Source organism: Astatotilapia calliptera, chromosome 18 (genome assembly GCF_964374335.1).
Source record: "Astatotilapia calliptera chromosome 18, fAstCal68.1, whole genome shotgun sequence".
Lineage (NCBI taxonomy): Eukaryota > Metazoa > Chordata > Actinopteri > Cichliformes > Cichlidae > Astatotilapia > Astatotilapia calliptera.
In genome coordinates, this window is record NC_137439.1 from 11,441,357 (window position 1) to 11,584,210 (window position 142,854).

The 142,854-nt window shown below is 40.2% G+C and overlaps 8 protein-coding genes across 11 annotated transcripts in view; 6 read left to right on the forward strand and 2 right to left on the reverse strand.

Moving 5' to 3' along the window:
* Nucleotides 1–2,742: 2,742 nt before the first annotated feature.
* Nucleotides 2,743–16,613, reverse strand: acss2l (acyl-CoA synthetase short chain family member 2 like). 2 transcript variants are annotated; one of them, XM_026150144.2, is made up of 18 exons: nt 16,359–16,613; nt 16,011–16,206; nt 14,377–14,468; nt 14,114–14,217; nt 12,000–12,072; nt 11,295–11,370; nt 10,308–10,392; nt 9,875–10,012; nt 9,142–9,312; nt 8,914–9,047; nt 7,322–7,454; nt 6,389–6,445; nt 6,031–6,111; nt 5,543–5,651; nt 5,322–5,390; nt 4,991–5,167; nt 3,099–3,173; nt 2,743–3,016 (listed from the first exon to the last, which is right to left on the reverse strand). In XM_026150144.2, exons 1-18 carry the CDS (start codon nt 16,480–16,482, stop codon nt 2,889–2,891), a joined length of 2,022 nt encoding a protein of 673 aa, XP_026005929.1. In that variant the 5' UTR covers nt 16,483–16,613; the 3' UTR covers nt 2,743–2,888. The 2 variants fall into 2 exon arrangements, with proteins under 2 accessions (XP_026005929.1, XP_080148424.1); XM_080292298.1 differs by lacking the exons at nt 2,743–3,016; nt 3,099–3,173 and adding an exon at nt 4,406–4,621.
* A 1,439-nt stretch (nt 16,614–18,052) lies between these two features.
* On the forward strand, nt 18,053–26,737 carry ndufv2 (NADH:ubiquinone oxidoreductase core subunit V2). Its single transcript, XM_026150145.2, has 8 exons — nt 18,053–18,226; nt 21,086–21,139; nt 23,088–23,150; nt 23,809–23,925; nt 24,000–24,168; nt 24,592–24,701; nt 26,374–26,450; nt 26,540–26,737. Exons 1-8 carry the CDS (start codon nt 18,185–18,187, stop codon nt 26,631–26,633), a joined length of 726 nt encoding a protein of 241 aa, XP_026005930.1. The 5' UTR covers nt 18,053–18,184; the 3' UTR covers nt 26,634–26,737.
* A 1,780-nt stretch (nt 26,738–28,517) lies between these two features.
* Nucleotides 28,518–68,549, forward strand: ankrd12 (ankyrin repeat domain 12). Of its 2 annotated transcripts, XM_026150142.2 has the most exons (13): nt 28,518–28,677; nt 51,695–51,809; nt 54,211–54,361; nt 55,644–55,715; nt 56,131–56,271; nt 57,932–58,135; nt 58,364–58,506; nt 59,862–60,009; nt 60,125–64,533; nt 65,351–65,449; nt 65,634–65,777; nt 65,878–65,973; nt 67,229–68,549. In XM_026150142.2, exons 2-13 carry the CDS (start codon nt 51,750–51,752, stop codon nt 67,412–67,414), a joined length of 5,853 nt encoding a protein of 1,950 aa, XP_026005927.2. In that variant the 5' UTR covers nt 28,518–28,677; nt 51,695–51,749; the 3' UTR covers nt 67,415–68,549. The 2 variants fall into 2 exon arrangements, with proteins under 2 accessions (XP_026005927.2, XP_026005928.2); XM_026150143.2 differs by lacking the exon at nt 55,644–55,715.
* Nucleotides 68,550–70,512: 1,963 nt separating this feature from the next.
* On the forward strand, nt 70,513–90,947 carry twsg1a (twisted gastrulation BMP signaling modulator 1a). Its single transcript, XM_026150586.2, has 5 exons — nt 70,513–71,062; nt 71,837–71,997; nt 83,012–83,111; nt 88,177–88,437; nt 90,458–90,947. The coding sequence occupies exons 2-5, from the start codon at nt 71,872–71,874 to the stop codon at nt 90,637–90,639; spliced, it is 669 nt and encodes a 222-aa protein (XP_026006371.1). The 5' UTR covers nt 70,513–71,062; nt 71,837–71,871; the 3' UTR covers nt 90,640–90,947.
* Nucleotides 90,948–93,172: 2,225 nt separating this feature from the next.
* On the forward strand, nt 93,173–103,578 carry ralbp1 (ralA binding protein 1). 2 transcript variants are annotated; one of them, XM_026150198.2, is made up of 10 exons: nt 93,173–93,267; nt 95,206–95,508; nt 97,613–98,044; nt 98,134–98,483; nt 98,991–99,152; nt 99,912–100,043; nt 100,372–100,482; nt 100,563–100,684; nt 101,543–101,663; nt 101,836–103,578. In XM_026150198.2, the coding sequence occupies exons 2-10, from the start codon at nt 95,259–95,261 to the stop codon at nt 102,136–102,138; spliced, it is 1,983 nt and encodes a 660-aa protein (XP_026005983.1). In that variant the 5' UTR covers nt 93,173–93,267; nt 95,206–95,258; the 3' UTR covers nt 102,139–103,578. The 2 variants fall into 2 exon arrangements, with proteins under 2 accessions (XP_026005983.1, XP_080148425.1); XM_080292299.1 differs by lacking the exon at nt 93,173–93,267 and adding an exon at nt 94,467–94,603.
* Nucleotides 103,579–106,105: 2,527 nt separating this feature from the next.
* Nucleotides 106,106–116,406, forward strand: rab31 (RAB31, member RAS oncogene family). The gene is made up of 7 exons (XM_026150997.2): nt 106,106–106,316; nt 108,566–108,645; nt 109,780–109,861; nt 111,913–111,984; nt 112,299–112,405; nt 113,976–114,085; nt 114,953–116,406. Exons 1-7 carry the CDS (start codon nt 106,281–106,283, stop codon nt 115,048–115,050), a joined length of 585 nt encoding a protein of 194 aa, XP_026006782.1. The 5' UTR covers nt 106,106–106,280; the 3' UTR covers nt 115,051–116,406.
* Nucleotides 116,407–120,099: 3,693 nt separating this feature from the next.
* Nucleotides 120,100–137,669, forward strand: vapal (VAMP (vesicle-associated membrane protein)-associated protein A, like). The gene is made up of 6 exons (XM_026150996.2): nt 120,100–120,336; nt 126,996–127,148; nt 128,869–128,972; nt 129,955–130,035; nt 135,156–135,335; nt 136,663–137,669. The coding sequence occupies exons 1-6, from the start codon at nt 120,279–120,281 to the stop codon at nt 136,822–136,824; spliced, it is 738 nt and encodes a 245-aa protein (XP_026006781.1). The 5' UTR covers nt 120,100–120,278; the 3' UTR covers nt 136,825–137,669.
* Nucleotides 137,670–140,487: 2,818 nt separating this feature from the next.
* The window catches only part of LOC113011419 (protein APCDD1), a 21,553-nt gene continuing 19,186 nt past the window's right edge, over nt 140,488–142,854 (reverse strand). The window contains exons 5-6 of the mRNA XM_026150994.2: nt 142,735–142,854; nt 140,488–141,729 (exon numbers count right to left, since the gene is read on the reverse strand). The exon at nt 142,735–142,854 is cut by the window's right edge and continues 202 nt beyond it. Of these exons, the coding sequence (XP_026006779.1) occupies nt 141,266–141,729; nt 142,735–142,854 (584 nt within the window). The 3' untranslated portion in view covers nt 140,488–141,265. The remainder of the gene's footprint in view (nt 141,730–142,734) is intronic.

The following is a 142,854-nucleotide window of genomic DNA, read 5'->3' on the forward strand; positions in this document are numbered from 1 at the left end:
ATTAAATAAAATGAGCACATTTGTTCATAATATTAGAACATTTGCCTGAAGTAGAAAGAACAGTGGTCACTGAGAGATGCAACCATGTGTCTTTAAGCTAATAATAGTAAAATATAAGAAGGGGTAGCATAAAGAATAATACAATAGTGTAATAATACAATGCACAGCTTCTGAAGGTTAGAAATCATAATTAGTATGGAGAGACAGATGGTGTTTGGAGCAATGCAGATATCCTACATCACAACATTTGGATGACGAGCGGCTCATTAATAATTCATTGCCTGTTGTTTGGAGGCTGGATGGCTTCTGCCTGTTGCTGCCACGCTGACTACAGCTTTGTCAGAGTGCTCTGTCAGCACTGACAGCTCGCCTTTTAAAGATACAGTTTGTGCAATTTAATCATTTTAAATGACAGCGTTTGAGAGTGTTTTTTGTGTGCGCAGATTGCGTATGTCACTCAGTGCTGCTGGTTTGGAGGCTGTGGAGAGCTGGACGGGATATTACCTTCTGCCTGATTGTTATATTTGAATTTTATATGTGAAGGTCAAATCAAATTGTTTCCACATGAAGAATACACATAAAGACTTTCTAAGCTTGTTATGAACAGAACAGCGTGCTGCAATAATACAAGACCTCAGTAAGCCATGGAGAATTAAATAAAATGTAATCTTTCTTATTGCAGTCACAATCTTTTTTTTTTTTTGTTATTAAAATGTTTTTTTAATCTAATGATGCATATATTTTTGATTTATTTTATATATTTCATATATTTCATATATTATATATTTATTATATATATTTAGTCATGTCACATTAGAGTCAGAGTTTTTCCTGATGTTGACCATGACTCAAAAATCTCAGTATGAACCAGATCAGGGATTTAGAGACATGTTACACCCCTGTTAGTGTATGATTCTGAGCTCGAGTTACAAATCACCATCATCACTCCAACAGCTAAATCCTGCATCACCGGCATTGCAGTTAATACTGTTTTAACAACTTTATTTACTCAAAAGAAGGACACTTTATTCCCCTAAAATGCACAGCTATCTGTCTAAGGGGCTGGGATAGATCAGTAGGTAAAGTGGTTGCCCCATGATCGGAAGGTTGGGGGGTTCAAATCCATTGAACGGCTACCGTGAGGTACCCCTGAGCAAGATACTGTCTCTACACACTGCTCCCTGGGTGCTGCACTATTGATTAGTAATAATACACATTATTATTAATAAAGCAACACGTGTTCGTTACCTTTATAATGTGCGGCCCAATCATGGTTAGTACTATCACCGTCCATAGTTTTATCCCAGGTAAAATCCTCAGGCTGTTCGTTCCTTAACCCTTTAAACCCTGAACCATGAAATAATTTACAGAATATTATTATTATTATTTATTTAAATGGACTCTTTAGTGAATCTTCTGATGGAATAGAAATTTGCATATACGAGTTTTAATTTCATTTAATCTTGTAATATATTTATTTAAAATGTATCATGCAATTTATTTATATTTATTTATCATTCTTTTTTTGAGGGGGAGGGGGAGAGGGGTCACTGACGATGTAGACAACTCAAAAAGTCACAAAAACTCATTTATCAAATATGACACACTTGACTGGTTATTTTGAGAAGTTGGACTCAGCTAATTTGGACTCAATAACTACTGGTGTAATGTACAGTAAACCTGTAAACCTGTATTTGAATTATTGATATATTTTGTTTCTTTTCTTTTTTGTGAAATCATAAAAAAATACATCTGAAATTGCTTGATTGCGTTACTAATCCTCTAAAATGTCAGGTTACAAAACATCTGCAGACTGCTGATGGGACCAAACGAGGGGGAAGAAAAGGAGGGTGAGCCGGAGAGAGTTGAAGATGTGGGGCGGTGGTGGTGATGGTGGCGAAGAGGTTGTCATGGTAACCACTTCTCCTGCTGCTGGGGGTGATGATGTAACACTGCCCATAGCTGGGTCTCTTTTCTTGTCCTTGTCCTCCCCACCTACGCTCTCACACATGCCTGCATGTGTGCGACGTGGAGGAGACACGCAGGGACAAAGCCAGTGTCCACTGACTCTACACGACCCATTAACATTAAACGGCCCCTTTGAGCTAAAACCTGCTGCAGCCTAATCTCTCTCTCTTTTTTTAATGAACAGATTATAGTTGCCTTTTCTGTCTTTTTCAGAACAACAGATGCTTGTAGTTTCAAAAGAATCCACTGCTCTTAAGATAAAACAGCCCTCTCCTCCCTTTGGTCTCCCATAATCGCTGCTCCCCGCCGTACAGATCACATCATCAAAGCTGCGTGTGTGTGCACTCCTTGCATCGTTAGACGACAAAAGGTAGAAAACCTCCGCATGGCAGTTAAAAGGATGTTGTAGTAACCCACAGTGCGGCCGATGCAGAGGATGATTCCTGCCACTTGAGGGCGTCGATCAGCTGCTGTGCTCAAAGGCAAAGAACAAAAACAACAGCTGGATTAAACACTTTATTCATAGAAATGTACCACAGGTTGGAAATATACATCAGTCGAAAAGAAGGCGTAAATAAGGATTAAGGTCATCCTTCAACATCTTCACAGGAACTAGTACGTGTGACATTTTGGCCCAAACACAAACCATCAACACAACCGCATTCATACATCTGTTTAAAAAGCACATCTGGGATTCAATTTGACATTTTCAATTATGTTTTGTTTTCTCTCATACATAAAAAAATCAGAACATTTTAATGTCTGCTGTATTTTTGTGCTGTGCTTTGTGATCCCATTCCCATCATTCACACCCAAAAAGCAGCAGTTTGTGATTGTCTTCATCTGTACAATAGCATAGTTTGAAGCCAGAGAGTTTGTTGTCTTCTTCTTCTTCTTCTTCTTCTTCTTCTTCTTCTTCTTCAGGCTGCAGCTTCATATCTCTGGCTAAACAGAACCTCCACCACCTTGGGGTCAGCCAGGGTGGAGAGGTCCCCGAGGTCCTTGTCGTTGCGAGCAATCTGTCTGAGGATTCGCCTCATGATCTTTCCTGAAGTGGATGAGGACACGATGTTACACAGGAGGCAAGTAGAGGAAGATGATGTCGATTTATAAAGGTGTTGGACTGTTACCTGAGCGAGTTTTTGGGAGCGCTGGGGCATTCTGGATGAAGTCTGGTGTAGCGATTGGGCCAATTTTTTCTCTCACTGAGAAGAGAATGTAGAAAATAGGAAAAAAAAATCAATCAAAAAAAGAAACAAAAGGCTGTTTTTATTTTGGAGCATTTCCTTAGCTTTTTTCTCAATTGCATGCAAGTGGGGCGATCGTGGCTCAAGAGTTGGCAGTTCGTCTTGTAATCGGAAGGTAGCCGATTCGAGCCCCGGCTCCGACAGTCTCGGTCGTTGTGTCCTTGGGCAAGACACCTCACCCATGGCCTACTGGTGGTGGTCAGAGGGCCCGGTGGCGCCAGTGTCCGGCAGCCTCGCCTCTGTCAGTGCGCCCCAGGGCAGCTGTGGCTACAATGTAGCTGCCATCAGTGGGTGGATGACTGAATGTAGTGTAAAGTGCTTTGGGGTCCATAGGACTAAGTAAAGCACTATAAAAATACAGGCCATTTACCATATAATAAAATAACTTACCCTGTAACATAAACAGTTGGCTGTAAATGAACTTTCATATTTGGCTATTCCAAAGCCAAATAATAAAAGTATTAAAGTACGATGTTCTGTTGGTGCAGAAACAGGAAGCATAAAAAAGTTGGGGAAACTTATTTGAAAACCCATGTATTATACCCTCAAAGGGTATTTTTTTAGTTTTTCAGTTTGTTTTAACTGTTATTAATTTTTCAAGAACATATGGAACATGCTTGAAAAATATGAAATTTTACAGCATGTAGTTGACTTCGATGTCCTGAGTGATTTAGATACTATAATAAAGACACTTTAACCTTTTGACAAAAGTGTATCCCTTACTGTTGGTCTTTCTTGATAAAGAAGTAAAAATAAGAAGAAGAATTAGACCAGACAATGTCTTTTTTCCCACAACTGGGCAAGTTTTCTTAAGCTGTATTAATTTTCAGTCCTGCAAAAAACTGAGTACATCCTTACTGCTTCCATAGCAATTAAGTGGGTAAGTAGCATTTAATTACCATCTGATTGACCACCTCAATAAAACAAATTCACCCCAAGGCTAGCAAAAAAAACCAAAGAGCTGCATGTCAGAGAGTCCAGGCCTCGATTAATATGTCAAATGTTGAATGTTCTGACTGTACAGTTAGAAAAAGACTGAATAGGTATACCTTTGGTTAAGAGGAATAGCGGGAGAAAGCCTCTTCTATCAAAAAGAACATGAAAGAACAGCTTATGTTAGGAAAGTTGCATCTTAACAAATGTTCTTTGGACAAATGAAACCAAAGTGGAGATGTTTGTCCAAAGTGTACAAACCCCACATTGGGAAACAAAAAAAACACAGCACGAACACTTCGCACGAACTGTCAAGTGGAGATGATCTGGGCTGGTTTTGCAGTCACAGGACCTGGGCACCTTGCAGTTTCTTTATCCACCAAGAACTCTTTTTGTATATCAGGCCATCTGTCCAAAAGCTGAACACTTGGCTAAAATTGTCCAAGCACACCAGCAAATCCACAACAGAGTGGCTGAAAAAGAGAAGAATCAAGGTGCAAATATCGGGTCAAAGTCCAGACTTAAACCTGATTGAAAGGCTGTGGCGGGACCATAAGAGGGCAACAAACCTATCCAAACCTCAATGAACTGACACAACGCTGTAAAGAAGAGTGGGCCAGGGTTCTTCCCAAAGGTACGAGAGATTGATAAAGTCTTACAAAAAACAATTATGCCAAGTTACTGCACAGTTACTGCTTAGTTTTTCACAGGACTGAATCCAGCAGAAGTTGTATTTGTATTTAATTTAACATTTTATTTTAGATCAAATGCAAAACAAGAGACCACTGATACACAAAGACGCATGAATTTTAGTGGACTTTAACCCTAATCAAAGGTCTCACCCAGTCTCTTGAGCTCATCCACCAGCGTGTGACTGAACTCCCTGCTGTCTTTGAGGGTGACAAAGCAGTAGAGGGACTCTCCCTTCACCTTGTGAGGTCGACTCACCACCGCAGCCTCCGCCACAGCCGCGTGCTCCGTCAAGGCCGCCTCAACCTCCGCTGTGCTCATCAGGTGGCCTGAGGCGGGGAAAAGATATGCAAGGCCATAGCAGAGATGAATAGCACAATTTCCTGGAGAGGCTAATAAATAAAAATGTGCTGAGAATATTTAAAGTTATTTATGTCAATTAGATAACAGCCTTAAAATAAGTTCTGAGGGACAGCACCGTACCTGACACATTCAGCATGTCGTCTATTCTCCCTGTGATCCAGTAATAGCCGTCCTTATCTCGCCTGCAGCCTGAGAGAGGACAAAACAAAACTTTATATGGGGTCTCGTGGTTCACTTTGGTGCTTTAGTGAGAAATTGTTCATGTTGAGAACTAAAACTCTATCCTGAGTAATCTTCAGCCTGGGAGTGATAGCCAGCTAGGGCTGATTCTTGGATCTCACCATCTCCAGTCACATAAAAGCCTGGGAATTTCTTGAAGTAGGTATTTTCGAAGCGCTCATGGTTCTTGAACACAGTGCGCATTATTCCAGGCCACGGCCTCCTAAATACCTGAAAGAGAGGTGTTACTGCCATTGCTATTTTGAAATTTTATTTGCATCCATACACTGAAGAGTTCAACGACAAAAAAATACACTTCTTCTAATTTTTTTATATAATTATTTAAACTATTTTTAAATAAAATAAACGTCACATCCAGGAAAAATACTTCCAGAAAGCATAAGAAGGTGAAGAATGTAAATGAAAATGTAAAAAATCTAAAAGTATTTGATTACATTCAGATAATAAACATGCTGCTGGTTCATTGGCCAACATTAACAGTGAAACATCGTTTTCGTCTTCCTCTCCTCTTTACCACACATGTATTCGTTGTTGCTCGATACGATCACTGTGACAGAGAGAAATGAGGCTGTGTTGAATTGAAACTTACCAGATAACCCTCAGCTTCACCTTCCAGCTCCTCTCCGTGCTCGTTGAGGATGGTCGGCTCCACCCCAAAGAAAGGGAAAGTCTGAAATATGAGTTTTGGATTTAATGTGAGATAACTGTTTTGTTTCATTTAATAACTCCCCTGCAGCTGCAGCGTTTCTTCCAGATCATTATCTGGATCATAATAAGGAGAACCAGGCTGCATTTCCTGCCCTGCTTTTGTTAAATCATGCTCGCCATTTTCATGCGCACAGGGAAAAACCCTTGCATACCAGCACGACTTGAACTAATGACAGTCCTCACATGCAGGTATGTTTTAGATTTAGAAATGTCAGCGTGGAAGAACTGTTATCACTTACAGCAGAGCCTGGTTTCAGCGGTGTAGCAGCAGGTAGAGGAGTCAAGACATGACCTCCCTAAGGAGAAAACAAACATAAAATATCACAGCAACAAAGAGGTAATAAAGCAAAACATTTGATATGCCTTGTATATTGTTCACATGTTGAAATAAATTACCAATCAATCAATCAATCAATCAATCAATCAATCAATCAATCAATCAATCAAGAATATAATCAATCAGTGGTGTATCTATGGGTGGGCTGGGATGCCTGTTGCCCACCTATGAAAAAGAAAGCAAGCAAAAAAAAAACAATCCCAGTCATGGCTTTTTTTAAAATGTCATTGATTATCAAAAGGACTACTTTCCTATTGGGCATTTTAAAGGTTTTAGCATATGCTCACTACAATTCAATTAAAATTATTAATACCTTTAATTCTTCTACTACTACAAGACTTTATATAGTGTAGTTTAACTGTTGTATTTCAATATTGTGGGAGCAGTGTTTTTCTCTTATGTTACTTCCATGTTCGTTTCCAAATATTTTATTCAATTTTATTTATATAGCAGCAAACCACAACAGCAGTCACCTCAAGGTGCTTTATATTGTAACGTAAAGACCTTACTGTGATATAAAGGAAAACCCCAACATTCAAATGATCTGCTACAAGTAAGCACTTGGCGACAGTGGAAAGGAAAAAATCCCATTTAACAGGAAGAATATGTGACTGGTTTGGGAAAATCCCGCATTGAGGTACTATATATTTTTATCGTTTTATCCCTATTGACGCATACCTAGCATCATCTTAGAATCTAAACACCTACACATCCTGAGAAGAGCTATCCCAGCTCATCATACAAAAGTTGTTTCAGACCCTGCAGTTCTTCTGAAGCGATACGCCTGAGTACGACTTCCTAATAACACCTCTGTAGTCAGTTTCTTGTTTCTTACCGTTTCTGTTTGCCAGAAGGTATCAACGATGGGACATCTGCTTTGACCAACCACTTCATAGTACCACTGCCACGCCTCTGGGTTGATGGGTTCACCCACAGTACCCAGAATTCTAAGGCTGGAGAGGTCATACCTGACAAATCAAAAGATTTCCCTTAGATCACGTCATTGAGTGGTATTTATCATGCTCTTTGTAGTTCAAAGTCTAAACTTCCTTACTGACAACAAAGAAGGAAACAATCTCACCTTCAAACTACAACTTCAGTGCTCTATGTTGTTTTAGCCTTACCATAATGTTGATACTGTGCTCTGTTTAAATAGTGAATTAAAATCTGACTTCGGTGAGACTTTGCATTTTTAAGCTTTCATAGCTGATAATTTTAATTTTTCATAATTGTCTATAATGACTCATTTTTTGCATGTATTGTTGAGAATGTTTGTCTAAGTAAGATTATTTTAAATTCTCTTGACAAATAGACTATTATTTGATTATGCTAAATATTTTCTATCTACAGTTCTACCAAACTTGTAATTAGTGATTTGGAATATTTCTTTTTGTCGCTACTGTGCCAACACTGTGTTCCGATTAATTATTAATTTTGAAAAATATTCTTATTAGTGCTGAGAGCTAGATGAGAGGATTGACCCTCCCTTCTATACTCAAATATGCAGCTCCAGTAACTAGAAGGTTAGCTTAGCTTCACACAAAGACTGAAAGCAACTCCTAAGCTATGCTAACTGGCTGCAAAGCTAGCATAGACATTAATCCTTATTAATGTAAACATAGTATATTAACAAACACGATTTCAAATATTAGTACATATGTTAACTCTCACTAAACAAAATAAATTAAGCCTTTATTTTATCACTACTTAGTAAATATTAAAAATGTGCTCATACTAATGCTTGGCTAATAGAGTAGTAGTTAAGGCATTAGCTTAGCAAGCAAAAGGTCGCTAGTGGGATTCCACTTGTGGGCATCAGGAATAAAATTGCCAAATTAAATGTGGTGGTACCTATTGTGGGAACTCTTTGTGACAAGGCAGCAGCTGAAAGTATCACATAGTTAATATTAATAATATGATAAATTAATAATCTGAAAGAGGTCTTTTGTTGCCAATGCTTACAATAAGTACTTGGCTAAGATGTTAAACTTAGCTTTAACTTAGTACAAATATGACAGTCTATCAATAGTCAGATTAAAGCCCTTAAAGTTTTTGTCAGACTACTCAAGTTAGATTTGCTTAGTTAAAATATTTCGTTAAAATAAACCATTTGTTTGTTGTTTGTCTCTTTGTTCAGAGAAAGAAAAATCTATTTAAACACTCAGTGTCTTCTGTTTTTATCCTGTAGTTTATAAGAAGAGGTTTCAATTGTTCCCATATTGGGTCATAGCTCTAAATCTGAAAACACACTAACCAAATTGTTATATAAGAAGTGAACAAGTTGACGGAGGTCTTTCCAAATCAAGAGAGGCACCACATCAACTGCACCACTTCCCCAGTAAAACTGCGACCTTAAAGCCAAAATATCTTGGAGCTAATGCTGTTTGTAATTATTTATTTATTGCAGCAGATGATGTGTCCACATACTTCTGTAGTGGCTCTCGTCCATACTTCATCAGCAGGCGGATGGCTGTAGGAGCTGTATAAAACTTGGTCACTTTGTACTTCTCAATTACTTCCCAGAACCGGCCAACATGGGGGTGAACAGGGATACCTTCAAACTGCAAAAACATGCAGACACATGCACACGGAGGTTTGGTTTTCCATTTTTTGTTTAATGTTCTATACATGTGACACCTTGCTGATTTGACTCACTAGGACGCTCGTAGCACCGTTTGCAAGTGGACCATAGGTGATGTAGGAGTGTCCGGTGATCCAGCCAATGTCGGCTGTACACCAGTACACATCATCGTGGTGATGATCAAAAACGTACTTGAAGGTCATCGACGTGTAGAGCAGATATCCAGCAACAGTGTGGAGAACACCCTGTTTCAAGTGAGCAAAAAATAGGTCAACAAGGAGACAGAAGACAGCAAAAATAAGGGATCTGTTAATGCTGGCAGAGGAGATGTGTATGGAGGTGTGTTTCTGTGTGCATATTAGTCAAGTTCTGTTTACACGCTCTCATAGTGGGAAAGCGAATTCCTGTTTGGAATAAAAAACAAGTGCCCATAAGGTAAACCATAACATTTTAAAGTTAAAGTTTATGTCTTGAGTGAAAGAAACATGTCTGTGTAAAAGAAAAATCCATAAATTCTGTGTTTTCTATAACAACGCACACACGCACACACACAAATAGAATACACAAATACAACAGTGGAGCTTGCAGATAACTTTCAAGGATTACATTTGTGCCTCTCAGCAACAGAAAACCATTAATTCTCACTATTTCATGGCAGATTATGTAAACGCTGGCCCGGTTAAAGTCATTATAGGCTTATCATTGTAATAAATAGATGCTGCGATTTGTGTAAATGATAAGATTTCCCTCATGCCTCTTGCTGTGTTTGTGGAAAAAAACTCGCCTGCATGTGAACGTCTGCCTCACCTTGGGTTTGCCGGTGGAGCCGCTGGTGTAGAGGATAAAGAGCGGGTCCTCTGCATCCAGCCACTCGGGCTCACACTCCTCAGAGGAGTCCCTCATGGCCTCATCCCACCAAACATCACACTGTGAGTCCCAGGGGGTCTGAATGCACCACAACAGGAGGGAACAAATCAAACTCATAAACCGGATCATTACAGCTGCTTGCCAAGCACACCAGCAGGAGTGCAACATGCCAATTTCAACTCTAATTTAGAATGCCCAGAAGAGCTAAAGGCTAAATATTTGGAAAAATATGACAGAACCATTTTTTTGGTTCTGAAATATATTTTTCCCCTTGTAGTTATTCAAATAAAGACATAAATATGTATATAGAATCGTTTTACAATGTGACAAATATGTGTTTGTCACTGTGTGTTCATTTTTCGAGCTGACGAACCTGTAGTTTGTTGCATGCACCTCCACTTTTTGTCTTCAGTGCATGGTGCTTGATGACGAGGCATTTGGTGACACTAGCTGACCCTCTAAAAGAGAAAAAAAAGAAAAGCAGTGAAAGGTAGTAAAAGCATAAAGTCTTTGCCTAATGGATACTGAGTGCATGCATGCTGCTCTGCTTTCCAAGGATTTGCAAATACTGGATTGGGGTCACATCTTGGTTCTTGTAGGTCGAGCGCCTGAAGTCCCATGAGATGAAATATTTTGTCATGTGTCCACAAGTTATTTATCCAAAAAAAAGTTTCTTTTTGGAAGTGATTACTGCTGTTTGCTCCTTGTAGACTTAACACAGTTCTTTCCTATATTAGGTCACTGTGAACAGCACAAATCTTGTATGTATACTTTGTGCACAAGATTAAAAAGCATACATTATATAATTTCAGGGGATCCATAGATGGGGGACCCACATACACGTAAACGTTCCTGAGCTTTATGTTTTTTTCTCATGTTTCTCAACTCTGTATTAGTATCACCATAACAGTAATTTAAGTAAATAAAGTAAATACTGTGATTTGATGGTAATTATAACAGGGGTTAGGGTTGGTATGAAAATTTGACATAAAATGATTTTTTTCACATATGGCCTCAAAGTTACCTCTAACCACATCTGTACCCCAGATACTCCCATAATCCTTCCCAGCATGCTTTGCTTCTCAGCTAACATTCCTCGTAGTCATGTTGCTATAGCAGATGAGCAGCTTGGGCTTCCCTGATAAAGGTGCTCCATGTTGCCCGGCAACCTCGTTAATGTAAAAGTCTTGCTGTATTATTCTTTAACATCTCTGATATCAGCTGACTGCTCTGTGTGTGTGCGTCTGTGTGTGCAATGACTCATATTCCAGGGGCTGACTTCCATTACCAGCTGCAGCCAGTGTAAATAAGGGTGGTTACTGAAATCTGGGAAAGTGTAGGCTTTGTAAGCAGGAGCTACCTTTCCCGGCACTTCTCCAGAGCCTCGGTTGCAATCTGCTTCAGGTTGATCAGTTTCTCTCCTCTGTAAACACCATCTGACAGGAGACAGAGGGAGGAACAGGTAGAGGCAGAGAGCTATGATGAAGAAGTAAAAGTAAACAGCAGGGAATCATCTTTGCAGCTTCTGGCAAAACAAAACATCTCATTGTGGTGCTGCCATTTGGCACACATGTTTTAAACAGACACATTAGGAGCTACTGAATGAGTGAGGACCACAAAAGAACAATGTACACATCAAGCACAGTTAATCAGTGTTTAGAATAGAGATTGGTGGTTTTTGTTTTTGATCATTTTTAATTTTGTGCTGAGTCCTATTTTTAAAACGAAAAACAAAGCTATGTTTGTTCCTTTGTATATCTTCATATAACCAGATAGTGAAACTCTTAACATCAAGAGCTTCTTTTGCAGGAATATCTTGGATTAACTTGGGCAGCATTAACCTAACATGTTCTGTTTGACACATCAGAGCTCACAGAGAAAACTCAAACAGAAAGGCCCTGCAAAGACGTAAACTTAAGATTGTCTTGCAGAGTGGTAACAGTGCTTACTAGTCAGCTACATCGTAATCTGATGTGTGCAAATGGATAAAATGTACAGTTTATCCTTCTGCCACACCTTGGGAAACGCAGGGACAGGACAAACACTTGGCTGCCTGAAGACCTACCTGCTGTCACCAGTACACTACTCTGGGCATCCACAATCCTTTCACACAGAGACTCACAGGAGAAACCTGCAAACTGAACAAGCAAAGAGAAAAACAGAGGACGTTAGATAACAGAAACAATCATTTCAGGAGCATTTGCACGATTTTTTTAAAGAAAGCACTTTTGAATTCTTGTTTTTTTTCTCTAGTGAGAATAGGGACCAGGTGAAAGAGCAACTGGAGAGGAGGAGGTGAAGAAGCCAGGAGTAGATGCAGTAAAGCTGGATGAGTTTATATACCTGGGCTGCTTTGAATCGGATCATCCGAAGCACGATGGAGGTGAAGAAAAGAGTGCAGGCAGGATGGAGACGGGATGAGTTGTTACAGAGTAAAAGAAGATGGCAGCATTGACAAAAACACATGAGGGATAGAGGATATATTGGATAAAAAGGATGCTGAAGATGAAGCTACCAGGCATTAAGAAAAGAGGAAGATCAAAGAAGAGGGCCATGGGTGTAGTGAGAGAAAACATGGAGGCAGATGATCCACTTTGGCAACCCCTAAATGGAGACCAAACGAAGAAGAATTCCTGGTTTTACCTCCAAATAAAGTTGTTTTGATAATCTTAATGAAGAACTGGCTAAATAACTACATTTTAAGGCACTTGCGGCAGGTGTAAATAAGGTTTTTACACAAAATCATCCAACCAACATAGAGCAACATTTAATGTATATTTGGAGCTGTGTTTGTAGCAATTCATTCACACTGACTGTAGCGTCGTGTTTCAGCTGTACCAGATCTTGAGGGAAATAACTGGCTCTTGATCTGCCAAATTCTCCACTTTAATGCCTATCAGCTACTCAATAACTGTGTATGTTGCCTGTTTGGGACTGACTAGGTAGCAAAGGATGGCTGCTGAGAGAGTTTTTTTTGCAACTTGTTTCAATATAGCAGCTTTAAATGCTTTTTATTTAGTGTGTGTAAGTTATTTTAACTAACATGAGAAATAGATCATAATTATTAGGAAACATCATTTACAAATTTAAAACTGAGTCAGAACCCTTGAGCCAGACTAGCAGATGTTGCTGAGTACTGAGCCAACATAGTCCTTTTTTTTTTAAAGGCTGGAAGTTGTAAGAAGTGTGGAGCCTTCTAAAATCCTAAACTAAGCTGTTATGTCTCTGATATTACACCGTGATGGAGCATGCTGCTCCTTCTCATCATCATTTACAGATTTAGAAACCTTGTTGAATTTTACATAACAAAGCAGACAGACATTAACTGCTCTTTTCTATGACTGTCATTCACATAGAATCCAGACAGGAGGTCTGGATATCTGGACAAGGTTAATGGTTCACAGAGCATAAAGTTTCAGTGTTGATGAAGCATTATGAATCAGGTCACTAAGGATTCTGGACTCAGCAAAATGTCACTGCATGATTGGCATTGGCTCTCCTGCAAGTTTCCATGGACCAATCCTTTTTGCTCATTCATGATTAATATTAGCAGTCACGGGATAATCTAAAAGGCTGGCGCTGTCCCAAAGATTGTTATGTTGCCATGCCAAGTGTTGTTCCTGTCGAAAGTAAATTAATCAGATCAAAACTGAGAGTTGGACGATATACAACAATGACTAAGCAAAGACAAGGTCACTTATATCTAACTCTGCCAGCCTTTGCGAGTTATAAAAAGCGCCCACTTTGGAGTCACATTCTAGAGTTATTTTAAGCAGAGCTACTAACCTTTGCATGGAAGAGCAAGGTTAAATATCTAAAAGAGTGTTGGCTTGCTTGCAGAATTGCAGTGACTCTAGTGCCTTCTCAAACTGGAAACAGCCAGCAACTGTCTGACCTATATACTAAGTGCAGGTGCTGCTGGTGCTGTGTTCATGTAGAAGACAGCTGATAAACTACTGGAGCAGGGCAGTCTGCACTAACAGAAGCAACAGCTCGGGTTCAGACAATGTTTTCTTGTGGAAATCAGAGCAGCAAGAACCAGCAGCCTACTTTCTGACAGTCTGCAAAAATGCACCATGCAGATGGCACATATGATATTAGAGAATGCTGGACAGGAAAAAAAGACTTTTCAGTTTTGTAAAATTGTTGCATATGGTGCATAGTCATAATAGTACTTACCACAATAGAGTGAACAGCACCTATCCTGGCACAGGCCAGCATTGTGTACACAAGCTCTGGGATCATCGGTAGGTAGATAGACACTCTGTCTCCCTTTTTCACACCTTAATAAAAATATATATACATATAAAACAAGTTCCTGCCACTCTATCTCTGAAACTAAGTTTGTCAGCAAAATCTGTAAAGCTATACTTATGTATTATAATCATGGACTAAATAATTATGGACTAATCGTGGACATGACCATAAGCTCAGGTTCTCACCCATTTGCTTCAGCACGTTAGCACAGCGGCAGACATGGCTCAGCAGCTGGCTGTAGGTGATGGCCATTTGATGATCAGGTGAGTTTCCCTCCCTGATAAGACAGCACACAAGAGAGAAACTTTCAAATGTATAAATGTATTACAAAACCTGTCTGTGATTCTACAGAGGTCTCTTCGTCTGTTTTGGTAAACAATTGCACACAAAAGTACTTTCCCACTTTCCCCAACAGTGTTGTCCGGTGAGTTCTTTGAGTTCACAGTAGAGATAACCTGTTCCTGTTTTTGCTAAGTCTATATTAGGCTTGGATGTTTGTCAGGATAGTTATTTGGAAAACAATTTGGCACACTTGAAGGGGCAGCAGAAAGCATGGTACCAAGCCAAATGGGAATGATGAAATAAATGACTGCACAGATGAAATTCTGCAACTGAGAAATGACTTCAAGATGTGATAGCAAATGTTGTAACTCAGCTCTATGTGAAATAGCCTGCATATATGTTGTCAAAGTCTTTATTTATTTTTGGGAAAATGTACAGCAGAGCAAACCAAATTCAGACATGGCGTTCCGCAGGGGTCGATCATGAGACCTCTTTAATTCCAACATTTATATGACTCCACTTGCCAAAATATGAGATAATCAAAATTTCCCATATTTAATCTATACCAATCTATACAAATACTATAGAAGCAGATTACTTTTCATATGTGTTTATTTTTGATTTGTCACTTAAACTTCTTTCACGGCCCCAGATTTTTGTTGAAATGGCACTCTTTGCAGCATTTTTGCTGTTCTATTTAAAAAAAAAATAAAATAAATTTTTGCATTCTTCTACCAGTTTAGACAGTTGTTCAAATTATACTTGGACAAAGCGTGAGCTAAAGTCACATGAGTGATCAACTGTTGCTCAAAACAAACCATGTGGAAATTGATAACTTGTCACCACAGCTGATAGTTATAGTTTCCTTACAGAGTGTACTAAAATAGTCACGGCAAACACGTGAGCAGGTATATCATACAAGTGCTTTGTTTGAGTGTAAATAGCATTAATGCTCTCCTACAGGTGATTTCCAGTATGCCAAGTTCCACTGAACCCTTACATTGCTGAGCGTGCAGAACAACCTTCCTGCTTGCTAAGCTTAAACAGCTGACAGAGCAAATAATAACTGTCATAATATAACAGTAAAACATCATAAAGTAGAGGCTTTATTGTAATATGACAAGGACGTGGGGTCATCAGCACGCAACTGCAGGTTCAAATCATTTAAATGACTTAAAATTTAAAGCTAGAATAAGTTTAAAAATGTAATGTGTGTACATTCGTCTATCAAGTGAAGTTAGTTGCTCTAGTTAGACTTTTTGTAGTTGATTAATCAAATAGAAATAGATTTTTGCATTATAAAACAATAAGAAATTGTTGGACAGATAGTGTATAAAATCTGTAAATTTTTATCTTCTGCTTCTGACAGGAAGAAGAAGCACTGCTGTAGTGATGTGCGCTGCCTGTGGTTTGTTTTGGTGTTCTGGGGTCAGCACAGGGGACACAGCAGTTGTTTTTGACTGGAATACTTAGCATAACTCCAGGCAGCATTTCCCATCATAGCTATTATTTCCTCTGGGGGCATGCTGGTGCTTACCAGTAATAGGCAACCTTTTCACCAAGGCTCCCCTCCCTCACATGTCTGTCCAAGACATTATAGCACATGTTGGTTTTGGCTCCCTCCATGTATTTCACATAAACGCTCCCTTTCGTCACATCGAAGTTGTATTGCAGCATCGGTGCTGTTGCAGGCTTCTTCCAGAAGAACTCATCAGCAACCTCTTTCCAGAAAGCTAAAACAGACGATACCTTTTATCAGTGTTATGGGATGCAGATAAGGCAGATTAGCACAAAGAGATACTGTATGCAGACAGGCTCAAAGAGATATGAATGGCAAGGAAGCGCTGCAAGCGCTGCACTAAAAATACAGACAAGTTTGACCTACCTTCTGGATTCTCCAGAGACTTTTGGTACAATGCCAGATATGAGTTAAAGTCAGGCACATGAGCATCCTTCTGCAGGTCATTAAGAGGGTAGTACATTTTGTCCTGAGACTCAGGAACAACCATTTTGGAAGTACAGATGCAGACAGGCCTATATCATTGGAGAGTGAGTCAGAAAATGGTATAATCTGAGTCCCTGCTGGTCTGTCTGAATCCTCCTGGGTGAGGTAAGAACACTACAAGGCCTGTACTGAACCAACACAATTCAGCATGCAGAAAGACCCACCCCTAATCCCTGATCTGCAGGCTCTGGCTCAGTCTGCTTAGAGTCAGGGCAGCCAATCAGCTCATGGAGTGCAGCACTCCCACTTTTTCATTGGATGAGCCATCCCTGGCCTGCTGATCACATTATGTTTCTAAGCAAGTGGGTGGTGGAGGAGGACAAGGAGGCGTCTACCCCCAGCAGGATAAATGCTGCGGATTCAGGCAAACATTTTTTGAAGGGAGGAGGCTGATGGGTGATGTTGGTGAAAAGAAGAAAATAATAATAATAGAGAGGTATGCAACAATTATTCACTTTCAGAGTAAACAAACCCTGCCCAATCCCCAATGCATGTCTGCTGTGAGAGACAGCTCCTGAATCCTTTTAACACTAACATTTAATAAAACTTAGTCTTTTAAAACATAAATTGCTTATGGGAAAGCTCACTGTAAAACCCCTGCTTCCACCCTGCTTTGCTTTAATCCTCTGACATTGCAAACATAGCACAGTTAAAAAAAATATCCTTAGAGAAAAGAAAACAATATTCCACTAACAAAACACATGTGAAAAACTTAAAAGAACCAAAAACAAATACAGAAATAATAAAAATATTTTATACTCGGTAGAAAATAAGTCATAACAATTTAACCTGAGACAAATTATTATTCGCAATTATATAATGTCCGCTTCTACTTTCAGCTGCTCCCTTTAGGGGTCGCCACAGCGTTTTATCTTCCTCTCACCCTATCCCGCCTATGTCACGTCAACATTCTCCCTGTCCTGCTTCACTGCATCCACGAATCGCTCTGCTGATGCAGTGATTTCCAGTCTTGTTAATCCTGGTCACTCCCAACGAGCATCCTCAACTCTGACACCTCCAGCTACCTCCTGTCTTTTTGTTACAAACACCGTCTTCAAATACTGCAGGTCTCACCACAGTCTTTTTCATTCGTGCACATGTGTTCTATTCTGACTATAATTCATTTTCCCTGGAGTGCATACCTCCACTTCTCCAGGCTTTTCCCACCTGCTACCAACTCTCACTACATCAGAATATACGAAGACTCCTGACCTCTGTCTGTCAACCTGTTCATCACCACAGCAAACAAAAAGAGGCTCAGAGAGATCCCAGACGTAATCCCACTAAATGTATATCAGTATTTTTTACTGCAGTATGTTGTCTTTTTAATGAGCACGTTTATTAAAGTAATATTAGATATTACTTAAAAGTTTGTTGTGAAGCATTTTGTATAATTTTGTTTGACCGTTTTTACTGCGTCTTTATTTCTTGTACTCTTTAATTTAAAATATGATAACAGAAAAACAATGTTCATTATATATTTGCATAATTTTGTTTTTTGAATGTAGAAGAAATTTTCGCAAACACTCAACGTTGACTGACTTTGAGCTCCAACTTGAATCTGGGATCGATTAAGCGCAGAGACGTACAGACGTCACGTCGTGCGTCAGACAGTATGCATCGAACCTGAGCGCGCTTGTGTTGATGGTGGCTACCGCTGTCCCGTTCATTTCCTAACGCACCGGGACCAAACTTCAAGCGACAAGATGTTTCTGTCTGCTGCTGTTCGCTCTGCAGTGTCGCAGGCGGTACGGTTGTGATTTTTTATGGATCTGGGGAAAGGTTTGGGTGCAATTTTCGATAACTTGGAGAAAAAAAAATGCTATGACTCTTCACAAGGGCATGCAGTGGAGGCCGCTCAGCAAAATGACGTTGGGTAACACTAGCATGCTAGCTAAATTAGCTTTCTGCTGTCAAACTTTTAAAAGGCGATCGCTGGAAAAATGTGCAGCGAAAGGAAAACATAGCCGCTAGAATGGGTTTTTAAGCAGGCTCGTGTACATGCAGTTGGCTTTAACTTCACCCTATATAACTGCTTGCATGGCTACTGTAAATTCACAGTATGGGAAAACACAGCAATATTAATCACTTAATATTAATCTAGCTGGAAACTTGGATCAGATAACACTGTTTACAATTTACATAAAGCAATGATTTACGTAAAAGTGGCTCAGCACAAGAAGTTTTGTGTATAATAACAGCTTGCAAAAGCTTTAGATCTGTTAAATATCAATTATACTGCAAAGTTTCTACTAGTAAAGTAGTAATTCTACACATTTGTTACTGTACATGTACTTAAGCTATCTAAGGTATTCACTATGCAGAATGTCACATTTCACAGTCATACACATCGTACTATCAGATCATAAATTTTGATTATATAAGTATAATCACTCCAACATTGCAACTGGGACTCATTTTAATTGTTTTATATACAGCTGTGCAGCTTAAACTTTAATAATAAGGCATAATGTGTTACAAGATGTTTTTTTAATATTATGGTGATGTAGAATTGTTCGCAGCTTCAGATTTCAAGAAAATTCAGTAGTATAAACGTAGTACAATTAATTTCTAAATATAGTGGACTAGAAATAGAAATCTATAGATTTGGGGTTATTAAGTTTTCATATCTTCTTTCGGACTAGTGGGAAACGTTAAAATATAAACGAAGAGGTTTATTTTACACAACTTTACTCACCTTTACACTATTGTGTCATACTTTATGTAAATAAGATTTTCCAGTAACAAACATTTTAGTTTAATTCCACTTCATCGCTTTAGAGGAAGATTTCTCAAAATAATTTTTTTCTCATACTAGAAAACAAAAATCTTGACTTTAGGCGCAAACTAGGGCTGGGCGATATATCGAGTTTTTAAAAAAAAAAAAATGATATATTTTTATACGAGATATAAGATGTGAAAATATCGTTTATATCGATATAGTATATGTTACGTTTTAATTATACTTGTGGAGCAAGTTTGCCTCTCTTTCGTCCACTTTTGTCTCTACGCAACGTTACTCTGGCTCGCCTCTCCTTCACTGAACACAACTCCTCCTCCCCCATAGCTTCACCTACAGGCAGCGACAAGATGGACACGGAAAATCTCCGTTAACGAGTTACTGCGCATCGCCCCGTGCGTGGAGCTGGACGGCGTCAACGTGTTAACGACCTAACCACGCTAACGCCATGCAGCCCAGAGGGGCTGCACAGCCTACAATCCTTGCATTTTCTCAAAAGTTAACAGCGCGCCTGATGTATGAATTCTGGTTGTGCTTGATGACCGCGAACCGATTTTATGTGGAACACAGCGCTCAGCAATCTGTCAAAAATGTTTGAGTACGACTTTGGTAAACTACGGAGCTGTGGAGTAATACGTACTGTGCTTCAACGTAATATTACCGTACTTTGTGTGTATAAGGACCATAAATGACACCTGTTCAGAGTCATGGTTACATTTCAAACTCCAGGCTGTCAGTCACGCAGTAGAACTTGGGAATAGAGCAGCTGTGAAATCTGTCGTTGTTATTATGCTCAGCGTCCTTTAGTTTACATTTTGACTGCACAATTGTGAGCTTTTTGTTATGCACAAAAACAACATTGTTTTAGTTTATTTATGGAGCATTATTAATTAACAAATGCTCATAATATATTTTTGAGTAATTTTTTCATGTACACCTATGCTGTATGTTAATAAAAGTGCCTGTGTGACATCTGGGAAACAGCTTTAACTAAGAACTCTCTTTCTGTTCTTACTTTATGGAATAAAAAAATATCGAGATATATATCTTATATCGCCATCCAGCTAAAAAATATTGAAATTTGAATTTTGGGTCGTATCGCCCAGCCCTAGCGCAAACCTTCCATTTTATTGCTGTATGTATTTTAAAGTTTTATTAATAGTATAGTTGTGTACAAATCAAGGCAGGCGCAGCAGTCACTATAAATTTGACCTTTTACATTGAGCCAGTCAGTCAACAATTACCTACAGTCTTTAGTCTTGCAATCTTTGGGTCATTGATGTGAGATTCATATTTTATTATGTCTAAGTGCATCAGTTCTGTTTAAAATATGACTTGAAGGAGTTTAATCTACAGACTAACATTTAAATAAAATAAATAAGAGGTTTAGAAAACTAACAGATGATCTTAAATCACAATGTTAATTTGACATCTGCAGTTTAACTCCTCCCAGTTCCTGGTTCATTTTAAACTTTAAACACTTCAAACCTTTTTACTCGAACACCTGTATTAACTTCCCAAGGGCACACATATAATTTTAAAATGAAATTTAAATTAAATAGAAATTAAGTTAACGTTTACTTCAACATTATCCTAGTTTTACATAAAAACCTCATGTTTTTGGTTGCACCAACTGATATTTTGGGGTTTTAGTTATCGCTGAACTAACACAACTTAAACTTGGGTCTTAGAGAATGAACTCCTGCAAGTCATGAATTGGATTCATTATTTTTAACATATGTTATGCACTCAAAAGTATTGCATGTAAGTAGCATGTTTACTGTAAGAAATGTTGGCATTTGAGATCAGTTTGAATTTAGCTCCATGACATCACTAGGTATTTTACCTGTTTTCTTCTGTTTTGTAGGCCAGGAGTCTGCATCAGTCTGCTGTACGTGCTGGAGCTGGTGGCATTTTTGTGGTGAGTAGCACTTTCCGTTCCTCAGTGCACAAAATGTGTAGAAGGTGACAGACAAAAACAGAGTACATGCGGATGCTGTACACGCTGATGCTGTACGGGCTTTTTTTTATACATTGTGTGAGCTCATCATGGTGGGTTACTATAGATCAGCAGCTCATGGAAAATTTTGTAAATTACAGCAACAATTTGTAGTCATTTCTAATATTATCTATATCTATATTACTACTAAGTTTAATTGTTACTGCTCATTGTTCAACGCAGTCAGTCTAGCTGTTACTATGTCACACTAACATTGTTTTTTTAGTTACACTGGGGCAGAAGTTCACTTACTTCTGCAATTTTTGTCTATTATTGGAAAATGAATTATTCATGTTAATACATTTTAGAAGGGTTAAGAAAAAGATTTGCTGATGGACTTCATAAAACAGGATTAAACAGCAACACCATATCAGCTTTCTTTACTTGGTGTATGCATAAACAAATTTTCACAAGCATAGACTTTAATCACAAAACTTTTAGAAACTGTATTTATCCTCACCTTGTCTTATTTCAAAAGTGTATTCTGTCTTAGTGAGTGCTGCTCCAAAACCAGGGTTACACAGGTCACGGGAGAAGTGGGAGTCCGATTTGCATGTAACAATTGAGGCAGAACGATGGTCGGAATAATGTCAGAAATGTTTAAATGTAACCATTAATATCAGATACAGACAGACATTACAACAATCTCCATCAAACTTACATCACGCCACAAAAATTAAATAAATATAAACCAGAGTTTATAGAGCATTGAGGAGCGTTTGTGTTTTTGCACAAAGGTAAAGGCATTCTGGCATGAATTTTCCAACATTATGTCAAAGGTTTTAGAGCTACTCTTTCCATTAGATCCTCAAATATGTTTATTAGGGGGTTTTAAAGGTTGGTACCCAATTACGAAAAAAGCCAACAGAAGTTCCTGGAACTGTCTCTATGCATTGTTAGAAAGTGCATAACCATTATGTGGAAGTCCGACTTCCAACTACCTATTTTTAGATGGATCTCAGAGATATGTAGATGTGTCCCACTTGAAAACATCACCTACACGCTCAGAAACGACTATAAAACCTTTGTTAACACTATACCAACTCCTTTATTGGACTGATAGGATCAAATGCAAAGGTTTTTAGAACTTATAAACCTACTGTCACCAGTGTCAAGTATTGTCCTTATGCTGTATTTTTGTTATCCTGATCTGTTTGGGTGGGTTTGGAGTGTGTTTTTGTCCATGCGCCACTAACTTGAAAATTTTGCACAAAAAAAAAGGCTCAGCCATTAATTGAAGACACAGCTCTGCAGTATGTTTGTGCAGGATTGATCCCAGTGGTATCTGTTTTCCAAAAGACCTTAATTTATCCAGGGAGGAGCCATTACAGCCACACGAAAACATCTTGTGATAATTTCATGCATTGGAAACTCTCCTTGGTTCCATAGTCCCCCGGTAGTAACATTGTTTTTAACCTGTGCTTGATTTAAAAAAAAAAATTCTTATGACACTCTTTTTTAATTAATGCATTGGTTGGCTGCTTTAAATTAAAAAACAAAAAACATTAAATTTCTTCCCTCCTCAATTTTTCTATTGCACAAAGGAGCTTTGCTGCTCACAAGGGGGCAGTGTGTGCAGAAGCAGAAATAATAGTTGTCTGTGTTGAGTCTGTTCTCTCGTTGGGTAGTAGCACCTGTTTCCCTCTGGGCTTACATGATGAACTGTTAATATTTTATCAGATACTGTTTGCAGCTCACAGATCTGTTACTCACGCATGAAAGTGGTAGCTGTTAAGGAAAAATTCAGCCTCAGTAGAAGCTTCACAAGATTTAATATATACACAGATAATTATATACCGAAGACGGTTATGTGTGTGTCTGTTATAAATAAAGTTTAATCTACTTTAATGTTATCCTTATTCTTTTTTAGCACAGAGATACTCCTGACAACAACCCTGACACACCTTTTGAGTTCACTGAGGAGAACAAGAAGGTGAGCCTCGCATCTGTGTTGAACAGTATTTTTTTAATGCACTGATGTGGTTTTCATTACCAGTAATAGCAGATAATTGCAGGTATTGATTTTGTGTTATTGTACAAAAGCTGGAATTTCTTTTCAGAAATACCCAAGTTGATTGGGTATTTCTGGGTGCCCAATCCCGGTCCTCGAGAGCTACTATCCTGCAGCTTTTAGATGCATCCCTACTCCAACACAGCTGAATCAAATGGTTTGATCTCTTCAGCATGCCATCATGTTTGGCAAAGGCCTGATAACAAGCCATTCATTTGATTCAGGTGTGTGGGAACAAGGATGCATCTAAAAGCTGCAGGACGGTAGCTCTCGAGGACCGGGATTGGGCACCCCTGGCTTAAGATGTCTCTAGCTTTATTTTGTAACTAATTTAGTAGTTATTTAATTGCCTTTCCACCTTAATACACCAGACACAATGTATTTTCCTGGTATTTTTGTAGAAAAAAAGCTCAACGATAGATGGCCTACCTACTACTGTACTGTACTCTACAATTATAGTATCATTTAATTCATGTACATGAATTATATTAGGACTATTTCACTGTATAAATTGGCCTTATTGTTAAAATAAAAATGGGAAATACAGTTATGGAAAAATATCTTTTTCTGTTCACTGTAGAGGATTGAGGCGATCACTTCAATGTACCCAGAAGGACACAAGCAAGCAGCCACCATCCCCGTGTTGGATTTGGCCCAAAGGCAACATGGATGGCTCCCTATTTCTGCCATGAACAAGGCACAGTCATATTTTTAGTGTTTTCCAGCAGAGTGATGCTCGTCAACACATTTTATATAAATTTTGTATTTCAGGTTGCAGAGGTGCTGGAAATCCCTCCAATGAGAGTATATGAAGTAGCAACGTTCTATACGATGTTCCTACGTAAGCCTGTGGGAAAATACTTCATTCAAATCTGCACGACAACACCCTGCATGCTCTGTAACTCAGACAGCATCGTGGAGGCCATCCAAAACAAACTTGGTAAGAGTGCTTTTCCATTTTATGCTGAGAAACCAATGAAGAGATGAAAACAGATGAAAACAAACTTTTTTTTATTGTGTATGTTTGAGATAAACAGAGACTGAGAACAAATGTATAAATATACAGTTGCCATTGGTATTCAAACAATATCAAGCTGTAGCATCAAACAAGATTGAAATCAAGCAAGGAAACTGTCAACACACTTGAGCCTACGTTACATTTAATAGAGGACAAGGTTTGTTCTTTAAGTCAACCATAGTGAAGTTTTACTCTTCCTTTTAACTCGTATATGTGGCTAACAGCTGTGGCACGTCAGGCTTTAGTGCTCGAGTTAAAAATATTTGTTGTTTTAGTAAGACAATCTGTAGAGTGTCAGTTGAGACTAGCTGAATATGAAGCGTCTCTCCATTTGGTTCTCCACAGGTATCAAAGTTGGGGAGACTACTCCAGACAAGATGTTCACTGTAATAGAAGTGGAATGCCTGGGTGCCTGTGTGAATGCTCCAATGGTTCAGATCAACGACAACTATTATGTGAGTGCTCGAGTCGTCTGTGCAGATGAACGTTTTAACTAAATTAACCAAATTAGATTAAAGCTCAAACGAGTTTCACAAAGAATGTGTACAGAGCACCGTTTCTGGAGTTCTCCTCTCATGTGGAAAACAGTGCAGGTGTGACACAGCCTGCAACATGGAAGACTCTTAAGGAAATTAAGAGCAGGGAGAAAAAAATAGAGAAATAATCAGCTATAACACGAGTGTTTTCTTATTCATTATATTAGTTTGGAAAAATATCAACCAAGTGTGATGTCAAAATTTTTCTTTTTTGATTCTTTTGTGGTTAACCATGTGAAAATAATTCTACCATGGGACATTTAGTTATTGCAAGCCGAGCTGAAGTGAATTACCCAATTAAAGATGACTGTGAAGGAGGAATTCTCCGCAACACCTCAGCTTGCTGAGGTATCATCATTAGCGAGAAAAGGCACGATGTAAGAGTACCTTGTGCTGAGGTTGGCATTTTCTTATGTGAATAATTAACACTCAAGCCATACACACAGCCTTTGGAGATTAGATTAATTCAGTCATCAATTACACATTTAGTTTTACTCAGGATGACACAGTTTGCAAATAAGAGCTTGAACTTGTGTCGGGTTGTTCAGGGGCTTCTAAATATGAAGGTAGAAGCAGCTTTGGAGCAGCACACAGGCAGTATTAATTAAGCAGACCACCCGATTCAGTCTTTGTACTTAAGAACATTGTGAGATTTGAAAAAAATGCCATAATGGTTTTGGGCAAGTCTATATCATTCATTTTTAACACTATGGTTCAGCTCTGCAATATCATAAAGTAGCTGTACTGTAAATAAAATAAAATAATTAATTAAAAAAAGCACTATTTGACACTTGTATCCTCTTTAGCACGACTTGGAAAAAAAGCTAAATCTGTCAGAGCTGGTTTGAACTTTACTGACAGTTAAAGTCAGAGTTATTATTGGCTATAGTTATTAGTGGCCATAAAAAATAATTGATTGGAAAACTGGGGATGCGCTGATCATGAAACTCTGGCCCGATACTGATGTTTAAAATAAGCTGAAGACGGTATATGTACTTTTTTTTTTCCCTTTTTATCGTTTTTCTGTTGTTGTTTACTTCCTCTTCTTGGTTTCCTCTTGCAGCCAAACCAAAAAAAATCTTCATTACAAAAATCCTTTCCTGTTTTAAAGTCGATTAGCTGTCTGTTATGCTGTATACTTTATAGTCAGGGAAAACTGATATGATACAAGAGATACATATCAGCCACTGATGCCTATAAATATCACTGCAGATGTCAGTATTCTTGTTTTAGTGAACAAGGCTGATATTGGCTCATATTGGTAGGCTCATAGATCTTACTATTGATAAATTGGTGCTGCCCTGCATGTCCTAAAGATCAACAATAAGATATTTTGAAAGTTGGGAAAAGTTGCTGTTGGGTGAAATACAGTCACTGACTGACATGGTCAATCTGACATTGATGTAGTATTTATCCATTTATTCAATTTAGAATAAATCATCATAATTTCCTTTGAATTACAAAGATAGTATTTAAAGTATTCCCCTGTCTTTAGAATATAATAGATCTTCTTACAGATTGGAGGATGTGAAAATCAAAACATGGACCATCAGATGACCAAAAGCTAAGCTGCTCTCATCCCTTATTCTAGGAGGACCTTACACCAAAGGATATCGAGGATATTATTGATGAGCTTAAGGCAGGCAGAGTCCCTCCACCAGGACCCAGGTACGTGCACAATTTGCATAATAGATTCTTATATAATTTTAAAGTCATTGAACTGATTGTAGATGAAGAAGTTTGTTCTTTTTCTATAGGAGTGGCCGATTCTCCTGTGAGCCTGCAGGCGGACTGACTTCCCTGACAGAGCCTCCTAAAGGACCAGGATTCGGTGTAAGATCGGACCTGTAGACATTTCTGGGCCACTCTCTGCTTGCTACAAAGGCAAGCTGTCAGTGAAACTGTTATGGTTAAGTCAGATATATTGTGTAAATAAATTGTTCCTGTACATGTTCTCAAGGTGTCAGTGTCTCACTTACATGGATTCCAACAAGGAAAACAAAACTGGAAACATGAAATGCAGGATTTGTAGCAGTTGTTATATTTCTAGATACTTCTAAGCAAAGCTGGCTAAAGGACTGGAATAGTAAAGCTTCTTAATACGTCAATGTAAGCCTAAAGCTAAATATTTTTGTGCATATTGTGATACTACATAAATAGTATGTATTTCTACCTCAGTAAGTTATGTGACAGTTTCCACTGTCATTGCCACTTCAGTGATGGCCACCTATGGAAACCTTATGAAGGGTTTTTACTTAAGTATGAATCACATCCTTTGTACACTCAAATTCATTCAAATATGACATCTCAAAATTACAGCATAGCACATGCACAATAAGATGCATTTTCCTACCATGTATGCCCCTATGGAAAAATCATGTAATTAAAAGCTCACAGTACAAGCTAAAGCTATTAGATGTTTATTGAAGTACTACACATGCTAAAACAAAAAGTATAAAGCCTTTTTAATTAACACTAGCTCTACCAAAGTCATTTTTGGTCCTTAATATTTTGTTCTGAATTTTACTGGATGTAAATATATTTTAGTGGACCAATTTTAGATGTCTTTCAATTACTGTGGATCAGTGACATTTAAATTGTTTATTCATAAAGAAAACCTTTGGTAAACGATAAATACCACCAGATATGCTGCTACGCATGGTGTAACAAATTATGATTAAATTGTAAAGTTATTTTACTACATGTTACCTCTATTTAGTTCATTTCAAATGTGGTTTATTGACATTGTTTCATTATATTTGGTTCTGGACATACATTTAAGACATTAGTAGAGACTACCTGATGGTTCTGACAGGAATAATATAAAAATTATTTCATCTAGTACATGTCCAATTAATATACTCCAAACTAGACTGTGGGTAGTATCATTGTGACTGACTTTATTAACAAAAGAACCACGTATTGACCTTAAGATTCCGCCTGCTTAAACACCTTTAAAGTTGATTCATTCAAGACATTACATGATAAACACAGCCCCCTTAGCCTTGAACAGCACCCCACTTCCTACAACTGGTCCTGTCGTTTCATTTTCATCCCATCCCGAGGCCGTTTTCATGTCTAGCCGGTACCCCTCCCCCACTTTCCTCGTACCAATACGCTTTCAACCCAGCTCTTCTCTGCAACATATAACATTATGCACGGTGACGCATGCGCAATGCATGCAACATGATGCAAATGTCACTGCGCAACCAATTCTAAGCTGGCTCATACACTGAATTGGCGGGCTAATAGGTCGACTTAACCAGATCGGCTAATTACTGAAACTGCGGCCTGAAGTCCGCAGCCATGCTCACGACAAAGAAGGAAAACGCCATTCCTCTGTTAACCTCAGCCGTGATCTTCGAGAAAGTTCCCACTGACCGCAGCACAGCAGCGGAAAAGATGACGTCAAGTGCCCATTCCTGTTCTCTCTCTCCCTCTCTCTCCCTCCTTTCGGTTCAAATACACACGCTCAAAAGCCACTTTGAGGTGCTACACACACCGCTAACGTACAACATGTCTCAGCAAAAAGCGTATTCTTAAAATTAAAGATGCGAATTTACTCACGGCTTCGGTTAAATGAAAGTTAAACCGTTTGACACATACCCATCTACAGTCTATCCAGCAGACGCAGACCTTATAAGCTCGGTGGTGCTCTGGTGGTCACATGATTTCTCCCTACCAATGAAAATGACGCTTGCATGTTTTGCTAGGTTTTTCTCCGAGAGGACGAGCGACGAACTGCTTGGATGTTTTCAAAACCAGCGATGAACGTCACACAGCCGTAGGGTACGGTTAACGTCCAGTATTTAGGAAATTAACTGTTAATATTGCGCAATAGTCACATATAGCGGAACCTGAATGAGTCGGTGGGAACGTGTAACCCCTTTTAAAGGTAAGCGCAAAACGAGGTTTCTTGTTTGACTGCCTCGGATCAGGATGGGTAAAAAAATCCTAGCAATCTGGCTATGTTGTACTGCAAGCTGGCTAACGTTAAGCTAACTTGACGTAAACTGCGTGCGAAAATGGGAATGTTATGTGTTTGCGTGGGCTTGGTATAGTTGTGCGCCACGTGCGTTACACACATTGAGGACTTATTCTACGCTAACTGAAATTTCCACCCCAGTAACTGCCTTTAGTTGCTCGGTGCTTTCAAAGCGAGGATACAGAGCGCTGATAGGAAAATGTCGGGGCGAAGCAGAGCGAGCTGGGTTAGCTTCAGACAGCCAGACAGCCAACGGGACTGTGTAGGTCTGGGAACAAGCTCGCTAGCTAGCTTAGATTAAGCGCTGGGGAGGGGGATCGTTGTGAGGGCAGTAAAGGAGCTGCAGTGGGCTTTTGTCTCGGGCTGTGCTGTGCTCCCTGTGTTGACTGTTGCTGTTTAATCGCGAAACGTGAACTTGAATTTGCCTTGTCCTGGCCAAGCACTAGCATTAGACAACATATTTACTCGCAAGACGAATTTCACCGCCAGATTAATCAACTAACACCACAGCTCGTGTTTATTATCTATGTCCAAGTTGCGAATTTTAGCGCTCAACAACATTACTTTTTGATTATTGGAAGCACGAGCGGCATTAACGTTGGTGGGTGGTGGTTTCTGCAATGATCGAGCCAACGCCACTTCGTTTATTTACAACCAGCGTAGTTTGGCGGGACAGTAGCAGTCAATATGCTGTAAAATGTAGTTATGATTTGTAAATTCTCTCAAGGAACTAGCATAGCTATTAGAAATCCGGAGCTTGCGCCTCCCAGGCAGTGACTGTGACATCTTGGGGGTGTGTTGCCTGATACAAAAGCTGCTTGTCTTTACATGGCTATCTGTGCAGCAACCCGTCTGAATCAACCGAAACGTCAACCTGAAATTGAACATACGTTAAGTTAAAGAGTTTTATTGGATTGCAGCACGTCTACACTGTTAAATTAAGCTTTAATTTTTTTTAGAATCAGTCCGAAATTGGTCCTAGTGGCAGTATTTTTAAGTGACCTCTGTCTCATACAAAATACTGTGTATTCGTCTTATACTATTATATTGAATGCAGTATGTAGACAGTGTAATGGTCATATTGTAATGGTGTTTAATTAATCTGTTTTTTCATACAGTTAAAAAAAACAACAGTATTAAATGTAAAATATATTTTTTATGTCTTTGTTAAGGAACAGCACATGTAAATACAGTTAACTGGCCATTTTAAAATAATTGTTTCATTTTCAATATTACAAGAAATGTTCATTTTGGGATCATGAAGAAGAATGCTATTTAGCACCACAATTCAAACATGAAAACGTGTCATATTCAGAGATTAACTAATCGAGCAGCTGCTTAAAGGTTACATCAAAAATAAAACCATAAGAAACCAACTGTCAGAAACGCATACTCTTATTGTCTCTTTTGGGGGGCTTATTTTAATTTTGGAGACATGAATATTGACTTGAATACTGCTAGTGTTCTAGAAACCTCCATTTACAATTTGAGAGTTACTAAAATAAAGCATTAGTTGTTACAATTCAACTGTTGTGCTGACAATTGATTGTAGCATCAGCTTGCGTCTGTGGCCTTTTAAATAACCAAATCTTACAGGAATGCATGAAAAATACTCTTAAAACAGGGTGATCTGTTTGTCATTTCAGTTAAAGTTATATTTAGTAATTTCACTCTTTAGCTGACCTTAAACCAGGAACTGATTAATTAAACTGAATTTGTTAAGATTATAGAAGGTTGTATAACAGCAAGCATACTTCCAGTTTGCCATGACACATCATAATTGACCTTACTACTAAGGAACAGCACTTAAATACCTTAAATGGTGAGTCCTCAATGATGAGTAAATTCTTGCGCAATTGTAATTACAATTCCTTTAGAATAAATCTTGTTAAATCATTTTTTAAAACTTAACCTTAACCTCAGCTGCAATTTAGATAAATCACCAGGACCATGCTGCAATTATTTGCTTATTAACAATGTACTAAGGAGCAAGTTAGGATGTAGTAATACATGATACTTTTTCATATTAATGTTTTGTTAAATGTAGTCCACTGTTAATCTGCTATTCCTTTACATACATTTTATATAGACAGAACAGTAAATAAAAATGTTATTCATAGACTTAAATTGGCAGTAGCTGATTTTTATCAATAGAACATATCACTCTCATATTAGGGAACATGATTCTTCAGGCATTAAAGTGCTGTCTTCTCCCTTGATTGATTGATTGGTCACTGCTGTTTTGGACTCAATTGTACGTGGTGGGATTAGTAGGCTTTTCATTAGTGTGCTTGTGTCACCTCGAACTTTTGTTTTTTAAAATACTCTTTTACTTTCTGTAATGAGTTTGTACTAACATCTCTCTCTCACTCTCTCATTAAATGATGGTGTCCAATAATAAATGTCAGTTTTAAGTAACAAAAAGGCACTGCCCTGGCTTTTGTTTATCGTTTTGTTCATTGCAAACAACATTTATTTAGTTGTATTACTTAATTGGTGATTTTAAAAATGCATAACCTCAGTGTAACGGTGTGATTCTCTACAAAAGATTAGGTTCTTTGGGGCGTATAGGTTTAAGGGTATATTAGGGCTCTCCAGTTAATCAAAATTGACATTCAATCTAATGATTTAAAATTAGATTAAACAATTAAGGCAGTTCCTTCTTTTATCACATCTGTGCACTCATTTGCCCTGTGTTATAAATCCATGGCACCTTTTCCTTTGCTGCGTGTGTATCAGATTCATGCTCCTCTGTTAAAGTTAAGACACAACCTAATGTGCACATCGCCATTGACACAGTCAGCACAAGCACCGGCATATGCTACATCCTAAGCTCTACATAAATTCCCAGCAGAAGCATAAAGTCAGTGTTCTGTCCTTCTATTAACCGCCAGACGTACTCCTTGACATGCTGTACCAGATTTAGATCATCTTTTGGTCAGCACTAATATTAAAACAATTTTAATTGTCTGAAAACACTTTGGTTTTAACAAGTAGAGAAAGGAGAATTAAATTTGAAAAAAGCTGCTTTCATCTGCTCCCTTATTCACGAGGAATCGCTACAGTGGGTAACTCCAGATGTTGAATTTGGATGAATTTCTTTTTGTACTGGTTGCCCTTCATGACACAACCCCACAGGGATTTGTGTTTCTTCACAGCACTGAACCGGGGATCTCAGGCTTCTTAGGTGAATGTGTAAAGCACTACTGTGGAGCCACTGGAAAGGAGCATCAAATGCCATTCCCGGCTTTTGTACTGGCAATCTGTGCTTGATGCTTTTGTCTGTGATCTCAATGTGAATTGCCATAATTGAGCAGACTTGGGGTATGGGCTCCATGGACTGGACTTGTTGTGCTGCATCAGATAGAGGATAGATTGCATGGGGATCCAGAGAGTTTGTAGGTCAAGTCAATACTTTGAACTCTTTGTTTTTTGTTGTTTTTTTGTTTGTTTGTTTGTCTTACTTTTCATGTTCTTCCAGAGAATACTGGGATACATTGTCCTGCTGTTAGCTGCTACCAACAGCCATGGTGGCTGCTATTGGAGGTGTTGTGTTACTAATCAGCAATTTCAAAAACAATAAGTTGCTTGCTTGTTTGACTTTTCACCTCAAGATTTTAAATGAATCAGTCCCAAGTGAAATTAAAGATAGCATTAGGGTTAGGGTTTGGTATGTTCTACTGTTAACCTCTGTGCATAGTGTAACAATGGTTGGGTGGGTGGTGGTGTCAGTATGATATTTTTTTTAATTTATTTTTTTAATAAATACATTTATATAAAGGCTTCCAGAAAACATTTCATTGTTGACCTGTTAGTGGTTTTGATGTTGGGGTTTTAAAATAATTAAATTTTTCGAAATAGCTGCCCAAACAAGTACTTAGGAGTAATAAAAGACTTGCACATGTGCCGGATGACACACAAACAACACAAAAGGACAAGAGAAAAGCTGTGTAAATACTACTATCCCCTTCAAAGTTTCAGCATGTCAAACTCATCAAGACATACTTCATTGTCGTGTTTGTTTTGTTGTTATGTCTGCATTGCTGATGCACCAGTTCACTTTCTTCTGTTTCTGCCTGGCTACCTTTGTTATTGGTGCGGTAAGACAGCTCAACATTTTTCAACTTAGTCTTTTTTTGTGAGTTTTATTGACCTTTAGATATAATTTAAAATGAAAAACAAACACCTAGAAAATGTGAGGGAGGTAGGGAAAGGTAGGCTTAGTACATTAAAACATGAATGGTTGCATGTCCTGACCAGTGGGTGTTTTTTGATAGTAAAGTTCCTCTTCAGTCTAATTGCATAAAGTCTGTGGTTGCATGTGGGGGTGAAAAGAGCCCCAGGCTCATGAGGACTCGCATGTCTTGAGAGGCCTGCAAGTTGGCTATGGGGTGAACAGCAGAATCTCAGAGCAAATGGTCAAATGTTACAGTTTGCCAAAAGTGGACCGGGCGATCTGGAGACAAAGGCAATCATTGATCCTTCCACAGGTTGATCTTCAGAAATCTAGCGGGTTTTACTTTCCTGAGATAGATCTTTCTACCAAAGGCTCCATTTTGGCCATTTTGGTTCATGGTCCACTAAACAGTAAGTTAGAGTTTTTAGGGAAGGACTAGAGCAATTCTTCCCCAAATTCCCAACAAGCTGAATTTACATTGTTGTCAAACTGCAAGGTAAATGGGCACCTTTCTGCCATTAGATAGCAGGCATTGCCCATTATTCCAGAAGCCGTTGAAATTATAATGACATTAACCTCCTAAGACCCGAACTCTTCCACGGCATGCATTTTTAATTTCTCTTTGATATTTGGGCATATTGGGGCCCAATGAATGTAAAAACAAAGAATTACCAGATTTTTTTTTTTTTTTTTTACCTGATTTGTCTTTTTATGAATCAGAGCCACATATGAGGATATTCATTTAAAATTTTGATAGAACAGTAGCAGTATAATGTCCTCGTAAATGGATATCAGGCCCCGGTTGAGCAAAATTGAGTATTTTTGTCTAAATAACCCAAAATGTGATGTCCACATATGTGGACGGCAGGTCATAGGAGGTTAATGCACTTTGTCTGCAGTTGCCAGTCTGCCCATCCTATCATTGCATTGACAGTTCTATTATAGTGTATTTACTCACAGGCATATGACTAACTTTACTTTTAAAAATCTACTTTTGATAATAAGCTGGCTGACACCTTCATCAAAAATGTCTAGCACATGTATGGGGTGAAGAGCCAGTGGGCAGATATCGGTTGACATGTAGCTTGATGACGATCAGTTTCACAAACCAGCTGGCAAATCTTTTTTTGTTTTTCTTTTTTTATTTAAAATTCAACCAGTTTCCGCAAGAGAATATGACCTGTTGTTCTCTGAGAGTATTTTTGTTAGAACTGGCATATGATATGTTAATTTCCTCTTTCAAATTGATTGGATCTTGTTTGTGTTGCTCTTCCAAAGCTTTTGCTTTCATTTTCACTCATCCTTCTTTCCTTCAGACACTAAATTAGCTTTTATTGCTCGTCTACAAATCCCTTACAGAGTTTGTCTCATGGCGTAGTCAATTGCAGGTGAGACTTTGCCATAAAGGAGGGGCATGTTAAACAGCAATTCAATTGTGACTCAACTGTCACAACTGCGTATCAATCCATATGTCAATGTGATATGACTTCCTGTAACGATGAAGTGTTTGATCTGCAGAAAAACTGTTATTTAAAAGTAATGTCATTAAGCAAGTTAAAACTACTTATGTTTAGACGGAGCATTTTGTTTTTGTATTTAACATTGTAGCTTTATGTCATATAGTAATAAAGTGATCATCTGAATAATTGCTTCTTGCGGTCGCGCTGTGGTTGAGACATTAATTACAGAGCAGTTTTGGTCAGTTTGAAATATTTTCTCTGGCTGTCTTGGCAATATTTAATGCCAGCATTTATCTTCTGATCACACTCGCATGCATAGTGACAGGTCTGGATTCTCAAAAATCTAATTTTCCTCTTATTTCTGCCAGATCATGGAAATCAGATGGTGGGAAAGAATCTGCAGTCACATCAGTTTTACACATGCCGTCGAGGCAGATCGTCATAAGAGGCATAGACAGAAACGTGCTGAGAGCCATGCAGACGCTTGTAAAGAAATGCAGCCCAAGTACACAGTTAATACTGAACTGAAAGTCCAGCTACGTCAAATTTTCAGATTTCTTAGATTGTTATTAGACTCCTTCCAATATTTTCTTGCTTAATAATGCAAGCACAAAGAGGGCTTGCTCTAAAAATAACTGGAAAACGTTAGCATGACATCTATAGTATAAAGCCTCTCCAGACAGACTATAAGCTTCTTAGAGAATAGGGTATTGACTAAGGTGCTGTAATGCCTGAGCAATTATGTAAGGGCATACGTTATTTCCTCTTTACAGTGCACTTCTTGAGAAAATTTGTTTGCATTACAGTTGTTCATTTGGATTATTTTTCATACAGTGGAAAGTACATAATACTTATTTCCAGTTTTTATTGTTTTTGTCTCCAGTATTATACAAGATTTTGTTTTTGTAATTTGTTTTAGTCCATAACACAATGCCTAACTTGCCATATCAAATGTTTTGTGCGTTATGCATTTTTTGGGTGAGAAGTAATTTAAGAAAGGGGAAAAATAAGAGGCGGCAGATTAAAGGAGTAACATTCACATGGAGGTGGAGGGTTCTAAATGCAGATCGGTGCAATGGAAAATGTCTTAAGCTATTTAGAAGACATTCTCTTAGAGAACAAGAGAGAAAGGTATTAACCCTTCACGGGTTTAGGGTTAAGCCTAGACACAAAGTGATGACTTGGACATCACTGAGTGAAGGAAAGTAATGATTTCATATGAGCTTAAGCTTACTAAATGTATTGGTTCATTTCATGTGAAACATAAGCAGTCTGTTTAAGACCTAAACTTGTGCCTTTTGTACTCGAGTCCTTCACATTGAGAGTTTTAGCTTGGCTATCTTTGGTATTTTGGGCCTATATGTTGTCTGCTTGGTCTGATCTTTGCCATATTGCAGCATTTCACAGCAACAAAGAGCAAGAATGACTTATGGTTGTAATAAAGCTGTTTTACTTTACTAACATTCTGATTGGGGTTCCTCTTTTTTGTTTTGAGTGCTCACAGCAGGGCCATATCTTCAGGGAAATCCCCCCCAAACAGTCATTTTTTTTTTTGTTTTTTACTCTTCACTCTTCAGCAAAGTGAACACCACTGCCCACTGAGTATTGATAAATTGGCATTATTGGTTATTGAGGCTACTGTGGCTGTGCCGTTTAAGCTTTGTGATGGTGAAGATTGGTCATCTTAGAAGATGGAGTGAAATTTAAAAAGGTTACAACAAATGTGATGGGAAAAACTCCAAGCACAATAAGCCAAAGAAATTATCTGTTTCCTCTATTTGAGGCAGCTTAAAATTCTGTTCTGTATCACTTTCACTTCATCTTGTCGACTACACTTATTGGGTTGCAGTTCAAAAGGGAGCATGAAAGCAAGCAGTGGTCATGATGTGATGTGCCTCAAGCTAGACCAGAACCTGCAGTTGGCTCCATCAGCCGAGTATCTGCGTCTTCAAGAGGCCTAGCAAGCGTGCGCTTGTGCATGTGTCTGTGAAGAGGGTGGAGCCTCCTGATTTCACAACATGTGCTGGCCTTTGCCAGCAGCTGAATGTGTGCAAAGTGTTGTTTTTGTTTGGTACGTTGAGTGCATTATCTTTGTGTGTAACGGCTTGATAATCTATTGTATGCTTTTAAAGGCCGACAGTTCGAGAGCCTGTGACCTTCCTGCGTGACTGTGAATGCACCTCATGCGCACAGGAAGGAAGGAACAGACTGGGTTGCAGTATTACAATGCTGTAGGTTTTTAAATTATTAAAGAGCTCTTAAAGTTTTATTTTATGAATGAGCAGTGAGAGATATATCTGTCTGTTGCTAGTTTATTGTGAAAAAAGACAATTTGACAGTGGGTGTGTTCTTTGCATTCTTCATGGACTGCTTTCACTTCACTGATGCCAAAGAAAGCAGTCATATCCTGTTTACTCTGGCTCGGTTTTGTGACCATGCTTTCGGAAGGCTGAGGACCCTCCTGCTGTAAAATAGGTTAATGAGATTTTCATTCACTGGACAATTTCAGTGGATTCCTTTTGGTTGTAGAATAAATCGCGTCACTGAGCTCTTTTTGAGTGGAGAAATGTGATCAGATTGTGCTAATCATTGGCAGTACTCTGCATGCTGCTTTATGCTATCCATGACTGTGCTAGTTTTCATTTTAAATGGGTTTAAAGCTAAGGTGAAAACAGGCTACAATTGAGATCGCTTAGGGTTATTATACAGGAAGTAACCTATACACCTATCATAAGAGTTAGGGTTGCCTTTGATGATGGGTTTTATGTCTTACTAACTGTTTAAAATATTTGAAGCAACGGCAACATAGCAATGTTGGCACTGTTTCTACTCTACCTGAGCACTCAAAGCACTTTATACAACTTGCCTCATTCGCCCATTCATAAAAGCGCTATTGTCTATGCTTTTTCTACATAAGTGCTTTCTGTCTAACATTCACACACATTTATACTCCAGTGGATGCACTGGAGAGCAACTTGGGTTTATTATATTGCGCAAGAATATTTGGCATGCAGACTGGAGCAGCCAAGGATCGAACCACAAACCTTCCAACAAGTAGATGACAGCTCTACCTCCTGAGCTACAGCCAGCCCATTAAATTTAAAGGGTTTTTTGTTATTAAAGTTAATTGCACATGTAGTAATAAGGAAAGACATTTTTATGTGGCAGAACCTATACATTAATCAGTTTCATTTTGTTTTTATAGACACAATTGAAAACAAACATTATTGATTAAATAACATGAAAGCAAAGCATGTGTTCAACATGCTTGTTTGAAGTATAATCAACTGTGGCCCTTTTCATGCACAAAACAGTTTAGAGCAGTTCAGATATGTTTAGAATTAACCTGCTGAAATTGGGCACAGTTGTTGAAATTCTTCATGTTTCTGCATATGATTACAGTAAAGATTAAACAAACTTGGAAGGGGCTGACTTATATACACTAATAAACCACAAAATGAAAAATGTAGGCTCCTTTTGTGCCACCCAAACAGACATGGGAACTTTGGCAGATTCTGAAGGACACTCCCAAAGATTTCTTTCTTTTGATCTGCATGCAGCCACCAACTGCTCCAACAAGATTGTGTAATACAGCCCAGACTAGGGCTGCACGATTTTGCGTAAAATGAGAATCACGATTTTTTTGGCTTAGAATTGAGATCACGATTCTCTCACGATTTTCTTTTCCAGTACAAATATTTATTGCACTTATTAACTGCACATCAACTTCGTAACAGTTGAGACTGAACATAAAAACAATAAATGTCTCACATTTTGTTGTTGCCGCAAAATGTTGTACTGCTTGAAATTCCGTCTCCACCGTTGGTTGACACTGCGTGTATAGAGCAAGTAGTGCAACAATAGAAAAATAGTTGCGGGATGGCACTGTGTAGCGTTTGTCTAGAGTGTTGATCATTTTCCTAAATCCCTCGTTTTGCACAGTGTTGATGGGAGCCATATCTTTGGTCAGGTGATAAGTGATAGCCTCCGTAATTTCTTTGTGCCTGCGGGAGTTCGACGGGTATAGGGAAGCGCTGTATAAGGTTCCCGTTATTGATGTTTGGGTGGTTGACTGGGACGGATTTTCTCCTGTCACTTTCTCGTCATCCCTGACGTGCTCTCAGTTGTTTTTTCTCTGCTAATTTTAGCATCACACGGCACAGCTTCTGTATCACGTGGTATAAGGCTCCGCCCTTGTCATTTGTTGAGCCGGAAGAGTGAGCGCTTGTTTTCGTGCAGACTACGTCCCGGATCAAAATGCGGTACAATCGTCGTCGTGTTTTTATTTATTTTTTAATTTTTTATAAAATCGTTGTCATTTGGAAATGAGATCGCACATAAGTATGAATCGAGATCGCGATTTTCTAACGATTAATCGTGCAGCCCTAGCCCAGACTGCAAACAGAAACCAGAAATCTTGCAGTGCAAAAAACCTTTTACCTTGTCTGCAGGTTCTGCATGTTGAAGATATCTGTTAAAATAAGTTCTTACACATTCTGGGGTGGTTCAGTTAGACTTGGATCGTACTCCCACCTTGAGTTTCGCTCAGCTGGTTTTGCAGTTTGGTGGGGCACGTTGTCCAGACAGGGAGGCCTTTTGGTACTGCTCCCAGCTGTCTAAAACAGCATTAAAATGGTGGAACATGTTAACATCAGACGCTCAGTATGGCACTGCATTGGTGATGGTTCATAAATATGTGGAACAACATGCAACGTGGGCTATGCAGTTTGTTTGTTTTTTGTTTTTGTTTTTTCTTTTCATGCTGTTCATGTACTACAGCTACAGATTAGCCTGTGCTGTACAGAAGGCGGAAGTAATAATAAACAGAACTTCTTCACATTGAAGTGAAACCGAGTGTTAAAAACAGTCGAAGTAGCATCTCTTCTATCTAACGCTAACTTTACAGCCCATAGCAAAGCATCATTGCCATCAAGCTATACACTGTCACCTTTTTGGAGGCCTGCACAAAGGTGCGTTAACATAGGCTTTGTGTTGGTTGATTTTATAGCAACAGAGATGTAAAAGGACGATACAGTACCTTAAATTCCCCATAACACACACGTGAATCCCCAGACCTAAGGTTTCAATGCAGAACATTACATTGAACCAATGTTATTTACCTCACCTCTTTATGGTTTTAATGGTGTGGCTGTGGTGTATTATGGTCCATGGATTTATGTAGTGCTCCAGTATTGACCACTTCATCAAAACACTAAAGCACAGTAATATGAAATCACGCAGGAGCACTGAGTGCATTGTAATGGACAAATCTAACCAAGTGTCCTAAACGCTGTAAAACCTCATGTAATTGTTAAGCTAATTGATGTATTTTAGTACCAAGGTCATCCACTTTCAGTGTAAAATGACCAAGGAAAGGTAAATGGTTAACTCCTTTCAATGAATATCTAATGTTTCTGAGTTTGTCCTTTAGCTCCACACAGCCTCACTCTTTAAATGAAACACTTTAGAATACAAATTGGTATATAAAAAAAAAAAAAACATTAATATGCTGCATGTCTTGTGGGGCTGACTGTAAAAAAATATACCAGCTCTGAAAATGGTTGCTGTCTCTGCGTTGTTGATTCAAGGCATCTTGTGTCTTCTTAAGCATTAAGACTATAGTGTTGAAATAAGGAGAGGTTTAAATATTTTACTCAACCAGGCCTTCAGACAATTAACTGATTAACTTCCAGCTATTCAAGAGCAATTTTGGTATTTCATTGTTGACTTAAGAGGTTTAAATCAAAGGTAAAAGGTTGGTGTGCTATGTAATCTGTAGACTCCTCGCAGCATGAAGCTGAAGTTGCTTTTTCAACCTCTCCGCACACACTGGTCTCATCTAAGCTTAGTCTGGCACTGCAGAGCTGTGGTTTTGGCACTGCGCAGGCAGCCATGTGTCGGGCTTGTGATCGGATCGGCAGCTCATCGAGTTTAATAGGATTTGACAGGTGTAGATGGAGTCGTATCTTGAATGTCATAATGAAAACTGACACAATATTTGCCTCACAGTTTATTCTTCAGACTGTGGCCAGCTAGTTGCTCATATGGAACCGAGTGGATAGGATTCCTTGTGGCTGTGACACCTTGTTAGCTGCAGATGTGTTTTGTTTCATAGTCATGTAGGTAATGTCTTTGCCACCAGGGGCTTTAAATCATTGCCTACAAATTCTCTGAAAGGAAAAGGAGGGCGTTTTGTTTTAGCAAACATGTTGCAACAGTGATGAGGCTTTTTTTAATTCATTTTTTTAACATGTATTAAACAGGATATTTTTCAGTTAATAGTTTTTGTTACCAACTAGGGCTGCCACAAACGATTATTTTGATAGTCGACTAGTCACCGATTATTTATGCGATTAGTCGACTAATCAGATCATCATCCACTGGACGTAAAACTACAGCTTATTGCACCAGCAGCATCTGCTCTTATATAACTATCATTAGCTTACAGCTTTAAGCTTTTAAGGTGCTAACTAAAAATAAAGACAAGATGATAGTTTATTCAATTTTAATGAAATTTGCAGATTGTTTCGGTAAAGTTTAATAAACTCCTTGCTATCTAAAATATAACAGGACACCGGAGTATATTCTCCAGCATCTCACACTTCTGATAATCAGCTGTCTGCTTGACGTTTATTCAGCTGTGTAAAAACTATAACTTTAATCTCAGCCAAACCGATTTACTCAGGAACAAATAAAATACAAAAAAAAAAAAAAAAAAAAAGCCAAACAACAACATTTTTAATTTATCTAAGTGACTCATATATATTTAACCTGAGTCGCGAAAGACGGCGGTGGGTTTGAAAACAATTTGCCGGGAGTCCGGTGTTCTCACGGCGCTAGTGACCTAGCCCCCGGCTAGCTATCGAGCTAGTGGGTAACAGACGTCTCCGAAAACGTCGGAGCGCTTTTGAAAATATGTGGTGTCCTGATAAACTGAGCCGATATTTGAGGTTTACACAGCTACATTCTCGCCTGAAAATATGTTAAACGTTTATTTTGTGACCCAGAAAGAATAATAAGAGTAATATTAAAACTAACTAGCTACCGCCATTGTTGGAAACTAAGCTGGGCCGCGCTATGAATTCTGGGACACAGCTGCTTCTTCTTCTTCGGGGTTTAACGGCAGCTGGCATCCTTGTACATGCTGTGCTGCCATCTTCTGTTTCAGTCCGTTATTACACTCTTAAATCCTGCTATTATTCCTGCGTCTTTTGCGATCTTACAAAGCTTCAAACGACACGTCGACTATTAAATCAGTCGTCGACGATTTTGATAGTCGACGTAATCGTGACTAGTCGACAAATCGTGGCAGCCCTATTACCAACATGAGATGCATTTCTGTTGCATATAGCTCACTGTTATTAATGCCAAGTCTGATAATTGCTAATTCAAAGTCAGATTTTTTTTTTTATTAAAAATTCCCCAATTCTCCATCCATACTGTGGATATCAATATTTCCTCGAGCAGCAACAGCTCTCCAGTGTTTGATTGAGTCAAGTGAGCTTGGCCATGTGGTGGAAATGAGAACAAGACCTATGCCTGGGTCCTAACCTTTGGTCTAATCCCTCCCACATTCCCTCCCCCTCCTTTTAACCCGTAATCAGCAGTAAAGGCTTCATTGTTCTTGTCCTCTGCTTGGGTATCTGATCATTAACCTACATTCGGAGCAGTGGCGGTAGGCTTCTTAAGGCTGTCAGACTCTCTCGAACCAGTTTAGTGGGCATTTTTCATCAGTCCGGGTTAGAGCCTTATTCTCGTGCCAGTGAAGTTAACCCTATTTACATCCTCTCATGTACAAACATGTTATTTGACGAGGCTTTTATTTGTGTGCAAGCCATGTCCCGAGCCTCGCCCTTGTAGATTTAGATGAGTTTTTTTTTTTTTTTTTTTTTTTAAGTGATTTAAGTGAAGGATAAGACTGAAATTGTTCAGCACTCTGTCTTGCATAATAAAGCTCAAAAAACAATTTCTGGTCTTTAAATGAATTTATTATGTCTTTCATAGTATTGATTTGGCAAAAGAATCTGGTGTTATAATAGTATTTGACATTAGCAAAGTAAATGCTGTATCTAATGGAGATGAAACATGAAGTGTACTTAGTTGTACGACAAAACTTTTTTTTGTTGTTGTTGTTGTAAGTGACTAAATATACCTATAAAAGTTGCTGTCGTACTACCAAAAAGCTATTAGCTTCATTGTAGATTTGGCAGCAGCTGACTGGTACAGGTTTGAACAGTTACTTAATATTAATATCCACCCATGTTTTTCCCATGCCAGAGAGTTTAACCAGTGCTCTCCGCCTCTTTCCAGCAGTGTGCCCGTCTTATTTATGAAAGCCAAAAACTACTGGAACGAAGGCCAGACGCTCTGGTGGGAGGCAGCGTGTTTCGCCTGTCTGGGGTTAGGGTAGTGAGAGGTGAACGGCCTCCTCGAGGCATCCAGTGTCTCTTTTGCTGTTTGTCGAAATGCGCCTTCAGTTAAGATGACCCAGTGATGGGAGGAAGAAAGCTGCACTTACATTGTGCTGGAAATGTTATGCTGCTTTGAATTTGGTGCATAGTTGAGTCAGGAGAATGACAAGAGAGTGACTTTAAGAGCCCAAAGATATGAAGGGCTTATACAACCTCTTTTTGTGACTCTGCATTTAAAAAATAGACAGGTTGTGATTGCATTTTAAAGTCTGTGGCTGCAGGTAATATTATTTCTTTTTATGAGTTAAAAAGTCCAAAATACCTCTCGTCAGGATAATGTGTCCAGAACCCAAATTTGTTGTTTTTGCAATACGGCACAATATTTTTTAAAAACTGTTTTCTAAAAGAAGCTGTTTAAGGTGTTGATTATACCTGTAATTAATTGCTAGTATAATAAATTAAGTAACTGATTGTTGCTGCTCCAGGCACAGCTGACAATTATAATTTACATCTGCTTATTCCCGGGTTCCCCCCCCCCCCCAGTATAAATTTTGAGCACCATTTTAAAAATATCAATTATACTGGGTAGAATAGTAAGCTAACAGCTCTTTATGCTTTTTAAATTGCTTGCTTACTTTGACCAGACACCACAAACCCTTAATTTGAATATATGGCCAGGCATTCATTACAGATACAAATGATAGACTCTTCCTGATATACTGCTGTTTCTTCTTTGTTTTTTGTTTGATTTTTTTTCTTTCTTTTGTCTTTTGAAGGGGCAGAAAATAGAAGAGCCTTTATACCTCATAGATTTTGTGTAAGGTATTTAAGAACATCTAATTCAGCTTCAGTCCAGATATTTATATGTGAGAGATGGCACTTTGCTGGATATTGTTACCTCCCCTACCCCTCCAGTATCGGGCCTTTGCGGTTGGCTTTGTCCTGCTACTCATTAGGGAGTCGTTGTTGGAGGAGGAGGATGGAGGGAGCGAGTGAATGTACAGCTGAGAGAGACCTCCCCCACCATTTAGCCCGATGGCGCGTAGGACCACAACCACGTGACGGGCTGTTTACCGTTGCAGCAGGCGTCGAGCGTCTCCTTGAGCATGTCACAGTCTTCCCTACATCCTATTGTAGGAAAAGCTGAATACATCTTCTCTGGATTTGTAATATTCGTGATAATAATTAAGCAGTTTTTATTTCTACTGCAGTGTAACCCAGTGGTTTAGTCAGAGCTCACTTTTCATCAGGGGTTTTTTGTTGTGCGTGTGCCTATGTGGGGGGGTGTGTGTGTGTGTGTGTGTGTGTGTGTGTGCCTGCAGTCGAAAGTACAGCCACATGGGAGAGCAGGGGAAAATCACATGTATGTTCCACATGGTGTGTGTGAGAGCTCACAGCAGGCAGTACTCTCGCAGCTGGAGTGGAGTAATGTTTCTGCTGCTGGTGGCGGCAGCGTACTCTGCTCTGCAAGCTGTGTGTCAGGCTCGGTGCTATTCTTAGCCCCCTTTCCCTCCCTGTCCCATCCTGCAGTCAGTGGATCAGGTTACCATACTCTGTGTGCTCGTCATCCTTCCTGGCTACATCTCCACCATACACTCTCCTCCATCCTCCCCCAGTGAACATACCCCAACACTCCCAGAGTCTTTTACCACAATTCCCCTGTCAGACTGCTGCACTCATGCAAGGACACGCACTAGCAGCCGCTCTGCTGTCAGGGCCGGCGCACCCGAACACTACAGGGAAATGGTTGTTATTGTTGTTAGTCAGGAACCAGTGGAGTTAAAAATGCAGGAACGCTAGGTTATAAATAAATGGAGACAGAGACCAGCAGTGCAGCAGCACACTTGGCTTGGGATTTCGCTGTCTTCATTCATTCAGATTTAGAATTTACTTCTTTTGAAATCACAAATTTTGCAATGTTATAGGTAAAGAAGGATGGTTAGTAAAGGGTGATATGTTGACCTCCAACCTTGATGTTTAGTTGCAGTTTATTTTTATGGGAATGACTACAATACATGAACCATGCCACACACCACAGCATTTATGGCCTAAGCTATTTTTCAATGCCCATCCTTAGGTTGAGCTTTTAAAACACAGACATAAAAAAACAACATACACAATCAGTGCACACATTAAGAAGCAAAATAAGATTTTTAGTGAATATGTATGTATGTATAAAGTGTTGGTCATTCTACTATATATATACTATAATCTACTATACTTTAAACCTTTATAAACTTAATATATCAATTAAGGCCACAGAAAACTGTCATTTTAATTTGATAAATCAGTCACAAATAATCCTAAAAATCATTTGCTTTCTAAAACATAAGAGGAAAAATCTTCCTCCCAGTATCGGAGTTTAACATATTAAATTGAGGCAAATGATTGGGAGTGTGAATATTTGAATTTCCCTCTAAGTTGTTTTACTTTGGCATTTTTGACTGCTGTTCATTTATGAGAAGATAGGGCTGCTCAATTAATCGAATTTTAATCACGATTACGATCTGGGCTTTCAACGATCATTAAAAATGACTGAGCCGATTATTAGCCCCTCCCTCATTTATCCGCGACACCTTAAAGGCCGGTCCGTGAAAATATTGTTGGGCATAAACCGGTCCGTGGCGCAAAAAAGGTTGGAGACCGCTGATTAAGAGGACCCCAGGGAAGCTCGGAAAGCTAAGCAGAAGTTATTTGGAGAGGAGAGTGACTGCTGTTGGTTGAAAAGAGGTAAAAAAAAAACTTCAGTGGTGTTGCACACTATTTTATATTATTTTTTTAAAGTCATTGTTAACCCTTTAAAGCCGGTCAGAGCAGCACGCTCCGTTTTGCGTAACTATTTTTAAATCCCTGTAGAACCGGAACCCTGTAAGCTAGCGCAATAATTTGTTTTGCATATGAAACCGGAGGAGTTGTACTTGCATCTGATGCCATCAGCTTGTCCTCGGTCACGGTTTCCTTCCACATAAAGCTTTGCAAATATTGCATAAAAAGCGCTTGCAGGAACAAAAACATAATATTCCAGACACACGCTTTGCCGATCCGATCAGCTGTTCGTAACACTTCCCACAGTGAAACAGACGTCAGCGCAAACTGTCGCATGTCCGCCATTTCCTGGCCGAAACCGGAAGTGACGTCATTTTCGCGGAAATGTAGTTTTTTACTTGTAGGCCTTAAAAGCCTATACTGGTCATGTTTGACTTTTCTGAATAGTTGCTGGGATGCTTAGAACTCGAATTGCACTGCTGGAAATAGTTTATTTTGATGCACATGCTGTTTTCTTTGCAAATTTGCATCATAGGATTGTTTTTTTTTTGTTTTTCCTGCAGTATATAAAAATTGGTGTATCTCCAAAATAAAACTATGAAGACACTCACAATAAGTTTCCTGTTGTTGTAAACTATTTTTTGCAACTTTTTTTGTATTTAAAGTTTTGAGGGGTAAACCTCTTAAATTTCTCCAAGTAGAAATATATGTAAAAAAAACAAAACAAAAACGATTTTCAATTTTTTTGTAGTTTATTGCACTTTTTTGCAATTAATGTAGTTACTATGGACTTAATGCATACATATTATTAAAATATGGGCTATAACAGTTGTATAGCAACTTGAAATGCTCCCACAAATGGCACTACAACATGTAAAAAAATAATATAAGCTCTGGCGGACTTGGTTCTATGGTAGGTCTTAAAGGGTTAAATAAATATCGTCAAATAATCGAGATCTCAATTTCAGTGAAAATAATCGTGATTATCATTTTTGCCATAATCGAGCAGCCCTATGAGAAGAAACTGCTAAGTAATTATAACCGAGATTTTTAGCTGGTATTTCAACAGATATATGATTATTGAAAATATTTCAAAGTGGCCCATGTGTTGTTAGTGCTCATCAGTGTCCTTTTCTGCTGAATTGTTAACCACAGTGATGGCGTTGAGACTGAGAAAATCAGCCGATGATTTTTGTAATCACATCTCTCAACCTTTTCCCACTCGTTGGTTGTGTTTTTTTTTTTTGTTTTTTTTTTGTTGAGGGGGGTAGTTTGATAAATCTGCTTTAGTGATATTAAGTGGTTTGGAAAATTTTTGCTCACACTGTTTGCCACAGTATGACATCTCATGCCAATCTAATCTCCGCTTTAGTCTCAGTGAACTGTAGCAGTCATCAAGGCGAGGTTTGATCTGGACTTGAAACAGCCTGAGGTTAATGGCAGAGCGTGCAGGGGCTTATGCAGCCCTGAGCTGCACATGAAACGCAGTAAATGCAAATGCCAAATTGGCGAGTGCTCAAATACCTCTGTAATTATAGTCCCACCCTTCTCGCCTCCTCTCTGTGCCAGATTGGAGTCCTGTCAGCGTTTGTTTTCTGGTTTGGTCCTGGCCTGTCCACACTGCTTTAATACCCCCAATACACCAGCCTCTTTACACCAACAAGTTGACTGTGGGCAGCTCAATTCTCCCTTTCAGCTGCGTGAATGACAATGCTGCTGCTTACTGGCTATCTGCTGACTAATGACCTCTCACTGGCCTCGGCTGTGCAGTTGGTCCATGTGTTTGGAAAAAACTACCTGTCAACACCACAGTATCACACAGGATCGGCAAAGATCATAAAAGGTATCAGAAGAAGCAAAATGTGGGATTACTGAAAGAAGTCTAGTTGCCTTATTAATGTTAAAACCAGCACGACTGGTTTCTCCCCGGAAAGGTGAATAGCATGTGTAACATGTATGCTGCTTTCCAATAGAGATTATTATGAGTGATGATGTTATGGAGAATCACGTAGTCAGATTATGATTAAACTGCACGACGAGAATCGAAGTTTAAAGCCTCACAACAGCAAATTATTTCCTTTATACATTAAGTCAGTAAGTAAACACAAAAAATCTGTATAAAAATTTATTTAAAAAAAAAAAAACATGTTGCAACTTCTTAAGAATGGTTAGACTGAGCAAAGTTTGGTTAGACTCTAAGAAGGCATCATATTCAGTACCTACACATTACAACAATGCCATATTCAAATAATTCATGTCAACCTGAGAGTTGTACGAATACACGAATACATAAAAAATGTCAACCACAGAGCAGATTACAGCAACAGCAGTTTCCTCCTTAACGTGCGTCAGCGTTGTCACTTTGTTTATGACAGGCATGCCTTTTGTCTTGGAGTAGCTGATTAAACTTTCAGTTGTGGTTTTTATATACATCCTAAAAATGGCCCCTCGTAAAGGTGATTACATGAAACATTGTGTCACTGTCAGAGCATGCTTGTTGCTCAGCTTGCATCTGGATGGTGTCTAATTGAAGGCTTTTTATATGTTCTGATCCCCACAGGCTGTGCTTCTTAATGCTAAAGGTTTAAATTAGAAGAAGCCACTTGCATTCACTTTTCTTCAATTTCAAAGGCGATATTTGCATCCTGTTCAGCATCCTTAAATGCTGAACATTTGGTAGTTGAAGACTCTTAAATATGACCACTTAATTTTAGAAAACTCACAAAAACCTCACCTGACCTTGAACTTGTGATTAGCGTTTTGTAGACATGGAATGTAGTGGATATTACCATCACTTGTATACCTACTAACAGTGGACTTTTCACTACTAATAGTGTAGAAGCAATGCCAGTCTTTCAAGGATACTGGTTGCCCTTGTCCTTCCAATTTTAACCCTGTACATGAGGACAGGCTCCCATTAGAGCACAAGTTAAAGAGAATGAGGCCAAACTATGCAAGCAACAGTTTCGTTCCCAAGTAATCTTGACAGTTAATCAGAATTTTTTCCCCCCTTTTATAATATGACAATATGATGATTAAAAACGCACAAGTTGACGTCAAGTTGACGTTAACATGTAAAATTGATATGTTAAATATGTATGCATTTTCCTGGAGAAAAAAACTTGACTCAATTGCTTGTAATTGATAGATAAAGTGGGTTTTTAAAGCATTTGAATGGTAGAACCTCTGTGTTAGAAAGAAAAATGCAAACAGCCATAAATTTTGAGGATGGTTATGATTTTCAATTACTCGAATAGTAAATAATTATAAAATCATTTTTAAAGGACTGTTTCTTGTCTTATATCTTTCCTTGTTAGTACTTAAGTTTTCAATATACTCTGTTGAAGACATAAGCAGCTAGAAAGATCATGTCTGAGCAGTCATTCCTGTTATACTTCTTTGAAATCTGCTTAAAGTCTCATGCACAGTCGGTGCATTGTAAAGTCTCCAGACGTCTGTGCAGTCATAAGAAATTGGCAAGCATGTGTACATTCTTATGGACCTTCGCACTCACCTAATAATGACATTTACATCACTTAGACCCTATCGGACTTGTAGACCAGGCAGGAATAATCAAGGTTTTAGTGTGTAACATGCCACTACTGTTTGAATATGGTGGCAATGCAAGTAAAAGCTATTTGTCAGCCACTGAAAGTAGAAGTTGGTACTACATACCAGGCTTTGGACCTGTGATACACATGTGTCAAGGTTAGATTAGATGATACTGTGTAAACAGGAGAAACTTGCAAAGGCAAGTGCAGCTGTCAGAAAGTTCTCTGCGGAACATCTTCAAAATGAAAAAGAAAATGCAGTCCAGTTCAAACCCAGGTAAAGAGAGCCTGTCGCAAGTAGTCCACATCATAGACAGTATAAAATATGGATGAAGATTCTGTGTTTGTAAAGTGAAGCCAAAGCAGAAGGGCCACAAACCTGCATTCATTCTAAACTCCTTTTGAAAACAGACTCACAGTTGTATAAAATCTTTCCTGTGTTTATGGGCTCATTTGCTAGTTTTAGGACATATTGAATAAAACACGAAGTTCTTTTTGTAAATTATGCAAATTTTGAGTGGTTAAAAACAAAGTTTATCTAGGATATCCTAGGACTGGGTGATATATCGAGTTTTTAAAAAAATATTGATATATTTTCATACGAGATATAAGATGTGACAATATCGATATAGTCTATGTCACGTTATAATTATACTTGTGGAGTCGCAAGTTTGCCTCTCTTTCGTCCACTTTTGTCTCTGCACAACATTACTCTGGCTCGCCTCTCCTTCACTGAACACAACTCCCCCTCCCCCATAGCTTCACCTACAGGCAACGACAAGATGGACACAGCAAATCTCCGTTAAAGAGTTACCGCAGATCGCCCAGTGCATGGGGCTGGACGGCGTCAACGTGTTAGCGAGCTAACGCGCTAATGAGCTAACCGCGCTCTGTTATGCACAAAAACGACATTGTTTTCTTTTATTTATGGAGCATTATTATTTAATAAATGCTGATAATTTATTTTTGAGTAATTTCTTCAAGTGCCTGTGTGACATCTGGGACACAGCTTTGACTAAGAACTCTCTTTTTGTTCTTACTTTATGGCTTTAAAAAAATATCGAGATATATATTGTATATCGCCATCCAGCTAAAAGATATCGAGATATGAGTTTTGGGTCATATCGCCCAGCCCTACGATATCCTATTATTTAATGACTTAACAATCACGGGTCTTTACAAGGATGTAAGAAATGCTCTGATCAGGGCATTATAATGAGACTACTATTCACTGGATTGGACCATGGTGGCTATGTCCATACTGTATATTGTCTATGGGTGGGAAGTGATCTTTAAAGAGTCATTAAATAGTTCCCAGTGAATATGGGCTAGGATTCTTCCTGTGAAATGTCCTTTCCTATTTAAAAACCCAGAAAACATGCTAGCCAGTGCCAAACACTTTGTCACATTTTGTTGTCAGAACTTTCCTGTGAGAGATTGCTGATCTGATTATTTAATCATAAATTATTCAGCCTGGAACTTGCCAGAATTGTTGGGAACACCAGAGCTGTGCTATTTACTGAGATGGCTTACCCCTTAACACAAAAGCCCTGGTTGTTTTATGAATAAGTGCAATACTAAAACTGCTATCATGCTTGTTCTCTTCTTGGAAAATTAAATGTCTACTATGAAATTTAGAGTTCCCTTGTATTTTTGATGCCTATGAGTAATGGGGGCTGCCCCAATCATTTTGGAGGCTGCTTAACAACTAATCAATGGCTCTCAGGTTTCTTAATATAGAGTAAGAGTGGGACTTTCATAAGCAGCGGGAGGCTATTTCTGCTCAGTCATCATGGTACTGGGTGTGTATATGTGAGCGAAAAAAGGAAGCAGGGAAAGTTCATTCAAAGTACTAGATAATAGAGGGTCTCATGACTGAAAGCTGCAATCTTCATGTGGCAAGATAACTGACAGATGCCATGTTGGCTTCAGGTGCAGGCTCAGCTTCAGTGTTGTACTTTCTCTAAAGTGCTGGCACCCACAGTGCACCCCAGTGACTCTGCAGCTTGTGTTACTACACCGTCACAAACCACATCAGAAACGAGCTCGGTTACACTGATGAGTAGGCCGCAGGGACAACATACAGAGGGGGACGTTTTCCTCTCAGAAACCCAAGAAGTCCCTAAAGCTGTGATTCATGCTGCCTCATGTAGTTTTTCCTGCCGGTGCTTTAAGGTCAATCTTGAGAGATGCAATGGAAATTTCAATAAAAATCCCTGATTACAGATCCACTCAACCTACATCCTGAAACACAGCTGAGTTGCGCTCTGTGGCAGCACTATTTCAATACCTGCCCCTCCATTGCTCTGTGGGGGTTAAGTGACTTTTCTTTACTTGGCTCGTTTCCTCTGTAACACAAACATTTGCTGAAAGCCTATAAACAGTCTCTGAAAAAAAAGTTATTTAATTGTACCTGCATTTTAAAACCATCTCCTGCTCTTGCCACTGTCTCGTGCAGGCGTGCTCTGTTTGCAGCAAGAATTACTAGGTCAGCCTTCCATACAGGCAGTGATGTGGCAGGGTTGAAATCCTCCTCACTGCTGTTGTGGTCTCTGTCTCCAGGTGCATGATGAACCTACTGTGCTGTAGCTGTCTAAGCTAGTCAGGTTGCCTCACCATGGCAAAACCTGGAAGCGACAGAGATGGAGCCATGGTGGATAAGCAGGCGGGGAAGAAGGTATGTGACTCTCTTACTTCAAATAGAAGCTTCTATTACCATCCTGTGGTAAACACAAGGAATAGTTCCTGCAAGTTTACAAAAGTGATACTTGTTTTCTTTACATTTTCTTGGGGAAATACTGTACAAAATTGGACCCCAAATAATACACAGGTGATTTTAAATACAACTAAATGAATTCAGAGTTTGGCAGAAACTGTCAATAGGATCACATGATCAATGAAAATGGCATTTGAATAAACAAAGATTGACTGCTTGGTTCACATGATATTGTAGAACAATCTGGTTCATTCACATTTTCTTTCATCGAGCAAACCAGGTAAAATGAAACTAAATTGAGAAGCTGTTATTGATGCTAAATCATGTGGCATGCAGAGAGTGTTGGACTCCAAGACAGCTGACTTCTTTTAATGCTTCTTTAGAGTGTGTGTGTCACTTTTTGCTTCCTGAGTGACAGGGGTTTTTTTGTTTTGTTTTTTTGTTTCAGTTCTCAAACATCTGCATGAATGTTTCTTGGGTTTTAGAGCTCTGATGTGTAAACACTCATCACCCACTTGCTGAACACTAACATCTGGGCACCAGCAGGGAGCACATCTAAGCTTGTAGCGGCATTATTCATTATATCGGCTTGTTCTGTAAATGTCAGTGCACTTCAGCTGCCATACATGTACATGTTGACATCAATGCGGTTATGTTCGGCCAACATTGTGATTTGATTGTATGTAGTTTACCAGTGATAGAACGAGATAAATCTTGTGGTTCATCAAAAGGATATTCTTAACACAGCATATATTTCTGTGGGGCTTTTTTCTATTGTGATACAGTATTCTGCTTTAACCCAGAGATGCACTCGAATGTTGTGCGTGAGAAATATCTGACGTACTATCTCCTATATTACCATGCAAACAGGGCTTAATTGCCCTTTTCTACATAAATGCAAGGAAGCATTTGTGTCTGCCTTTATTTTCAAGGCAAAGGTACTTCACATCTTAGCTCTCATCTACTTTCAGCCGTGCCAGACACTTCAGCTTTGCACAGCTGGCACATTGCTTCACTGAGATCAAAGAAGCACCATGCTGCAGACATTTTCCTCCTGCCAGAAATGTATTTTACTGCACCAAAGTGCAGCACACTAAAAGTAATGGTTCTGAAAAAGCTTTGTCTGCAGATCAGAGTGCAGAATAACCCAGTAACTGAAAGACACTGTGATAATGGCGAGATTAGTGGTATTGCTGTGGGTTGTGTTTGATGCTGGAGTGTTTTCGCTCCACCTCCACCGTGTGTATTTTCTGTAGAATCAAATAGTTTTATATGTGCATGGAGTGGCTAAATTCAATTCAGGCATTGAAAACCAAAATTACAACCATAGAAGCAATCAGCAGCTGCAAGTGGGAGGGATAAAATTTAACATCTTGTGTCTTTTGAAGTGGGTGTTGTCGTCTTTTCTGCTCAATTATGGCTCCGATTTTGGTCACCAAAGAAATGCAAATTACCCAAACGAGGTGGTACTTGTGTTCAACAGGAAGCCACCCTGTATATGTAGGTAATTTTCTTGCTTTATCGTCCCATTTCAGGCTTTTCGTGGTCAACCTTGCTTTACGTGTTTTCAGTATTATAGCTATTAAATTTGAAGGGTTTGAGTTAGGAATTAGTTGTCACTGCAACATCAGTTAATCTGAGTGTCTCACTCAGTTTGTCTATAAAATGTCTGAAAGTTGTGATGCAAGTATGAGATAATCTACCAAAGCTGTGGGGGACGACCCTAAACAATTTTTGTCTGACCAGCAGGCTATATACAGATTATAATGCAATGCATTTGAGGACTGGGACTGCAGATATATTTTTGAATCGGATATGATTTAAATTGATGATCAGTAAAGGTGCTGTTGTGCATTAAAAAGAAACTGTTAATCTATGAAGTCTGATGGTATTGAATGCTTGCCTGGCAGTGCAGGTTGCACAGGTGTGAATATTTTCACACTCCCACAGCACAGTGCCATAATAATGGACTTATTTTTCTTCCCTTTTTTCTCTTTTGTGTGTAAACTGATGGGGGGGGGAGCTCCAGATCTTGTATTCTTCCCTTGAGACTTCGCCTTGGGAACAACATTTAAGTGAGCCTCGCAAGCAGCACCCAAATACCGTATTGCAGTCGGTGTTATCTCTGCAGTAGAAGTCACGTAAAGCAGGAACTACCACCTGCGTACTAAGCTCGATCCTGTTAGCTGTCAAACTAGTTGACATGGCTTTTAAAATGAGACTGCCAGGGTTCATTTGAGGCCATTGCTCCTTTGTTTACATATCCAGGCACACTCGGCACTCAACTGAGGCCACACCTCTGCCTCGTTTGACCCGATTTTAATTCTTTGTGTGTGTTTTATTTCTTCCTCACCCTTGACAGAGCAAAGACAAGTTGTCGCCTTTCACCAAAACTCCAAAGTTGGACCGGAGTGAATTGCTGGGGAAGGAAGGGAAAGCAAAGTCTTCCATGAAGCGCAAGCTCTCCTTCACTACCAGTCCGCCCCAGGCAGAGGAGCGAGACTCCGACACGGGTAAGGAGTGTTGCTCTTCCTCCCTCCAAACAGCCATGCTGCTGGCTCACTGCCATGTCTGTACACTGCCCCCTGGTGGCCTGCTGTCAAACAGGTCTTCAAATAGTCAACAACGGGTCAATATTGTTTCGAAAACGGGACCCAAGTCAGGTCAAACTGATGAACTTGTGGCCTGTTGTGTGTATTCTGAGATGGATGAAGAATCATTCTATGAGAATGTATTCATTTTTTAGTGTTACAAATAGTAATCAGGGCCTCCTACCCCACCTCCTAATATAACACCATGTTTTGTTTAGTTTTTTTCTACATTCAACACATTATGTCCTTTATCTACAAAACCCATTTAAAAAGAAAGACCAAAACCAGCAGTGAACTATGTAGCCATAGATATCCAGTGTATAAGTGAACTGTAAAAAGCCCCCCAAGAATCTTCACTGTTTTACATCCTCAATAGTAGAATAATCCTCTACAAATGCACTGCAATGCTGTATTTAACATTTGTTTGTTAAGTACACTATTTGTATTTGTATTTTTATATGTTTTTATAAACTGCGCTGTAGAAAGACCTTTGCAGTTGTCTTGAACCTCACTGATGGTGTACAGATTTCCCAATAACTGTCACTATGTTGACGATAAAAATGCACTCATCTTAGCAGTGCAGACATGTCGTTCTTCCTCTCACTTGTGTAAACACTGTTCTAACCCCCTCTTTCAGTTAAAGTTTAACTATATGTTTATCAGATTCAAGGCCTAAAAATAGGTTACTGTATCGTACAGCTGTAATTATAATAAATAAACTGCATGTTTATGGACTGCTTGAAGTCCTGCAGGTTTGCCTTCATCTCCTCTGTAGAGCAAAGCTCAACATGATCGTTTTCATTGTGTGGTCCTGTGTCATTCTAACAGATGAGAACCCTCAATTTTGGAAGTATAATTTATGTCGCACACGTAATAAACTAGCGTGGAGAGTGGCTTTGCCTTCCAGCAGCTTCCCCCGGTCCTTTTGTTGAGCAGCTGTAGGACGAGGCGAAGAAGCGACCCCAGTGACCGCCTCGGACCGGATCTCCTCTCCTGTCTGCTGTGTTGCCATGACTCATAATCTGTGCGTGGAGTGCGAGTGTGCCTTTGTGGCTGTCTGTGTTTGAGTTCATGTGACGCGAGGAGGGTGAGAGAGAGCAAGCGAGCGTTAATGCAGTGCTTTCCCACCCTTCCACCCCCCCCACCTTGCTCTCCTTTTCCTCCCCTCTCCCCCCCCTCCCATCCTCTCTGCTTTGCACTGTAGATGACTCAGACCCAGGCCAGTCGAGTGAGACCTGGGGAGAGAGATTAGTGCCTCCCTGCAGGATATACGCAGGTAATCGCTGCAGCCCGATCCTCAGCCCCCGCGCCCATCCACTTTGCGCTGCTATTCTGCTGTAAACACACATGCACACATGCACGCGTGTGTGTTTTCGCCTTGCATCTCCCCCCTATTACAGCTCACGCATGTCTGTGTTTAAACAACCGACCGGAGACTGGGGGGGCCCGAGGAGTGCCATGGGCACTTGGCTGGCTTAAGAGAATGCCATCTTCTATTTGTTTTTGTTTTTTTAACTGTTTGTTTTTTTTTTTGTTTTAAACCTCATGCTTGTCATCTGTTTCTCTGCGCGCTCAACAGATACAAGGGGAAGAGGAAAAATGCGATGCAGTCACAATGAAGTTGCATCTTGTAAAAGACGACCTTTTTTGGTGTTTTTTGTAATTTGTCTCCAAACTCATTCTTGTTACAGATAAAGATGGACCAGACAAGAAGAAGGTGAAAAAGGAAGCTGGGGGCAAGAAATCCCAGGCACCCAACTTTTTGTTTGGGTATCCGCTGTCGGAGCGCAAACAGATGGCTCTCCTAATGCAGATGACAGCCAACAGTCCAGGTTTGTGTACTCGCCCTCTCACCTTGTCCTCAAGAAGGGTCAGTGTGTATTTGCTGCTAGATGAGTCATACTTCAGAACGTCTCTTGTTTTTGTTTTGTTTTTTAGGAATAGGATAAAAATCTTATCTGTGGTGTTTGTTAGTGATACTGTACCGCTGCTGTAGATTAGATCTGAAAATAGCTGACTTGGAGAGGGGTTAGGGTTACTGTGTTGTTTGGTTTTGTTTTGTTTACATGTTTTCTAGTAGTTATTGCAGTTTGGTTTTGTTTGTCTTTTGCTTTACTCATTAAAGGAGCTGTTTGACAGTGTTAAGCCTACAAAAAACTGACTCCAAATGAATTTGAGAGAATCGGGTCAGGATATTTGGGAATTAAGCTGTGGTGCTGGAAGGGGATGAAACTGCATTGTGGGGGGGCGGTACCATGCGACTTCCTGCTGCCGTAGTCTGTCTACTACAGGAGATTTTTGCTGTACCCTGTGCTATGTGAAAAAGTTACTTCCTCTTGATAAGTTGAATAATATTTATTTCCTTTCCATTACGTTGTTGGCAGTTTTGAGAATTTTTCTTTTCCCCCAAATATGGTCTCTAGTCACTAGACCTTTTTTTTTCTTTCTTCTTCATTTGTTCATGTATGTCATGCTTCGTCACCGGTGCTCATCAGCAGTCAATGAGAAATTGGTGACTGTTACAGTAGACAGTTTGAGGGGAATGATAACCCTCATTTGTTAGGAAAATGGTCTGAAATGTGCACACGTACCTTCTCCATTGCACAGTCTGACTGTGCTTTATATGATGCTATCTGTAATGCTGTAGTAACGGACTGCTCTGTTATTGCCAACAAACGGGATATTCAGTGGTGGAAAAAGTACTCAAATGATCTGATGTTTGTCAGTTAGTCCATTTCCATATCTTATTAAAGTAGCTCTGATAAACATAACAGTGCATCTTCCGGAAATCACGGAACTGCATTTGTCTGAATTTGCATAGGTATACATATGTGCATGTCCTCCAAAGTAACCGACATCATGTAGCCGATGAAGATGATGGTGTGCACAGATAAAACGGAGGGACTGCAGAGTTCACCGCTAAAGGAGAGAAGTAAAAAATGAATAATAACATCAGTATTCAAAAAATGTGACTGCACACAGATACATTTTGTTGATGACAGTCTGCACAGCTGTGTGTAGGTTCTGTTTAGCACCAACACACAACCATGCCAGTCCCATGAGTGCTATTCAGTTTCCATTACTATGGCAACCCCCATTTCATGTTTCATAGACCCATACATGTTCTTTCAACTATTGCTGTTTGTCTACAGCCTGAATTTGTAGCAAACGGCAGTAGATCTAGTTTGCTTTAGGTGAAGGTGCTGTCTTTCTGTCTGAGTGAACCAGGATGTTGTGAATTCAGTGAACTCTGTACTGACACCATGCATTCAAACGTGCATGTGTAATTCCTAGAAAGGTCCAGATGCATGTATGCTTACTCAGACATGGGTTTAAGCAGTCTCTCGTTCCCAGTAAAACTGGATTCACTGTAGTTGTTCAGTCTAGAGAGAAAAGCAGTTGTCTTAGTGTGTGATGTGCTTTTTTTTCTGTCTCTCTTCCCTTCGAGCATCATTTAAGTCTTTTTCGCTCTCTCTCTCTCCATGTGTCCAGACTCTACACCGAGTCACCCCTCACAAACGACCCCTGTGCAGAAGAAAGTCCCCAGCAGCGCCTCGTCTCGGCAGAAAGACAAGGTCAACAAGAGGAACGAGCGAGGGGAGACTCCCCTTCACATGGCAGCAATCCGGGGAGACGCTAAGCAAGTTAAAGAGCTCATTAGCCTGGGAGCTGATGTCAATGTCAAAGACTTTGCAGGTACGACGCCCCAGGAGATGATCATTTAACAGCTTTCATCATGTCCCAGCAGTTGTTAATAATGACATTAGACTGAGTAACAGATGCTGATGCAAAGGCAATGTCTCAACATGAGCTGTAATCAGTCTGCGCATTACTACTGCTTATGCAGCTGTTGGTATGTCGAGTAGTAGAATTGAGAAAACAGCTGGTAAAAATTTTTTAAGACTCTTCTCCTGTCCTCACCAGGTTGGACGCCTCTGCATGAAGCCTGTAATCTTGGTTACTATGATGTGGCCAAGGTCTTGATAGCAGCAGGTGCAGAGGTGAATACACAGGGTCTGGATGACGACACACCACTTCATGATGCTTCCAGCAGCGGGCACAAAGATGTAAGAGCTTTGAGTTAGTCTGTAACTGAAGGTCTTAAAAGTATATTGCACTTAAAAATTTTGATTAAGGACTCTGCACAGGTCTGATGTGTGAAATTGTTACAGAATGTAAGAAGGACATTGTCTCAGTGCACTTACAAAATTTGATTAAACATTTCTGAGAATCAAAACAAAAATACACAAATTGATTTAAATTTGGCTTATCACCAAACTCGGACAGCTTCCAAGCGACTGCTACTTTTAGGTCGCTCAGCAGAAGACCTGTTTTGTCTTCCTGCACTGCCTCTAAGATACATGGTGCATCTCCTTCAGCTTTTCAAGACGGTGACCTTTCAACTTTGTGGAATTTGTGGATTTGGCAGGGAGACATATTTGGCAAGTAGGGAGGTTGGTGAGCCAAGATTATGTCAACATAGCCAGAAAAACGTACGTGTTCATAATGCACTCTGTGCCGGCACAGGATGGCACGCATCACAGTTCAGGTCGTTTGTGCTGAATATTTTCCTTAGACGTCTCAAGATGTTAGATGAACTCGAGCGAGGTGTCAGTGTCACCTTGGGGGATAAATTTACAGTGAATAACAATCTTGTGAATGTTGACAAGCATGCTCCTGTTCGCACTCCTGTTCGCTCAGGAAACTGTGGACTCTGTAACTGAAACCTGCAAAAAACTTTTGTCATAGCTGGACACCCAGACACCCCCCCCCCCCCCCACCCCCCCACCACATGAAAGCAGAGTCAGTCTGACAGATAGAAGTTGGCTGCTTCAAGTTTTGAGGGCTGCGGTGAAATCGTAGACCACACATGCAAGCGATCAGAATCTAGCCTAAAAACGAGCAAGCTAAAAATAGCAGCAGCACTGAAAACTGACCCAAGAGGATGACTTTAAAAGGGAGATCAGCCAAATTTTTATCTGGTGTGCTTGTATGTATTCATGAGCCAATTCTTTTTTTGATCGCACCTCTAATATAAAGGTTGCACAAGTCCATCCTTAATGCAGGAATAGTCAGAGTGCTGTTACATTTATATGTGGACATTGCATACATGTTTGGGGGTTTTTTGTTTTTTGGCCGTCTTTAAATGTTAAGTCAAATATTTATTTCTGTTGCATCAACTTGCAGAATGTAGTATTTTATGATAATAATAAGAAGACGGCCACTCTTAGGTCATCAGCCAGTAAATTTGTTTTTAAGTTGTTCGAGTTTAAAAATGATCAAAATGCATCAGATTGCGTTAAAGTGCATTTTGTTACAATTTTAAATGCCTTGGTAAAATGTTATATTTTACCTTTAAAAAAAATCTAAGGCATGTCTGTCTGTCTAGGATTTCTCAGTGTAATTGTTGTGTTTTCTGTAGATTGTGAAACTTCTGCTTCGTCACGGTGGTAACGCTTTCCAAGCCAACAAGCGCGGCGAGCGCCCGGTGGATGTGGCCGACTCTCAGGAGCTGGAACAGCTATTAAAGGGAGAAGGAGCCGTGTCGGACCATGATGACAGCTCTTCAGGTGATTGTCCCTCCTGTGTAATATTTATGTTTTGTTTTGTTTTTTTACTCCCCTGTCATCGACATCCAGTAATGTGTCCACTGTAAATGAAGCTTAAGTCTACTGTACTCCACAGAATCTGAAGACCCGCCATCTGTCAATCCATCCAGTGTCGATGACAACATGGAAGACTCTGATACTGAAAAGGACTCTGCCACGAAAGCATCGTCTTCCATGCCAGGGATGGATGAGTACGAATTTAAGGACGAGGAAGAGGAGGACAATCTCGGTAAAGCCCTGAATGACAGACACATCCTCAGGAGGGAGCTACGACAGCCGGAGAAGGAGGACAAAGACAGGAATCACGTTGCAGTAAAGCAAAGCAACAAGGGGGATTCCTCATCAAAGTCCAAGAAGCAGAAGACGTCTCGTGTCCACTGCAGCTCGGATACGTCCAGCGACGAAACGGAGAGCCTCTCAGAGAAGAGAAGCTCCCCCACCTGCTCTCATAGCTCGGAGAACGTCAAGCCGGACACGAGGTCGAAAAAGGACAATACCGAGCAAAAGGACAAAGGTAAAGTTAAGAGGAAGAGCAAGAGCCAGAATAAAAACAAGGAAAACCAAGAAGATGGGAAAGAAAACAGTAAAACGCTAGTCCTCTCTCTGGCAACAGTGTCTGAAAGCACAGAGAAGGGCCGGGAGGAAGACTCTTTCAAGATGTCTTTCAGTCCCAAAGATGACTCATCCGTCCACCTCTTCCACTTGTCAGCCATCAAATCTCCTAAACTGAACCACAGCCTGACAGATAAACAGACACCACTCAAACAGGAAAATGCGAAGATGTGCGTTTCCATCACTGACAGCTCGTGTCCAGTGGACGGTGTCAAATACAACCACTACACAGACGCAGACTACTGCATTGAAGGCTCCAGCACGAAGGGGTGTAAGCACAAGGAAAAGAGCAAACATCAACAGAAAGACTCCAGTGTGGACGGCGACGACGGCCACTCGAGCCCCTACAAAGACGGCAGCATAGGAAACAGCATAGACAGCGAGGGTGCCTTACGGAAGACTGATTTAGACGGAAAAGTCGTGAAGAAGCATAAATTTAAACACAAGGAGAAAGACAAACACCGCAGGGAATATGAGGCAGAGCGGAGCCGCCAAAGGCAAAAGGAGGCCAGGAAAGACAGCCACAGGAATTTGGAATTTGACAGAGAGTTCTGGAAAGAAAATTTTTTCAAAAGTGATGAGACAGATGAACCTCTGCCAGTAAAAAAGGAAAGTGAAGACAGCAGCTCACTTCAGAAGACTGCTGATTCCTCTCCTGTGAAAGATGAGCGAAACCCAAAGGAGAAGCACTCCGGCAGCAAGGAAAAGAGGCCAAGAGAGGAGCGAGAAAAAGACAAGAGCGTGAAAAAAGAGCGGAAGGAGGCGGCAGGAAGAGAAGAGAAGGTGAAGGATTCAAAGCTCAGCGAGCATGACGAAAAGGTGGACTGCCACGGCTCAGGGCGGATTCCTGAGGAGTCGCTGCAGAGCAACAGCATGAAAGAAGAGACAGAGGAGAAACCCATAAGTGGGATCACAGCTGATCAAGAACAGCTGGAGCCTGCAGAAAAAGGCTCACGCGAGAAAACTGACAAGAGGCTCCCAGGAAAGGAAAAGGACTCAGACAAAATGGAGAAAAGGCATCTTGACAAGGAAAAAAAGGTCAAAACAGAGCACTCTGACAAAACCGAACCACAGAACTCAGTGGATCGTTGGAAGGAAAAGGAGCGAGCGGGATCCATCTCTTCCGTTTCGCCTGGAGAGAAAAGCTACAAAGAAAACGAGAAGCTGAAATCTTTAACCACAACAAAAAAGCATGAAGACAGCAGGAAAAGTAAAGATAAGTTCGACAAACGGTCTGATAAGGAGAGGCAGGACAGAGACTATAATGCCGGGGATCACAGAGAAAAGGATCGCACAAGCTCTGATAGGAAAGGAAAACCTCTGGAGAAGACCACGGATCACAGTAAATCTGATCGCGCCAAAGAAAAGGACTTTGACAGGAAAAGAAGAGATAAAATAAAAGATGGAACGCTGTCCTCGACCTCCAATCTGAAATTACTTTTAGAGGAGAAGAAAAGCCATCTCTCTGAGAGCGGCAAGTCCTTATCTACAAAATCAAAGGAGGAAGCAGTGAGAACGCCGGAGAAGGATCGCGATAGGCGAGACCGTGACAAAGACTCGGATAGACACAAGGATAAAGAGCGACACAAAGACCGCTCTCAGCAGGCCAAAATCAGCAAGGCCAAATGCAGTGAGACGGAGGCAGACAAGGCCAAATTGAAAGCCCCGCCAGCAATACGAGACGCCAAACCAAAAGAAAAGAGACTTGTGAACGATGACCTGATGCAGACCAGCTTTGAGCGCATGCTCAGCATGAAGGACCAAGAGATTGAGCTGTGGCATCGGAAGCACCTAGAAAAACTCAAACAGAAAGAGCGGGAAAGGCTTAAACAGCGGCCTGTGGCAGATCCGGGGAAGTCCAAGCCTAAAGACAGAACAAAAACAGAACCATGTTTGAGTAAGGAGCTAACACGCTCAAAAAGCTCTGATACATCTGATGTCCACAGCAGAGATAAATCCCTGAAGGACGGCACTAGCCCCAGAACGGTGTCACTTGATGGGAAGAGTCTGCCCTCTATCAGCGCAAAGGTCATATCAGCCGTGGAAAACTGTCTGACGAGATCACCCCGTCCTGAGAATGACCGTTGTGGCATCATTTCCAGGTCTGTTTCTTTAGTCTCTGTTGCCAGCTCGGAGGATTCATGCCAGGCAACGACATTAACTCCCAGAAATGCCGAATACGATTCTGATGTAAACATGGAAGCCTCAGACTCCCAGCCTGCATTTCTCCAGTCTTCCCTCGTCATTCAAGCTACAAGGTCGCCGTCTGTTCACGATAAAGACTGCAACAGTCTTCCAGATGTTTCACAAGGTAATCGAGTGATGTCCGGCAGGCATGAATCTCCTTACCTCAGGGCTATTCTGGATGAGGATGCCAACTCATCAACTGAAGGCAAAGCTGTTGAAAATCTGCCAAAATCCAACCTGACTGCGATCCCAGGAGAGGAGCCGAGAATGAAGGAGGCCTCAGAAACCGCAGAGAGCCTGAGTACACAACAAAATTCAAATTCAGTTACCGATTCAGTCACAGAGAGGGAAGGAAGCACTGCTGGATGCTCGACAACGCAACTGTTAAATAAAGATCTTCCCAGTAAAAGCGTGACTCTTCCACAGTCCAGCAGCTCACAGTGCAGTAGTTCTCAAAGTGGGTCGGAGGAGCCGAAACCTCTTCCTCTATCTGAGCCTCCTGCTGTCCAAGACATCCAGTGTCAGATGGAGACTTCACAGGCAGAATGTGTTACTAAAGAATCTGATCAGCCGTCAGTACCTACAGCTTCTCAAGCTGCTGAGCTGTCAGCACTCACAAACACAAAGCTCTTCCAGCATAGAGAACCACTCCCGTCTTCTGGTATTGAGAATCAGCAGCAGGCCGAGTTAGTTACCACGGAGGTTTCTGACCAAAAAGACACACTCGTGGAGACCGCTCACGGAACAGAACCAGAAAATATGGAAACGGATGCAGAAAACTTGACAACAGAAGCGGCGGGGAGTCCCATACCGTCCACCAGCTCGCACATTCCCACCTCTGCTGCCAGAGAATCCTCAACGGGTTTCAGCAGATCCGATGAGTGCAGGCCTTCTCAAGAGGATGCAGATGCAAGTGGCCAAGACTGCAAGAAATCACAGCCTTCCAGCGACATCTCAGGCCCATGTCTCGATGCTCTTACGGAAAAGGAAAGCGTGTCCTGTTCGAGCCCTGAACACAAGACTGAAGGGACAGCAGATGTACCACAAAGCTCGCACAACAGCGGTGGTGGTGCTGCTGTCTCTGCTGCAACTGAGAGTTCATCCGTTGAAGGCAGCCTGAGTACAGACTGCTCACCTGAATCCAAAGCAGAGGCCTCCTCGGAGCCCATGGAGGTCACGCCTGCCGAGGAGAAACCAGAGTCGTCCTCAGCTCTAGAAGAGCAGAGCCAAAGCGCCGTCCAGTCAGCGGATCCAACAGACATCAGCAGCAGCGCCTCAGGGAGTTCCTCTCCGCAATCCGGAGACCGGGAGTCCGACTCCTCAGGGGCGAAACTCAAGATTCGCGTAGCAGACGAGGAAATGGACATTCACGTGCCCCATCCACGCAAGAGGAAGATGCCGAAGGTGTCGCTCTCCCAGCCGTGCTCCACCACTCAACAAGAGAGGGAACAGCAGTCGCTAGCGGCTATCGTTGACTCTGTAAAGCTGGAGGAGATCGAACCTTACCAGTCGGACAGAGCTAACCCATACTACGAGTTCCTGCACATCCGCAAGAAGATCGAGGAGAAGCGTAAAGTGCTGTGCAGCGTCGCCCCGCAGCCGCCGCAGTATTATGACGAATATGTGACCTTTAATGGCTCATACCTCCTAGACGGGAACCCACTCAGCAAACTCTGTATACCAACTGTGAGTCATCATTGTTATTATTGATTTGATTTGATTTTTTAGACAAAACTGCAGCAGGGATGATGTGCATACTCTTTTATGATTCAAAACGAAGCTAGTGACCATTTGACCTTTAGTGCAAAGAACGGAGCACAATGATGGTTTGATCTCATTATGTTGGCTTCATAACATGATCCATAACTGCAGTTGAATATAAATTTACACTAATCAGGCGGCTCTAATTGATATATTTCTGGGAAGAAAAATCATTTGCTCTCCCTTTCACTGCATGTCAACGTTAACATTAAATTTGTGTCACATCCTCTATCCCCGTTTTTGGCGGTCGTGTTAATCCGGCACGTTGCACCGCTGCAGCTGTGTTGAAGACAGGGGGGTCAGTCATAGATTATACAGGGGGAGGTTATACATTTTGAAGAGATGAGACTTTGTTGGAAAGATATTGAAAAGAGAATTAAATCTCATCAGTGAAACAGAAGAGTGACAAAAAGAAGTCTAGTAGTCAGATGAGCTAATGCCAAGGCGAGCCATCCATCCGTCCACAACACAATCATTTATGTTTTCACCCAAACTGTGAGCACGCTATTGATGTCTTGCTGTTAACTGCTCATTTATTAAGGCTCAGAGCCTTAAGCATTTCATCCCCCATGTTTACCAGGACAGCTGATGCTCAGTTTTCTGCATAGACGCACTGCATCACTGCTACACACCAGTACTAAACTTTAAATGATAATATTTTCTCATCTCTCAGATGTCAAACTGCAGTCCTGACCAAGTTTGTAAAAATCTTTCTCCTTTTTTAAACGGTTCGTTTGGACAGATAACTCCTCCTCCGTCATTACCTGAGCAGCTCAAAGAGATGTTCAAACAGCAGGAGGTGGTCCGCATGAAACTACGACTGCAGCACAGCATTGAAAGGGTACGTAGTTCTGCTGTTGGAGCTTCGCATTGTTAAATGTCGTCTGTGTTATGCCTGCAGTTATATTAACCATGACTGTGTTTGGTGCTGTGCTACATGTGCTTTCTTAAAAAGATTTGAGTTTCACGCTAACACAAACGTTGGATTTATGACACTGACTGGATTTCTTTTTTCCTTCTTTAAGGAAAAGCTGATTGTTTCAAACGAGCAGGAGGTCTTACGAGTCCATTACCGGGCAGCAAGAACACTAGCCAATCAGACTCTGCCTTTCAGTGCCTGCACCGTTTTATTGGATGCGGAAGTGTACAACATGCCGCAGGATGTCCAGGTAATTAACACAAGGACATCCATGGGTTTATGTTTTACAGTCCAGTGTTTTTAGTGTATTTTGGGGAGAATTGAGAGTTTATCATTTGTTTGTCTCATAGAGTGATGATGGCAAAACATCAGTAAGGGACCGATTCAACGCCAGGCAGTTCATGTCGTGGTTACAAGATGTCGACGACAAGTTTGACAAACTAAAGGTGAGCAATGAATCTGAAATTATAAGGAAATGGTCAGAAATATCATTGCAGGAGATTTTTATGCTATTCCAAAAAATGTAGAAAGAGTTGTTTGCTTGTTTTAGATGGTCTTATTGTCTCATATGTGAATGCTTTTAATCTTTCAGTGATTGTATCCTGCTAGTTGTTGCTTTTTACATCTAAGATGCAGATCTCTGCCTTTCATGCATCTGAGATTTATCTTGTGACATCTTGGCGTCCGTGCTCAGGAAGCCAAGAGGCAGCCAGGAAACTAAGAGAAGGGTTAGGGGTAGCCAGAGAGCAGCGACTTCCAAGTTTAAAGCAAGGGGGATGTTTATAAGTTAATTAATTGCATATGGCTATTCTCTGGAAGGAATGAAAAATAAATGTGCTAAAAGGAACCACCAACTACACTTCCTGACCATTTTATTAGGTAAACCTAACTAGCACTGCATTGGAGCCCCAGAACTGCTTTAATTTTTCATGGCACAGATTTAATAAGGTGCCTGAAACATTGCTGAGATTTTAACCCATGTTGACATGATAACATGACACAGTTGCTGAACATCCATGATGCTCACGGTCCACCATATCCCAAAGGTGCTCTTCTGGATTGAGATCTGGTGACTGGGGAGGTCATCAGAGTACAGTGAACTCATTGTCAATTTATTTTATTTTATTTTATTTTATTTTTGAGGTTTGTAATATGGCACAAATACGTGGTCATTTGAGTTACTGTTGCCTTCCTATCGGCTCGACGTGGTCTGGCCATTCTCTTCTGACATCAGCAACCCTCAAGGTGTTTGTGTGGTTAAATGTCTGCAGATGGGCAGTTTCTGAAATACTTGTGAATCAACAACCATGCCACAATAACGTCAATCGTCTCACTTCTTCCCCATTCTGATGCTCAGTTTGAACTCCAGCATCTGACCATGTCCGCGTACATAAGTGCACTGAGTTTCTGCCATGTGATTGGTTAACAAGTAGTTGAACAGGTGTACCTGATGAAGCACCCAGGGAAAGTTTCTCTGGTGTCGATCGATGGTACAGTCCAGTTTTTTGTTTTGAATTCAGCGTGGCGGAGAGCGTTTTTGGGTTTAGCAGCAGGGTGGAGAAAAACGTTTCACTTCTTGGTTGCCTTTGTTTTTTCTTCCTACCCTCTCCTCCACCAGTTCCTTCTTGGAGACGGACACTCTTGGTCTAAATGAGAACAGCTGTTGGATGAAGTCACGACCTCTTTTTCTTCCCTCCACAGACGTGTCTTCTGATGAGGCAGCAGCACGAGGCAGCAGCTCTGAACGCAGTGCAGCGCTTGGAGTGGCAGCTCAAGCTGCAGGAGCTGGACCCGGCCACCTACAAGTCCACCAGCATCTTTGAGATCCCCGAGTTCTACATCCCGCTCGTGGAGGTCAACGACGACTTTGACCTGACCCCGATATGAGCTGTAGGACAGACGCGCTTTGCCACAGCGGAAGCTAAATTGCTGACACGAGCGGGCAGCCTGCACAATCGGGGAACAGGAAAGGAAAAGATGTGAAGCACTTATAATGAGGCAGTGATAAGAAAGAGCACTTAAAAAAAGAGACCATTTTAATTCCAGAGCTCTTAGAGTCCAAAACAGGCCTCCCGCCCACGAGGACGGGGAAGGAAGACCGTCCAGGCAACAGACGTAGCCGGGGAGCCGAGACGAGAAGCAGGGCCAGGCGGTGCAGCGAGAGGAGGCGCCGTGTGGACAACAACACCTCATCAAGCAGGGTCACACAAGTGAAAGATTTCAATTGTTTTCAAACTGAGTGTTCATACATTGTGTACAGACTGTGCTCTTAATTTTTTTTAACTTATTTTATACATAAATTGTGCATTTGTAAATAGCCATGTAATTATTGTTTTAAACTTGTAAAACAACAACAAAATGATAGATATTTTGATTGTAAACTTGTTCTGTCTGATGTTTTAATGGACCAAAGTTCTTTTCCCCCCCTTTTTCCCCCCTTTTTTTTGATATTGAGTGTCCTCTTTGTTTGTGATGTTGTCGTTGGCTTAAAATCTTAAGCATGTGTTGGCTTCAGTTGCTTCTTTTTTTTTTTTTCTGTTTTGTTTTTGCTGTTTCTTCCTTCCTCATCTGGACATCCACGCCACAGCTGGTGTTCTTTGACTTTGGCAATTAAATGCTGTGCATGCGTTGCATTGTTTGTACTTTTTCCCTAAAGAGCTGTACTGTGGACTTAATTGTGAGGTTTACTGAAGTGTTCAGACTTTTTTTTTTTTCTTGTTTTTCTTTTTCCCCTTTTTTGCGCCATTGTGTTATGTCCTTATTGTGGCCTCACTCCTCATGTTGTTCATTGTGTCTTGTGCACATTAAAGTCTGTTGTGGCTTCCAAGGAAACAAAAAACAACAAAAAAAAAAAATCATACTTTTACAGTTTCATTGTGAGATCACAACAAATCCTATTTTTTCAGCATAATGCCTTTTGAACGATAGTTCTAAAAAAGTCTATTTTAATATTTACTTGTTACATGACTTGTAGATATTTGTAATATATAATTGAATAAATTTTATTTGTTGTGAAATTAAATTTTTTGTTGGTCTGATTCTTGGTAAAAACCTATTTTCATAGTACAGCCACCTCAGCTGAACACTATTTAGTGGTAGTACTATGTTTAGCCAGTAGATGTCACTGTAAGCAGCGCTGCACCTCCAGCTGTGACTTTATTATTTTTCCTGTTGAAAAACAGATGCAGTAAAATAAAAAATAGCCCCTCGATAAAAGAGCAGTTTTCTTTATATTATTTATTATTTAAATTTTTTATTATTTTAATCATGCCCTTATTGTTAAGCACGTTGCTCAGCACTTGCTGTTTTTAAACCACTATATACATAAAGTTGGCTTGGCTTGTGTTATCCTGCTGAGGCAGCCATCAGAAGGTGGGTACATTGTGGTGATAAAGGGGTGACATGATCTGCAACGATACTCCGGCTCTGGCATTAAAACAATGTTTGCGTAAATGTTGCAGATGAATTCATCAGACCAGGCAACATTTTCCCACTCTTGGTGAGTCTGTGTAATGGCCTCAGTTTAGTTAACTGGAGTGGGACCCGGTGTGGTGTTCTGCTGAAGTAACCCATCTGCTTTGACATGTTATGCATTTAAAGACGCTCCTCTTGGTGTTGGTTTGTCATCTAAAACCCGAAAGTCATGTGACTGGCTTCAAAACAGTTTGAAATGTTAGAGCAGTCCTGCTCATACACGCATGTTTTTAAGCTCAGCTTAAAGCTGAGTTTAAGTTTCCTCCTTTAGCAGATGAAGGTGAAGAGAGTCCCTTAATGTAAAGCTCTGCTGAAGCAAGTAGCTTGGGTGGAACATAACAAGCTGCTTGCACACGATTGCATCAGCATTATTATTCCAGTAAGATGATATTTAAAGGAGTATAATTAACATGATAATACTAGTCCTACATGGACCATTAATACTGACGAACATAATGTGTTTTAATAGTTTGGTTTTATTTGGCTTCAACAGATTTTATTTGTCACCTCAATCATTCCTGCACATCAATTTTATGAATGAAGGATTTACTGCGGGACTGTTACCTTCGACACCATAAGTTTTATCAGTGTGGAGCTTTTCCACTGCTTTAGTCTGTCTTTAAGGTATATTTATACATAACAGTGAGGAATGATGTGGCACCAACCCTTCCTAAAACATTTTTTAACCTGTCCTTGTGTTTCTCTGTCTTCATCTTGTGCGTTCCCCACTTTTTCACATATTCTGGCCCTGAGAAATGCAGTTTCATGCCACAGTATTTTACATACGGCTGGAAAGACAAACTTGAAGCTTGAAGCACAGTTTAGGATATGTAAACACTATGCTACATATAAATTGTCTACTCCGCAATATTTTGGATTCAAATATTATAGTTTTAATCCTTATCAATAATTTTAAAGCCTTGGTTAATTGTTTTTTTTTTTTTTTTTTGCAGCTTTTAAAATACAAATCTATTAATATCTTGCTGTGTTATAGGTAAGGGTTTTAAATCATCTGCAACTGTAACAGTAAAGTTACACGTATCCGTCAATCAGTAATTATGATTCAATAATATAATGTGTAGGATTCTTAAGAGGGACACTTTGGATGAAAAGTATTTTTACTATAGGTACATTTTCGTATATTTTGGTTTGGTTATACATCACAATAATTCTCTGATTTTTTTACACTTTCTTTGACATATTCATATTCCCTCTGACACCCACAGAACTCATAACAAATTAAAATAAAATAAAATAAACATAAGCAATTGATTAAACTAATCTTGACAACTTTCAAACCTGACTTTTAGTCCAAAACATAATTTATCACAAATTTAAAGTTAATTAACCTTTGTTAAGATAAAAAAAACAAAAAAATCCGATTAAAATTGTAATTCGCCTTCCTCCCCTGCAGCTATGGAAGTGGTGGCCAGTTGGGTCTTTGATGAAGTTTCACAAAAAACACCTGTGGAGTTAAACGCCCCATCAGAGGGTTTCCGCGGCGGCAACAAATGAGCGAAGGGTGGCGTCGCGGCTGGAAGTCTGATCAGCTTCACGGCTTCAGGTGACCTAATGAGCAACCCACAAGGCCACTAATGAGAGTGGAGACAAAAGGGGGTATGTAATTGGGCAGGGGGTGGAGTGAAAAGTAAATACTTCCTTTGTTGTTGGGGGCGAAAGAAAAAGGCAAACATAACCCACCTGCGTTGGAAGAAGCGAATTTTACGCACGACACTTTTACGCACCGACCTCTCAAACTTTGCTCCGGGCTCATATTTACGTTAAAGGTGAGCTGAATGATTCATGCGCGTCACCCGGTGACTGTGTGAGACCCGAGACCCGGTGTTTTCCTGCACAGACGCCGGATAGAAAAGGGAGTGTGTGTGTGCCTTTAAGGCGCCCGACTGCCTGTCGCTTTGTGCTGCGGAGAGACTGACGCCCTCTGGACACAGTGGACACTTGAGCGGCGGCAGAACACCATCCTGGAGAGGTTCAAAGAGAGCACAACCCCAGTCCTCCTTAAAAAAAAAGGAGAACCTCGAGCTCGTTAACTGCGTTGTGGTAAGTTTGAGACTCTCTAATATCTGCATTTACTCGCTGTTATTTTTTTTCTTTTCTTTTTTTGCGCACTCGATTCTCTTGTGGCTGCGTGCGAGTGAGACAAAGTTTTGAGCGGAGCAGGGGAGGGGAAAAAGAGAGGTGAAGAAACGCGTTCAGGACTCGGGGAGCTAATGTTCCTCACATGTTTTCTCTCGCCGTCATGCGAAATGCAACAATGTGCTGCAAGTGTTGAAGTGTAGGAGCGAGATGGGAGAGAGTGTTAAAAGCGCGACAAAAATAGAAGGGGGTGAAGAAAGGGGGGAGAAAGGGAGCTGATGTTGCCAGATGTGTGTATGTGTTGTTGTTGTTGTTGTTGTTGTTGTTCTTCAGTAAAGTAAGCAGTCCTCGCTTTGAATGAGATGTGACGCGAGCGTTTTAGAAAAGTTCAAATTAAGACTTTACAGAAAGGCAAAGCAGTGAGTTCCTGCACACGTGACAGCACATTTGCATCTACTTTAGGATGAAACTTCATTCCTGTGTGTGTGTGTGTGTGTGTGTGTGTGTGTGTGTGTGTGTGTGTGTGTGTGTGTGTGTGTGTGTGTGTGTGTGTGTGTGTGTGTGTGTGTGTGTGTTTAACAGTAGAAGTTAGATGTTAACTCTCACACAAAATGGAGGAGAGCTCTCCAGTCGAACAGAGCTTCACTTTCCTCTTTTGGAATTAAACTGTTGTTGTTTGTTTGCCTTAATCCTCCATTCCTGATCCAAGATCCTGTGCTGTGTCTCTCATTGATGTAGGACTTTTCCCAGTGCCTTGCTGGTGAGCCGTCAGGATGAGGCCCGGTGAGCTGATCCTCCCCGCTGTCGCCGTTCTCCTCTTCCTCCTTTCAATATTATCTCTGACCTCCGGTTGCAACAAAGCCCTCTGTGCCAGTGACGTCAGCAAATGTCTCATCCAGGTAAGGGATGCTGAGGTTTTCCCATGAGCTGCTTTTGGTTTTTGCACCTTAAACGTGGAGCCGAGTCCTGGATGTTTGTGGTGAGGCGGTGTGTGAAAGAACGAGTGTTTGCAAACAGGCTTCGCCTCCCTGAGGTAACTCTGTGGTTGCAGACACATAATCTCAGGTGCACTTAACTCACGAATGTGATGATCTTCTCTGGAGATTAAAGCGGCGAAGTGCAGCCAAGTTCAAGCTTTTCATCCTCCAGGGTTTACAGCTGTTTTGTGTAAACAGGCACAGTTGTGTCTCTTGGCTAAAACACAAGTCAGGAGTTTAAAGCGACAGCAGTAGGTGGACGAGGAGTCCGCTTTTTTGCCGCTTTGCTTCCATAAAAGCAGCAAAACTGTACAGCGGCGCTTCTTTGAGCGGTAGCTGAATTCACTGAGGGGAAATAATGCCTCCGCAGTCGGTCTGTTTTATACAAGTTCTTCTAACAGTAAATATCCAACGGCAGCCAAAATCGAGTCTAAAAATCTGCCAGGATAAGATGAAGATTTGGACCTGGGAGCAACGATGGAATCTGTTGTAAAGAATGCAGATACATTCCCTAGATAATCCTGGAGGCGTCTGAAAGGGAGCGGACCTGTGAAGCTATCCAGCCTTCAGCTGATAGGGAGTTGGATGTCTTTCTTTCATTCTGTTTCGTTTGTTTGTATTTATTTATGTGAGGTTCTTTTAGCTCTGCTTTTAAAAATCTCACATCAAACTCATTCATGCTTGTTGACTTTTTAACATCGCTTCCTTCATGTCACTTTTTTCCTCACACGTTCGGATGGGGGGTTCAGCCCACGCGTTAACACCGATTCCTTCATGAATTCTTGTTTCGAGTTGGTTTTAGAAAGGCCAACTCTTCTCTTGATTTGACTTTCTTTCAGCTGTCAAGCTAGATTTTTGCTTGGCTGCTGTCCTGTAGGTCAGAGCTGTGTGTTTAGCTTTCCTGCCTCTTCCATTACAGTCTTTAAAGTACTGTCATTAACCTCAGTGGCTATTTCACCTGTTTAACCTCTTGTGAACGTGAGCTGCAGCTCTGTTTTGCACCAGACTCTATTCTTGGAGCACGATGTTTGCAAGTAAAGAGAGGAAGCTGTTGCTGTTGTTGTTGTTGTTTTTCTTTGTTCAAGATTTGGCTTTTAGATTGTTTAGCAGAAAAATTAACATATCCAACAAAATCCCGAACATATTCTGCTTCCAAAGTTTGTCTTTTCTTGGATTTAGATTTATTTATTTATTTTTAATTTAGCTAAAACAAGACATTTTGAAGGTCTGGCTTTAGTCATGAAGACCAAACTCATTGCTTAATTAAATGAAATAATTAAATGTATGCAGTTTCGAGTTGATTTTAACCACTAATGTGGGTACCATGCAAAAAAAAAAAAAAAAAAAAAAAGCATTGCTGCAGGATTGCAAAATACATCAGTACTACAGCGCCGGCTTTAATGCAAAGGTTCAGGTTTCTGCAATTAATTAAGTTACCAAAAAATCTGCTTGGCATGCTGTGAATCAGAGCCCAGAGGGGTCTAAGCAGCCCTGTGCTCTTCCTCCGTTTTCCTGGTTGGTAATCCAACCTTTCCCCCTTTTGATCACTACGTTGCTTCAAGGAAAACTTTTCGTGCAGCAACTACCAACAGTACAACAAGACATGTAGGACATGGTTAAATGTAAGCTGTGAGCAGTGGGTATGAAAAGAAACAAGACTTAGAGGCAGGAGATGAATCCAAACTGTAGATATCGAAAATGACCATAAATCGCCCTGCAAGATCTTGTCTCATGGGGTGAAGATGATCATGATGGTGGTGGATCAGCCCAGAACTACAAAGGAGGAGCTCGTTGACGGTCTGAAGGCAGTTGGGACCAGAGTCATCAAGAACACTATTGGTTACACATACTACCTTATAATGGACTGAAATCATCACTTCATCAAACTTACAGATTCGTCAGAGGATCGAATACTTATTTCCCACATTGTGTGCAGCTTTAGAAACTGTTACAAGGAATTTTATCTGTGCTGTTTTCACACATGCACCACAGCCCTCAACTTTTCTAAGAGGTACCCGCCGAGGATTTGTATGAGGGCGCGTAAGCATCTGATACAGCCAGAAGAGACGTCCTTTGGTCTTTCAGAGTTTGCTTTGTGTGACTGATGCACTGATGTGAGAGTAGTGCAGGTGATGGTGCGATGAATACAGAGATACTGATCTTTTCAGTTGGGGAAAATGTGGCTGAGGCGAAAGGAAACTTAAGAAGGCGTCCCAAACTGATTCTACAAACATCTTCCTGAGTTCATGTGTGAAAACGCCTCAGGAAAATTGAGAAATCCTCACGTGAATCACTGTAGCCAGGAAATTCCTGGATTTTGTTGTTTTGCAAAGGTCTTAAATTGCTAAGTGATCTAAAAACAGTTGAGGAAAAATGAGCTCTCTTCCAAAAATCTTCAGAGGAAATACAGCCTCTCGTGGCTTTTTTTTCTTTTCTTTTTTTTAAAGCTTACTTCTTTTTGGATTAAACTCCTAAACAAATCCCTTCTTCCTGGCTTGAGTTTCCCCAGAACATTTGAGGCCCTCTATTTGTTCTTTACTTCCAGGTGGCTTGTTTCGCCTGATGAATCACTGCTCCGGACAACAGCTCTGTAGCTTCCGCGACCCCGTCGACACCAACTCGCTAGCTGTCAGAGGCGAGAGCGATTTATGTGTGTGTGCGCCGTGAAGGAGAAACTTTTCTGCCTCTCCAGCCCCTCTGTAGACGCTCCATGTTGCTTGTGATTAGTGGGATTTGCTGTCCGACGCTCACTTTTGCGCTCTGCTGCCATCTCAAGTCATTTGTCTTGAATTCCCTAAACCCCCACCAAGGGGTGGGGAAACATGAGAGCAGGAGGTCGAAGAGGAGGGAGGGGAGGTTAAGGTCAGGAGGAGGTGTGTGTGCGTCTGTGTGGAGAGAAACCTACAGTTTTGAGTCTAAGATGTGTGCAAAACTTCACAATCCAGCTCTGTCCAGGACTCTGCACACCAGGCTGTTTAGCAGGGTGGGGCAGCAGATTTCAAAGCTGAAACACAATAGCGGTCGCTCGGTGGGACGAGCGCATACTCACTTTCCCTCCAGAGCCCTTTTGTCTCGCTGCAGCCGGGCTTTGACTGATTGCAGCGGTTTCCACTTGAGAGCAAGGGTAGCCTAATAAGAGCTCTTTAAGCCGTTAAGATAACCTCATCCACCTCAGTGGGGAAATTGTTGTTAGTAGGGTTGCAACTACCGCTGGTTCTGATTAGTCTGTCCATTCGTTTTCCAGCTGTTTCCTAACAGCGTCAGGCAGAGGTGAAGGAGGTTCCTCGAGCCCAAAGCGATGTCTTCAAGCTTCTTTTGTCAAACAATATGGTGAAAAAGCAAAGAGGTTGAATTTACTATCACAGGAGATGAAGAGTTTAAGAGGCTTAGGCAAGTAAATCTTTAGTGTTTTTACTCGAATTTATATGAAATCTGCTTTAGGGTGATACCAGCCAAGAAAGAGAACTTGAAAAGAAAATAAATGGGACAAGACCTTGTTTCCTTTTTGTTTTCCTTCAGTAAAAAGAATGGAAACTCTACTTTTGGACGTAGTTATATTTTAACACTAACAGACTAATTATGTCTGTGCGTTAACTATAAAGGTAGCGCCAGAAGACAAATTGCTTGTCTCAGAATAAAGGCAGAAGTGGCTGTGTCCAAATCAGTTTGCATGTTAGCTCATTTTTTTCAGTCTTCACTTTTTTAATGACCTGTAATTTAAAGAATAAATCCAGTGTCGTATCACACAGTAATGAGGTCTGAGTGCAGGCCTTACAGATGCCATCTTTGAGCTGTTTCTCCAGACAGCCATCCCGTCCACTGTGATATTGTGCAGCAGATTAAGCCTCTTACATGTACAGATGGATTTAAGAAGTTGCCATTTCCAAAGACGAATTGTATTTTATGTCGTCTTCTTTTTCTTTGTGCTGTTGCTGGTGTCCTTCAAACCACTGGTGCTCTGGGAGAGAATACATTTATAAAGATTGTAGCTATAAATCTGAGTCTAGCTTAATGTTGGTTTAGACAAATGATAATAAAGGGCCATTACGTAACCTTCACACTTACTGGATGATGAGGTTGTGCTCACAGATGCTAGGTGCTGCCTCTCAGCAGGCTTCTAGAAGTCAGCTGGTTGAGACAAAGTCGGGTTTTTTTAATACAGTGGGGCAAAAAAGTATTTAGTCAGCCACCGATTGTGCAAGTTCCCCCACTTAAAATGATGACAGAGGTCAGTAATTTGCACCAGAGGTACACTTCAACTGTGAGAGACAGAATGTGAAAAAAAAATCCATGAATTCACATGGTAGGATTTGTAAAGAATTTATTCGTAAATCAGGGTGGAAAATAAGTATTTGGTCAATAACAAAAATACAACTCAATACTTTGTAACATAACCTTTGTTGGCAATAACAGAGGTCAAACGTTTACTATAGGTCTTTACCAGGTTTGCACACACAGTAGCTGGTATTTTGGCCCATTCCTCCATGCAGATCTTCTCGAGAGCAGTGATGTTTTGGGGCTGTCGCCGAGCAACACGGACTTTCAACTCCCGCCACAGATTTTCTATGGGGTTGAGGTCTGGAGACTGGCTAGGCCACTCCAGGACTTTCAAATGCTTCTTACAGAGCCACTCCTTTGTTGCCCGGGCGGTGTGTTTTGGATCATTGTCATGTTGGAAGACCCAGCCTCGTTTCATCTTCAAAGTTCTCACTGATGGAAGGAGGTTTTGGCTCAAAATCTCACGATACATGGCCCCATTCATTCTGTCCTTAACACGGATCAGTCGTCCTGTCCCCTTGGCAGAAAAACAGCCCCATAGCATGATGTTTCCACCCCTATGCTTCACAGTAGGTATGGTGTTCTTGGGATGCAACTCAGTATTCTTCTTCCTCCAAACACGACGAGTTGAGTTTATACCAAAAAGTTCTACTTTGGTTTCATCTGACCACATGACATTCTCCCAATCCTCTGCTGTATCATCCATGTGCTCTCTGGCAAACTTCAGACGGGCCTGGACATGCACTGGCTTCAGCAGCGGAACACGTCTGGCACTGCGGGATTTGATTCCCTGCCGTTGTAGCGTGTTACTGATGGTGACCTTTGTTACTTTGGTCCCAGCTCTCTGCAGGTCATTCACCAGGTCCCCCCGTGTGGTTCTGGGATCTTTGCTCACCGTTCTCATGATCATTTTGACCCCACGGGATGAGATCTTGCGTGGAGCCCCAGATCGAGGGAGATTATCAGTGGTCTTGTATGTCTTCCATTTTCTGATGATTGCTCCCACAGTTGATTTTTTTCACACCAAGCTGCTTGCCTATTGTAGATTCACTCTTCCCAGTCTGGTGCAGGTCTACAATACTTTTCCTGGTGTCCTTCGAAAGCTCTTTGGTCTTGGCCATGGCGGAGTTTGGAGTCTGACTGTTTGAGGCTGTGGACAGGTGTCTTTTATACAGATGATGAGTTCAAACAGGTGCCATTCATACAGGTAACGAGTGGGGGACAGAAAAGCTTCTTACAGAAGACGTTACAGGTCTGTGAGAGCCAGAGATTTTCCTTGTTTGAGGTGACCAAATACTTATTTTCCACCCTAATTTATGAATAAATTCTTTACAAATCCTACCATGTGAATTCATGGATTTTTTTTTTTTTTCACATTCTGTCTCTCACAGTTGAAGTGTACCTCTGGTGCAAATTACTGACCTCTGTCATCATTTTAGGTGGGGGAACTTGCACAATCGGTGGCTGACTAAATACTTTTTTGCCCCACTGTATGTCCCATCTTCATGTGGGTGCTAAATGGAATTAAATAAAGTAAAAGGAAAAAAAAAGTTTGAAGTGAATTGTGGTTTCTACTCCCGTAAATACCCAAAACAAAAACATGGAGCTCTAACTTAGTCTTTGCACATAGCAAAGATTGTAAAAACAGAGAGGTGCTTATTTTAAAGCTAGCTCCCTCTAAGCTTGAGCTCATTCTTAACAAATATAAGGTAATTAACATCACTTCTTAAATTCTTACCCCTAAACATGTGAGCAAGTTTTCCACAAAACACTCCTGAAGCGAAGGCCGGCTGGAAATCTGACGTGTAGATTTGCAGCCGGCCTTCCTTAAGTTTTGAAATGTAAGCTAATCAGTTATTTTAGCTTTAGCTTTAGCTTTATATTTGACACTTCCCTCCTGTTTTGCCTACATCTTCATAATAAATAAGCAAATTTACTAGTAACTGTAAATTAAGCTAATGAAAAGCATTCTTGCTTTAGTGCCATACGTCACATAAAGACATGGTTCTTAGATAAGATTCACTAAAACGTTTCTTCAAAAGAAAAGGTGATTATGTACTGTTATGTACTTTTTATTTATTTTTATTTCTTTAAGTGGATCCAGCTAAAGTAGCAGTTAGTAGGCAGTTAGCCGTTACTGTTTTAAAGCCAGGCTAAATGCAGGTCTATGAGTCTCCTCCATCCTTTTTTTAAAAAAAAATTAATTTCTATTTTTATACGTTTTGCCTGATTTAAGGCTGCATGTTTTCTTCCCAGGAGCAGCTGTTTAGTTTTTCATAATTTCACCCTTGAGAGTCATAATTACTCATGGGATCTGATGTTGATCAGAGGTTTGGGGATTGAGAGGCCAGTGATTAAGTGAGCTCTGTGTGTTTCTTGCAATCCCTCGATGGTGAGTCACTGAAGAGAGACTGTCTATGTGTAAAACATGGTTTCTGCAAAACTGCAAAGGAGACTCTGGAAGAAAGGAGTCATGGAGGGAGCAGCCCTGTCCTGTTCTCCAGGTGTTTTCTTCTCCCTCCCTCCTTCTGTTCCTCCCCCATCCCAGTGACCTTGACATGGAGGAATGTGCTCCCTGTTTAGTGTCATGGGGGAACAGGAGGGAGGAAGAGGAGCTCCTCTGGCACTCTCACTTGCTTTTTAAGCCCACCAACTGCGCTTTTTTTAGTTTTGTGTCGTTTTAACTCTAAACGCAAACTGCACTGCAGCACAGGAGTGCTGTTTCCCTGTGTTTGAACAGGAGGTATTGCATCAGCAGTGGTTTCATGTTTTTGGATGTTTGCAGAAACTTGTAGCTTCCATCTAAGAGAAAGGAAGAAGAAGAAAAAAAAAAAAAAAGCATCGTGAGCAGTTGAGCTCAAGCCTGTGTGTGTGTGTGTGTGTGTGAGGCCTCTGTATGAGATCATGTCATACAAAGACTTTTATATTTTCTTTCTTATTTGCACAGCTGTTGTTTTTATTAGAGTTTTTTGTGTACTTTAATAAATGCTTTAGATTTCACTTCATGTGCCAATATGAGGACCTGAGCTGTGAAAGTCTTTCAGGACTCCGGTCTGGAAAAGACTTAAGACTTTAAAGGATAGTTTGTTCCAGTTTGAATGTTTTGGACATTCAAAAACATCCACATGAATGTTTTTGAATGTTTGTGTCTGTTTCATGGAAACTCTCTCATCACTGTACAGATATGTAGAAAATGAGTGGGACAGGAAAAAAAAACACAAGATCTTTGCACACGTTCAACTTTTAATAATTGTTGTTCATTTTGTTGTTTGTTTGTTAGTTTGTTTAGTTTTTTTAAGTCACTGAAAATTGCACTTCTTGAAAATTTTTCAAGATTTTTTTGGCATTTACCTGCAGACAAGCAAACCAGAGATTTTTGTCTTGCAAGGTCAAATGTGTGTGCTTTTATTTATCTTGTTGAACTCAGTGTGCACTGTGTGTTATTGTTTGTAGGCTTCTGATTGGCCTGCATGGTTTGGGCTGTATCATCACCTGTTGCTTTGGCAGGGTTTTTTTTTTTTTTTTTTTAAATTTCCTAAAGCAAAAGATTTATTTCCTCTTAGAAGTTAACCTGGATCTTTTCCTTGTTAGCAAACATGAAAACCACTTTAATCCTCCTCCTCCTCTGTGAGAATTTGGCAAAACCTTCCTAACAGGCAGAGAAATGAGTCTTAATAATTGTCCTCAGAAAGTCTGTGGGCCAACCTGGATGTCACCAGCGAGCATGTTCAATATCCAATTCTCCTTTAAGTGTTAACTCTCATCTGATGGGCTGGATTTGATCTTGTGGATTTCATTAGGATTCGTAGTTTCTGTAGAAAAACTTCTTTGGGGATTAGGGACTACATGAGAAGTGGAATTTTTAGTTCCACTATAATCAAGAGAAGGGAGATGATGCTCTCTACAGCTGGCGTCTCTAAAATTGGTCAGCTTGCATAACAATAATGGCACTACTGCAGGAAAAAGGGTTATTTTTGCCCTAAAGTCAAAAAGAAGACATAACTGACTAGGGCTGTTCGATATAACGATATATATCGGATGACTATATAAAAACGTCTATCGTTTCATTTTACGCTTTCGTTTGTTTCGTGGTGTCGTAAAATAAACTGTTTACGGCAATATTTTTTTCATCGTTTTGATGGTCACTGTAGTGGCTATATTAATTTCTTAAAGTTCTCTCTTTCTCTTATATTTAATATAACCACACAACTGACGGACAAGCCTGTTTTTTATGGGTTGTGGTTAGCAACAACGATGGTAAAACCATCGCGTGTCCGCTTGTTTATGTTCCATATAAACCTTTCACAATAAAGCTCAAGATGCTTTTGAGACTTTTCAAAATAAACTGAATCACGTGAAAGAGTATGCGGGGGAAAAAATAAAAAATAAAAAGCGGAAATATCCTTAGTTTTAGTATTTGTTTGAATATAAAATAATTTCTTACCACTTACAGATGAGACATTGATGGTGTGTTTGAGCTTTGAGATCTCAACAAAACTGTGAGTCAACTGCTTTTGGTGAAGTGGGGTTTTGTGTTTGTTTGGGGTTTTTTTTTTTTTTTTTTTTTTTTTATCACTGATTTTCCTAAATCTTGCCGCTGACACGTCCTCCATGCAGTAAAAATTTTAAAAGGCTAAAACCAACACTTTTTTTTTTTTTTTTTAAATGATAAAATATGAACAGAAATCCAAAAAAACAAAATAAAACAAACCCATCAAATTAGAAAATGCTGAACCATGGTAACCACTGTTATTGATTACATTAAGTAAATTGTTAACATGTGGCTACTGATGACTACAAGTACAAACATCATCAACATAATTAGCTACTTTATTGTGAATCAGTTGAATTCTTGGTTTAGTAAACCAAAGTTGTAACAAAGTGCAGTTTTTCTTTAAAGAACGTGTCAAATATTTAACTCGATCATAAACCGAGACCTGTGATGTGAAAGTGTGGATTAACGTGTCCGGACCTGCTGCGGTCATGAAAGGAAATGCCGTTTCTTTTTCTTTTTTCTTTTCTTTTCTTTTTTTTTTTTTTTTTCAGTTATTCGAGTCTGCGGTGACGTCTCGCATTCTTCGATGAATGCCACACGCAGAGCGCAGTCTTGTAATGGCCTGTGTGGGCCCTGTAATGTTTTAATGGCACGTCTGCTGTTTGAGCAGCGTGTTTGCTGTGATTTGAAGCTTCTGCTGCACCTGTCAGACACCTCCGCATCAAATTCATCAGGACTGAGATGAGTTTAGTAGTCGGGTTTTGTTAAGCAGTGTTTAATGCATACAGTCCTGTGAAAACGAGGTACACCCCACGATTCAATGGCTTGTAGGGCTACTAAATAATTATATTGTGTATGACTTTATCAGACTGCTGCATCACTGTTGAGGAATTCTTCTTTACGGCATTGCTTCAATGCATGTAGGGTGAGGTCCAGACTGGGCTGTAGAATCTTTTCTTTTTCAGCCTGTTGTAGATTTGCTGCTGTGTTTGGAACCATTGTCCTGTTGCTTAAGCCAATTTTGCCAGATACTTTCAATTCAGTTTTATTTATACAGCAAATCACAACAGCTGTCTCCTCAAGGTGCTTTATATTGTAAGGTAGACCCTACAATAACACATAAAGAGAAGAACACAACAATCATATGACCCCCTATGAGCAAGCACTTAGGCGACAGTGGGAAGGAAAAACTCCCTTTTAACAGGAAGAAACCTCTGGCAGAACCAGACTCAGGGAGGGGCGGGGCCATCTGCTGCGACTTTTTGGGGAGAGAGAAGGAAGACAGGACAAAAGACATGCTGTGGAAGAGAGACATAGATTAATAACAAGTATGATTCAATGCAGAGAGGTCTATTAACACATAGTGAGTGAGAAAGACTACTGAAGAAGACATACAGAATGCATTGACTAGAGTCATATTTGACTGTAGGAAACTTCCATATGCACAGGAGTTTGAATGAGGTGTTTGTGCATTCAGGTCAAACATCTCCACTTTGGGCTCATCTGTCTAAAGGACATTGTCCCAGAATTGTTGTTCAGAAGACGCTTTGCAAACAAAAGCCGTGCTGCCGTGTTCTTTTAAGAGAGAAGAGGCTTCATCCTCCAACCTTTCCAAACAAGCCATATTTGTTCAGTCATACTTTCATTGTCACTAACTTTAATATTAGACATCCTAACCAAAGCCTGTACAGTCTGCGGTGATGTCTGTATTGGACACAGTGGACATCAAAGTCACTCTGCTGGACAAACTACGTGATGACACTGTTCCACATAAGCGTGCCATTCTGCATTATAATGTATCAGTCGACATCTCACGTCTGTGGCTGGCATTATTGCTGCCATTCCTACATCATGGACAAAGTGTGTTTGTGGTGTATAGCAAAGGAAACATTTCGGTTGGTCGTGGTTAAATTTGTTCATTTCCATATTTTACCTTCATAAAATATAATTTCCAGTTTGTGCACAGGTCTCTGTAATGGTTTGCTTCTATGCTCGCTGTCCACACTCTTTATCTCAGTGGAAAAAATTACTGATGTGTAGCAAGTATGCTTGTACAACCAGTAGCATAATAATCAGGACAGCAGCCAGTACTATCCAGTGTTTTTGCAACGAGTCACGAGCTGTTTCTGCTTTACTGATGCACGTTTGTGTTTTCTCCTGCAGGAGCTGTGCCAGTGTCGTCCGTCTGATGGGAACTGCTCCTGCTGTAAAGAGTGCATGCTGTGTCTGGGGAATCTTTGGGAGGAGTGCTGCGACTGCGTGGGTGAGTGCAGGGGACTCCGTTTTTATTAGCAACGCATTTTAAAGCTGACAGAAAGTTGGTCCTTGTTGTTTTAGGTTTGGAGAACTTCACTGTTAGTTCAGGCTTCTGCACACTGAGCAGGTTGGTGATATCTGCTGAGCTCAACATGTGCGTAAGACATTAGTGTCAGAAGCGATGGATGTGTGTACCGCAGTGCTGAATTTGTTGTGAAGTTTTGTTTACAAGGATTTATTTCCATCGGTAACCAGCGACGCAAGACTGAAGTGCAAACACGCACACATACAGCACCACGTCACATCACAGTGTTTTTGTTTTGTCCTTCTGAACTGTATGACTCAACTTGAATCACCTCATCGCTCACTCTACACTCAAAAAAGGTGACATGAAAGCGCTGCCGTCCCCTCCTCCGTCAGAGAGAAATGGGGTGAGACATCAGGCCCAAGGTCTCCTGCTTTTTTTTTTTCTTTTTTTTTTGCTGCCTTTTCTGAAGCAGAGTTTTTGTTTTTTTTCCTCCATGTTGAGAAAAAACATGGACAAATGGCTAATCGTGCATCTTTCACCACTGATTCAGGTTTAACATGAGGCTTTGGGAGCTATACACAGTGCTGGTACTGGACTCTGTTGTGAATCCTGCCTATGTTCAGAGGGTTGCATAGGGAAAAGTACCCATAACAATGAGAATACATGGCTTTAAGGCCAGCCCAAGACAGAGCTTGTTTCAGTCAGAAGTATTACACAAGTCCCTCTGTGTTTGGAAAAATGACTCTGTCCTCTTTATAGATCAGATTGACTTGAAGAAAAATGTGGTGAGAACTGTGCAGACTTCTTCTGAAACATTCATGGTGTGATGTGAAGGAGGAAGCAAAATTTGATGAAGTGTCGTGGCATAGAAGCAGAGCCTGTGTCATGCTTAGTTTATGCTACCCTGATTGTTTCGATTTATGGAGGGATTTGTCAACGAAGAGGGGTTTTCAAACCATGTAAATATGCTCCCGACAGTCGTCCAAAATCCATGCTACATGGTGCTTGACATGGATGAGTGTGTTCGTTGCTGATCGGTTGATGAGTAGGCGGGACAGGGAAGGTAGCAAAAAGGTAGAAGTTCAAAAAAATTCCACAAATTTCCCCAAATCATCTTCGTGTGCTAGAAGTTTACTATTCTCTGCACCTGATGGACCCACAGCAACCTAATCTGACCACAGGCGTGCTCTGCAGGTAGCCATGCAGTCCCAGGCTGCCCACACTGCCATTGGTGAACCATAATTTCCCCATAAAGATGAGCTGAGCTCATCAGGGAACCCAGAGGCTAGCCTATTAGCTCAATCATTTAGCTTGTGTGCACCAAACATTAGTTACGAATGTAGATGATTCCAAAGATCTCAAGAGCTAAATCGTTGTCAGATGATCATCAGTGGTTCCAAGATTGCATTTTGTCAAATGAAATCCCAGTTTTGTTGTAAGAAACCCTGACGACTTGTCACAGCAAGTGTTAAACTCCCCCCAGATATTTTGACTCGTAAGGTAGTTCAAATAATTCTGACACTGATCTGTATCCATACCTGAACGTGCCAGTTGAAGTCTCATCTCTGAGCTCTTTCTCCCAGTAAAAGCCTGAGAGCTCGGCTGTAATGCGCTCGACAGCTGAGAAGCACACAGGTTTAAACCGCTGCAGTTTGCTCAGGGTGTTGCTGCTGTGATACCAGAGTGTGAGGTGAGCAGAGCCAGATATCAAACGTGTCTCGGCCTCCGTGCGGAGAGGACGACTGTTTATCAGAGCACAGGAAATTAAAGTAGCACTTCCACATATGGACAGAAGTCTCGAGGTGCTCCCGAAGATCAAAGGATGAAGAGGCCCCGAAGGGACAGCGAGGCCGAGCTGCTTAAACGAACTCTTGACTTTTGGTTAAAACTGTAACTCACTTCAAAGCAGCAGGGGTGGTTTGAAAACCAGACTTAAAGGCAGATTGGTAAAAAACAAGAGAAACAGTGAGCAGAGTCAAAGTTTAAGAGCCTGACTCGGAGCTGTTAAAGCTATCCCACCTCCGCTACATGGCTGCACGACATCCAGACTGTACGAGTTTTTTGTTGTTTTTTTTAAAGCTGTAATTTAGCTGTGCATCTCATTATTCTCATTTTGTGTGTTTGACTCTCGCAGGTATTTTTGTGTCACTCTCACTGTTTTGTGTCCTTTTTGTATTTTATCTTGTTGTTTGTGTGTCTGTTCTGACTTTCTTGCTTATTTTATTTCTTTGTGATGTTTTTGCCTCTTGTTTTGTGGTTGGACTGTTCCTCTTTAAAGCTGCTTTGCACATTCTTTTCTGTGTCCTTGATAATTTGTGCATTTGTGTGTGTTCTGCTTTCCATTTCGCATCTCTCGTTTGATATTTCTTTGTTTCTGTCTCTGGTGGTTTTGCGGCTCCCCCTAAATTTGTTTGTTTTGTAATTCTGTATGTAGCTTAGCATGTGGATTTAGCTTATTTTGCACTTCTTTTGGTTTTTATTTATTTACTTATTTATTTGGTGGAGGTTGTTTAACCCCACCCCCAAAATCCCTTCCTGTGGAGGGTGCCTGCATCTGTTAAGAATTTTATCCGTAGCCATTTTCACACGCTGCACTTGCATAGATTGAAACGCTCTTAATAACCTTCCAGATCCCACAAAGTCTGCGTGGCGTAGGAGACTCCCTCATCTAAATAAAACAGATTTCCAGAAGCGATAACACTCGCGCGCGCACACTGTTGGTTTAACATGTTGAAGCTGTGTGCTACGTGTGAGAGAGGACACCTGTTGACACGTCTCGATTCCCCTCACGCTGTTTGGAGTTTGTGCGAGAACGCAAGCACGAGGTTTGAGCTCTCGCCCTCGTAAACCAGTCTTCTCTCAGATCAGCTCCAGCAGACAGATATTGCTTCACGTGCTGACAAGGAAGCTTTATTAAAGCTCTTTCATGTGGAACACGAACACAAGAATCTGACACTGAGCTCTGAACTCCATCCTGCTGCTCCTGCTGCTGCTGCACAGATGTTACGTGCCGTTTTCCTCCCGGACAGGCCTTTTACAATACACCGAGGATGGCTTTTAGCTTTGAGCAAGTTTATACTCCTCATTTATGTTTTTGCTTTTCCTCCTTGCCGCTACCCTTATGTCTACTTTAAGTAAGTTTTCACTCTAAACACGCTCCCTGTGCCAAATTCCATCTACTTTGAAGTGTGTGTCTGAGAGCCGTTAGAGCGGCCGAGTGGAGGGGAGAGGACTGTTTATATTTTAGAGGAGGGAGGGAGGGAGGACATGGAGGGAGGACCCATGTGTACATTTTATCGAAAACAGCTGTTCTGGCTCTGCTTTTAGCATCAGTTTTGTAATCCAATTCCTCTGTCAAACTCCGTTCTCCATAAAATGATTTAGTCATTAACTATAATTCACTTTGACTCATTTGAAGGCTTAGGAAGATCATATCTTGATGTGGGGACTTTGTCGAGTGATTACTACTGTATCTGGAAATTAAATGAAGTGTTAAAAAGGCCTTAATTGAGACGAGACGTTTTTGACAGTGGTGTGGTTTTACAGAACTGCCCTTTCTGAGTTGCTGTGTCTGTGTGTGTGTTCGACCGTTTAGCCTTTAAACCAGTCTTTTTAAGATTTAACTGGATAATTCAAGACTGTAAAGGGGGAAAAATGTCTTAATGCTCAAAAATGCATATCTATTTTTGACATTACCTCACTCAGTTTTTCAAGTAGATTTGCGACCCACAGTCACGTCCTTGGTGATATATCTGAATAAAAATGCCATAAAATGTTTACTCTTCACTTGAATCGCACAGTTCTCAGTGAGTAGGTTCATTAAAAGACTGTAAATTATAAAAGAAGAGGGTAAGTTGTAGGATTTTTAATTTTCTTAATTATGATCTAACATTTTTCTTAAGATCAAACATCAAAATATTAGACTTAGATTTGCTTTTTTTTTTTTCTTAATGAGGGAAATTAACGTTGTGGATTAGTGAAGGAGACAAACGTGAGAGAGAGAGAGAGAGAGAGAGACACACAATTTTGTTGCCTCTCAGGTGTTTTGGAATGGTCATGATTCTCAACTTTTTTAATAAAGTAGAAGTTTTATAGGAATGAAAGTATGAAATTTAGGGGAAACCCACGGAAACCTCAGTCTTGGCTGTTCGTACGTAGGATTAAGTCCTCCGTGCTGCTGTGTAGGACTGATAAGTCACCAGAAAGCGTTTAACTTCCTGGAGACTTACCCCTGTGAGAGTATCAGTCAGATTTCAGTAAAACAAGATGAATTTGTCCTGAGGACTGACTGTGAGCCTCCTCAACTTCTCACCAGATTTGAATTCTTATTCATTTGTGCAAAATGACAAGAAAACCTCACACATTAAAATAACCTGTGATTGTGATGGATCGTGAGCCGGCCCGTTCCTTCACTGCTGTTCTAGTTTTTTGCTTCGGTCTCTTTTTCTTTTTTCTTAAACTGTGTGAAAGTCTGCTGCTTTACGCTGTATTTACACTGAAATAAACATGATCTCAAAGATTTCACGAGTTTTGCAACTATACAAAAGCCTCCATCAGAGAATTGTTGATCACAGCAAACACTGTATCATGTAAACTAATAAACCTGATTCCTTCCAGGCTACTGAGTGTAGTAAATGACTAGCATAAGGTCTAAAATTTGAATGATTTCAGTTAAAAACAAAACAAATGGCTCTGCATGTAACTGAATCCAATGAATACAATTGGACAACGTAAAAAATTGAGGGAAAAATTCTTTATATGTAAATTAATGGTCTTTGTGCCCTATTTTCCAAGTTTCATTGTTACTCTGGATAATCCAGTAACTCCAATAACTGTTACTTTTGTATGAATTAATAAAACCTGACAGTGATGTCTATGGATTATCCAGAGAAGTGGGAAAATTGCCTCGTGAGCGTCAGTTATTTAGCTGCATTGTGTTGGTGAAGTCAGAGTTTCAATCAAACAAGACTTCCAGCAGTTTCTGCTTTCTGAGATGATTCCTGTGACCTGATCCTTCACTGTGCTCTCACTGTTTTCACATCAGGGATGTGTAACCCAAAGAACTACAGCGACACTCCAGCCACGTCCAAGAGCACCGTGGAGGAGCTGCAAAATCCCATCCCCTCGCTGTTCCGCGCCCTCACGGAAGGCGACGTGCAGATCAACATGATGGTCGTGTCCTTCCCCGTCTCAGAGGAGCTGTCGCATCACGAGAACCTGGTTTCCTTCCTGGAGACGCTCAACAGCCAGCACGAGAACGTGACCGTGCCTGGCAACAGCATCCACGGCAGCCTCGACAGTCAAGGTAACGCCGCTGCGTTAGCGTGGAAAAGTACCTGTTCACACTTTACTACATTGAGGTGTGATCATAAAGTTTGAAGGAAAGCATATTTCTGTCACTGAGGCCAAAAAAAAAAATAATTAATTGGGGGGGGAACTATTGCAATCCAATCAAAATTTGGGCTTATTATTATGTCAAAATTTTAAGTTGGAAATCTAAAAATTTCAACTTTATAATGAAAACTTGAGTTATTTATTGTTATTAATGTTTTATGTTGCTTTAATCATGTGTTTCGGCGTGCTTAAAAGCAAACTTTTACTGGCTTTTCACAGATGATTGATAAGTTGCTAATGTAATAAAAGAGAATAAAAATAACTAACTTAAAGCACATAAAGAGAAGTACATTTAGAACATAAAAAGGGCAAAAAAAGGAATAAAGTTATGCCAGTTACTGATTATTAGATAAAAAATATACTTTCATGTTTTGTCTTTTTAATCTACAGTAAGTCCTAGTGAGTGAATAACATAAAGCAGCAGATTTAAACAGTCAAAAAAATGAATTGGAATAAAACGACAGTGTAGCAACAACGAGATAAAGAAATGTCTATAAATTATGTTTCAGAGATGGGTTTTAAAAGTTTAATGCTTCCAGCTGCTCTTTAGTTCTTTGTAACTGGCTCGTTCTTTTAATCTGAAGTTTAAATGCTGTATGCACACCGATGTATCAGCAATCTAGTCTGATGACTCGTCCTCGGGGGGGGGGGGGGAACGGCGTGTTTTGTTTGCTTGTTTCTGTGGCCGGCAGATATCCAGGCCAAGACTTCCTCTTCTGTCTGCAAATTGTTGTTTACAAAAGCAGATAACTTTAAAAAATGACTTTTTGACAGATGCAATCTGTCCGTCTCCCTGCACACAGATGACTTACCTGCACGCAAGCAAAGCCCGCTCAAATATGATTGGTCAGTAGAACCAGTTCATTCAGTAAAACTTGGACTAGGAAATCGAAGCGTGTCCAGTAATAAAACTTTTTGTCATGCCTACAGATGTTCGTATATTAATATACAGCTTTCTGATCATAGAGATTCATGCTCGCGTAAGAAAATCGATTCAAATATTTGAATAAGCGGTGATGAATATTCTAGAATGGCTCTGGACCTGACATGGCAAAGGTCTGTTAACTTCTTGTTATTAATCATGGTTGACTGCTACTACTACGCTTTGCCAGCAGAAAAAGGTTTTCACAGCACTCATCGGACTGACGATACCGGGATCTGCACAGAGTTCTTGTACTTTCAATCCTTGTTAAAGTCGTTAAAGATGTATGCTGTCCAATCATTCTCCCCTGGAAAGAGAAGGGTTCAAAGGAATGATTAAAAGCCTAAAATTACCATGACATTCATGCCTGAGATGAGTGTATGTAAACCTCTGACCACAAATGTACATCAGCGAAACCACCGTATTCCACAGAAATTGTAACTAATGATGAGAAGCCACATGGTCCACTAAAAGCAGTCAGTCTTTTCCTAAATGTGCCGTCTCATATTGCTTTACGTTTTTGAATGGCTCACACAAAACAAGACTTGCTGCCATTTAATTTTTCCTTTGTTCCCATCGTCTCCTTGTTTTGTTCACATTTAGGCTCACTCACTGAGGGTAATAAAATGTGACCTGACGAGTCAGTCTTGAACTGTGACCAGTTTCGGTTGGATCAGACTTTTGTATCATTACAGCAGGACTGTGCTGCCAGAAGATCTCCAGCTAAGGGAATTGGAAGTGTTACATTGCCATTTTTATTTGAATTTGAGGCCATTTTGGCTCTCAACCTCTATTGCTTTATTTACTATAAAGCAATAATGAAAGCAATCCCTCAGAGCTGAGCTGTTAACTCATTAAGCTCACCAGAACACACAATCATACTTGACGCAGCAATTTGACCTCAGCTTTTAAGGAAAAGCAGGAAATTGAGGGTTAAAGGTTTAGTTTTTTCTCTTTACTGGATCTGTGACTCACACCATCATCTTTGCGTGTTGTTCTTTAATTTCAGAGAGCATGTGCACTGTGGTCTACTTTGACGACTGCGTGTCCATTCGTCAGTGTAAACTATACTGTGAGTCAATGGGAGGATCCAAGTACCGCTGGTTTCACAACGCCTGCTGCCAGTGCATCGGACCGGAGTGCGTGGACTACGGCAGCAAGCTTGTGAAGTGCATGAACTGTCTCTTCTGAAGTGCGGGCACATATTGGTACCAAATGCTTGCCCCATACCGCAGGACTGGGGACAGAGGAAACTATGACTGTTATGTGCTAGCATTCCTCAGTTACCTTGTAAAATGCCCCCTGCAGCCCTCCTCCTACCCCTGCAAACTTTTATTCTGCTGTTTTTGTTTCACTGTATATTTTTAGATTTTTTTTTTTTATAGCATTTTCTTTTCTTTTTTTTTTTACTAGAGTTGTATATGAATAATGTATTTTTACAATTATGGTCCGCTAAATCCCAGTCTCATGCCAAATAAAGATACGTTTTGGTGACTGTTTCCGTCTCTAAGAAAGTCTTTCATTATATATTCTGGGGAGGGGGGAAAAAAATGTGTGAAAAGCTTATGGCATGAGTGAAATGGTAAATATTTGTCTTCCTAGTTGCCTGTCTCCAGCTCTTCTGTTGCCCAAGTCAGGAAACGCATCATTTCCTGGGGAAACAAAGTTGTTATTATACCATTCTGGTCCACAGGTGTTCCACTGCTCACCGACCGTCTCATGCAAGCAATGGTGTGGGGAGGGTGGGTGGAGAAGGGAACATTTACCGATGCCAATCTCTCACCGCCACACACAAATGCTCTTTGTAATGCCAGTACATTTTCAAAAGGCAGCAGGGTGCCCTATCACTGATTGTGTTCCCAATTGGCATGCAACAGCAGTTTGCACAGACTCCTCCACCGGCCGACACAATGAAGCCTTGTTTTTTTTTTTTTGTTTTTTTTTAAATATTGAATCACGACCTCATTTCACCACTGCAGCTGTGTGGTTTGGAGCCGACGGTGCCAACAAAGATCATCAGAGGGATAATGTGTTTCATATGTGAGGATGACCACCAGTCTTCTGGGTCCGACCGCAGCGCTCGGGGAAAGTACACATGATTGAGAATAGCATGTGGTTACACCAAATTTAGATTCTAGTTGCTTTTTAAAAACACAGTTTGACAGTTTCTCTTGTACACTGGCTTGAATAGCAGTGAACTTGTGGCTAAGATCAAAACGATACCACAGCCTAAACATACGCCATTAGTTCCAGACTGTTTTCAGCCAGGAAACCTATAAAGAAAATAAGTTTGTGGTAGGATCTCCAAATAAATGAAGCACCCACTTCTACCAACTACTAGGTGTATTTTTACCACTTACTTTGCCAGAGTGTTGCTAACAGACTATATATAAAAAATGAAGTAGCTTCTGGATGTTGGCAGACATGCCTTAAAATTGCATTAATCCTTATATTGAAGTCTATGAAAATGGTGTGACTTCTGACTTGATACAAGAAATGAGTAAATGCTTTAATGGTGAGTTTATGGTTTCCATGACTGGTTTGCAGTCTTAATGAATATAAATTGTTTCTTTTATAAATTATTACTTTAATCTGTAATTCAGGGGATTGAAAAAAAAGGTTTTGCAATAAACATTTAGGAATTTTTGCACGCACTCTAATCCTTTTCTGACACTCAACGGTAATTAATTAGCAGTTTCATGGCCAGATTATGTCTGCACCCTTGTTTTAAAAATGCAAACAGATGTGTCATTGTCCAAACACCTATGGACATAACTGTAGCACAGCAGTGTGTGAACCGCTGGGATAGGTTCTGTGCTGCATTCAGGAAAAGCAAAGGCAGATGGAAGATTAAGGAAAAAGAAGAGATGCTTTAAAATAACCTGTGACTGAAACGAAGGCTGTGACTGCTCTTTGGAAGTTACAGTAACAACAAACTTGCTGAGGAAAATATGTGTTAGTCAAGGCATATATATGTACGTGTGTATGTACTTGTGGTTATCTTTTTTTTGTGCATTGATGTAAGTTTCAGTTCTACCTAATGACAGAAGAATGAGCCATTGTAAGCTTATAGAGGCAAACATATGCTAATAATGTGAGTATGTCAGGGCAATACAGGGCATGTATGTGGAGCCAGACAATAATGAGGTCTGCAACAAGCATTTCAGATACATCAGGAATCAGCTCTGTGGCCATTTGTGTTTGCAGGGGTGATTGTCAGGCAGAAGTCTCTGTGGACTATTTTTGCAGATGGCATTGTGATCTGTAGTGAGAGTAGGGAGCAGGTGGAAGAGAGCCTGGAGAGGTTGAGGTATGCTCTTGAGAGAAGAATGTGCGTGAATGAGAGGGAGACAGGTATAACAGTGAAGGTAGATGGGTTTAAGCAGCAAAAGTTTACAAGATTCTAGCGGGTTCTCATATGGTGTATGGTTTGGAGACAGTGGATTTGATAAAAAGATTTTCACTGACAGTGACCAGGATGGACAAGATTAGAAATCAGTATATCAGAGAGACGGCTCAGGTTGAGCAGTTTGAAGACAAAGGTTTGGTGTGATAGAGGCGGATGCTATGGATGGGGTAACATGAAGGGAACACATGAAACAAGAAGAAGAGGACCATGATATTTCTCAGTTATATTTCTCCTGTTTTCCCTCACAGATGTTTCACTATTTCTTTCACTTGAGTTAAACACGATTCTATTTGCGTTTAACTCCATTTCCCGACACGCACTTGTGCTTGAGCGCAAGCGCAGATGGGTTTATTTGGTATACAGGCAGCCGGAAGCTATACTGTGAAATAAACGGAACGGGATAGTACTTGGTAAAGTTTCTCGCCTTTTGTGTTTTGCCTGATTAAACATAATGCAGCGGTTAGCAAATATAGTTTACCATCTGTAGCTAACTGTGTATCAGATGTTGGTTTTTGTTTGGACGGATCTTCGGTTTTTATCGCTACTGATAGGCTGGCTAACCAGCTAGCTTAGCAGGATGGCAGCTAGCTGAACTGTCGTTAGCATATGGGGCCCTACGTTCACAGGAGGGCAGCTCTCTGTGACAGTTTGATTGTAAATTCATCGAAGATACAGAAACGAACCTTGCCATTTAAACAAATGAGCAGATAATAAGTAGCCAGCTGTTCTAACGTCATTTTTAAGGAACCCAGCAGAAAATGGTGATTTAATTTGCCCAAAGCGAAGGAAGATTAAAAGAGAGTCAGGCTTGAATAATCTGTTTGCAACCAGAGTTAATTTAGGATACTTTAAAGGAACATGTGGCTGCTTATTTTCTTGAAAAACGTGAATTCATTGCACCCTAAATAAATTTCTGTTATGTATTGTTGTCCATCATCTAGGAGATGTTAAACATAGTTTTCATACCTGTATATTTTTCATCAGTTGTCTGTCTTCAAACGATCATTTTGTCAGACCAGGTTAGTTGTAGACTAGCTTCCAGAGTAGGTTTGCCAGCTTCAGCTTGGTCTTTACTATTGAACTATGTGTAGCTTTTATTTGTTTCAGTCTTAGTCTTTTATATATGTAATATGATGGGTATTTGTAAGTAGCTCTGATAAGACCAACACAACACTGATGAATCATCTAAACATCACAGTCTTAAAAAAAAAAAACCCCAAACACTTGCGCTGAAGCCTCCTCATGTTTCTTCAGAATTGACTAAATTAGGGGGGGAAAAATAACCTTGACATTTCCTGTGTGCACTTATTTTCTTTTATCTCCTTTTATAGATACTCATGACTGGTTTAAGATTAAGGTTTCATTTCTTATTTTATATCCCAGTTACCTAACATGTTTCTTTTTCACATCTAGTTTTAGTTAACTATAATAATCATGATGTTCAGCCTACAAAACCTTAGAATCAATAGGTGCAGTCACGTAATTTAACTCACTTCCTTAAACATGTGGAAGTACTCAGCACTTCCTTTTTCTGTTTACCGTCCACAGTGCGGACAGCCATTGGGCTGTGTCAGGTAGCTGTCTGCATACAGCCCATCACATGATTTACAGTAATGTGAGATGATGAGCTTCAGATAAGTCACTGTGTCTCTGACTGGTGAGGTGATCGTTTGGTTTTTTCCTACTCCAGCTGTCTGGATTGATATGTTGGATGCGGGATTGTTTGAATGACAGAAGCCCCATCTGGTGGGTGGACATTACTGGTGCAGTTGCATTTTTTTAGGGATTATCATCGTACTGTTTAGAAACAAAGGAAGACAACACAGGAAAGAGTTCCAGCTTGTTTTACTGTTCTGCTACCTTAACATCTAAAGATCGGTTACAGATCGTGATTATTTTACATACATTCTCTCATCTGTCTGCAAAGTCTTATGTTAAACATGTTTAACTTTAAGCGGTAAATTGTGTTATAACTATGTTGTTCGCTTTAACAACTTGATCTTTGTTTTTGGTGGTAGACATACTTCTCTGACAATGATTGGATTCTGTTTTGAGTTTATCTGCCTTGCTGTGAAAGCATATTTCTATCGTTGCAGTGTGCTCTAACATAGAAAATTAAGCTCTGTTATACCGAACAGGTTGTAAAAGACAGCATATGGTATCCACAGGATATATCTAAGTCACTGGTCCTGAGATTAAACTACAACATTAACAAATGAGCTAAGTGCTCTAGTCTGATTATATGGCTGAAAAGGTGCACAATTACTGATGTTTTTGTAGAAAAGATTTTTGAACAATGAGTTGAAACACTGGTTTGAGTCAGAATTCTGTACTTCTGCCCACTGCAGGTGTGATGGAGGGGTGACGTGTGAATCAGAGGAGTGATTAGGCCAAAGCAGCCATGACCGAGTGCTTCCTGCCCCCCAGTAGCAGCCCCGCAGAGCAGCGCAGGGCCGAGCACCCCGGGGGCGTGGCCCGCACCCCGAGCTCTGAGGAAATCAGCCCCACCAAATTCCCCGGGCTGTACCGCACCGGGGAACCATCGCCGCCTCACGATGGACATCACCACGAGCCTCCCGACGCCTACGTCTCCGACGATGACAAAGAGCACAGCAAGAAGAAGAACAAGTTCAAGAAGAAGGAGAAAAGGAGTAAGATGCTTTTTTTGGGAAACATGGATTGAGGGAGGGAAGGACAGTATAGCACAAGTGAACTATTTGAGATTGCAGGCTTATTTTTGACTCTGAAAATAGCACTTTGAAAAAGTTTTTTAGCACCAGGTGATCTAAATATGTATACCTGTGTAGAAAAAAAAAACAGTTTTCTTGGATGTGGAAATATGATAATCTGGTTCTTCTAAAACCTTTTACTTTTCCAGGCATTACCTGAAAAAACGTGCACATGAGAACCCAAATGTTAGATCTAACATCTAAACTTTAGCTCCCTAACACAAAGTGTGACTGAAGTCCAGTCTTGGGAACAAAGAACTTAATTGTTTGCTGACTTCAAAGAGAGTGAGTGTGTACACTGAGGACATTCTAATCTAAACTCCAGTAGTGAGAACTTCCCTCTTATCGTCTCCTGCTGTGTGCTATGTGGGAAAAGGCGACTTCAGACAGTATCGAGTTCTGATTAGACATAAACTCTGATGTTGTCCAGAGTTTACATAAAAGGCCTCGTGTTTCCACGTAACGGTAGCCAAGCAGGGTGGCCAGAGTTTACTGAGTATATCCAACTCTGCAGTATAGATTGTGTTATCACCACTATCGCTGTGTTTGCTTGTGCTTGAGTTATCATGCAATAAACTGTAGTAGCACCTTAATTTTAATTGCATTGTAGTATTATGGCAACCAACAGAGTACACTGTACAGTTGAAAGAAAAAGGTGCTTTTATAGTGGGTGCTAAACTGTGACACCCATCTCTCAAAATACTTCACAATACCTTTTTTTCACTTACTTTGTGTTTATACACCACTTTCCCTTTAATGATTAGTTCTTATTATCGCCTGCTCTATTCCGCAGTGTTTTTCTTTTTTTGTTCTGTCTCCTCCTCACCTGCAAATGGTAATGGCAGATGGCCCCACCCCTCCCTGAGCCTGGTTCTGCTGCAGGTTTCTTCCTGTTAAAAGGGAGTTTTTTCTTCCCACTTTTGCCAAGTTCTTGCTTAAAGGAGGTTGTTTGAGTTATCTATATTATTGTGGGGTTTCTGCCTTACATTATAAAGTGCCTTGAGATGATTGGCAACATATAAATAAAGTTGAATTGAGACCAAGAGGTTAAAACAGTGAGATAAACGGAAAATACTGACAACAGTAGAACACAACAGGACACACATTTATAATCAGACTTGGGCTGGTTTATGAAATAAGGACGATTTTATAGCTTTGCAACCATTTCCAAACAACCAGGAAATGAAGTCTGGTAATAAAAAGCTGTCAGATGTTGTTCTCACAGGCGCAGCAGGACAGGTTTTACATAATAGAAATCACTACAAACCCTATAATCTAGTTTAATTGAGCCAAAGATTAGATTACATTTTCAAAAACATTCCAACATTTTTTTTAATATATGTTTTAGAGGGCGGCACATGGCTGTGTTATTCATCAACAAGGAGAAAAATGTAGAATATTTCAAACCTTGTATTTTAACAACTGGGAGCTACCGAGGGAGCTAAAGGTCACATCAGTACTAATGAGGCAAGCTACTCCCACGTTTCCATCCTGATGGCTGCAGTGGTGTGAAATGTTCCTCTGCTGGGGATGTTTTTCACCGTCGTCCACTTTGTGTCATGATTTTTCCATGCCTGGATTTAGCTCCTACACCAGGATATGGTGGGAGAGAGGAAGAGATGGACAGATTCAGCACACACCCACTGAACCCAGTGAAGGTGTGTCTCAGGCAGCGGTGTGATACGCAGAGCCCATTCTTGGGGAAACCCAGCGTAGATAAAATTAGGAGGTTGAAAGTGACAAGGGGCCCCTCGCTATCACTTTAAAAAAAGCTTAGAGTGAGCTGTTCTGGAGAGGAGCGTTGTAAGGTGCAGTGGGAGCTATGCTAAATCAGTGGCTGACCTCTTTTCCTAGTCCTCATTCTCCCCCTCCTCTGCTATCTTCTCTCTCTCACCCGTTTCTCTTCCTCTTTCTGTTTCGCTGCTATCATAGTTCGGTTATAGGACGGAGATTAGAAAACAGAGGTGCTACTCCCTTCAGATCTAACCTGATTTCTGCCTCTTCTACTCTTTATTTACTTTCACAGCGGAAGGATACGCCGCCTTCCAGGAGGACAGCTCGGCAGACGAAGCAGAGAGCCCGTCCAAAATGAAGCGCTCCAAGGGAATCCACGTGTTCAAGAAGCCGAGCTTCTCCAAGAAGAAAGAAAAGGATTTTAAGGTGAAAGAGAAGGGTCCCAAAGAGGACAAAGCCAAGGATAAGAAGTCAAAGGACCTGACAGCTGCAGATGTGGTGAAACAGTGGAAGGAGAAGAAGAAGAAGAAGAAACCAGCCACAGAGGCAGAACCGGTCCCAGTGGAGACCCCCACCTTCAGGCCCATCTTTGGAGCCCCGCTGGCTGAAGCTATCAAGAGGACAGCTCTGTATGATGGCATCCAGCTACCAGCCATCTTTAGAGAGTGTGTGGACTACATTGAAAATTATGGGATGAAGTGTGAGGGCATCTACCGGGTTTCAGGTATCAAACATTTTGATTCTACCTTCTTCCTTTTTTTTTTTTTAAACAACGTCTCTGATTACTCACATTGGCTCTTTTTTTTCTTTCAGGTATGAAGTCCAAAGTAGATGAACTGAAAGCTGCGTATGACCGAGAGGAGTGCCCATGCCTGGAGGAGTATGACCCTCACACGGTCGCCAGCCTGCTGAAGCAGTACCTCCGCGAGCTGCCCGAAAACATACTCGGTCGAGACTTGGCCCAGTGGTTCGAGGATGCTTGCGGTCGGCAGGTCGAGGCCGAAAAGGTGACGGAGTTTCAGAGGCTGCTGACCGAAGTGCCGCTGGAGAGCCGACTGCTTCTGTCCTGGCTCGTCACACACATGGACCACGTCATTGCCAGGGAGGCAGAGACGAAGATGAATATTCAGAATATCTCCATCGTCCTTAACCCCACCATACAGGTCAGTGGGAAGGAGATCAATCAGTGAAAATGCAAATGCACCGTTACATGGGAAAGGGAAGAAATATGCAAGAAGATCATGAGCTGGGGCAGAGAACATCAATTTTCCAGCAACAGGCAAACTAAACATCAAATAATAATGTGGCGCTTTGGCTCAGGCTCAGATATAGCTAAAAAAAAAAAAAAACAACCCTCCCCCTAGCAACAAACCAGTGAAATTTTATTGGATCAAAGAGTCAGTTCATCTCTGAAACCCTGGCCCAGTTTAGTGAAGCTAATTTATTCCCATAGGGGACATCTCTGTTGGTGCTCCACTTATTCTGAACCAGCAGCAGCAGCCGCCACAACTCTGTTAAATAAATACTTCTCCCACTTAATGAGCACAGTCCAGGGCCAGTTTAATCAGGCTAAATAAACATGCAGGAATTTGTATTGTGGAGGAACTGGTGCAGATACAATTCAGCTTTGTGCTCGTTTCCCTCTGGTGATCCGTGTGCCTCCTTTCCAGATTGGGAATCGTGTCCTTTACATGTTCTTCACCCACGTGAAGGAGCTGTTTGGGGATGTAGTCTTGAAGCCAGTGGTGCGGCCACTCCGCTGGTCCAACATGGCGACGATGCCGGCTCTGCCCGAGACCCAGGAGAGCATCAAAGAGGAGATCAGACGGCAGGTGGGTTCGGTCCTGTGGCAACTAATGACTGCCTATTTTAGTGTTTGAACAAATGAGTTTAAAAAAAAAAAGTTTCTTCTTTTGCTTCATATCTTAATATCTGCTGCAAAAGGAAATTATTTTTTTTATTATAAGCAGATGATGATTTTCCCTTAAAGCAGGTTTTAAAATGTTACAACATAGTAATGCAGCTTTAAGGCCTTTTCTATTTATATTAAAGTGTCTTGTCAGCAGTACACATCTTTATCTTGGGTTTGTTTCTCAGTGTGCCAGAACTCACCTGTATATAAAAGAAAATGCCAGAAAACACGTCAGCTTCAGATGGTTTAGTCTGTCGATTTGAACCCCAGTCTCTCGGCTGAAGCTGTTTCTTTAACATTAAAAAAATGTTCCTTCGTGGCCTGGATTTCCAAAACAATAAAACATCCCAGAGGAGGCTCACACATCTCAATCCCTCCTAGATCACCTAACTTAGAATATACTGAAAAGTTATTGTAGATTTTTTTGTCCTATGATGCTCAAATCATGTTAATTATCCATGGCAACTAACTTTATTTGTCATTTATAAGTGGTTATGCGTGAATCTCAGACTGCCCTTTTTAAAAAGATTATATGGTTTATTTTGCTACTTAATACTTGGACTTTTTTATTCTCATATTGACTACGTTTTTAAATGTGCTTGGCTCCTCTACTTGTCTTGAGCGGATTGTTGTCATCAAGTAAATTTCAGCCAATATTTATGAAGGTATTTGTGTGTAGGAGTTCCTCCTGAACTGCCTGCACCGGGACCTGCAGGCAGGGGTGAAGGACTTGTCCAAAGAGGAGCGGCTCTGGGAGGTTCAGAGAATCCTGACCGCTCTGAAACGCAAACTGAGGGAGGCCAAACGTCAGGTAATCTGTCTATGTCAGTATTTATGTTTCTCTGGATACAATAGCTGTTCGTATACCCAGTAATACCAGTGAGGGTTTGAATTTCCACCTCTTCTGAGATGTATAGAAATTATAACCTTCATTAAGGTAGGAAACAGCAGTAAGATTGTTTCTTTAGTCTGTTTTAAATTGAGCTGGGAGTCCTTAATAAACTATAATGTGGCCCTACACAGTAACAACAAAAAGGCAAATGCAGATGAATCGACCAAGATTAAAGCATTGTCTTGTTATTTCAACTAGAACTACTTTCTAACTGTGCTGTATGTGTCTGCTCTCCGTGGGGCTTTAGGAGTGCGAGAGTAAAATAGCCCAGGAGATAGCAAGCCTGTCAAAGGAAGACGTTTCTAAGGAGGAGATGACTGAGAATGAAGAGGAAGTCATCAACCTCCTTTTAGCACAGGTGAGTAATTCATAAAAACACATCGATCAACAGCTTGCCAAGAAAACCTTTAAACGTCTTCTCGTTCTCTCGATAATCAGGAGAATGAGATCCTGACGGAGCAGGAGGAGCTGATCTCTCTTGAGCAGGTGCTGCGTAGACAGATTGCTACTGAGAAGGAGGAAATCGAGAGGCTGCGGGCAGAGATTGCAGACATACAGAGGTAAAAGAGGACAGTGATTAAATATGAGGTGTGAACAAAGAGTTCCAGTGTTGGAAGTGTAAAATTTATAATCTATACCTGATGTAAAAGTGGTCAATGTCCCAGTCAGGTACATTTTCTTGCGGATCTTTAGATCATTTTCAGTGTGACTGCTGATTTCAGATCCCTCAGTGGATGTCTTGTTGTGTCCTTTGATTTGTGCGTGAAGGACCATATTGGGCTGTTTTCAGGACAACACTCTGGTACCATTGCATTGTGTGAACCCCTGTGAATGTCTCCTCATTAGCAGCAATACCCCTGATGACATTTGAGCCTGTTTGAGAGAAAAACATGATGTTTTCCCTCTGGTTTTATGGTCGAGCAGAAATGGTGCATTCGCTGTCCACTCAAGTCCAGGGATTGTCCGTCTGCCTGGAGTGAGCTCTGTTGCCAGATAGAGGCATTATACAAGTATGTGGCCCAACAGGTGTATGGGCTACTTGGGTCTATGGGCCACTCTTGCTTGTGCTGTTGTTGGTCCATCAGCCAGTCACAGAGGAGAGCAAAGTGATAACACACAAAGAGCTGAAGTGAAACAGAGTGTTAAAAGCAATGAAAAGTGTCCACTGCAGCCACTGCCTGTGCTTTTAATACTCTGTATTTTGATCTTTGAAGTTTTTTTCCCATTCCCAGTGAACTCCAGTATCCCTCCCTGCTCTATTCCAGCTCACCTGTGAACCAGTCAACATTCGGCAGCCACTTTAAGTCTTGCTTTAAGTTGCTTTAAGACCGTGTATGTGGTCTGACAAGTTTATGGGACCATGAAGTAAAACACGACATTAGATCCTAGCAGTAAGCCAGCATTGTGTTCCTCCGCAGTCGGCAGCAGGGTCGCAGCGAGACAGAGGAGTATTCATCAGACAGCGAAAGTGAGAGCGAGGATGAGGAAGAGCTGCAGATGATACTGGAAGATCTGCAGAAGCAAAACGAGGAACTAGAGGTGAGAAAGCATCCAGCCTCCACTACCTGTTGCGGTGGTCCTGCGGTGTTTGACAAAATTGTGGTTATTCGTATTCCAGAAGCTCAGCATACTTTTGTTTCTGGTAATAGTGAAAGTATTGGCTGGAGTTTTACAGGATCTAACTCTGAATGTGTACTTTGTTGCCCTGAAGAACAAAAACACTCACCTGAACCAGGCCATCCATGAGGAGCAGGAGGCCATCTTGGAGCTCCGCGTTCAGCTTCGCCTCCTGCAGAGCCACAAGCTACAGCAGGAGTTGACCGCCCAGCCGCCAGCCGAGCAGGCTCCACCCACACAGCCGAGCCCGGAGGCCCGCAGCGATGAGCAAACCAAGCGCTCCGTTGCTGCCGTGGCTCCTACCGCCGATGCAGCTGCTGCCACCACCAACGGAAAGGCAGCTAAGGATCCATCAAAGCCTTCACCAAACAAAGACAAGAGAGACACCAACATGTGAGACCTCTGTGATGCTTTTGATGGTCGTCTGTGCTGGTGTTCGTCTCTACCGTGGGCCAGTTGTCCTGCAGCGTTGCTCGCTATCCTGCTGGAGATTTCACATTGCAGAGCTCATTAGTGACCGTGTCCACCAAGTGGCAGACAAGGAAAAACCTTTTATATCATCTTTGGTGTCCTAACCTTCTTTTTCACATCCTCATGCAAAAAAACCACCCTGAAAAAAACAAACAAATGCTAGGTTTAGCTGGTGTAGCGGACAACTGACTACCACTGTAAGAGACTAGCAGGGACCATGTTTTCAAATATGCCGTGCCAAGCCTGTATGAAGGAGGAAGGAAGGGGCAGGAAGGGGAAATGAAGGCAATGAGAGTAAGAGAGGGTAGATTGTAGATTATTTCTCACTGGTGAGCAAGTCAGGAAGCGATCACTAGACCACAAATGTCATCAGTCCCTGTCGCTCAGATTCATCCCTTACCTTGATGCAAATTTGACTTTTTCTTTTGGATAGAGACCACTGTGCCATAACTTGAGGATGCCCCAGAGAACCACTGATAACAAAAGCTTTTTGAATGATGAAGAATTTATGATTGGTCTATCTATATATTATATATTTAAGTAGTATTCTGAAGTACACAGATGACTATTCAAGAAGTACATTAATTTTAAGTTGCAGCTTTTTAGTAATATATAAATATACAAATAAATATATTGTAGAGTCTCTGGTTCGTTTTCTTTTTTTGAACGGCAGATTCATACAGAGAAGTGTTGCACCTCGCAACTAACCGGTGGATGAAAACACGAACAGCCAAATAACAAATGTGTGTTCATCGCTGCAAAACGCAGACAAACAGCTGGAGGCCACACTTTGCTCCGTAGTGCAGTCGTCTTCTCAGTTACCTTTGCCTGCGCTGCACTAACGAGGAAGAGCGGGAGATCATATTTGTCCAGTTTAATAAGGATGTAACAAGTCTGTGCTGATGATTTATTTTTTGCTTCCTATATGGGTGGAGACACTTTGTTTTGTACTCTTCATGTGTGGAGGTTTTCTTCAATCCTTTCATTTCACAGCTGATCCGTGTCTGCTGCAACCTAATGTCATTGTTCGATAATATTTAAGGCAGAGATGTGTCCTGATTTACTTTTTCTGTATATTATTGTAAAATTGCAAACATACTGTATTTTCAGCTCTTCGTGTTTTGTCTTCTTGTTGTTGTTTTCTTTTCTTTTTTTACCATTAATAACCTGTATGGAGTTACGCGAGTGCGACTGCCCTGCTTTGGTCACAGGCAAATCCATGCAATCTCATCTGGACTCCCGATTCCATGAAACTAGAACAGGCTCAGAAGCTTCTCGTGAGGTTATTTTCATATTGTTCTGAGCTTTTGTAGCTGATTGTTACAGACAGTAATGCTGTGAAGAATAAAGTGTCAGTCTAAAATAATTATCTCACTGTCTCTTTTCCTCAAGTTTACCTTTTCACTCGACTATGTCTGGCTGGACATGTATTCCATATTTAGTACTTCTCATTTTCCATTACACAGTATCTGCCTAAATACAAACCTGAGCATCTCTGAGAGAATAGAAAGCTGGACTTTGACTCTGAAAACAAATTACTCAAGAGATAGTGGAGCCACCCAGCTTTTTTTTCTTTTTTTCTTTTTTTGGTCAGGGCTTTAACTGGTTTCCGATTTGGAAACTAGGCTTGTCAAGTAGGACTAAAAAAACTAAGAGAACAACGGATGTTAGGAACTGTCTTTTCAAAATTAAAGCTTGACTTGAATTCACATAACATAATGACCATTTTCTCTTGGAAGGAAGCAATGGTTGTAATTTAAAAGAGTAGATTTACATAGTCTACTGCATTTCAGGAAATGTTGGCTCTATAGATATACAATTAATATTAACCATAGAGCTATACATACCTTCACTGGGCATTTTATTAGGTACAACTTGTTATTACAAGGTTGTAACATTTTTGTTCCTTTAGATTTGGCTTAATTCTTATGTCTTCATGGCACAGATTGAACAAGGTGCTGGAAAAATTTAACCATAAAGATAATGACAGCATCACACAATTACTGTTGAGTGTGTTGAAAACACGCAGTTCTTTGAATCTTTGGGCTGAAGGAGGGACAATACTCGGTGTATAAATGCTCAATCAACAATCATTTATTTCCATACAATTCAACAGTCAGAGCATTACAACGTCCGGACGGGAGAGATGCTACCAGAGGGTCAGGCACATGTCTCAAAATGGTGACGGGTTGCTCAGCTTTTTATAGTCTCTAGTGGCCCCCAGCTAGTCGTAAAAGCCAAAACATCACATTTTTTCTCTGTTACAGCGCCTAAGTTATGACCTCGGCAGTTGTTTCTCTGCTTTCTGTAAGGTGGGGGTGTGGAATGTGGTCTATCTATCTCCCCTGTCTTTAGACACAGAGTCTCCTGCTTACAACCTTCTCTTCATGATTCAACAATTAAGCATGTCAAGAAAACAGTGTAACACATTCCCAGCAGATCAAGGATGCACCTTTATCTAATGAACTAATATGTGAATATGTTCTGTTAACTCAAAAGTATAATGAGAACTAAACTACATACAGATCACACACTCTATTTTAAAGGGTATAATATGATCTACAACAATATCATAATTCAACTATTTTGATTACATCTATAAGGTAACATATAATAACAGAATAATATCACAAGTGGTTGGCTGAGTCTCCTGTTCCACCACATCTGAAAGGTGCTCTATGAAATAGAGATCTGGTGACTTTTGAGATATTTGGAGACATCTGAGCACAGTGAACAAAAAAAGAGATTAAAAAAAGGGATGTCTATAAGGATATGAACATGTCAGCAACAATACTCAGTTAGGTTGTGGTTACAAAGATGCTCTCTTCACCCAGCGTGTGCCAAGAAAAGATTCCCCTCATTATTACAACAGCAGCAGCTTAAATTGTTGATAGAAGGTGGGGGATGGATCCATGCATCCATCTTACCTGGTGTTCTTTTTCTTTTTTAACCATAGATTTCTTGCAACATTTACTGTGTCACAGTCATTCCTCACTCTTCTATGAAAAATAATAAAATCACAACTCACAAGACCATATGACTGAGAATTGCCTTATAAGTAGCTTATTCAGTCTTGATGGTTGTATTTTCTTTTATTTGTGGTCATTTCTATCATGTACCACAGAAACCTGCATAGCTTGTGACTCTGTGGTTACTGTCAGTTTTCCTCGGTGCCCTCCCCATCTTTCTTTGTTTCGTGATGTTGTAAAGTATGTTAACAGATTGGCCAGGTATACAAAACGGCTTGGCACCTTAATGGCCAAAATCAAGTTGATTTATAAGAAGTGCCTTGGCCCATATATGGTAGTAGTTTGGGTGCTGAAAGTGAACAAAGTCTTTATCTTGTCAAAAGTCAGACTACCAACCTTGGTCGGTTTTTCAGTCCTAATGCAGTGTGCGTGCATTTATTCTGCCAATTCTCAGTCCAAACTGGCCCAAGCCCACTTACAAAAAACCCACCCAAGCCTGGTAGCCATTACTGGGCTGGAGCCCAGTCATTTTTGGCTGCCAGGGCACAGCCGGCTGTGTGATGATCCTACTTTAGGCTTTTATTTTTGAAACAAAAACATCATTGTCACAGTCGTCATTGTCTTTGGTTAAATTAGTTAATTGCAAAAATATGTTAAGAGCAGACCGACATTTCCCGGTCCTGTTATACTTTCATTGAACTGAAGACCATTGTATGCACTTTTATCTATTCTTAACTAAAGAACACTGTTTTTTTAGGGTAAAATAGGTCTAAAATCTTTCATCTCTTATTTCAAAATATAAACATGTAACTGACAGGCAGAGATAAAATTGCAAACGAAGTTGTTTGTTGGAGCCTTTTCGCATTATTTGTGCCAAAACGGCTGTAAGATACCTTTATTTTGAAAGTCACTGCCGGATGTTGTAAAATTTATTTTATGCGCCTTGTCAGCCGCTTAGTGGAGATGTCTGTCTGTATCAGGGGCTGGGTTTCTATTTTATCCAAGAAGAGGGGAAAATAATAGAGTTTCAAGCATGAAGAAAGAAATACATTGAGTGTACACTGACAAATGATGATTTAAAAACTTTCCAAAACTTACCATGGCTATAAGGGAGCTCAAGGTTTGCCTTTTAGGGGTAAGTGGTTGATGTTTTTGTTGATCCGTTTTGGGGGCAAATTCCTTTAGTCTGCTGCGAAACTGAAAAAGCCGACAACATGTTGATGTTAACAGCTGCTCGTTTACAACTTAATGGTAGAGTCGGTACTTTGTCAGTTCCGGTATTTTATTTAAAAGAACTCTTTGTCGTCTTCGTGAAATAAGTTGGGAATTTAACTAATATTAGTAGCTAGTAGTTGGCTTAAAACCAGCCTCATCGGTCGGCAGTCATTTTGAGTATGTCCTCTCGCATGTATTTTGTAGTTCTTAACAGATTAAGCTCTGCTGTGTAGTATAAATCTTTACTTTATAACGGCTCTGACAGTTTATCAGCCATTACGTCATCATCGGAGCCAGCGAGCCGTTAGATTTCTTGCTGCGTTAGCGAAACACGTCAGTCTGTCTTTATAAACGGTGACAGGGACGGCGAGAGCGCTTTGGACCGCAAACTGTCGCTTTATCGATGATGTTGAAGTCGGGAGCTGGGAACTTTTCAGAGCCTCATAAGGTTTTTAGGCCCTCGCATACCTCCTCAGGGCCCTGACATCCTCACTAAAATATTTTTTTGAGTCAGCCCAACCATACGCTGACCTTAACCCATCTTTTGTTACACCTCTGCATGCTTATAACAAGCGGGAGGAGCAGATTTTATGCACATTTAAAGTCACATAAAACCGTACAGGGGTGTTTATACGATTAAAAAAATGGGGTGCCACATTAGGAGACTAGGAAGTGGGTGGGTGGGGGGTCCTATTTTCTTCATCAGATGTGTTACATGAAAAGTGGGACTGCATGAGAGTTTAAATTATAGACAGACTCAAAGATTAATGTAGATACAATGAGTTGAGCATTATTACTGTTGACATGTCGGTCTTTTGGAATCAGAGGTAACAATTGAGAGGGGGGGTCTATCCAGATATCGGTAGTAATGATACCAGCACTGGTTTTGGTATCGATACTAGTGCGATAGAATTGATACTTAGTTTCTATGATCTAAATTCAGTATGTAGTCCATTGAACTGTATTAAATGACTTTTTGGGGAAAGGATAAAACAGACTTTAATGTCTATTTTATTTTTACCCTATAACCCATTTAAACAACAGAAGTCTTTTTGAGACAGGCACACTTGCGCCTTTTTTCCAATAGTACCAATTTGACTCAACTCTACTCATTTTCAGTTGTTTTCAATTACAACTGAGTACCACCTAAAAACCGAATTGAGTTGAGCCATGCTGAGCCCAGTAGGTGCTAGTGGGGCAAAAGGGCATTACGTTCCAGGTCTCCAAAAAACACAGTTTCAAGATACACAAAAAGCTGAAAGGTGTGTTTTATTGTGTTATCCAATTACTGTGGTCAATAAAATGTATTCAGAATTTGCAAATTGATGGTGATTCATCTCATAAGTCATGACACACCACTCTTCTCTACATAAGTTGATGTTATAAGTTAGAAGTATCGGTATTGGTAACAGCGATACTGGCCTTGTATTTACTTAAAATCTGCAGTATTGCACAACACTAATAAGAGGTGGCTCTCTCTGTGAACCACATGCTCATTTGGCTAACACCTTGTGATTGTGTTGGGCAATTAGTATATTCTGAAAAGTCAACTTACTAAATGGAGTCTGTAAGTAGGAAGTGAGTCTGTGATATCAGTAAAAAAATGTATACCGGTATTATCTCGGATGATGATGGACATGATATAGCCACTGTTTGCAAGGGAAAATGTGTATTCCCAGAGTGGTTGGTGAATAGTTCCCAGAGGTTGCTTGGCTGTTGCTACAGTAGGTGAAATCAGTCGCAAAGAGGACGCTGTGCACAAAAGCCTCTTTGTGATTGCTTTGGTGGCTAGCAGATTGTTGTGCTCACCTGGAGTTAGCATGGAAGATGCTGATTACAGCTGGAACCTTTTGCAACCACAAGAGTTGCCCCCTGCTGGCCCTTAGTAAGAATGCAGGTGAAGTATTCATTGTGAAAACCCTTAATAAGTAAAAGTGATTATAGTACAAAAGTTTTACCATCAAAATATATTTAAGAAATCTAAAGTGAAAGTACGTGTTACACAGAGTCATACACCGTGTGTTACTGGATAATTTCACGTTATCATTTTAATGACTTAAATACTGCTGTTGCATACTCTTGTATTTGCTATGGTTGTATAATCCAGTAGGTTCAATAGTGACCGCTCACTCTTTGTGTGCATGTCCTGTGACTGATTGATGTTTGCAGGACACTGGAGTTGGGAAATCCAGCATTGTTTGCCGATTTGTCCAGGATCATTTCGATCACAACATAAGTCCAACCATAGGGTGAGTGTTAATCAGCAGAAGGCTTAAGCAGCAGGAAACTAATCAATCGTGTTTGGACACAAAGCTGAAGTAAAGATGTACAGAAATGTACAGGGAGATTCAGCCAGTTAATCAGTAATTTGGCTGAATGAAACTATGCTCAAGCTCAAGTTAAGCTTGTGTTTTTTAGTGATCTCAATCCACATCATTTGTACTAATGGGTAGATTGATAATCCTATGAACTGTCTATAAGCTACAGAAGTTAAACCTAATTATAGAAGAACTGATTACTCAAGAGATAAAAATGAATGTACCTTATTTCATTTGGGTCTTTTATCTTAACTGAATACTTATATATACATATAAGGAATTGCATAAGACACTATTGTCAGACTGTTAAAACTTAACAGACTTTTATTACTATTTAATATTTCTTTAGTCCACAGTAAAATTGGGCGGATTGGTGATAGTCATAACCTCTGAGACAATGTAGAACATGTACAGCTCAGCCAAAAGGTCTCCTTCCTGTAAGGGAAACCTCAGCAGGTAACACATAGCTTATTCTAAACAAACTTTAGCAACTGAAATAAAGACAAACCCACGCGGGAGTCATCCTGCTTCAGCTCCACAACTCCAATAATTCTCATAAGGTGTTTTCATTTTATTACAAATATGTGATTTAATTACATTTTTGAAGTACAAATTTTAGTTAAGTGTTTGCAAGCTTTAATGCACAAATAGGGTACGAGTAGTGGTTGAAAACAGTGTAAAAAATGTAACTTATGGGAAAATGGGTTCAAATGAATAATTGCAAATCCACCTTCCAACTTCTGTAAGCCTGTGAAAAAACCTTGATTTTACTATGTCATTGCATCTGATTTTTTTTTTTTTTTTAAAAACCCTCACTTTGGAGTAACACTTTAAGGCAAAAAGATTGTAGAATTGTTTAAAAATTATAGTTTTCTTAGTACTTGGTGCAATAAACACTGAAATAAAGGAGGTTTTACATGCCTCTATAGCAACAAACATGCTGTCCCAAACATACTTGTTTTCAGTGTTCTTACTTTCCTGCTGACATGCACAGATTTTTTTCCCTTTGTTTTTAAAGAGTGACCTAAAAAATAGCTGTTGTGAAATGCTTTAAATCATCCACAGAGCGTCATTCCTGACCAAGACAGTGCCATGTGGAAATGAGCTACACAAATTTCTAATCTGGGATACAGCTGGGCAGGAACGGGTAAGTGTACGCAACAGAAACTCCGCATGGACTCGCTGTTAGCTTTAAGTTAACACATGTGATGTTGATTTTCCATTAAACTTTGCATCAGAAAGCTGGTACTCGTGATAGGTAGATATTTATAGGTTATGAAACAGGATGCTTGACACAAGAGTTCAAAGGTCATGAGACATCACGGTGATTAATTTGATGGCTAAGAGGGGGAGGTGGGTTATAGCTGAAGCTTGCCAAACCTGCTTACTGCATGGAAAAAACTAACGCGAGCATTTCCTGCTTATGTGTGAAAAAAGTATGCTGGGACTTCTGCTGTGAGCGTTCTATTATTACATTTGACCGACTGATCTTGTGTGATCAGTGGTGCTGATTGTAAACATCTGTGAACAATACAACTGTGGACACTCTTGAAATATTGATGTCACTGTAGTGTAGTGTTATCATCATGACTGTGAGCTTGCTGATTAAACCTGTGACGTCTGAGTAATTAATATAATTTCAAAAACATGCCATAATATTTTTTTCTACATTTATTATCATTCAAACACCATCTGCTTGTTTAAACACACGCTTCCCTTACCTGACATTTTTGGGGTTTTAGATACCAAATATAATTGAACATGTCAGTGTTTCTCAAACTTTTCAAAACGAGTACCACCTCATAAAATATATGGCTCTTAGAATACCACCCTTATGACCAACATTAAAGTACAATAGTATACGCCTATTTAACACCATATAGTTTACATGAGACAATTTTATTTCTTATATGAATGTTATTTATTTTAACTGTCATAAACAGGATGTGACAAGTGATAATAATAACAAAGGTACTGCATTAAAACATTCACAGCAGGTGGGATATCTGATTGATGACCACAGTTTGAGAACCACTGGAATATGTTATTTGAAGGCACTGATAATGTTTTTAAACTGAAAAGGGTTTTATAAAATAAACTTCTGCAAGCCATAAATGTAATGAATTTTTTAAAACGGAAATGATGCACTCATTTGATTTCTTATTTAATTGGCCACACATTGTCTACTTTATTAAAATACATACGAGCGATCGTGGCTCAAGAGTTGGGCGTTTGCCTTGTAATCGGAAGGTTGCTGGTTCGAGCCCTGGCTTGGACAGTCTCGGTCGTTGTGTCCTTGCGCAAGACACTTCACCCGTTGCCTACTGGTGGTGGTCAGAGGGCCCGGTGGCGCCAGTGTCCGGCATCCTCGCCTCTGTCAGTGCGCCCCAGGGTGGCTGTGGCTACAATGTAGCTTGAAATCACCAGTGTTTGAATGGGTGGATGACTGGATGTGTAAAGTGCTCTATACAAATACAGGCCATTTACCATTCTACCGATTGACTTTTTTTTTTTATGATTGTTGAGTTAACTAAACTGCTGCAACTTTGAGATGAATTGTATCTTCTCTTCTCATTGGCAGTGGATATATAGTTGTACTGATGATAGTTGCTGAGCAATGTGTCTGTGCAGAGGAGAAGAAAAGCTGCGCAAGCTTAAGGGAATGGTGCCGGTTTTAACTGATAAGAGAAACCAACAGTAACTTCAGTACAAAATAGAAATAATTTTGATACAGATGCCATACATTGGTATAGGAAATGTAAAAGAATATAACCTGAGTGTGATATTTATTCTTAAATTGACATTCGTTTTTGGATTCACTGTTTATAAATGATCTCAAAGTTTGGCACGTGTTGGTACATTATTAGCCGATGCGTTCACTCATCGTTTATCTGCAGTAGGCTAACATTTAGTGAGGTGATTTTTACATTCAGCATTTCTTTACAAGCTACCACAGTTTGTCAAGTCAAAGTGAAGGTAACTGCTAAAAGTTAGAAAGGCCTGGGGACTTGAGGAAGTAACTGTTTCCATAAACTCATCATGTAAGAATGTATGGGCATAGTACTCTGCCAGGCTTTTATAAGCTTTTTTTCCCCCTTATTAATCATAGACTGAGCACTTTGGATCATATTTATGTGTGATATACCAAAAAATGAAATCAATCATGCTAACTAATATAAATGTGTCGTCTTTTTTTAGTTTCACTCGTTAGCTCCTATGTACTACAGAGGATCGGCTGCTGCTGTCATTGTCTATGACATTACTAAACTGGTAAGTGTAACAGCAAGTTTACTATTGCTAAACTGGTTAAAGTGTCAGGGCTGTTAGCTCCCTGGAAAAAATGAAAAACATCAGTAACAGCTGTCCTGAACATTTGTAAGTGAAGAATTTTTGCTACTTTTCCATCACTGTGAGATGCTGTGTTTCATGACCTACAAATGTCATTCTTTCCTGGTTTGTTAATGGAAACTCGTCTGGGGAAAAAAAAGCAATGAATATATGACAGGAGACGGAAAAAAACTGCTGGGCATATTCTCATAAACGATCTATCCCAGGATTGACCCCAATTTCTTCTTGTTGTCCAGGATTCGTTCCAGACGCTGAAGAAATGGGTGAAGGAGCTGAAGGAACACGGTCCAGAAGACATTGTAGTAGCTATAGCAGGGAATAAAAATGATTTAGGAGACATCAGGTGGGCTTCTTTTTTTCATCTCTCTTTTTTTTTATATTTGTAGTTTTTATTGGTGATCTTGTACAGAAGGAACTTTACAACACACATGGGGACAAAGATCAGATAGCCATATACATTGTTGGTCAACATATCCAACAGAATTTCAATTTCTCAAAACTGTAGGAAGATGTAAGTAATAGTTCCCAGTTGTATTTCTCTAACTGGAGGCAGTTGATCCAATCTTGGTGTGATGTCCACCTTATAGTTGCTTACCTAGGTAAGGAGAGTCACTTAAATAAAATCGCTTCTCAGCTCTTTAATGTACTGGGTCCATCTGGAACAGAGTTTGTTGAATTTGTCTCTTTGAAGCTGCAATTTTTCATCTCTTTTGTTGCAAATATGTTTAAAAAAAGTTTCTACAGACACTGTTAGACTGAGTTAACAAACAAATGTGAAAATGGAAATAATTTACCTCAAAAAGGGGTCCAAAGTTGAGGGATTTTCACAGTGAGCAAACTGCAGAGAAGAAGTACAAAGTATTGTGTTGCAAGTCTTTAAGAGTGAAACAGGACAACTGTTAACTTAATCCGGGCAGAGATCTGAATCATCGTCTAGCCACGTCCTGTCATACCACACTGAAGTAAGGTGGTTAAGCCAAGGACTTGTGCATTTCTTGAATTTACAACCACTGGGGTTCTTTGTACTGACAGCAGACTGATCTCTGAGGCTCTTCGTCACATGTTCTGTCAATGAATAGCTCGTCAATTGTGGTCGTTTTCAGAAAGTACTTCTATTTTTGTTTTATTGCCTGACAGACTTGAGACCAAACTAAAATATATATGTGGCCTATGAACTAAAATAAATAAAATAACCCCTGTTATTGGAGGTCTGTGGCATCACTTCAAAGGTCTTATTTGTTCCAAAGCAGCAACATGACCTTTCTCTTTATGTTTAGTGATGAAGAAGTTGTGTTATTATTCACTCTGGTCCCAATTATAAGTCTTCTTTTATTGTATCCCTTCCTTCAACAATATATGTGCAGTAAAGTCACACAATACTGTGCAAAGGTGTGGAGTCGCCACTTTATTTCTGTACATTTTGTACGTTCTTGTACCTGACTATTTTCAGTGGACTGACTTTGTTGAGCCACTGACCTATGAAACAGTCAAGTTTAAAAAGTCCTTTTTTAAGTGTTGCCTTCACATTACAGACAACTTAGCAAATAAACAATTTTCAGTTGTATCTGTAGACATTTTGTTACTGGCAGCCTGTCACAAATATACATCTTTTGTTAACATTTTTAGTTGAATTCATGAGAGATTGCAAAGATAACACAATTTGACAGGCATAAAATGGCATTTCTACCCCAACAAACTGATTCCCAAAGTGTTATAAGCTGAAACCCCGATATATTTTGGCACGGTGTGCAGTTTGTCCTTAAAAAAAATGGAGGAAACTGCACAATCAGAGGTGAGAAGAAGTGTCAGGCCTGAAAAAAAAAAACATGTCTACATCCAGTTAGAAACTCAACTGGTGAAAGTGACTAATTAAAATGCAGATTTTCCATCTGAACTGTTCATCTTTTTTACAGGGAAGTTCCTATGAAGGAAGCTAAGGAGTTTGCTGAATCAATTGCGGCTATTTTCATTGAGACGAGTGCCCGAAATGCTGTCAATGTTGAGGAGCTCTTTCAGAAAATCAGTAGGTTTTGTGGCTTTTTGTTTTCTCCATCAGAAGTACTAGTGTGTCCTGTCTTGTGCTTGATTTAGAGTGGCCTAAGCAGCCTGCTGCACCTCCCCAGAAAAGTAACTACACTTTTAGAGCGGATCAGCTCTAAAATCTTCTCTCTTGTCTGCATTTCAGTGAAAGTAACTGTTGGTCATGTTAAACACTAGTCTATGTTAATACCCTAGTGAACTCCAGCTTCCTCTCATAGTCCAAAAACGGATTTGTTAGGTCAACGAATCTAGATTGGCTACAGGCCCTGTGATTGAGGGTGTCCTGTCTAGGATGTACCTGGCAACTTGCAGTATGACAGCTAGAATAGACCCTGAAGTGGATGATCAGTTAACAAAGTGGATAAATGTGACAAGAGACAGTTTTTTTTTAATGTATCTTTTGTTTGTGCTCAGAATGGAAGCAGAAAAAAATCTCTGACTTTAATTATTCAGTTCCAAATAAACCTGGACTCTACATTACCCTGGAGCCTGCAACACAGCATGACTCCAAATGATGATATGAAACATGCAGTTTGTAATGCACATTTTCTGTTTTAATTGCATTAAGGTTCTGCCATAATGTGGGGGATACATTTTAAATCAAATATAACACAGTGAAAGTTTTATTTTTATTCCGGCTAATTGATGCTGGGATGTTTTGGTTCAACGCTGTGTATCCTAAGCTAAGCAAACTCCTTTCTTTCATGTGGTCATCAAAAAAACTGCTCTGCCTTAATTTTAGTAGTAGTGAAGCAATGCCAAATACAACTCAGCTAAATTTATAAAACTCTTTGTATGCTTAAGATGACTAAATCTGATGTGGAATCTCTTTAAATGTCTGTATTTTTAGGTAAACAAATTCCACCCCTGGAAAATTCTGAGGTGGACAGCAATGATTCCTTTAAACTCACACGACAGCCTGCTCCATCCACCAGGAGGTGCTGCTAGTACCAGCAGCGGCTGATAAGATTACTTCCTTCCGCACTAAGGACCCACCAGCACAGCAATCCACACGGCGTCTTACCCTAGTGACAGCACAGTGAGCAGACTGAAGTTGGCCTGCACGTGTGGTTGATTGCAACATGAAACAGAAAAACCTGCCAGCAGTATTATATGCGTCAATCCACCAGTTTTAACATGCATGTTTATTTAATTTATTCCTAGCAGTTTCAGATCTGCTGAAGTCATGAAGCAGAAAGCCTTCAGTTTGTCCCCCTCAGGTGGTGTTCTGGCTGAACTACTGTGTGGTGTGATACATACAGAAGCTCATTCTAAATTTCAACTCATTTTATACTCTGACTTTAAAATTGAGCACAAATTAAAAACAAGCGGAGCTGACGTGTTTTCTAAAGACAGGAATTTAATAGTTGTTTTCATCACTCTCCTTCTCTGTAGACTATTATAGCACTGTGGCTCTTAAACACATTGAAATTCTTAATATCAATTTTTAGCAAGTCTAACTCCTCCACCCATGAAGCATTTGTGCACATGTGCCACATTTAAGTAAGAGGTCGTTAAGAACAAACTCAGACGAGCATTTATCTCTGTAGCTCAAATGCGACAGGTTTACATTCCTCACGTGTTTTTCACGCACATTTGCTTTAGAAAGATTTTAACTGTAGTGCTGCAGTGGGAACAGCTTGAATCACAATTACAGCATGACACCCCCGGCTGAAACACTGTGACCAATGCTAGAACTGTTTACATAGTGATTTGTTAAAGATGTTTTCTACGTGCTGAAGTGTATGGAGATTTCATTGCAGGGAACGACTGTATACAGCTGCCAGTCGTGTTTTTGTTTTTTCATGCATTTTACCTGTAAAAGGGGGTCACTTTTGTATTGTTGATAAGAGACAAGAACTGCATCTATTTGACTTTAAACATGTGTGCAGCTGTTATATTGCATATTCTAACCAAACTCTAAAAGAACTGTGGGAGCGCAGCCCTAACCGTTTAAACCGTTCATCATGCAGCACTTTGCATATTTACACAGTATCAGCTGGGAGTTGCTTTAATAGTAAAAATGTTAACTATTGCAGTTCTCCTTAACTTCAGCATACAGGAGAAATTATTTGAAGGAACATGAAAATTAATTACAATACTGACCAATTAGTTTTGCATTGTCATAGCTTACATTTGTAGTTTACATTTGTACTTGAGTTACTTATTTACATTATAACGTGTACAGTTTTTATCAACAGGTATGATGGGATAATAGAATCAAATGTTGACTTTGTAATGCCATAAATATAATGATATTTACCGCCCTATATATGGGAAAATATACCAGCCTTCATTCAGAAATCTTCTAGTCTGTGTGGCCTTGCTTATCTGAAAAACATACGGTGCATACCTTTAGGTATATGACGCAGTTTTTTAGCTCAGAGGTTAATTTGGAGCAAATGTGCGGCATGGGACTACAATCTTCCACTAAAATGCACCACTCAGTAATTGGCTTAAGATGAAAACTGAAATGAACTTAAGAGCTTCTTAGTACCAGATATAAACAAAGTTATATCAGCTGGAAGAGTTATGATTGAAAACAACCTTCATACAATGTAGACTGGATTTCTCAGTGCGCATTGTTTGGACCCCCTTTTGTGTGTTGAGATGGCGACACAAGTGCCTTTTGTATGTTTTTCTAAACAAAATGTATGACATGGCTAAAATGTGCATACTGTTAGAATTAATTACTCATGTCTGACCAAATATATACATAACACTGCCATTCCTTTACAGTCACACTCATACTGTATGCTGCAGTCATGCTTCTCTGTTTACTCTATAGACCAGATTAACATCTGTATATTAATCAATGTAATAAAGAAGTAAAGATTCAATTTCTCTTCAAATTTTACTCTTTCCAATAATGAAATACTGAAGTGTCATCAAAGATCTCAAACACTGTCAAAGGATTACAAACTAAGCTGATGTCTGTACAGTTTCTCAGTCATCCAGTAGTCTAGAGAGCTTGAAAACAAAGAGGCAACTGAACTGATGATATTTGATCTATCAATCATCCAAGAGTCTTCTTCAGCTGTAAAAGTAAAAGGGGGTGAATCCCGCTTGCTGTCAAAGAAACTGGAGAATTTTAGCCAACAAGCTTGACATCCCAGAACACTTCAGACCCAGCGACACACTTGACAAAAGCTGGTTCATCCCAAAGACAAAACTCCCAAACACAAGCTAAGTATCATAGTGTTCTCACTGGAGAAAACAAACAGCTATTCCATAAATGCATGGCACAGCGTAGAAGAGCCACCTTGACAGGACAAGACTGAGCTACACATCTGCATCTAAAGGATAAAGGCCACTCTTTGAAGGATGCCAGAGTTCAAACTTTAGACTGAGAAGACAAACGGTTTGAAAGAGGAGTAAAACAGGCCATCTGTCCACTGATGTGGATCGTCTTTGAACAGTGGCTTATGACACCAATGAGGTCTCGCAGTACTTTCACTTTTAACCACCCTTAAGGTGTTGGTAATGACCCATACCTTTCATTTTTAGAACCGAACAAGCCTCTTTTCTCAAGATCTCTATTAAGTTTTGATAATAGGTAAATGAGTGAGAAAGATGCAGTCACTAAAAGAGGGTTGTATCATGACATTAACATCTTGACATTGTGAAAACACTCTATGCAGCCTCATTTAAACCACCTTATACTGGAGTCCTATGGAAATGACTGAACATGATACTGGTAGGGAAGGTATATTATGGAAGAACAAATGTCTGGCTTTCACCTAAAAAACCCGATATCACTATAGAACAACCTTTTATCTTTAACAGCAAGAAATGATCATTATTTCTGAACATGCACAAGCGTGACACTCTGAACTGCTTTAAACACCTCAAATCACATGTAGACTGCGTCCTATTCAGTACAGCTTACTGAGGAGAAGTCCTCAATTCCCATAAAAGCGATGGATCGCAGTTGTCAATGGTCTCTAAGAGAGCAAGCCTCAGATATTAATAGTTCACAATGAGTACACACACTGCACAAAATCGCTGGATTCCTCGCAAATAGCATCTTAAATTCCCCTTTTTAGCATTCCCCTTTTCATCTATGCTCACATGATGGCCCAAAATGTGTTACGTTTCATCTCTCGAATAAAAAAAGTTTTTCTTTTTTAGAAAGAGTTCTCCTCAACCAGTTGGTGTTTTTCTGCACTGACTTCAGTATTAACTAAAAAAGAAACAGCTGCAGGAAGATTTTCAAACTAGTTAGGTTAGTTGGCAGTAGGTCACCAGTCTGCGTTCAAGCAGCACTGCCTTAAAAACAGTCATGATTCTGTCATGGAAATCACTACGTGGGCTCAGGAACACTTCCAGAAATCACTGTCTGTGTCTGGGAATTAATGCTTGTGTAACTGGGAGCTCGCACACCTTTTTCCAGGTGGAAAAGCAATCATCACTGCTGAAAGGTATATACACTTTTTAGAGCAACATAAAGCTCCCATCCAGATGACGTCCTCTTTCAGGGAAAGCTTTGCATATTTCAGACTATGCTAATCTGATTACTGCCTTAGTAGGAGAAAAGTCCAGGTGCTGACCTGGCCTGCCTGTATATCAGACTTTTCACCAATGAAAAGCATTATAAGCATGATGAAATGAAAAGTAAAAACAAAGAAGAAGACCTGGAATTTTTGAGCAGCTAGAGTCATATATCAGACACGAACCAGACGACATTCATCTCTCAAAAGTCCTACAACTGGTCTCCAAATTTTTCCCAGAGGGATACAACTGTTGTTAAAAGTAGTGGTTAAAATCATGGTTTTATAAGATCTCCAAATCTAAAATAGTCTAATGAAATTTTGCATTGATGGAAAAAAATCACTTCTGTGAAAATAAGATAATACTAAGGGCCTATAGTCCCTTAGTGTTGTGATATTTTGATACCACGGTTAGCATTTACAGGATATTGTTTTATACAGGAAAACTGTTACTCAATAAGGCCCATCTACTAGTTGTTTTTCTCTTTCTCTGTGACCCAAGAATTAATGTGTAAGACTCACAAGCTGGTACCCCAAGGTCGAAAACACCACAGAGACGAGACCACTTCCTTACTCCCATCCTCCCTTCCTTATCTTTTAGAAAAGAGCCAGGTGGTTTGTTTCAGAATTCACTGATGAAAGAACTCTGTATTCTATGTCTAGGAGTGTATTTTGCTGGGATGATCATAAATTGTAGCTGAACTGATAAACTACACACAGGATACTTCTTTGCTCACAAGGCAGGAAGACGTTTCCTTATTTGGTCTGTACCGGTTTGAACTGGGAAAGCTGACACACGAACCTTTTTTTTTCTCTATATAAGCTGTTATGTACTAAATAAACCTTTGAGTCGATTGGGAAGGCAACCTAAAGCAGTCTCTGTTTTCTTGTTCTCCCAAGCTGCTCCCGAGCTCGTACTAACACGCTGAATGGCATACCTGAGTGTTACTTTAAATAATTAGGAATCTTAGAAGGAAAGGACAGAACTCTGCTTATCGCTCGTGCCTTGGAGGGAAAACCGGGATGGACATTTTTTTCCTTCACTTAGTATCTGTATACTCAGTATACTGTTATCAGTATACTGATTAAGTAATCTGTGGTTTAGTTTGATTGCACACATTGATTACGTCGTAAACAAACATCTTTAAAGGGTGACCACTCCGGTACTGTTACCAGGGCAACATGTGACCCGTGCTACACACCAACCTCAACATGCCCTTTAAACCACAAACAACACTTACATTTACGTTACATGTACGTTCACTAATACTTCTAACAGGTTTAACTAGACTACTGCAGAGTGAATTTACTGCGTTAATGTGCATGTATACACCGCAGACATGCGATTATCATACGTCCCTGATTAAAATTCTCGATTAAATCAATAAAGCACAATTTAACTTGGTTCTGGATTTTATAAGATTATTTTATAACATGTTTTTCCTTCCCCGTACGTCTATTTCAGTGTCCACACATTATAACTCGTTTACTGTACCATAATCGCATCAGTTGCCAGACCACGAGTGCGCGCAACAGAGGGCTGTGCACTCGCGCGTTCAAGTATTTGTACCCACATGCTCGCTGAGCTCAGTCAGCGTTTGACTCAGTAGTGGCAGAAGGGATCCAGGATTTCCACTTGTTAGTAAACTCCACGATACCGAAATCAAGTGCATCCCTTCAGCCAACATGTCAAAGTTGGATCAGATCCTTATCCTCGACCCTCCGTCTGACCTCAAATTTAAAGGTATGTGAATGAAATATTATTTATTTACTTGTTGTCGTGTCAAATGTCCAGCGAGTAGTAGTGGTAGTGAAGCAATGATTTCACACTCCCTCAAGCGAATTTCGTTGCTAGCAAGCTAGCTAGCATTCACCGCCATTTTAAGTTAGCCAGGGAGCCGGACGGGCCGCTGCAGCCTGGCGCTATAGTGACGTGGATAGCCGGGCAGGCGTGCACCCAGGTGGCCTGCTATTCAGTACCAGCTTACTGACAGTACCAGGCAAAGAGCTGGAAGGATGTGGCTGTCAGTGACTGCTTAAAAAAAGGAAAGTTAAAGTCTACACGTTAAGAAGCATGTTTGTGTATGTCTTCACTTTTAATATCAGCTACTATGCTGTTGCTAGTTGTGTTAGCAGGAGTAAACTGTTGTTTCTTGTGGCTTAGGCTATTCCCTGGAAAGAAATTAATTTCAGAATGAAAAATCCAGCGTTCATCTTGATGCACCTGTGGCAGGAACTTGTGAAGCCAGTTAAAGTGACTGACAGTTGGAATGACAAACTTGGTTAGCTAACGTGAACTGTAACAACATGGATAGTTTATTTTTTTTAATAGCAACACCGGGCTAACGTTAGTTCAGTTGACCTAAACCTATTAGCTAGATATTGGCTAATTTTAAGCGTGTGTTCGCATCCTGGGCAAAACAGGACGGCACATTCATGGGAAAGCAGGGTGCTTCGCGCATTCAGCACTGATTGCTTTTCCTGGTAGTGATAACGTCCAGTGATGTGTCAGTTAACCGTTGGCTAATGATAGCTTGGCTAGCCAGCTAATGCCAAAGTTGATGTGTAGCTGTGTAGTTGTATAACCGTGTTGTTTTGCGTCTGACAGACCTGAAGAGACCCATATCACATTTTTTAAAAGTCCTAGATAGAACATAACTTTTGGTCATTTGTGAGTCCAACTGTTGCTCTTGTGGGCAAGTGGATGAAGTGGCAGTAAACGGCGCTGATTTCAATGAAGCTAGCCCTCCCAGGCCATGGGTGACACAACAATCTCCACAGTTGGACTATTTATCCTCATCATTATTCATTTTGACCCAAAATTCCGCACAGCACTTCTCGTATTTGTCCCAGTTACCAAGCTCTGTGCCTGCTGGAAGCATTTTTGCGAACTAGACAGTTATTTCTCTTTCTGTTGAATGTACCACTGTCCTGGACGAGGTTATAAGAGGACACTGGTGTTTGGACAAGGTGTGAATTGATACTGGTTGTAGTCTGACAGGATCATTAGGAAGGACACAAGCTCACATTCCAGACCCGCTGTGTCTGTGGGTGGGGTGTAATAATTAGAATGTTTTGGTGATGAGGTGTCCAGGGTGAAACTAAAAATTATTAGTTTCACCCTGGACATTATTATTTTGCCTGTATTTGACGATGACACAGGTGAAATAAAGGCGCCCCCCCCCCCCCCCCATGTTAAAACTCTGAAACTTATAAAATTTGTGTACATTGATTAAAATCCAGGAATGTTTTTATCATGCAAGGTGCAACAGAAAGTGCGATGGTGAATGGAGCCTTTTCCAACAGGCTGACATTGTAATTGGACAGGGGTATGGATGTAAATCAGTAAAAACTTGCTCTGGCTTAAGTTGAAAGACATCTGGAAAAGGTAGTAACCATTTGATTAAACTCACATTTGTTATGTCATAATAACAGCATCAAACAACAGGTTAATGGTGCTATTATGATAAAATTCTTCAATCATATGGTTGGAAAGCCACCAATAGTCTTATTTGTCTCGGACAGGTTGTTTTTTGGGAGCAACGAGGTAAACCAGAATAAATAGATGAAACTTTCTCCAGCTGAACGTTAAAATTTCATGGGTATTTAGCCTGATGGTAGACACATGGTTCGTCATAATCTGATTATGGACCTCTACTTTTTACCCGATTAAGAAATTCTACTCTAATTTGACTTATTCCTGTTACTGATCAGTCACACGGTTTACATTTTCCCTCATCAGATTAAACTTTTGGCTTTTTATATTCTGGATTGGACGCAAAGCTAAATTGCATCAGTATGATGCTGTTCATACTGATCATTGTTTACTGATCCTCATTGACTCGTTTTGTTCTTTAGCACAGAGGCCAAAATGTTTAATCCACTGCACATGTAAGAAAATCCCAATTTCTGGGTCATAAACCACATTCTAACAATTTGATATAAAATGTAAATTATAATGAAAATATGTTTATGTCCTAGCAGTAGAACCTGGAAGCATATTGTATGCATTTTTCCTGTAACAGTTGTATATCAGGGTTTTGGTTGTATCAAAATAGTCCTTTTGTAGGGACTACACATGTTTATGACTCTGTCTTACTTAACAAAAGTCTGTGAACCTTCCTGTTATTTATGACTATCTAATAAACAAAAGTGTATTTTATGCTGTGGTAAATTAAACCCTAACTTAGAACATGTATGATAATTCCAGTATAGTGGCCCATTTGCTTTCATACAAACCAGAGTTTTGTCATACTTTTAACCGGTCGTGTTTAGAGACTCAAGTCTTTATACCTGTTAAGCCCTTTGGCCACTTAACCTGTTATTGAACCAGCATCATATTAAATCTTACATTGGGGGGGGACCTCTAATCCCAAGTACTAAATCCCTAAAGAATGCATCCCTTAAATTTGGGAGCTGTCCCCCCCACCCTTGTTTTTGTGTTTTGTTTTGTTTTTACATTTTTGTATGGCCCACATTTAAGTGGCTTCGGTTTTTCATGTGAAGAAGCAATCTGAGGAGAAGGACGATGACCACAGCTTCTTTACCTTCACAGAGACAGAGCTAAATCGGTCTGCATGTATTGGAAAGCTGGACTGTTTTAGAGCCTCTGCTGGGACTCCTCCAGCAAGCTAGAGGGGGCAGCCCTCCTTTCCTTGGTTGGTATTTTTAGAGCAGGACTGGCCTGGGGGGACCCTAACTCAGCATACATGCAACAAGATGAGAGAGGTGCTGCTAATGCTGCTTGAGAAAAGGTGGCATCTTAGTGTTGGGCAGTGGATGCAAGCTGCAGTATGTGGGTGGGATATCTGATGCACACAACTGTTTTCCAGTTTTAGGCTTTGGTGTAGTAGTGATCATTGTGTAAAACGCACGGAAGGTAGAAATATTTTGGGCTCAGTTAATTTCGAGCTTATAGAAGCAGTTACTCATCTGTGCTAGTTTTCTGTTTAGGTCTATAAAATTAAAAAAAAGTCATGGTTTTTACCTAGTCTTTCCAGCATCATAGTGCAAAAGCTAGTATAGCATAGTGCTGAAGCTATAATAGACATTGTTTCTGGTTCTCATACTACTACAGGTAGGCTCTGTTTAGAACAACCTGGTATTGTTCTGTCAGGAAGCAAGTCATTCTTTATAACTCATCTGTGTAGCAAGAACAAAGATCCTCGAAGTACACGCCATTAACAATGAGGTTTTTCAAGTTTGTATGAAGGCATTTTGTGACTCACCTGTGATTTTTGAAAAGCAAAAAAAAAGCCGCAGTAGGCACACAAGTGTACATTCTGGTATTAGCTGGGTGGAGCCATTCTGCTCTGGTCACGCATTCCTTCTTATCTTTCAGAGCATGAATCAAGGCTAAATGCTGACTTTGAACTCCAGAAATAAAGCCAACCTTTAGAACTTGTGGAAGTAGAAAGAATATTTCTGTTTCTTGGTTTGTTCTGATATTTTTAGAAGTGTTAAAAAAAAATACAGATATGGGGGAACTAGTTTGGATACCTATGTTAAAATTTTTGTACTAGTAATTTAAATGATGAAAAAGGTGTATTTCAAATTTTGAAGCCTGGCAGCTATTGGGTAACAGGTTTTATTTATTGGTAATATATGACTCATTTAATATGTTAGGTTAGGTTGTTACCTAGGAAACCGTAACCTGGACCCGAGACCACCGTCAGCTTCAAAGTAATACACAACAAGCAGTTTGGTCCTTGTCTGGATGCAAGTTTGCAACTTGTAAAGCACAAGTTGTTAGCCAATGACCGTACGGCATTAGATCCACCCTCCATCATTATGGCCAGGCTCAAAACGCCAAAATCATCTGCTGAAAATCCTGAACTTGAAGCTCCATAAACGGTGGGTGACATCACTGTAGTAAAGCGCATCTTTTATACTTTTTGCATGCATGAAGATGTACACCTGTTAACAGAGCCCATAAAAATATTAAGTTGTAGCTGTGTCTAAATTCACAAATTTGGATATTTTGACATATGTTACATCAGAATAATCATATGAGCTTGCAAATTATCTGGCAGGTAAACTCTATAAACATGATTTATAACATCCATGCTGTGCTCCCAGCTAACCAAACATCATGAGACATTGTCCAAACTCCCACCCTAATTGCGCTGATCGAGTTTGGGGTACCTCTGACTTGGCAAGAAGTGTGTTGTTGTTTTGTTTTGTTTGTTTTTTTTGTTGTTGTTTTTTTTGTTTTTTCCAACATGATATGTTCAATCCGTGCTCGATAGTGCTGACCGTGGTTAAGGACCTAATTTAAAGCCAGTGGTGTCACAAGATGGTGGGCTGTTGTGCAACTTTTGATCTCCTGATACGGAACCAGTCAGCATCATCATGGGATGTCTATATGAAATTAGCTGTTTTGGAGACATGAAGGGTAATTGATTCAGGTGATCACTTGAGCGACATACAGGAAAAAGAGGTCATCTTTGATATCCCAAGCGAAACTGTGCTTTCATAGGTCGTTCCACCCCACCATCTGTATTGGATAGGCTATACAGTTATTAAAAAGAACAAAAAATAAGTAAAGATTCTTATTTTAACATCCCCAAATAGTGAAACTTGGTGTCTTTCTCTCAAAGTTTCTTTGCCGTAACCTTGTATGTAACCTGACGTGCACCTCCTGAGAAATGAGGGTCGACACAGCCCGCAACGTTAGTTGGACATAGGACATAGATTTCTCGCGGAAGTCTAAATTAAGCTCATGTCTTCATAAAGCCTATGTTATAACGAGGGATGTACAGATGACTCATCCTTGTTGACTGCCATCAGTTTATCGATTAGGTGTGAAAAGGAGCAGGAAGCCTAAAAACCTGTTTATTCAAGTAATAAAAATGATATGAAGATGTGCAATTCTCTAGCAAAAAGAGGGATTTAAAAAAAAAAACAAACAAAAAAACTTGCATCAAAATCTGTACAGAGTTTCACAGCTGATGGATTTCTAGTTGTTGTACTTGTGGCAAAAACTACCCTACAGTGTAGCCTCAAGCCAAGAAACCTGCTATTCAATAAGGCTTCTTAATCATGTTGTTGTAATTGAGTTACATGTCAGTATTTTTCAGCTAATCCTTTTTAAATGTCTTTTTGAAGCTTGGCGCCAAAACGCAGCATGCCTCTCTGTCTTCCAGGGAGGAGGTGTAACCTGAAATATTGAATTTCTGAACTGCTGTGTAAACATGTAGCCATCTTCAGTATTGTGGCATTTTTTTAATCTAGCAGACTTACTGGGGGGAATAAAAGCTTAATTCTAGGAGTTTCAGTCATCTAGGGCTGCTCAATTAATCGAATTTTAATCACGATTACGATCTGGGCTTTCAACGATCATTAAAAATGACTGAGCCGATTATTAGCCCCTCCCTCATTTATCCGCGACACCTTAAAGGCCGGTCCGTGAAAATATTGTCGGGCATAAACCGGTCCGTGGTGCAAAAAAGGTTGGAGACCGCTGATTAAGAGGACCCGAGGGAAGCTCGGAAAGCTAAGCAGAAGTTATTTGGAGAGGAGAGTGACTGCCGTTGGTTGAAAAGAGTTTAAAAAAAAAAAAAACTTCAGTGGTGTTGCACACTATTTTATATTATTTTTTAAAAGTCATTGTTAACCCTTTAAAGCCGGTCAGAGCAGCACGCTCCGTTTTGCGTAACTATTTTTAAATCCCTGTAGAACCTGAACCGTGTAAGCTAGCGCAATAATTTGTTTTGCATATGAAACCGGAGGAGTTGTACTTACATCTTATGCCATCAGCTTGTCCTCGGTCACGGTTTCGTTCCACATATAGCTTTGCAAAAACTGCATAAAAAGCGCTTGCAGGAACAAAAACATAATATTCCAGAAACACGCTTTGCCGTTCCTATCAGCTGTTCGTAACACTTCCCACAGTGAAATGATGCACATGCTGTTTTCTTTGCAAATTTGCATCATAGGATTGTTTTTTGTTTTTCCTGCAGTATATAAAAATTGCTGTATCTCCAAAATAAAACTATGAAGACACTCAAAATAAATTTCCTGTGGTGGGAAACTATTTTTTGCAACTTTAGTGTATTTAAAGTTTTGAGGGATAAACCTCTTAAATTTCTCCAAGTAGAAATATATGTAAATAAAACAAAAGCGATTTTCAATTTTTTTTGTAGTTTATTGCACTTTTTTGCAATTTATGTAATTACTATGGACTTAATGCATACATATTATTAAAATATGGGCTATAAATATCGTCAAATAATCGTGATCTAAATTTCAGTGAAAATAATCGTGATTATCATTTTTGCCATAATCGAGTCATCTGTGAAGTTTTCAGAATTTTGGATTTGAACCATACACCAGTGTTGGAGACTGTGCTCTGAAATACAAAGCTAACGCTGCTTTTTTTTGTTTTTTTGTGTTGTTTTCCAGGCCCTTTTACAGATGTAGTCACCACCAACCTCAAACTGAGGAACCCTTCTGACAGAAGAGTGTGTTTCAAAGTGAAAACGACAGCGCCACGTAGGTACTGCGTACGGCCAAACAGCGGCGTTATCGATCCTGGATCAAGCGTCAACATCTCTGGTAAGTTTTTATTTGTTAACTGTCTTTTTGCCGCCCATTTGAACATGTAGATTCGGACTGAGTGTGAGCGAATAAAGGAAATGTTCAGTCATAGGTCAACAAGTCGGAGATTTCAGTTAGGGGGGAAAAAAGTCCAAGTGACCTATGCTGTTTTTACAATGATTTCTGTATGATGTTTTTCTCATGACCCTTAAGGCCACAAGCAATGAAGTTGTTCTGTGTACAACAAGAGTTCCTTTAGCTTTAATTTCTTCAGGCTTTATCGTCTTCTCTGTCTACCTTTTGAAGTAGATCAAGTTGTGCCAGAGACCTTATCTCAGCAGTTTTCCTTTAAGCAAGTTAACCTATCTAAGATGCTATACATTACTATATCTTTTGAATGCTGGTTTATCTTATGTTTGCTGATGACATTAAGGTAGCTTGGGTACCATCAGTTTGTTGTGTTTAGGCTCCACAATTGTCCATTCAGGGTGGCCACTGGGGCCTAACAGAAATATTGGAGTTGAGATAAAGCAAAACTTCTTATAATGAGGAATATTAACAGAACACATCTGAAAGCAACCCATATCAGCATCTTAATTGAAGTAATACATTACTCTGATTAGTGGTTATAATTTCATCTTTTTTGGTATGTAAATTTGGCTGCAGGCAAAATGGGGTTTATTGGGCCAGATTAGTTTCAATTTGGCTGGTTATTAAGATTCATTAGTCATTTTAAAGACAGTTGCCTGCATTGTCTACAAGCACTGTTTCAACTCACTGCAGTGAAAGGGGAAAATGGGTTGCTTGTTTTTAAAACGGTGACCCTTTTCCTCCAGCAGGTTTAGCAACTTAAAGTTATTTGAGCTCCAGCGTGCTCAGCATTACTACATGTGAATGTCTGTAGAAATGTCTCAAAGCACTTTTGCACCATAGTCCTGGTAATGTTTATTGTGCTTTTAAATTCCATAATGGTTAAATGCACTGCTTCTGTTTGTTCTTTGCAAACATTGCCAGTTTAGTGTATGACAAATGGCATTATTTCAATGTTTGTGTGCAGAAATATCCACACATTAAAGTTTCAGAGGGCTTTATTTCTTTGATGCTTTTAGTGAACAATGACATTGCGAGCTTGTATTGAATTAAGTTGGAAAATGAATGACATCCTCTTGAAACTCAATAGATCCTTTAATGAACCTATTTAAGAAGGGAGGGAGGATGCCAAAATGGATCTCTTGTGAATGTCTGACTCGCTGAAGTGTGTATTAATTTAATTCAGGCAATCAGGTTTTTAGGAGCTACGAAAGTTAGATTCTTATTGGTCCTTCAGTGTCATTGGGGAGGTACCCGTTTGGTCTCACACAATCACATTAAAGTACAATAAGGACTCCTTCAGAAGATGGTGTGCCCCCCTGGTCTTAACAGCATGAAGTACAAAGGAACACTGAGAAGGTCTAAAGATGCTTTGGAACAATCATCCTCCAAAGTACCTTGAAAAACTGTAAATTTACCTTTTTGTTTAAAAAAACAAAAAAAACAAAACAAAACTATTTTTAATAAAAGTTGAGTAAAGAGGAAAAAATCACTGATAAATTAAAAAAACATGCTGTAAAAACAATGCCTCGGACGTTTTCACAGGTCATTTCTGGTGTTTAGTATGCTGACTGTTTATGCGATCTGTTTTCTGTGTATAGATGTGCTTTTATTCAAACAGTTCTCATTGATCATTTCTGTTTTACAGTCATGCTACAGCCCTTTGACTATGACCCCAATGAGAAAAGTAAACACAAATTCATGGTGCAGACTATTTTCGCCCCGCCAAACGTCACCGACATGGAATCATTGGTAAGTGACTGGGATTTACTTTTGAACCCATTATTTTGCTTCTAATGTTGCAGCGAATAACACAGAGGTGTACCTTTGGTTACGTAGCTCTGAAGTCATTTAAATGTGTCAAAGTGGAAGCATGACTATAGTATTTGCACAAACAAAACGGTAAACCTTACTAGTTAAAATCTGTTGAACTGAATAGTTTTTAATACTTATTGAATTCTTTCACATAAAACAGTTGATCAGCTTAAAAAATTCCCCATTTAAATGTTTTGTCTTTCTTCCACATTTCCTTTTATATGTAAAAACAAACATTACTGTTCGGTCTTTATTGGTAAAAGGAGCCCTATGCATTCCAGTATCACATGCACATGACTTGTGCTTTAAAATATTAACTTGATTGACTCAATGAAAACATTTCATGTATGATATTTGATAGTAGAAAGTCTTTTACTGTTAAACTTTAAGTTGAAGGGTTATCATCATCTGCCGAGTTAATTTCCTTACTCTGAAGCATTTTCCAGTTATCCACCAGGGGACAGCAGAGACTCGGTCAGCCAGTAAAACCTGTACATACCTTGTCATTGTATTCATGAACGGACTTGTTTTGAATGAGGTTTAAAATTCAGGAAGTATAGTATAGACAAACCGAGGTCTGACTGGTGCTGATGTATAAAATGGAGTCTCATGTTGTGACTTAATCTTTTGTTTCTTTTCTATTTTATCGTCTGTACTATACTTTTCTACTTTATTTCTTTATAAATTCAGAGTCTGGGTGGTGCCATTTTGAAATATGTTGAAAATAGTTCAAATAAACAGAAATAAAAGGAAATGAAGCTGTGCCTGTGTTATATAGATTTTAAGGCTAAATTGCTTGTACATACAATGTGAAGTAGTTGGCACAGTTTTAATATGTGCATGTGTGAACAGAATCTAATCTGCTAGAAGTTCAAGTTGATGAATAACATGCTTTCATTTGCTTTTAAATCCTCACTAGTGGAAAGATGCAAAGCCAGATGATCTCATGGACTCCAAGCTGAGATGTGTCTTTGAGCTGCCATCTGAAAATGATAAAGTGGTAAGGTGCAATGATCAGAGTCCCTCCTTGAACTGGATATGCGCTACTAAAAACTCTAGAAAAATAAAAATTGTCTGGCATAGTGTTAGCATGACATTCCTGTGTCGAGAGCAGAGTGTAAGATCTCTGCAGCATCTTGCAGCTAAAACAATGTTCAGCAACTAGGTGCAGTTAGAATAGCAGTGTGATGATTTACAGGCTGAGACACTGCCCATGGAGCAGTGGTTCTATATGCTTCTGAAACTATGTCAGGTTGGTAAAGAGGATGAAGCTTAAATGGGTCAGATTAGGGCTGTGCGATATGACCAAAATCTCATATCCCGATATAAGACATCTATCGTCCCGATAACGATATAAATCACAAAAATTTAAAATTTTCTGTGAATCTCGGGCAGCTCGACTTGCGTGAAGTGTTTCCAGCTGCGCGTCATGTACCTGGAGTCGAGTGTTTTTAACGATGTATGAAACGAGGCATTTTTAGACATAAGTTGTAACGGCCGCCGTTTTCTTTGCAAGTATTTATTACACGGTGTGCTGCGGGGAAAAGCCTGTTCTAATGTTTGAGTCTAAGGTTTATTTCTTTAGCACCTGACGGCTCTTTTCTTGCTTCTCATCCGTAAATACTCTGCATACTCTTTCACGGGTTCAGTTTATTTTGAAAAGTCTTAACAGGATCTTGAGCTTTATTGTGAAAGGTTTACGTAGAAAATAAACACGCAGACACGCGATGGTTTTACCCTTATTGTTGCTAACGACAATGCATAAAAACAGGCGCTTGTTCGTCAGTAGTGTGGTTATATTAATTATAAGAGAACTTTAAGAAATTAATATAGCCACTACAGTGACCATCAAAACGATGAGAAAATATTGCCGTAAACAGTTTATTTGTGACACCATGAAACAAACGATAGCGTAAAATGAAACGATAGACGTTTTTATATCGTCATCCGATATCTATCGAACAGCCCTAGGTCAGATCAATACTGCAACGTAGCCAGAAAACCAAAAAACTGCGAGTGAACGGATTCTGATTATCTGACTGATAGCAGGCTTTACTTTTTCACAGCTAATCAGTGTTGACTGATTAAATAAGTTATATTTTGTAGGACCAGTGTTGCTTAGGATAATTTTTCTATTTCCAGCAGCTGACTGTGAACTGTGTGTAAGTAGGAGCACATTTCCCTCATCTTAATAGGACATACCCCGCGATATACAATATCAGGGTTAAGTTCCTAATCCAAGATATGCAAATCTGAGTAGGATTCACTCTTATTATGGGGACCACTGAAGTAGAAACTAGATGATACTTTCCTCTTATTTATGTCAGGACATCAGTATGTGTCACTTTGAATCATAACCTTTTTTAAAACCTTTTTTTTTTTTTTTTTTTTTTTTGTGCAGTTTAAAAACAAAAAGTCCAGATCAAAGACCTGGCCTTAATTTGATCAGTCTCATGTACTGCAGCGGTTGTTTTTATCTAGACCTGGTCTGATGTGGTTTGGATCGAGGAAAATGGGCTATAAAGACTATAAATCCTAAATTGTGCTATAAATAATCAGTTTTTCCACTTGTTTTAATCAAATTCAGGTTTCATAAATGTTACGCATTAAACTTAGATTTGGTCTCATTGTTGTCTGGATGGAGATGAAATTTTCGTGTGTGTGTGTGCGTGTGCGTGTGCGTGTATTTTTTTTTTTTTTTTTTAAATTAAAAAAGCACAGACAGTAATGCTTCATGATGGGATACCTGTTACAAGACCCCTGCTCAAAAGTGAGATCTCTCCCTGTACTATTCAGCAAAAAACAAAAAGCTTTTAACTTTTTGTCTCTGAGAAGTTATTTGTAAAAGTAGCCATAGCTGAAATCTCTGTGCACGCAGTTATGTTTATATCGTGATTAGGGCTGAACGATTATGGAAAATAATCTAATTGCGATTTTTTTTTTTTTTTGCCCCAATATTGCGATTGCGATGCGATATGCGATTATTTTTTTTAAGGTCTTTGTCTTCTGTATTATTAAACAAAGACAAGCAATACATCATATAGTATGGCCAATACTATATTACATTAATTTTAAACTGTTCTTTCCTGGAAGACAGACCTCTGTTATGATGACATGAGGTGATGCATGAATTGATGACTGACATTTTTATTTAACTTCTTCAATCACAACAGTATATTTGAACATACACAATAGTTTATTTTTAGCTTACAAACATCTGAGCATAAAGTGCTGACAAGGAACCCTGGTGTAAACATTAAAATGAAAGTCAGTACAATGTGCAGATTGCAGAAATATACATTAAAAAAAATCAGTGGCTTTACCACACTCAGTTTTTCGACATCTGTGAACTACTAGACAGTCATTCAATTAAAAAATAATATTAAATAAATAAAACTAATAAATAAAAAATACACACATCTTACTGATCTCTGCAGTCAGTAACATTACACATAAAGTGCAAACATAATAGCAATTGTATAAACACACACACAAACACGCCTTTAAAATTTAAAGGCGTGAAATTGGACGGTCTAGCCTTCTGATTAGCGTCACCGCTGTCTCGGTGGAGTTTAATAAACTCGGCCGTCTGCTTCTTGCTATCTAAAATATAACCAGACACTGGTGTAAATTCTCGACTGTCTCATACTTCTGTTTAATAAGTTTTCTGTTTGACGTTTAGTCAGCTGTGTGAAAACCAAGGAGGAACCCACCCGGGGGATTAATAAAGTTTTATTTTATCTAATCTAATAACTTTAATCTCAGCCAAACCGATTTACTCACGAACAAACAAAACACTGAAAAAAGCCCAACAATAACATTTTTAGGTTGTCTAAGTGACTTATATATTACGTTTAACCCGAGCAGCGAAACTCCGCGGTGATCTGAAAATGATGTGCCGGGAGTTGTGCCGTTCTCGGCCGCATCAGTAATCCTCGAGCTCCCGGCTAGCTGTCGAGCTGGTGGGTAGCAGACGCCTCTGAAAACGTCGAAGCACTTTTGCAAATATGGGATATCTTGATAAACCGAGCAGATATTTGATGTTTACACAACTACTTTCTCGCCTGAAAATATGTTAAAAGTTTATTTTGTGACCCTGAAAGATTAGTATGAGTAATTTTAAAACTTAGTAGCGGCCGCCATTGCTGGAAACTGGAGTTTGGCTGGGCCGCGCTATGAATTCTGGGATATGGTAGTAATTTGGACAGCCTTCGGCGCGTCGCTGTGATGTAATCGGTCTACAAATGCGGCCTCAGGAGGATGCAGCCCATGAATTTGGACATGTCCAGAGTATAATCGCAGCCTTTGCGGTTAGAAAATTGCACTTGATCATGTCGCGATATTATCGCAAATGCGATATATCGTTCAGCCCTAATCGTGATATTTACTCGGATGATATTCGCAGTTTTAAATGCCCTGAATGTCTTATTTTTCTCTCGTCGTGTACTCTCAGGCACTACTACATGATACTGAACAAGCATCTGGCAGCTGTAGGACTTGTACTCTCTGTTCCACAAGTTCTTTTTGTAGCTGAAGGGAGTTCTTTATGAATGAATTGAGGACCGATCAGGCCACGTGCCTCCTGGATTGTACTGTGTGAGTGTTTAAAATATGGAACCTATTCACAGAGTACCGAAGGTCATCTTCTGCTTACAGGAACATGTTAGCGTGGGTCATGCCAGCCTTGTGTCAATGAAAATATCCCTAAACTATTTATTGAAAACTTGGGAAATCTGTGCTGCTTAACACATAAAAGTAATCAGAACCTGAAGTCTCTCCTAAAATACATTAATTAATACATTAATTGCGTTGTGCTCTATTGCCAGTTTTCCAAACTTTGAAAAATTCATTTTGTTGCCCAGATCAGTGAAACCACCGACTGTTATGTAAATGTACCTTCTGGTAGCTCCAGGTGTTGGCAGTGACGGCAGTTGTGTGCACCATGTATCAGGGTGTAGCAGGTCGCACAAAGAGAAAGACACAGCAACGTGTTTTACTGTCACACCTCTCTACTTAAATAAAGACCAAAGGGACATGTGTAAGCAATACTGACGTTCCTGAGCATAGGAGAAATGTTATATGTAAATGTTTAATTACTAGATGTATATATATTTTTTTTTTTAGCATGCATCAAATTCTTGTGGCCCACAGGAATCGTGGCTCGTCAGTGCGTTTTGCATTTCAACAGCTAACTTTGTCTTCGCTGCTGATGTGAAACACTGAATAACAAAGGCAGCTCTAACTTTTTTTTGTAAGGTGAGAAAAGGTGAAAGCTTTAATGAAAAAGATGTTAGTGTAGCTTAGTGCCTCCACTGTATGTCCTAATAATTTAAAGAGAAGTTCAGACTTTTTGTTTTTGTTACAGAGTTACCTAGGTTAGTTAGGTTTTGTGTGTGTGTGGTCCCCCAATATATAAGTAACTCCTCTGCAGGCTCACATTAGGTCATTTTTAAGACTTAAAAAAATAAATTCAGTTTGTGTACGATCAGTCATCCTTGTTTTCATTGCTTATCTGAGCCTTAGTAGGCCTCGTTATAAATGCCTGACTTGTGGGAGCGATATGATGTCCAGAGGGTTTTATTTGTTACCCTCCAGGAAGATTTAAATTTTAATGTAGTTTTATTTACTCAAGCTTGAAATATGTTTTTGTTTAACAAATGGCCCAGAATGATCAGGATAAACTTCTATTAAATACTCAATGCCTTAACTATGTGCTGGCCAATCATCCTCAAGAGCGTAGTCACTCCCTAAAGGTCTGCTTTTGAGCCAGGAAAAACCCAGATCCTGCCCTCGTACTGATTGTCAACGTTCATCTGCTACTATGCAGCACTCTTTTTTTTTTTTTTTTTTTTTTTTTTTTTCCTTCTTCCTCCACCCCTCATGTTGTCATGCTGTCTGTGCCACTACACAAAGCCACATCCACCATGACTTTTGGAAAGACATGTTTTTTTTCTTTTTGCTTGTCTCTTTCATCTGGCACCATGAGCCTCGGGGCCCTCGAACAAGGCCGCCTTTCTTTTGGCTCATGCGTCCGTCTAGAGGCTAACCTCCATACTTAGCCCAGGGCATACTTAGCCCAGGGCATACTGGGCCTTACCTCATCCTCTCTTTGTTGGGCAGAATGACGTGGAGGCGACCCGAGCCGCCCCCGTGATGAACTCCGTGAAGGCGGAGTCGTCGGCAGCCGCGGTGCCTATCGCTGCCGGAGCGGACGACGCGGAGATGAAGAAAGTGGTGGAGAAGTGCAAGAGACTGCAAGCTGAGATGAACAAGCTGAGTGAGGAGAACCGGCAATTAAAGGTTGGATATGATTGGTAACTAATTGTAGTCAAACACTTGGATTTTTAATGCTAATGCATTCCACACAGAATAAAACTGAAACAAAGTGTGAATAGGGATTTACTGTCAAATATAATTGTACGAGCCTGTGAGTACACACCAACATCATACTACTCTCTGGTGGTTTTGAGTGTGTTTGTTTCAAACTCCGTAGAGGCTTGTGACAGCAACATGTTTGAATGCAACACAGCATGTTGTGTGGGTGTGTTTTGCTGGGTACTTCTCACCTCTGGCTCTTCCAGAGCGTTGAACTGAGGATGAGAGAGGTTTGTTAGAGCAGTCAGAGTGGAAACATGAATTTTGTGTAGTTGTATGAATGCAGATTTTTATTCTAATGCACGCTTCACAACAACCAGGCAGTGAGAAGGGACAGCTACACTGAGGGCCTAGCAGTCAGTCTCAGCATTAGCAAGGGAAAGACGCGTCCCTCTGCTGGAAAACAGCAGGATGAACGCACCTCTTCTGTTTGAAGAATGCAAGATGATATGCAAAAATCAGTTGAAATAAAAGATTAAAATGTATGGATTTGCATGTTATTGCTCTGTTTGTGGTATAAGCTAGATAAGTGACACAACAGGAATTTTCTGAGGCAAACTGGAAAAGGGAGGGACCGTTTTCAGGGTATTGGACACTCATTTGAACTATTAGATGACTTGTTGGCATGTATGTTGGAGTATGACAGGATGTGCATCTAGTTTGATGCTCTTGTACTTAAAAGTGGGAAAATTACACATTGTCTTCTCCACAGTGAGGTCACAAAGTAAAGAGAAATTTCTCAGTTTTCTGCCAGTTTCAGTTGTCATTAGTGACCTCTCTGCAAATATATAAGAACAGATTTTCAGCATCTGCTCTCTCACTGTGTGAGATGAGGGAAATGGCCTTGGAAAGTGTGTCTTAGAGTACATATGTTAAAAGGCTGAACAAGCTCAAAATGCGCATCCAAGTTGCAAATTTAACTTTTTTGACTTTGGAGATGGTTTTACAGCAGCCCAGCAGGACGCTGGACACCTTTTTTCTCTCTGTTTACATATACAGCATTGTTCCTTCCTTAGTATCACTATGAAATTCTCCAACTTGACTGCTATGTTGGAATATTGTGGTTGCTTATTTCGTAGTCCGTCTCTCAACAATGGGGAGTGAACCATGAGTTTAAGTGCAGTAGTCACTGGGACAGAAAACTGCAAGTCTGGGCTCAAAGTTTGAGAATTTCTGTAAACGTGCTTGTGTTTTACTAATCTTATTACCTTATTCACTCCTCTTCTTTATTTGTTTTCTGTTCTTTACACAGGACGAAGGTTTGAGAATGAGAAAGATGCCCCGCTCAGACCACATGACACCAAACTCGACCAGCCTGCTCGGTCGGGAAGCCAGCGCCGCCTCCCTACCATCCCTCCTCGTTGTCATAGCAGCCATCTTCATCGGATTTTTCATAGGGAAGTTCATCTTGTAGACTGGGAGAAGCATGCCAGCCGTATCCCACGCCTCGGCTCTGGAATTAAAAAAAAAAAAAAGGAAAAAAAAAAAGAAAAGGAAAAAGGCCTGGAAAAACCGAGAAGTCTTTCTGTTGACTTTTGCCATATCATTGGTAGTGTGGCCTACAGTGAACACATCTGTACAGTATCATTTGAAGGCGCCGCCTTTTTACAATCTCACACAGTTAGTATGCACAGAGTTGAGTGAGGAAAGGCGACAAAAAGCGATTCCCCCCCCCCCCCCCCCCCCTTCTTCTTTTTTTTTTTTTTTTTCTTCTTTGCCTGTATAATCCAGATATCCAGTGTGGTGGGACAATGAAAGTTGTATACTATCAGTCAACATGGAAGATGCACCTAGAGTTAACCATGGGCAAGAAGCGCTCAAAAGAATAATATCTCTTCCCCCCCCCCTCTCCCTCTACTTCTGTTTTTAATAGGAATTGAATGGAATGTTAGGTGTCTTGTAAATGTCGTTTTAAATCCTTTTAAACAAAAAAGGAAAGAACTTCCATCATAAAGACGTTGCTACCTGTTGCTGGATTGCCTCTGAAGTAAAATCTGTTCGGTTTGTAATTTCTTCTACTTGTGTTGGAATGTTCAGGCCCAGCTGGGGATATAGGTGCCTCCTTCTTGTACATTTGTCTTGATCTCACAATACAAATACAGACTTATTATTATTATTATTATTATTATTATTATTGCTACTACTATACAAATCGTATATCCTTCTGAGGCAGTTATTGACTGAAATAACGTTTCCATTCTTAAAGTCCTGTCAAAGGTATTCAACATTGAAAAATAAAAATGAAAAATGTGGTTTTCATAGCTGTCTTTTCCTGCTTGTTGTTGCTGCCAATGTTTTACTTTGTGTTTGTACAATGCAGTACAGTATATGAATTACCCTGCGTTTCTAAATTTGCTTTATATTTCTGCTTCATAGGTATTGCAGTGGATATATATGTATATATTTTGATGTAACCTAGATTGGTCAGATGAATCAAGATGGAAGTTTTGGGCTGTACTTGAGTTAGCGAGGAAGGGATTGTTGTACATTTCTTGTGGTTTGAGCTCCCACAAACTAGGCGCTGTCACTGTCGGTTACGCCAAGGTAATTTTATGCATTTCTGGTACATTATAGTATTCCAGATGAGGGGGGAACATCTGTAGTAAGCTTGTTCCTAAATTTTTTATTTTTATTTATTTGTTAGCCTGATTGGTAAAATGAGAAAGCGTTCTTTACAAGATGCTGATTATTTTACTTTTTTCTTTTTGCACGGAGTTGAAACCTACAATTATTCTGTTAAAGCACAAAGTGACGTGATTCACTGCAGCATTGGTAAAAGACCACTTTTTTTTTTCTCTCTCTCTCTCTCCCCCTCTCTCTCTGTTTGGCGCTAGAGAGTTGGAGAATTGCATGTTAGACTTTGGCTGTGTGACTATAGTGTTAAGAGACGAGCTGAAAGTTGCATAATTGTATGCTTGAAGTACAGAGTGGCCCCTTTGAGTGAGACGTTGCTAGTACTGTTTTTGTCTTCATTCTTTACGGTATATATCTCAGAGATTCTCAGACATATTGAATGATTGTATTGCATAGTTGCTGCTCATTTGTCAGCTGCACATCCATGATGTGAATCTCGTTCCACCACATCCCAAAGGTCACTGTTGTTATTGTTACTGTGGTTAAGGTTGCCTTCATTATCAGCTTGAAGCAGTCTGGTCATTCTCCTCTGACACCAACAAGCCATTTTTACCCAGAGAACTGCCGCTCGCTGTACGTTTTTTGTCTTTTCAGACCATTATCTGTAAACTCTAGAAATGGCTGTGTGGGAAAACCCAGCAACTATGTTCAAAGTTGTAAATCAACTTTCTTCTCCAATCTGGTGCTCTGTTTGAAGTCCAGCAGGTGTTCTTACCCATGCGTTGCTGCTATATGATTGGCTGTAGTAATGACCAATTATACCACCAATTATTTTAAGCTGTGGGTAGCTTCTCCCATCAGCAGCACAATCAACCATATTTATGATTTATTCTTTCAGGTTTGAGCATAGTTAATTTGTTGCTATAACAATACGAACATGTACTGGCTTAAATTGAGCGGTGAGTTGGAACACTCGATATTTGGCTCACAGATGGAGGGTGTGGCTAATGTAAGTAATATGTCACGGTGTAATATCACTCGAATTGCGTGTATATGTTTCTATTCAATAGAGCTAAGGTTTTTGTCATCACCTGAATGGATTTTTTTTTTTTTTTTTTTTTTCTCCCCATATTTTTTGGGGGGTTAAATCCTTTGTTTTTTCCACCTTACTCATTGCGCACAACAGAAGACCTTATCAAATGTGAGTAAATGCTGCTGCTTCACAGTAACTTTGTACTGAGAATATGTTACAGACCTGATCATATATGTCTGAGGATAAATTTCGCCTCCATCTGCTCCTTTAAAGCTGCTCAGTGGACAGTTTGTCCTTGGAAACTTCCATGTAAGACTCCCTCGTACATCCACTTTGCAAACCCATAAAACTGGGTCTTTTTAAATGCCCTGCTGGGAACCATAAAGTGTAACAAAGGGATTAACAAAAATATGTTCCCTGTTAAATGTTCAGTAAGCTACAATATACAAAATCTGGCTGTAAGAGCAGTAATGAACACGAAGGAGTATCAAACCTTTGTAATCTCATACATGTATCCAGTTATTGAGACATTTCTTGGAGCCCGTTAAAGCTTCTTTAGCCTGGGAACACTGAGGAAAAACGATGCACTATTAATGATGACACACAAAACCTCAAGCTTAAATTTGACAGAAGCATGCTGGGAAACTCCAATCCTTGTCCATGACCGAGAGGGAGATCGAAATGACAACGTATGATAATGATGAGTGAAACCCCATGAGCTTAATTAAGGCTGAAATAAAGATCCCACTGGAGGAGTGGAGTTTTGATACTGAGCCACACATGAGGACTTTAATCCCATTAAGGTATTTAGAATTTATTCCACCCTCAGGTTCAAAAACCACCTGAAAGAAGCAACAAACACTAATCCCTTTGTTTCTTATATTACAGAGGCCTTTGCTAGAAGACCACAGTTACAACTCCACGTTGTTGACGGGTAACACAGCTGACTACACAGTGATGCATCATCACAGTCGATCCTTTGTGATTGCACAAACATCTTATTTGTGTTAGACGCAGCGAGAGTCTTCGGTAATATCACTGAAGTGATTATATACAGTAGATTTTCTTCTTCACACAGCCACAGTGGAAACCAAACAATTAAGATGTGACTAAAGGGAAAATTCTCAGCTTTAATTCAAAAAGCTTGAAGAGATGAGACATTTTTATACACAGTCCCATTTTTAGAGGCTCAAAATTAGACAAACAATTTTTAATAAGGTTAGTTTCTAACACTTAGATAAAAATCTTTTGGAGTCGATGGCTGCCTGAAGTCTAGAACTCATATATAGCTTCACTGCTTTCATATTTGTTTTAAATAGAAGTGGACCTCTGAATGTTTATTAAATGTTACGGCCATTTGATCACAGGTTTTATAGACTCAAGAAAGTAACTGGCAGAAGATCTAAACCTGCCTTTAGATCTTTGCGTATAGTCAGAGAGAAATAAAACAGTCATCGTTCACAGTTGCAATAGATTGATAAAGAACCAAAATATCCACTTTATTAGTAGTATAGAGAATGACTTGGACAAACTAATGTAGCTCTCACTTGAAGTGATCTCCTGCATTCTCGGATGTGGTAGTTTGTCACTTTTCCAGGTGTCGTTCCCACTGTGAGCATTGCGTAACTACAAAACCGCCTCGTTGGACTCAAGGTCGAGTGTCTGCCAGCGAGGAAGCAGCTGTCTGAGCGGCGAGGGAACAAAAACATCTCTCTAGATTACATGGAGGGTAACTGTTGGCACATGAAAGCGTTTTATTTCATTCAAGACAAGAGCTTGGTCATTATTTGGAATAGGAGGCCAATACCTGCTGCTGACTTCACCATACTTCAAGGCTATATGTCGAAGAAAAGAAGAAAAAAAAGATTCTAACACGTTAAGTACATTTTATTGTAAACGGTGACGAGCGTGTCCTCCGATGATAGATCATATAAAACAGTCGCAGGTAAATAGATCATATATAACATATTCTCATGTCTGTGTGTGGATATAAAGACATCTTTGTATGTTTGTATAAACACAGGTCAGTCTTTGGTTCCACTCTAAAGTGCAGTTTCTGTGGTGCAGCAGTCTCAAGTCTTTGGTAAAGAGTTCAGAGGTTTAGGGACCAGTCTTTATGCTCCTTTATTTATTAAAACAACAAATGTAAACTTAGTCTACCAATGCAGTCTCTGTGACCCCCTCTGGGTCTCTGATGAATCCACACTCCTCTTTTGTGTCTTTGTGGATAAAATACTCAACCTGCTCTCTAGCTTTGCCAGAAAAGAAGTTGAGCAGTAACGAACGCGGCGATGGCCAGCGCGGCGCGTTTCTGGCCGCCTCTGTGCCATCCTGTGCAGCCGTTGGGGTGCAACGGAGGCCTCTGTGTGTCATCCCTTTGGCTGGAATCTGATGGCTGGCTGCTGGATGAACACTGGACCAGGGGCATCTGGTAGGACGTGGCTCGCTTCTCCGGGCGGTCCGGACTGGAGCCGTCGCTGGGGCGCTGGCCGTTGTAGAGCAGGTAGCGTCCATGAGCGTCCTGCTCCATGCGGAACAGCTCATACTCTGTGTGCGGCAGCCGGATGCCCAACGCCACGCAGCCATTGGTTAGGGTGACATCCTGCTCCACACCGACCTGCCAAGACCCCTGCACTCCACACTCATTACCACTGAAGACATTGAGGAGGGATGTGGTGGCCACGTCCATGGGAGTCACTCTCATGTGGTTCACTAAAAGAAGATGACATAAGAAGACCTTTAAAGCGATCTATTGTGCTTATTTTAAGCCTTTTTATTACTATTACTGAACTTTTGTCTCTCAAGTATTACTTGTTGAAACCCTGGCTGGCCATTTCTTGTTTTCACTGTGATCTAGAGCAGGGGTCCCCAACTCCAGGCCTCGAGGGCCGGTGTCCTGCAGGTTTTAGATCTCACTCTGGGTCTACACACCTAAATCACATGATTAGTTCATTACCAGGCCTTTGGAGAACTGCAAGACATGTTGAGGAGGTAATTTAGCCATTTTGAATCAGCTGTGTTGGATCACAGACACATCTAAAAACTGCAGGACACCGCCCCTGCCGTAGAGTAACATTGTTGCGCTCTGTGCACAGTCAGTATACAAGATGGGCATCGCTTTTTAGAAAGTCAAGTCTACTAAAACTCCATATCTTTGAGGGTGCCCCATCTTTAAGAAATGTGGGAAAGAAACAAAGAACTACATTCTTTATCTAAAAAGTGATGCTAACACAGAAGGGACACACTCACTCATCATATCAGGTTTAAACAAAAAAAACCAACAACAACAAGATCTTGAGGCCTCAAAGTGAGACTTCACAAACCAATGGTCGATATTAGGGTAGGTGCATCCATCTTTCATTACAGCCTGTCTCCAAATGGTAGATAGACTTGAGTTTTAAATGACGTGTCATTGAACCAGTTTATTCTGCTTGTTGAAACAACCTTGTTCTTATTTCTGTCCTTCCCTTCTATCGATTGTGAAAACACTGTGTCTGCGAAGTCAATAGGGATCACATGGATCATAACACGACTACCAGTTAATTAAACAAGCAACAGTCTAACCTTTTTATTCAAACACTGCTCAAAGTGAGCATGCCAAAAATGTTAGGAACTGGTAGAGGAACTGCGTTTAAACTACACTGTATCAAAATAGGGTTTGGTAGTGTTTTTAAGAATCAGCATTACGGTAAAAATGCAATTACACCACTAAGTTACCTTTGAAGACAAAATCTGTTCCTCCCACGACGCGGGTTGAGTGAAGCCCTCGACTGTAGCGGCCACGGGCGTAGATGGTGAAGGTGGGGTGTTTACAGATGGGGTCAGAGTAGTGGTAGT

Coding starts and splice junctions, on each gene's coding strand:
- twsg1a (XM_026150586.2), top strand. CDS start 71,872: ATGAGGCCCGGTGAGCTGATCCTCCCCGCTGTCGCCGTTCTCCTCTTC. Junction 71,998..83,011: donor TCAGCAAATGTCTCATCCAG/GTAAGGGATGCT, acceptor TTTCTCCTGCAG/GAGCTGTGCCAGTGTCGTCC. Junction 88,438..90,457: donor CGGCAGCCTCGACAGTCAAG/GTAACGCCGCTG, acceptor CTTTAATTTCAG/AGAGCATGTGCACTGTGGTC.
- ndufv2 (XM_026150145.2), top strand. CDS start 18,185: ATGTTTCTGTCTGCTGCTGTTCGCTCTGCAGTGTCGCAGGCG. Junction 18,227..21,085: donor GCTCTGCAGTGTCGCAGGCG/GTACGGTTGTGA, acceptor TCTGTTTTGTAG/GCCAGGAGTCTGCATCAGTC. Junction 21,140..23,087: donor GAGCTGGTGGCATTTTTGTG/GTGAGTAGCACT, acceptor ATTCTTTTTTAG/CACAGAGATACTCCTGACAA.
- rab31 (XM_026150997.2), top strand. CDS start 106,281: ATGGCTATAAGGGAGCTCAAGGTTTGCCTTTTAGGG. Junction 108,646..109,779: donor AACATAAGTCCAACCATAGG/GTGAGTGTTAAT, acceptor AATCATCCACAG/AGCGTCATTCCTGACCAAGA. Junction 111,985..112,298: donor TCTATGACATTACTAAACTG/GTAAGTGTAACA, acceptor CTTGTTGTCCAG/GATTCGTTCCAGACGCTGAA.
- acss2l (XM_026150144.2), bottom strand. CDS start 16,482: ATGGTTGTTCCTGAGTCTCAGGACAAAATGTACTACCCTCTTAATGAC. Junction 16,207..16,358: donor GTCTCTGGAGAATCCAGAAG/GTAGGTCAAACT, acceptor CGTCTGTTTTAG/CTTTCTGGAAAGAGGTTGCT. Junction 10,393..11,294: donor CTGGAGAAGTGCCGGGAAAG/GTAGCTCCTGCT, acceptor TTTCTCTTTTAG/AGGGTCAGCTAGTGTCACCA.
- ralbp1 (XM_026150198.2), top strand. CDS start 95,259: ATGACCGAGTGCTTCCTGCCCCCCAGTAGCAGCCCCGCAGAGCAGCGC. Junction 99,153..99,911: donor AAGAGGAGATCAGACGGCAG/GTGGGTTCGGTC, acceptor ATTTGTGTGTAG/GAGTTCCTCCTGAACTGCCT. Junction 100,483..100,562: donor TCAACCTCCTTTTAGCACAG/GTGAGTAATTCA, acceptor CTCGATAATCAG/GAGAATGAGATCCTGACGGA.
- vapal (XM_026150996.2), top strand. CDS start 120,279: ATGTCAAAGTTGGATCAGATCCTTATCCTCGACCCTCCGTCTGACCTC. Junction 120,337..126,995: donor GTCTGACCTCAAATTTAAAG/GTATGTGAATGA, acceptor GTTGTTTTCCAG/GCCCTTTTACAGATGTAGTC. Junction 128,973..129,954: donor TCACCGACATGGAATCATTG/GTAAGTGACTGG, acceptor AATCCTCACTAG/TGGAAAGATGCAAAGCCAGA.
- ankrd12 (XM_026150142.2), top strand. CDS start 51,750: ATGGCAAAACCTGGAAGCGACAGAGATGGAGCCATGGTGGATAAGCAG. Junction 58,507..59,861: donor CCAGCAGCGGGCACAAAGAT/GTAAGAGCTTTG, acceptor TGTTTTCTGTAG/ATTGTGAAACTTCTGCTTCG. Junction 65,778..65,877: donor ACATGCCGCAGGATGTCCAG/GTAATTAACACA, acceptor TTTGTCTCATAG/AGTGATGATGGCAAAACATC.